This window comes from Mauremys reevesii, linkage group 5 (genome assembly GCF_016161935.1).
Source record: "Mauremys reevesii isolate NIE-2019 linkage group 5, ASM1616193v1, whole genome shotgun sequence".
In the NCBI taxonomy this organism is placed as follows: Eukaryota; Metazoa; Chordata; order Testudines; family Geoemydidae; genus Mauremys; species Mauremys reevesii.
In genome coordinates this window covers 39,137,948-39,257,015 of record NC_052627.1, presented here as the reverse complement: position 1 = coordinate 39,257,015, position 119,068 = coordinate 39,137,948, and the positions used below count along the sequence as shown (strand labels likewise).

Here is a 119,068-nt window from a genome sequence, read left to right as displayed (position 1 = left end):
TTGTAGTTAATTTAAAAGAAACGCAAACATTTTATTGTAGGTTACATCACTTGCCCATAATGAACAGACTGTATCATGTTGATATTTTCTGTGTCACTCCAAGACACCACTATAAGCTTCTGTTTGGCCAGGTACCATCACATCTAGAGTGCTTTTCTGACCTCAAGTAGTTGATAATGCAGAATTTTTCTTTGGTAATATTAATTTTATAGTAATTTTTATGGATTTTTCTAATGCTCCCTCCTGTCTACCAAGGCTGTTGGAATGTCTCATCTATAGAACAGTGTTCCTCCAAAGCTCACCTAAGGGCAAATACTTTTAATAGAGCTCTCTTGCTCTGTATATAAAGATCTGAAAATGTTACTGTAGCACACTTGCAGCTTCTGGCACAAGCTATATAAAAAGTAATCAACAAGCAAAGGCAGTAAAAAAGCAGCTGCACAGAGCAGTAATATCCACATACCGACAGAGTAAGCAGTATTTTTCTTTTAGAAAATCTTTCATGCAACTACTGTGCTTCTGAACTGTATTGTATCTCAAAGTCAAGGTACAATAGCTGCCAAAAAAACTGGAAGAAGAGAACTTTTATGAACATAAAATCACTACTACATGGCAGTACATTTTCTTATCAGAGTTTATTCTTGCACATCAGATATCATGCCACTATCAGAATAATATTCAGTTTAATTTTAAAAAACTTTGAGAAAAATGTTTCCAGAAATTTTCATTCAATGTGAATGACAAGAATATTACGTCTATAAACACTGAAATATCTATTTAATTTCTTCCTGAGGAAGTTTCACATTTTTAAGCAAAGAAAAAGGGTATTCTGTACAAGCTAGCCTGCAAATCAGTTAAACTCATTCTTTTCTCAAATGTGGAGCTGGGAAAATACTGTAGCACTTTCATGAATGTTTATTGAAACAGTCAAATGAATTTATATCACCTAAATTTATGCCCCTTTATGTTCACTTTCTTCAAACAATCATGCATTGAATTTTACTACCACAGATGTTTGTGGAAAGCAAATTTCAAAGTCAAATGCATGAGTATTTGCAGAAAACAAGTTAAACTGCACACAGACAAGTATTTGTGTAGGAATTCCTTGCACACTCATCTAACCAGGGAACAAAAATCATACCACATTTACCAATCACAACTAATCAACTAAGCCTATCAAATATTTTCAATAAATGTTTCACAATCAAACAATAAATTAAAAAAAACATTAAAGTTGGTAGGATATTTATGAAAATGCATTTGAAGAAACTGCAGTCTGCTTGTAGATAAGTGATGAGCTTAAAATAAGCTAAACTTGGTCAAATAAATATTTTTTTATGAATTACTTGCTCAGCTTTACTCACATCTATCCCATTATTTTCAGATTCCAGCTATTGTACATAAAGCAGGGGTTCTCAAACTGGGGGTCGGGACCCCTCAGGGGGTCACAAGGTTCTTACGTGGGGGGGTTGTGAGCTGTCAGCCTCCACCCCAAACCCCGCTTTGCCTCCAGCAGTTATACTGGTGTTAAATATATAAAAAAGTGTTTTTAATTTATAAGGGAGGTTGCACTCAGAGGCTTGCTGTGTGAAAGGGGTCACCAGTACGAAAGTTTGAGAACCACTGACATAAAGTCTGGAGTCTGAATGCCTTGCTGAGACTCCTTGTTCACAACTAACTTGGTTGGTCCTGAATAAATGTAGTTTTTACTTTTTTTTTTTTTTTTTACAGGCTTTTGCTGAATATTGTAAAAACATATTTTAACAGAATATTTCTGAGGAAAAACTATGGATAGGTGCATGTATTCCCTTTTAGGGCTCATACAAAAAATTTCACCCCCAAATATATCTGCAAATCAGCAGTAAATACCTTTGTAAACTCAAAGAACACTATCAATTTGCCTTTACTATCCACTGTTTTTAAGTGTCACAATAATATTTCTAGTGCATGAGAAGTTAATGCTATCTGGAGATGCTGATGCTAAAGAGCTTGATCCTGTGGACTTTTCTCAGGCATTGTCAAAATAGGAGTTTTGAACAATAAGGATTTCAGGATCAGGCCCTGTGCAATGCACAATTCTGAGAACAAAAGGCCAAATACTTTTGTTTATAGTATTTACTCAGGCAGAACTCCCACTGAAATCAATGTGGAGATCCTCTGCTCTGTGCCCCTGACAGTCCCCACACCCCCTGATAATAGGGATGAAATAGAGCTTTACTACCAGCTATTTGCCTGGCCATGGCTGCCAAAGGGTCCCCATTTAGAGAGGCATTCCTTCCCACATCCCATCAGGAGGCTTCGCAGAACAGCGTCTACAGCTCTAGAATATATTACCTTATCTGTGTAAATTATCTGGGACTAGAAAAAAGGTAATGTGCATATTCCAGTCCACACCCAAGCCCCATCCAACCTGGGGCTGCCACATATCCTCATGCTGGTGACTCCTTACCTCCTCCCCTCCCCCAAAAACTAGACCATGCAGAGAGCCCTTTTTGGTGTCCTAGAAAGAAAGGGCTGTGCTATAAGTGTGTGTGAGTTCCATCCCTAAAGCACAGAGGAGGGCTGACATCTGTGCAAAGAGGTGCCCCTCCATACATAGCAATCTTGGGAGCATGATCGGGCTCCAAAATTCTTATGTAATTGCTGCTTTAAAGAGAGCAGAGTAACTGTAGCACCAGAGCACAAAACACAAGCTTTGTGCAGTTCCTACAAAATAGTGGGTTCTTTTTTTTTTTGTTTTTTTTTTGTTTTTTAAAATGTTTTGGTGATGGTACATCAGTTGTACACTAAGGATGAAAGGACCCTATTGAAGTCAGTGGGGCTACTGTAGGTGTTTTCCCCCATGATTAACATTAACATCTTAGTTGTTACAAATCCATACAGACATTTGCAGGTCACATCAACTGTTTACACATGCAAAGGATTTTTTCTTTTGTAGTTATTCAGAGTCCAGAGGGTATCTTTTACTAAATTAAAAGAATTTTAAGAAAAGTCAAATTTTGGACCTAAAGCACATGACAAAGTGAGAAGATTTTTTCATTCTATAAATAATTATGATGTTCAACTTATAGAATGTCAACTCTACTAGATCCTTTTTTTTAATCATGCATACTCCTTTATGCAATAATGTGCTGAGTAATGTATATCTTTATACACAGGAAATTTGCCTAGATATTTTTCTTTACAGGCCTATCAAAATTATGTATTACAAAGACAAAGTCCATGAGTAAAAAAAGTTACAAGTTAGGATCTCAACATCTGTTTTCTATTTAGTGAACAATAAACTGGTTTCCATCCCATTACCATAAAAATTAAATTGTATGGTTTATGACAAACATAGAAAAGCTTTCCATCATTTGATGTACTTTTTAACTGCCCATTTTAAAGCAAATATTGGGAATGTAGTTACAGAACCAAGCATCAAATTTGGAACAATAGTATATATAGGGAGCAGGGGTAACCTATCATGCCCATTTTTTGACTTTGGGTATTTATTCATTAGCTGTCGGGCATTTTTAAAACACATTGAGCCATATTTCAGTGGAGTGACATGAGAGCTAAATTTGGCTCATATTTTTAATGATCTCTTTCCTAATTTTTTGAAGCATTAACAATTATGCCCTGGTCTCACATGTTTAAGTAGGCGTGCTGTTTAACTGAGAGTACTCACACTGTGTAAACTTAAACATATAACTTAAGTGTTTGCAGTACTGAAACCTAATTCTATATCATGACTGCACACTGTATTAATTTTTATTTAACTTACTCATTTATTTAATTACAAAACTTTTAAAAAATATATCTCCCTGGGGAAAGAAGTATGTTTTTGCAACTTGCATGTATTAAATTGGAAGGCATTGAGAGATGCCACCGCTTTTCAGTCAGTATAAGAGGAGTTTTGGGAAACACACATCAAATAAATACATAAAATTCAACACACCAAAAACCAGGACAAGATATATTGTAAATTAAGGCAATCTTAATATAGGTCTGTTTCTGTTCTCACACCAGTTTTTCGCTGATATAAGTCTACTGATTTCACTGGAGTTACTCCTCATTTACAGCAGTGTGAGATCAGAATCTAGGCCCCATAACTTGAAACTCACAGGAGCTAGGTATGAAAGATCCACTCAAGTCATTTGTTCATTGCATTGCTATGGTTTGGTTCACAGTCATATAAGTTTAACACTCAGATTATTACAATGTCAATTTATTTTTTAACTTTGTGCTTCATATATCTAATTAGATTTCTTCTTAAACATATAGTCGTCTCTGTTCAGAATAGTCTATATTCCTTTGTGTTGCTGTTTCAGCAGACTGTGTATGGAGGTGCAGTATTTAAAAGCATAGATTCTGAACTTGAAAGGGATCCACAGCACACTATGGTTTCCTCCTCACAGCGCAGGGCCATATTTCTTACATCATTTCTTGCTACAGTGTTTTAGCCTGTGGCTTCAGGATTTGGCTCACAATACATATTCTCTCCTATTGTTTACACCTAAGCAACATGTGTTTGTATTCCTCAACTGTGTTCATTTATTTTAAGTTCAAAATTTGGTAAGCAGATTCCAAAGGCAGGAGTAGATCTGGCCATTGTGTGTTATACAGGGTTTTGTTTTTTGTTTTGTATAAGACACATAATAATCAAAAAGTATGAAAAACCATGAGCAGGCAAACAATGGGCTACAAAACTTACATGAGACACAACACTCCTAAGTTCGAATATAAAAGTGTAAATATTTACTATGAAATTGGACAGTTGTGTAGCTTTGCTTTTAAAGCTTATACCAGTTACTATTGACTTCCACATGTGCGCACAGTAGTTTACAACAATTCCACAGGCCCAGAAATGCTGAAGAGAAAACCTGCAGGCCTCCAGCGTTCTAAGAGACACAAACATTTTCACCATCCACATGCCAGCATATGGAAAGAACTTCATTCTTTTATTCTCTTTTGAAGAGGTATATTTTACACCTGCCTTCTGGTAGCTATTGAAGGCTTTAGGTAAGATGACTGAAGTGTGGAAGAGAGATTTCAAGAAGCTTCCTCTCAATGCTATCTCACTTTCTGTAGTTCCTGTCTCAGCCATGATGGCAGGGGTTGTCCCAATTTGTGCAGGAGTTTTGACAGTTCCACATTGTGATCTCTGTAGTAGCTTGACAGAAAAGCCCTACACTGATGGATAAAAAAAACAGACATTTTTTTATTTGGATTTTGAGTTTTGCGGTTTGTTTTACCTGTATCTAAACTATGCCATGTTTTCTTCTGTGCTGTATACTTTCTCCTATATACTATGTATTATTGCACACAGCATCTATACGCCATTTAGCAGCTGAGCTGCAGGGGATTATTTTAGTAGATATACAGTTAATTTCCAAACTATTCATCAAAACCAAAGAAACTGATCATGGTCTGATCTCAGATACATCTGTATAGATCCAGAGTAACTCTGGAGTCAATAAACTACTCTGAGTTTACATCAGTGTAACTGAGGGCAGAATATAACCCCATAGTATTTCAGTTTTTGTCTTTTTCAGAGACGTTTAGGATAGACAAACATAATACAAATAAGTAATACACCCTACAGAGGCTGATTCTCCTCTCACAAGAGTTACTCCTGATTTACACCAGCATCAGAATAAAATCAGGCCTACAGTACAATAAGTAAGTACAATAGTACTTACTACTGACCAAGTCTTGAGCTCTTCACTCAGGTTTCATTCAGACTAAGTTAAGTGGGAGTTCAGTATGAGAAGGCCAGAGTAAAAACAGAGGCTCCAAATGCTTGCTGAGATTTCTTCCCCTCCTCTGTGCAGAAGCGGGAGTGTAGACCTCAGCTATCAGGCCTGTGAAAGTAACTTTATCTGAACATTTCTGAAGGAACATTTTCCAAACTGATAGATACCAAAATTAATTGATCTTAAAAATGAACTGCCACGAGAACATGTGTAACTATTAATAGCCTGACAAGTCAAGAATGAAACAGACTGGAAGAACAGAGGAAGCCCCACATTTACACATCTGATCACAACTGCAACAAACCATGTGTTTTGAGCTTGTTGCTAGTGTGGGTCGCTCAGCTGAGGGGCTGGGATTTTAACTGTGTTGCAGCTTTTTGAGAGCTACTAGGTTTTTCAATATGAAGAAAATGTTTAAAAAACAATTTCAGGGTAAGTTAATTTGGAGACATCTTGGCCATTATACTCACCCTTTATACAAAAGGTTGAAAAATGATCATGTGGTACATGGTATCAGAAAGGCCTCAGCTGTAGGGAGAGTTAGTACAAATAAACTATAGGTTGTTAATTTTATCCTCTTGTTCTTGTTATAATTTTGTCAATGGAGTGTCCCCGGGGCGTGAGTGAGGCACTCCTAAAAGCCATTCAAATGCTGTATTGCCTCAGAAGAACAATGGTTTACCTCTGAATCCATAGGAGGGTATTTTCTGCCTTTGCTCTTTCCAAGACACTTGGTTTTTCCTTCTTCCAGGAGTTGACACCAGAAACCTTTATGTGAATCGAACCTGAAATGAATATTTTGTACATTTTAAATTCAGCAAACAGATCAAATATGTTCAGTCTAAGATTTTTTTTTATCACTTCAGCAACTTAATATTTCAGGTCCACTTTCTCCTTGTTATTCAGGCAGGACACCCCTTAGCATTAATGCAAATTATGCTTTTCTTTGGAGGAAAGAATAAAGAATAACAGGCTACCTAGCTATCCCTATAGATTTCTAGGGCACACATAACTGAACACATTGAATCTAGGCACATATAGCCCCTATTTAATTTTATTTATAGTTAATGTTTAAATTGCAGAAGCACCCAAAGATGCTGTACAGTATTGGTACTCCATTTCATTGGGGGCTCTACAAAACACATAAGAAGGCACAATCCTTGTCCTAAAGAGCTCATAATCTAAATAGACAAGACAGACACAGGGTGAGAAAAAGGGATACAACATACAAGCTAAGGGTCAACTTCTGCAACCATTACTCATCTTGAATAGTACCTGATTTGTCCATTAGTTCCATGGAAATCTATGTGACTACTTACAGAATAAGGTACTCCTCACTGTGAGTAAGGGTGGCAGAGTCAGGCCCAAAGTGACTATATATGGGGCTAAGGGGAGGACAGGATGGGGTAAGTTAATAGGAGTAAGGCAGCAGAAAAAGGAAAGGATGGGTGAGACTATGCATGGAGTAGGGGAAGGGGAGACAGGAAGAAGAAAGGAGTGAGGTTGGAGAAAAGGCTGTTGAGGAACATGGAAGACAGAAAGAATGAGGCTGGTAGTGATGCAGTTGTGTGAGAAAAATGGAGTAAACAACCAATCACTAGAGAGGATAAATGGCCATTGTTTAACCTGAAGAAAACAAGTATCAGAGGGGTAGCCGTGTTAGTCTGGATCTGTAAAAGCAGCAAAGAGTCTTGTGGCACCTTATAGACTAACAGACGTTTTGGAGCATGAGCTTTCATGGGTGAATACCCACTTCGTCAGATGCATGTGACATCATCCGACGAAGTGGGTATTGTCGGATGTGACATGCATCCGACAAAGTGGGTATTCACCCACGAAAGCTCATGCTCCAAAACGTCTGTTAGGCCTGGTCCACACTAGGACTTTAATTCGAATTTAGCAGCGTTAATACGAATTAACCGTGCACCCGTCCACACCACGAAGCTATTTAATTCGACATAGAGGGCTCTTTAGTTCGACTTCTGTACTCCTCCCCGACGAGGGGAGTAGCGCTAAATTTGACATGGCCATGTCGAATTAGGCTAGGTGTGGACGGAAATCGACCTTAGTAGTCCGGGAGCTATCCCACACTGCACCACTCTGTTGACGCTCTGGACAGCAGTCCGAGCTTGGATGTTCTGACCAGCCACACAGGAAATGCCCAGGGAAAATTTGACACGCTCCGGCGCCTTGTGGATGTTCTGCAGGACCGCAGGCAGGAGGACAGAGCACCCTGCACTGTATCTGCAACCGCCCTCCCCCGCCACAAAGTCCCATACCCCCCTCACCCAAAATAACCAGAAGGAGGGGTGCCAGGGGCCGTGAAAACTGTCACTGCACCCCAGCAGAGTGCTCAAGTACTCAAAAGCTCCCATTCCCTAAATTTTGAGAAGTCCTTCCCTTCCTGACTCACCCAAGCCCCAATCCCAGTTTCATCCCCTAACTGTCTAGTTAATTATTAAAAATACTTTGCTGTTAATTACTGTTTCCGTCATGTTTTTTTTACAGAAGACTGTGTTTGAAGGGGGGGGGCGGGTGGGGAAGGGGGTTGGTAATTGCATAGGACAGTGACCTTTACCAGGGTACAGACATGGGGGCAGGATCAGCAGCAGGTCACACACACAGTGCAGTCAGTAGGCACCCTGGTCGGTATGAGAGGTGGTTTCCAGGTTCTGTGTGGGTGGGGAGGGACGTGACTTTGTAGCGGGGGAGGGCGGTTACAGATCTTATGCAGCGGTCCTTGTCCTGGACCGCAGAGTCATGCAGCAGAGGAATCTGTATCCGTCCTCCTCCGCCACAAGGTCACATAGCCCCCGCACACAGAATCCCCAAAAGGAGGGATGGCAGGCTCCGTTGAAACAACCAGTCCGGCACTGCGGACCGCTTCCAACAATGTCAGTGTCAAAACTCCCACTGGGAGAAGAACTGGTTTCTTAGACTCCTCTCTGCCAGCATAATGAGTGATTCACAGCATAGATAAGCGCATCTTAAGAGCTCCTTGCATCAACATTATATGCACATGCTTATTTTGACATGACTTCTCTATGCAGCCAGCCGGGATATTCACCAAGCCAGAACAAAATATACATGTTTGTGTACAGACATGAACTATGTTTGGGCTAGAGATCTGGATAGGTGCTTTGTGTCTTTTATAGATCAAATCGAACAATATTAATAAATAATGTCAATGGAGCTGTATCATATATTTTAGAGCACATTTCAAAGGCCATATCATGCCTTCAATCCATTTCTTTGATGTCAATGGGAGTTGTACATGACTGATCAAGGGCACAGCCTTGGCAGTAGCATGGACACAGGTAACACCTGTTTTGATTGCATGAGAAACTATATGCAATAAGTATTGACAAAGATTCATGGGAGTCATATTTCCAGAAGTGAGCAATTATAGTGGATCCCATGTACATCACGAAGCAAAGTGCCTTTAAATTATCCAAGATATGTGGATTATTGAAGTATTATTCATTTTATGAAATCTTTTTTGTTAAATTTCCATCTGACCATGTAGAAACCAGAGTATATCTGCACAGTTAAACATCTGCACAGTTAAAACTACAGTCTTCCACCAAAAAACCCTCTCATTTGAAGGCAAATCTTCAGCTCAGTTTATGTATTTGTAAAGGGTACAGTTGCCTTCAACTGCTGCATAAAATGGCTGTGCACCATCTTGACTGTTCCTGGAGATGGTCAGTTCAGTGCATGTGGATGGAAGGAACCCACAATCCACTATCATAGGATGTGGAGCTGCCCAGGGTGGGGAAATCGTAAGTTGGGTCTACCCTAAAGAACAGAGACATTTGTAATTTAATCTGTGGGACAGCATTTGTTGAAGTATCAATGGTGCAGTATGTTCATACAGAGTTAATTAAAAGACAATTCATCCACAGGAACATCCTCTCAAGTGACAGCAGAGTGATAGTATAAATTCATGACAAACCATAGTATAAAAGGGATAGCATCAAACAAAGCCCACAGTTAATAAAAAGACTGATATCCCAAGACATTTAATTGCTTGATAGAAATACCAATATTGCCAGCCAACTTGTTTTAAGGATAAATTCATCAACCTCAAACTGCGGATACCTTCTAGCATGATCTAATGGGTGGAGCAGGAGACTGGCAACCAGCACTCCTGGGTTCTTCTTCTGGCTTTGTCACTGACTGTGTGCCATTAGGCAAGTGTTTGTTTTTATACAGATTTTTATACAGTGTCCATCACTACAGAGTCTACAATTACTAGTCTACCATTCACTTCTCAGTGCTTCCATCTAACCTTCTGTAAACTAGGCAGCATAATATTTACCAACCTCAAAGGGCTTTGTGAAGATTAAAGGGTGTAAAATGTTTTGAGTTCATTGGGTAAATAACCTATATTTTTATTTCATATTACACTATTGCAGTTTTGTAGGTACAAGTAGAGATGGGAATTTTCTACTATATATATATATCAATAACCAAATGACATAGAGGGCCGAATTCATTACTGGTATAACTAAACTGATTTAAATGGAGCTATATCAGGATGAATTGGGGTCAAAGTAATGGAAAAAGTTGCCTGAATCTCAGTTATGCTAAATGAACATTATCTGTGTTCAAGGGTAGACAAGAAGGAAAAGCCTGCTGCAGAATTAGATGCAGAATAATAATTCACAGCATCCAGGTCAAGGCCTTTGGTGTACAAAGAAACAGAGCTTTCAATAGAGTTACTTCCAAGGATGAATTGGGTCCATTATGTCTTTATAATACACTTGACTTTATCTCATGAAAGATAAAATCTGTTTTGCTACATACGCCACAAAAAGGAACAGAGCACAACTGTCTGAAAGCATTAAATAGAGAAATGTCTAGAAAAGAAAAGAATTATTTTTTAAGAGCGTCTTATAAAAACAGACAATGGGCTCACATTCAAAAGAGCAGCCTAAGGTTATCAATCTTATTTTAAGGGCAAGTGAATCTAAATGTCTGATTCCAAAGGATTTGTGTACATGAGTGTTTATTATACAGAGAGTAGATTTTACATTCCTGACACTAATATTGGTGAGTCTCCTGCAACTGAATGTAAAGGAAAACCAGCCTTCTGTCCATTCTGTTTACGCATGGTGAATCTTTTACTGTTGAGGAAAGAGATGCAAAGGCATCTCTCTCTTTTATCCATCCAAAATCCAAACACAATTTTCACAAACCAATACTTGTTTTATCTGTCAGGTGTCCATCTCTGTAATATTTAAACACCATGTTTAATGCCTGGCTTGATGCATAATTAACAGAAAATATAACCCTTCTGAGTTGCATTCTTTCCACATGTTGTTAACGATTACTTGGACAGCAGTTTGAAAGCGTGCAAGAAGAAAAGTGTACTTTTCATGTCTAATCAGCACATAAGCAAGTCCAGATTTTTCCATGGAAATTAAAGAGGGTAAAGATATTGAAAAATACATATTGTTGCCCACACTAGCATTAGTAATAGGGCTTGCATGCAAAATTAGTCAGAGAAGTATTAGTGGCTATTAATTTGTATTGATTTTGCTTATAGAACCAACACCATTTTGTTACAGCCAACAAATGTCTCATCAACCTAATCTTGCAAGGTGCCGAGGTTTGTCTGAGGAGTGCTGAGCACACATTCACACATACACATTATACATTTAGATGTACAAAAATTCAATGAATAACAGCAAATTATAATTTACAGGGAATATTGCAACCCATTCTTTTCAGACTCATAAGAACATAAGAAAGGCCGTACCGGGTCAGACCAAAGGTCCATCTAGCCCAGTATCTGTCTACCGACAGTGGCCAATGCCAGGTGCCCCTGAGGGAGTGAACCTAACAGGCAATGATCAAGTGATCTCTCTCCTGCCATCCATCTCCATCCTCTGACGAACAGAGGCTAGGGACACCATTCTTACCCATCCTGGTTAATAGCCATTTATGGACTTAGCCACCATGAATTTATCCAGTCCCCTTTTAAACATTGTTATAGTCCTAGCCTTCACAACCTCCTCAGGTAAGGAGTTCCACAAGTTGACTGTGCGCTGCGTGAAGAAGAACTTCCTTTTATTTGTTTTAAACCTGCTGCCTATTAATTTCATTTGGTGACCCCTCGTTCTTGTATTATGGGAATAAGTAAATAACTTTTCCTTATCCACTTTCTCAACATCACTCATGATTTTATATACCTCTATCATGTCCCCCCTTAGTCTCCTCTTTTCCAAACTGAAGAGTCCTAGCCTCTTTAATCTTTCCTCATATGGGACCCTCTCTAAACCCCTAATCATTTTAGTTGCTCTTTTCTGAACCTTTTCTAGTGCTAGAATATCTTTTTTGAGGTGAGGAGACCACATCTGTACACAGTATTCGAGATGTGGGCGTACCATGGATTTATATAAGGGCAATAATATATTCTCAGTCTTATTCTCTATCCCCTTTTTAATTATTCCTAACATCCTGTTTGCTTTTTTGACCGCCTCTGCACACTGCGTGGACATCTTCAGAGAACTATCCACGATAACTCCAAGATCTTTTTCCTGACTCGTTGTAGCTAAATTAGCCCCCATCATGTTGTATGTATAGTTGGGGTTATTTTTTCCAATGTGCATTACTCTTTATACAAAACTACAGTTGCACGATTATTTCCTTTTTAAATCACCCCATTGCTAATATTCCATTACATTAATTATGAATTAACTCACGTTAGGGCTTCAGAGTAATTATAATGAGGAGAAACTCCCAAAAACTTCTGCACTTCATCCATCACGGTAGCTGGGTCAGTTCTCAGCTGCTGTCCATCAATAATTAGCAACTGCAAAAATAAAATAATACTGTATTTAAAATTCATCATATTTCAAGCTTCAAACTAAAACTTTCACCAATGTCAAGCTCATTCATTAAGAGGAAAAGAGGTGCCCCAGGGAATGGTAACAGGTCTGGTCTTATTTATCATTGTCATTAATGATCTGGGAGAAGGGTAAATGGCACACTAATTAATTCTGAAATGAAATTATATTGGAAGCTGTTGTGAGCACCACTGAGGAGAGAAATAATGCTGAAGGACCAGTGAGATTACAAATGTCGGCAGGAAATTAAATGAGCTTCATCCTGGCAAAATACAAGCTAATATATCTGGAAAAAATAAGATGACCCCCCCCCACACACATATATAAAATGAGAGGAAGATATTCTGAGCCACATGTGTGCTCTTTTTTCCGAGTATCAGTCAATTCATTGACAGTTATGGTCACTGCTGAAGAAAGCACTCAGCTCTCTCATCCTTTGCCACACACTAGTTTCTTCTTGTGCCCAAGATCCCATGACTGAACAGTGGGAGCTGAAGCAGCTGTGGTACACAGTGGATAGGAGATGGCTAATCTTCAGGTCCAGATTGGCTGCTCGACAACCAGTGATTTTCCCTGTGGAAAAGCTGCTTTTTGTGACCGTAGAGCTGGTTCACTCACAACTCTTCAAAGACCCTTTTTTTCCCCCTATCAGAGTTTGCCATCACATGCGAAGTAGAGCTTGTTGCACACAAAGCAGGTTTCTCCAAGCTTCCTGCTACTCTCTACTTCTGATCATAACTTGTTTTTAGATTTAGTGGAGATGGCTGAATGAACTGGGACTAGGGAGTGGCTTAGGGGAGGATGACTGACGAGTGAATGAAGGGAGTGAGTGAGGCAGCAGTTCTGTGGAAAAAATAGCATGTGTTCATATAATTAAATATTGTATCATAATTCCTATGCACAGGGTACCGAGTTAGTTGCATGGTCAAATTTAATTCTGGCATTTCCTAACTTTTGAGTGCTAGACCTGCAACCGTACGGTTCTTTTATTATAGTGGTTTTGTATATAATTTCCTAGATTTTTAAAAAAGCAAACTGAAAAACAGAAATTCCACCATGCAGAACCATATTGACTCCCACATGCTTCATCAGTAAGGTTAGAACCTTTAGATCCACAGCACAGACCTCTGCCACTTGAGCTAACAGACTGATGGTAGCAGGTTGTGCTACATCCACTACATGGGCATCTCTAAAAGGCTAAGAGGCACACATTTTGTGAGTGTGTTTCACAGCTATTTGCTGACAGCTGAGGAATGCTAAACCTTGGGGCTTCTCTAAACAAAAACTTAATTTACTGCAAGCTGGGCTGTAAATCTACCTCGCCTTAGCCAGCCGCACACTAAATGTCCATGTGGACCTTGCTGCCGTGTACTAGAAATTCCCTAGTGCACTTTGATCTATCCTGCTTTGAAACAGGAGATCACAGTGCACTAGGAAACTTTAAGTGAGAGGCAGAAAGGTCCACATGGACACTCAGTGCATGCCAGGCTAATGCGGGGTAAATTTAAAACCCAGCTTTCCGCAAGCTAAGTGTTTGTACAGACAAGCCCCCAGGAGTCCTATATTCTATACCTGATTCTGAGGGAAGTGTACTCGCAACCTTTTCTGCCCATTTCCTGCATGCCTGACCTCTTCTGTGCCTTGCCCCTCCAGTCTGCCCCAGTTTCAGGCTCAGTCTTCCACTCCAATTCCTCCATGCCCCATCCTGGTCCCCCCATTCAGTTCCTCATCCTAGTTTCTCCCCTTTTGGCTCCTTGTCCCAGTTTAGCCTTAGCCCCTACCCTTAGGCCTCTCTTAATTTTCCTCTTTGCTGGCCAGATGCCAGCAGTGGGGTCAATGATAGAACAGAATAGACTGATTTCCTCCTCTCAGTTTCTCAGCCTAGCACTTCAGCAGCCCCAGTCTGTCAGGAGCAGCAATTGCTGAGAAAGTCCTTCTCTGCCCCTCGCAGCCCTGAGATGAAGCATGCCCAATAGAGATGGAATGTTCAGTCTCTACTGAGCATGAGTGAATGGGAAATTTCCAGAGGCTCAAAACTTGACCAAATTTGTGTAGATTTTCACAGGACTGGCAAAAGTTACATCCCTGGCATCAAGGCAACTCCTGTGCCAAATTTCAAGTCCTTGATCTAAAGCATGGAGGCACTAGAGCTTCTCAACAAACTTGTAAGAATTTTTTAACACAGGTAAAAGATGCATTTCCCCCTTATCTTGTTCTGATAAATGACTGAATCCTTTTTGCTGAAATTTTCTTCAAAATTCAGTCTGACACAGATGCCTGGCATGGAAAATTTCATCCCAAATGGTTAAATTTTGGCAAAGCTCTAAACAACTGAAAACAGGGTTTGTAAAGTGCTTTGAGCTCTACCGATGGAAAGCTCTATATAAGAGGTAGATATTATTATAATGGAAACTATCAGGGAATCTTAGCTATTTGCGTTGATACCTGCATTACCTATAATATCTTTGACTATAATAATAAATAATAACAATAATAATTTTAATTTATAAGGTGCCCCCCCACACAAAAGTGCTCAGGGTGCTGAAAAACAATCAGAAAAACAATTTTATTCACAAATAAAAGAACATACTGACCTCAAAATTAGACAATAATAACAATAAAGATATGAAAGAAGATAACTTACGCGTTAGTTCATAGGTGGGTGAATATTGGACCTCATATGAGTCCAACATGTAAGGAATATACTACTCACATAATGTCCCCATATAAGCTACATATATACATATTTGGTCCAGTTGGGATATGCTGGGTAGATTCCAGTCTTTCTTTGCATCTAAGGCTAAAACTTTATGCTCACTTGCTGATTATAGATCTGCATCAGATAACCATTTTAATCATGCTGTACTCAATAGCAAATTTAGATATGACTGACTATGTTCATTGTGTTTACGCAGAAACAATGAGTCAGTCAGTGGTGATGGACAATTATTCGTTTTCACCGAGGGATATGAAATCCAATGTCCCTTGAGGACCTATCCTAGAAGGCATACACGACCGACATACACGAGACCTTTGGAGAGATTAAATCTAAACAGAGTGTAGAGAATATCAAATCAGTATGCTGGTATTACACAACTGTATATCCTATGGACTCTGCAAATTTGGATCCTAAAAGAACATGTAGACAATATCACCAGCCAGATGCATCAGAGCTTCTTTGTTCACACCATGGGAAAAGAGAAGTTGCAGCCTCTGGATAAATTCTCTCCTCCAAACATGCCCTTAGAGGGTGTGCTCGGAAGTAGTGCTTCACAGCATCAGCATTCAGAAACATCAACGCCAGAAACAAAGCCTATCAACAAGACATGAGTAATGTGATGTATGCCACCCCTATGTTATGCACCAAAAGGAGTACGGGACTTGGGACTGCATGTCTTCTAAGGTATGTGCTTGGACAGTGTAGGCAGATAGATATCTTGTTAAGTATGTGTCTTCAGAGGTTTGTCAGGAGTATGCACTTTTCAGGTTCATTAAGTGATATCTGTTTTGAGATAAGCACACCTTGGTCTCATGCAGGGGCGGCTCCAGGCCCCAGCACGCCAAGCGCGTGCTTGGGGCAGCATGCCGCGGGGGGGCGCTCTGACGGTCACCGGGAGGGCGGCAGGCGGCTCCGGTGGACCTCCCGCAGGCGTGCCTGCGGAGGATCCACAGGTCCCGCGGCTCCGGTGGACCCTCCGCAGGCACGTCTGCAGGAGGTCCACCGGAGCCGTGGGACCGGCGACCAGCAGAGCGCCCCCCGTGGTGTGCCGCCGTGCTTGGGGCGGCGAAACTGCTAGAGCCGCCCCTGATCTCATGAATTGCACACACCGGGAAACACAAACCCTTTGAGGCTCAATGTGTAACACACAGAGACTCAAAGGGACAGGAGTGCCAACTGTAGCTTCTAAATGCACCAAAATACTCAATACTCAACAGAGCCATGCACCAATGAGCTGGGAGGGGAGTGGTGGCTCCCAATATACTAGCAGTGATACAATGCACTGACAGACCTGGAAGAGGTGTGATGGATAGAGGACCTTAAATAGGCATCAACAGATCCCAAAACCCAGTGATGGCAGAGATCACAGAGGCACCAGTGTGCACAGTGGTAGTGATACACTGGCAGTTCCCAGTGAAGTGAGCAGTGAAATGATTAGCTCATGGAAGGACCACTGAACTCATGAGCAGATGAAGACACTGAAGCACTTAATGACTAATGGGCCTTATGTCTTTATTTATCTGTGTATCATACCCAGTTTCAGACTCAAGCCTCTATATCCTCAAGTCTTCACAGTGTTCAGTGCACTAAATCTCCTTTGATCCCATCAGGGGTGGATAATGCATTGATACTTCACAATGCTGGCCAAGGTTTTGATGCTGCACAGGGCAGAAGCATTACAAAGCACCATCCCAGCAATTTATCATGATACATTAGGTTTCCCATCAATGCTTTTTGTTGGAAGCCCTGATAGGGTATCAAATGGCTGATGCCTGATGCACTCTGAAGCACTGGGTTTCCTATTGTGCTTTCTGACAGGTTCACCAATACAGCCAGTAGGGTGCCAGAAAGTGACAAGATTAAAACAAAAAACAAGAAAACAACTCAGTGTTAAAGGCAGTTCAGTGTGCAAGAGGGGTGCAAGGAGCAGCAGTCCTGAAGCTTCCTCAGTTGCTGTTCCTGTTGCTTTTTGTTGATGGAAGTCCCAGTTGTGCAGTGCCAAGAGTTAGTGCATGGCTGTGACATCACCAGAAGGCCCCGCCAACCAATCAGAACATGGTTTTGGATAATCAGTGCCCCAAACCACACATTCATATATATTCATGAATAGTAATAATCAGTAATGAAGACTTCAGAAAAAGTGAATAATCTAAGATATCAAATTCATATGAAATAAGACACAATGTTACACTTTATTCACCTGAGAAGTTGGGAAATAAGTTAGCCATCTTTCTATATGGGTGGCATACCATCCAGGTCCTAGACATCTCTTCTGTAGAGATCTAAGCTCTGATGGGGCTCGAGGTCCAGCTGTGATCACCTGATAGAAGCTAAATTTTAGAGCTGCAGGGTCTTCATGAGATCGCTGATGCTGTAAAAGAAAGGTAAGTTACAAAAACATCATGGACACCGGAGTCCAGAGTCACAGAAATGGGACAGAATATATGTGGGCAATGGTCTATAGGACCTGCTTGTGACTCATTAAATTACATTACAAGTGAATTTCACTTAAGAAGCCTTGGCCTATATTAGATAAATTGTTGAGAAGGTAAGAATAACACCACTATTAACTATCAAAAGATCTGACTAGTATTAGCATAGCAAACTAGCACACATTTTCATTTAATGAAGTGGCAGCTTATGCATAAACAAACCTAGGATAACAAACTCAAATATGGTGAACCTCTACTTATGCAGCCAAATCTTGAAGTCCTTACATGATTTATATTCAGACCTTACTCCAGCAAAGCTTTCACTGATGGTTATCAGATAGATAACTTCTACTTATAGGAACAAAAAAAAATCCATAAAATAAAATATATATAATATAGATCCTGAGATCCTTATTCAGTTTCTACTTATTCCTCATTTTGTCAAATTCCTATTGTAGTCAGAAGACCAGAAGAAAGGGACTTTTTGAAATAAGAGGCAACAATTAAGAACAGAGTGGGCAGGTTCTGGTCCATTCCAGTCAGATCCCACAGTTTCAAACACCCCATGTAACTAGATGGCATAGTGATAGGCATTATAGAAATACTTATAGAAAAAAGACAGATAAAATAATTGTATTTACTATTTCATGGATCAAAAAGTGAGGTACAAACTTGCATGATGGAATACTATATAGTAGTTACTGAATAACTTACAATGAGATGTCGGGTTTTACTAAGAAAGAAATTTTGTCTATAGGGTGCTGCTGTTATTATTATTAGTAAAGCAGACCTATATTCTAACAAGTTTGAACTAACTGGATTGATGATAAGAACCACAATCTTCCTTAACTCCTTAAACCTTGTTTGATTAGCCCGTCTCTGCTTCAAATTAAATTAAATTCCCATTGGCTATCTGGATATAAGGTCCATGTTCTTGGGAACTGTATTAGGCATTTACTATTGTTTTGTCTACTCATTGTAAATTACATTTGAATGTGGCTGAAATTGTGGAAAAGCAGCATCACGTGCCCCATAACCTCAGCCGTGTAGAACACAACACCATTCACAGCCTCAGGAACAACTCTGGTATCATAATAAAAAAGGCTGACAAACAAGGTGCTGTCGTCATCATGAATAGGTCAGAATATGAATGACATTCTACAGGCCATTACCCTCTGATCACTCTGAGGGTTACCAAAAGAAACTACACCATTTGCTCAAAAAACTCCCTGAAAAAAGCACAGGAACAAATCTGCATAGACACACCCCTAGAACCCCAACTGGGGGTATTGTATCTGCTACCCAAGATCCATAAACCTGGAAATCCTGGATGCCCCATCACCTCAGGCATTGGCACCCTGACAGCAGGATTGTCTGGCTATGTAGACTCTCTCCTCAGGCTCTATGCTTCCAGCACTCCTAGCTATCTTTGAGACACCACTGACTTCCTGAGGAAACTACAATCCATTGGTGATCTTCCAGAAAACACCATCCTGGCCACTATGGGTGTGGAAGCCCTCTACATCAACATTCCACACAAAGATGGACTACAAGCTGTCAGGAACAGTATCCCCGACAATGTCACGACAAACCTGGTGGCTGAACTTTGTGACTTTGTCCTCATCCACAACTATTTCACATTTGGGGATAATGTATACCTTCAAGTCAGCGGCACTGCTATGGGTACTTGCATGGCCTCACAGTATGCCAACATTTTTATGGCTGCTTTAGAACAATACTTCCTCAGCTCTTGTCCCCTAACGCCTCTATTCTACTTGTGTTACATTGATGTCATCTTCATCATCTAGACCCATGGAAAAGAAGCCCTTGAGGAATTCCACCATGATTTCAACAATTTCCATCCTTAGCCTGGACCAGTCCACACAAAAGATTCACTTCCTGGACACTACAGTGTTAATAAGCAATGGTCACATTAACACCACCCTATACTGGAAACCTACTGACGGCTATACTTGCCTACATGCCTCCAGCTTTCATCCAGACCACATCACACAATCTATTGTCTACAGCCAAGCTCTAAGATACAACTGTATTTGCTGCAATCCCTCAGACAGAGACACACACCTACAGGATCTCTATCAAGCATCTGAAAATTACAATACCTACCGGACGAAGTGAAGAAACAGATTGACAGAGCCAGAAGAATACCCAGAAGTCACTTACTCCATGACAGGCCCAACAAAGAAAGTAACAGAATGCCACTAGCTGTCACTTTCAGTCCCAACTAAAACCTCTCCAGCGCATCATCAAGGATCTACAACCTATCCTGGAGGACAATCCCTCACTCTCACAGATCTTGGGAGACAGGCCAGTCCTCGCTTACAGACAGCCCCCCAACCTGAAGCAAATACTCACCAGCAACCACACACCACCCAACAAAAACACTAACTCAGGAACCTATCCTTGCAACAAAGCCCATTGCCAACTCTGTCCACATATCTATTCAAGGGATATGCTTATAGGATCTAATCATATCAGCCACACCATCAGAGGCTCGTTCATCTGCACATCTACCAATGTGATATATGCCATCATGGCCCAGCAATGCCCCTCTGTCATGTACGTTGGCCAAACCGGACAGTCTCTACGCAAAAGAATAAATGGACACAAATCAGATGTCAAGAATTATAACATTCAAAAATCAGTTGGAGAACACTTCAACCTCTCTGGTCACTCAATTACAGAACTAAAAGTCGCAATTCTCCAAAAAAAAAGAACTTCAAAAACAGACTCCAACGAGAAACTGCAGAATTGGAATTAATCTGCAAAGTGGACACCATTAAATTAGGCTTGAATAAAGACTGGGAGTGGATGGGTCATTACATAAAGTAAAAACTATTTCCCCATGCTAATTTTTCCCCTACTGTTACTCTCACTTTCTTGTCAACTCTTGGAAATGGACCATCCTGATTATCACACAATTTTTTTTCTCCTGCTGATAATAGACCACCTTAATTGATTAGTCTCATTATAGTTGGTATGGCAACACCCATTTTTTTCATGTTCTCTGTGTATATATATCTTCCTACTGTATTTTCCACTGCATGCATCTGATGAATTGGGTTTTAGCCCATGAAAGCTTATGTTTAAATAAATAAATTTGTTAGTCTCTAAGGTGCCACAAGTACTCATTCTTTTTGTTGATATAGACTAACACGGCTACCACTCTGAAATTTGAGTTTAAGATATTCAAAGTTCCCCTTCAACATTAACCTGCTTGTTTGTTATGATGCCAAAAAGAGAATGGTAGCAAGAATGCTACTTCAGTAGTATTGATTGAACTCTGAGGTAAAATACAGTACTAAACTTTATTGGGTGTAATTAAAAAAATATTTGGTGCTGATACTGGATTTAAGTTGGAGTGTGAAATCTGATCTTGTGTGTGCTTTTACCTTATACTACACAGATTTCATGGGGAAGACCAGCATTTCTCAAATTGGGGGTCCTGACCCAAAAGGGAGTTGCGGGGGGGGCACAGTATTGCCACCCTTACTTCTGCACTGCCTTCAGAGCTGGGCATCTGGAGAGTGGCAGCTGTTGGCCAGGTGCTCCGCCAGCAGCAGCACAGAAGTAAAGGTGGAAATACTATACCATGCCATCCTTACTTCTGCACTGCTGCCTTCAGAGCTGGCCTCCCAGCCAGCAGCCGCCACTCTCCAGCTGCCCAGGTCTGAAGGCAGTGCTGCCACCACCAGCAGCGCAGAAATAAGGATAGCAGTCCTGCAATAGCCTTGCAACCTCCCCACAACTCCTTTTTGGGTCAGGATTCTTTCAATTATACCACCATGAAATTTCAGATTTAAATAGCTGAAATCATGAAATTTACGATTTTTAAAATCCTATGATGGTGAAATTGACCAAAATGGACCATGAATTTGGTAGGCCCCTATATATGTTCCTTTATTATGATCAGTTTAACAAAAGTTTAAAAAGTTAACCTTACTCAAAATTCAGGCCTTATTTCATGTCTGCAAAAAACTTAGACCATGAGTAATTGCATGTACATACTTCATATTTGGAAGCACAAATTGGGCAACTGTTCACATGCCTGGCACTCAGATGCACAATTAGTTGTGTAAATGCAGATTCTTTACATGCAGTTATTCATACAAGCACTTTTTTTGCATGCACATAGTACAGCCAGAGTTCTGAAAAATATGGCCTTCAGTGTTTATATATTTTAAAAGAGTGGATTATCAAGTTTATATGTATAGGAAGCTTTTTCTGTACTCAGGGAATTGTTGTGTGATGAACTGGTTTTCAAATAAATGCTTACCTGATCAAACCCCTCTGTTTTTTCAGTATTTAATCATAATATATTAAGACGCTCCCAGATAAAAACTGTTTTATACATAATTCAACTAGAACCTGCCTTTATTTTTCAAAGTCCCTACCTGATACCAGGAGTATGCCCGATCTGATGGGTCGATGAGAATGGTGATGATCTTGGCCTTAGGGATCAGGGAAGCTGCTCGTTTGGGAGCTTCCTCGGAATGGAAGTAGTTGGCACTTTTTTCAAAGAGAAAGTCAGTGCTGACATTGGATGGTACAGGGAAGAAATCCATATACCTAGAAAAGGAACACTGTCCTCAGAATTACTCAAAAGTCCTGCATACACTAAAGCAAGGCGGGTGGGTGCATATGTTAAATATATTAGAGAATAATCCATAAAAATAACAGACACAATCATTGTCAAGTAAAAACATTCAAAAATAAAAGGCCTTGTTTTTTGTACTGAGAAGAAAGTGTTATAGGTGTAACAAACAATTTATCCTCTTTAAATAGTGGGCCAGTTCCTGAAATAGTCACTCATTTCTTACTCAGTCATTACTCAGGCAAAACTCTAATCAAAGTCAATAGTAAAGACTGAGTAAAAATAAAAACTTCTGAATCTGGCCCACTGCTATTTATAAAAAAATGTGCTTTATTATTCTTATTACAGCACAGGATGGCATTTCAGTTACACCACAGCAGAATATCTAAGAAAATAATATTCAGAATCAGGGTTCCTGTTATCAAATCTGGCAAGAGTTTGTTAACATGAAGATGTTACTTAAAAACTTAGCAAGAAAATCTCACTACCTCTTCAGACAAGAGTCCTCCAAGTGGTGAAAGCACCTCTGAATTACTATTCTATGTATCATAGTTTTATGGAAACAAAGCAGGCTGTTTTTTTAGTTTGTTTAGTTCTGAGCTTTTCCTCCTCCAGTTATGTGGTTCTAGTTAGTTGCCAACAACCTGTCATATTATCATCAGACTTGTCTATCCACAACCTACATACCAGTTTTCACTGTTTTTGAGGGGGGGAAAGGGAATTGACAAATTTGGGTGGTTGTGTTTTTCTTTTTACCTCCTGTTGTTAACAATATCAAATACTATATATAGTAACTTCTTCAGAGTGGATTGACTGTAATGGTTAAATTTTATCCCACTGCACAGATCTTGTGTTGGCCCTCTGCCAGGGGGTGAATTTCACCTAACATAAATATAAAAAGCTGTTTCATAAAAATAGCTAAGAGTCTGTGTGATTGGTGGATAGTCAGCAGATTTTATCAGTTAGCTGTCAGCTATTTCCCACCCATCAAACTGACTTCTCACAGTCAGTAATGAATGCTGACCCACTGAACTTTGTAATAAGAATCTGCTGCAACAATTATAACTCTATGAAAACTATAGACCTTAAAATAAATTCTATGTGAATTTTCTCCACTTGGAACATATAGCAGCCTTTACACTATTAATTTTATGGATGAATAAAAAGTCTAAGGCAATAACTTTTCCCTGATGCCAGAGAGTAAAGAAACAAGACTGAGTATCAAGAATCTTTTATTGGTGCTCCCTGCTTAATGCGCTGTATTACTGGTTTTCACCTTTGAACTTTTTACCCTGCAGCACTTTTTGAAAGCAAGACCAACCAAATGTATCTTTGTCGAGCTCTTTGGTAACTTCTTGGGTAAACCATGGGGAATAAGGTAGTGATGATGAACCTTTTCTCTTCACTTATCCCTGTTTACTACCTTACTGACTGTTGAATATTTTCCTCATTATCTGATCCTTGAAAATACTTTTTAAAAGCATTTCTCCCCCACAACGGACTGGCAATTTTCTGTTTTCCATTTAAAGCCAAGAACAAACTGCTTGTGGCTGAAATTTTCATTAGATTAGTCTTTTCAGTATTTTAGAAATAAGATGTTCAACTGAAATATTAATCATGCTATCTTATACTCAATTTATAATACTACTTTTATTGTCATAGCTTCAAAAACACGTGTAAATAGGAAACAAAGCACCTGCCAGAGAAATGTATGAGACTCTCATCCCTAAAGAGATGTATAATTAAGAAACATACATTGCTTTCCTTTTTCTATTATTCACACATTCTAAGTATATTAACATCCTGAGACATACATGTAATTCTCATTAAGATTACTTAGTATTGCCTGATGTTGAGAACAGATATCTCTTTATATGCTGCATTAGAGGGAAGATAAAAATCTTACGCATTTACTGTGTTTTTGACTGAGGCTACCATAGAATCATAGAATATCAGGGTTGGAAGGGACCTCAGGAGGTCATCTAGTCCAACCCTCTGCTCAAAGCAGGATCAATTCCCAACTAAATTACCCCAGACAGGGCTTTGTCAAGCCTGACCTTAAAAACCTCTAAGTAAGGAGATTCCACCACCTTCCTAGGTAACCCTTTCCAGTGCTTCACCACCCTCCTAGTGAAAAAGTTTTTCCTAATATCCAACTTAAATCTCCCCCACTGCAACTTGAGACCATTACTCCTTGTTCTGTTATCTGCTACCACTGAGAACAGTCTAGATCCATCCTCTTTGGAACCCCCTTTCAGGTAGTTGAAAGCAGCTATCAAATCCCCCCCCTTCATTCTTCTCTTCTGCAGACTAAACAATCCCAGTTCCCTCAGCCTCTCCTCATAAGTCATGTGCTCCAGTCTCCTAATCATTTTTGTTGCCCTCCACTGGACTCTTTCCAATTTTTCCACAGCCATCTTGTAGTGTGGGGCCCAAAACTGGACACAGTACTCCAGATGAGGCCTCACTAATGTCGAATAGAGGGGAATGATCACATCCCTCAATCTGCTGGAAATGCTCCTTCTTATACAGCCCAAAATGTCGTTAGCCTTCTTGGCAACAAGGGCACACTGTCGACTCATATCCAGCTTCTCGTCCACTGTAACCCCTAGGTCCTTTTCTGCAGAACTGCTGCCCAGCCATTCAGTCCCTAGTCTGTAGCAGTGCATGGGACTCTTCCATCCTAAGTGCAGGACTCTGCACTTGTTCTTGTTGAACCTCATCAGATTTCTTTTGGCCCAACCCTCTAATTTGTCTAGGTCCCTCTGTATCCTATCCCTATTCTCCAGCCTATATCCCTACCCTCCACCGTAATTTATGTGCATTTAAATGTCATTTTAGAAGGGTAGTAATCGTCATTTTCAAAATGTGTAGACACACATTACAAAGTGTAATGCCATTTTTGTATTGTGCACAGTACATAAACTTTTATATTTATACTAATAACCCATCTTACCAATCAATCCCCCTGTGGTAGTTATTTCTATTAAAGAACTGTACCTCCTCAAAGGTTTTTGGGCTGGGGGAGTTACTAATGATGGAAGGATGCATAATCAGGAACAAATACAAAGCTGTGGTACCTGAAAATAGGATGAAAGTCCAAAGGTTAACAAAGCATATATATTCTGTGAGCCAGATCCTCACCTCGTGTAAACCAGCATAGCTCCATTGAATTCAATGATTTTATGCTGATTTACACCAGCTGAAATCCTGGTCCTATAATTCTTAACCAAACACTTTTAAATACATTTGTACAATTAATACTGAATACAGGAGCATCACTGTTGATGATACACCTATTAATGTTTTTAAAACTTGATTTTAAAAACAAATTATTGTATCTGTGCTGAAGTTGTCACAAAAAAGATTGACTTAAACTCCAGCCACTTAAACTCTTGTTAGATATATTAACAGTAGGTGGTTGGTGGCATATGAAAGGGAGTAGATAAAAAAATGTGCCATTTTCTGATCACAAAGAGAAGCAACTATAAATTAAATGAATAAAGTCCTGCAGCCTTACAATTCTACCTGTCCTGTAGGGATTTCCTGACTTGCAGTGTAAATTCCACTGAATAACACTGACTTGCTGTAAACAAGACACACTTTTCTTGTAGGACAGGTTGAAGCTTGGGGGCCATGGGACTGTGTACATGTGTTGAAAAATTACTGCCTTTCCTCTCTCAGCTTTGATAAAATCCTGTCAATCACTCAGTCACCACTTGATCTGTTTATCAGAGTGTTAATCACATCACTTCTCAGTTAAACCCAATGAAAAATCTAACACTCTCCACTACAACTACATTGTCTATGTAACGTTTTTATCACTTACATTATCCAAGGTACAATAATGTCAGAAAATAAAAAGTGCTATCAGATAATCAAGGTTTATACAAAGCTCGGAGTGATTAAAACTGATTCTCTATTGTAATAATTTGAATTTGCATATCACCAGACTCATTAAAATGCTATAAACTCTCACCAGTTTTCTGGGGTCCTATAACCAGGAATTTTGGTAATCGATCACAGGTTTTTTCTTTAGACCAGATATCTCTGTGCCGCTTGTCATCACAGGGATTCTAAGTGGGACAAAAGCAATATCTGAGAATTTTATTTGTAATTTTTTGTTCAGTTTTTGCCCTAGATACATAAATCTCCAGGAGCTATCGGTCTACAATAAATTGTAGTAGGAAACATTATCTGCTCCTTTATTATGGATACCAATATGCTATGTGACAAATTCTGATCTCACTTACAGTGGTGTAAATGGATTTACTCAAGATCTACAATGTAACAGAGAACAGCCGCTCTGAATTCATCTCTGTGTAAAGAGGAACGTTCAAGCAACTGTATTCAAAAAATGTTGTTTTCACTGTGATCTCCTATGTATATAGCCATCCAAGTTCAAAACAGACATTGGTTTAACAGACAAATCCATTCCTGGTGCTTACATTCAGTGGAATTATGCCCGGGGTGAATCTGGTCCATTGTACTTTAGATGTAAGAACCATTCAAAATGAGCAATTTGATCACTTGCATAAAAATGGAATTGTACTTAAATCACTAACGAAGTTCTCTAATTGCCAATTCATTCTCTTTTACCCTTATATAACAGCTAAGACCCTAAGACGGGCTGCAGTTTTTAAAATGAATGAATGGCTGATTACAGCTTTCAAACTTTGTTTTGATCCTCTGCATTCACATGTAGGTATCCAGAATTTCTGTGCATCTCCAACTGGCATGAAGAGTGTATGCTCAGCCTACCACACTCTTCAAAGTAAAAAATAGCGTGCAAAAATACTTTCATACTAGGGTTCATTTTGCCACCAGTTTCATATATGGGCATAAGGTGGCACCTAGTACTCTCACTAAATAAAGGAGATGTCAAAATACTGCTTGTGTACGCAGATCGGTCTTAGTTCTGCTGCTTAGCAATATATACCTGACAGGAAGAGGAAATCAGACTTCTTTTAGGCTATTTTTTTTAAAAAGAATCTTCTGGATTACACCAGCAAAACTAACAAATATGCTGGTAATATAATTTAGTGCAAATCTTTTAAAGCAGAAGTAAGGAACTTCCTATGAACTGTATGCAAACAAACTGCAACACTGTCAGTACTTTTTATTCAAAATTATTTGCAATTTTTTTCAATAAATAATTCTAAATCTGCAGGTCATTCAGGTACAGTACATTGCAAATTTATGAAATTCATGCTCAGTTTGTTACATAAGTCACATGGCATTGTTTTTGTTCTGATTAGATGTTTTATTTAACTAAACAACAGCAGTGTGAATTTCAAGCTGTGTATTAAAGTATTACATTTTAAATTTGACACTCACACTTATTGATTAGGCATGTAATTCAAAATCCACTATTGGAAAACATTTGAGTGGTCATGTTTAAATTGTGCTTTTTTGAGGATATTTGCTTTAGTAAAGCTTGTCCTTAGGAATATTCTTGCAAAGCCAACCAAAAAGGGGTAGGATCACACTGAAAGTGAATTCGTTTGTCAGAATGAATATTCAGAGACAATTTTCTACAATATTTGGGCAGCTTTAGTTTTAATGTGTAAGATTAGTTCAACATTAAAGAAAAATATTACACTGGCATAATTGAATTGTCACCAATTTTGTGCACAAGCAATGCTGCAATGTTCAATAGGTCCATCATTTGTTTTTCTGTATCTTCAGTGACCGTGGTGTAATGATTAGGTGATTCACTGAATATGTGTCAGTTCCAGGGTCAGTGCAGACTGCAGCATATGGTAGTCACATCCTGATATTTTCAGTTTGCTCACTTTTAAGTAAAATAATTAAATCAATGGAGTTGATACAATCGATAAATTAGGCCCAGTATTGGTAAATTTCTTCCTTGGCCAGTTCCCATCCTTTTTGTGAATTACTTTTTAATCTATTTCTAGTAGGCCAGTCATACTAGAACAGGGTTTGGCAACCTATGGCACGTGAGCCGAAGACAGCACGCAAGCTGATTTTCAGTGGCACTCACACTGCCCAGGTCCTGGCCACCGGTCCAGGGGACTCTGCATTTTAATTTAATTTTAAATGAGGCTTCTTAAACATTTAAAAACCTTATTTACTTTACATACAACAATAGTTTAGTTATATATTATAGACTTATAGAAAGAGACCTTCTAAAAACGTTAAAATGTATTACTGGCACGTGAAACCTTAAATTAGAGTGAATAAATGAAGACTCGGCACACCACTTCTGAAAGGTGGCCGACCCCTGTACTAGTGTCTAGGCACCAGTGAGCCTTAATCCTCTCTCCAGTTAGTAGGATACACTCCTCTGCTACTGCACATGGCAAGAGATGCAATTTTCTTAATGGCAAAATATCAATTATTTTTAAAAGATGTTTAAGTTGCTTCATTCCTGTCAGTTACAAAATAACCCAAGATATGGGAGGAATTACACAATAAAGTCTTTACTGTATTTGTAAATATCAGGTGCAGTCAGCAATAAAATGAGAAACAAATTCCTAACATCTTTAAATTGTTCTCTCTTTTTAAATGCAGATTAAGACAATCTGTTAATGACAGAAGAAAACAATTACCTTAATCTTTAAAATTCAGCAGGTGATTATGAAACTATTAAGTATCACCATTTTGTTTGATGGGAAGTTAAAACAAAATTCTTCACAAACAAGACAAAAATATTCTCTGTTCATCTCTTCTTTTATAATCCTACCTGCCAGAGAGGGTCCTTCTGCTCAGGAAAGAGCTCAAAGTACTTGTGAGCCAGCTGGACTGGAGGCAGAGTTTGCAGTTTCAGGTTGGTCCAGCTCTGAACAAAGTTGGCTAGATTCACAAAGGTATACAACCCCAGGCGATCATTCCCATAGTTGGACAAATGGGTCATGAAGATGCTGATCTTTAAAAATAAAATAAAATGAAGTACATGTTCTCTTATTGTGTCACTAGATGGCAGTGCAGCCATAACAAAGTTTGTTTTTGACTGCTACTTCCATTTAGAACTGCCAGTAGTTTTGTTCACATAGGAAGTATCAGAGGGGTAGCCGTGTTAGTCTGGATCTGTAAAAGCAGCCAAGAGTCTTGTGGTACCTTATAGACTAACAGACGTTTTGGAGCATGAGCTTTCGTGGGTGAATACCCACTTCGTCGGATGCATGTATTCACCCACGAAAGCTCATGCTCCAAAATGTCTGTTAGTCTATAAGGTGCCACAAGACTCTTTGCTGCTTTCACATAGGAAGAGAGTCTACCACCAGCCTCACTAAACAGAATTTTTCTCCTTAAGTGGACCTACTGAAATCAAAGGGACTATTTATGGAGTAAGGCACTACTCAATGTGAGAAAGTGGTGAATACTTTTACCAAATTGTAGATGGGCAAAGGAGTGGCATTGCAAAAATAGCACACACATGTACCTCTTAATGTGAAATATACATGCAGCAGGGGCTAGAAACAAACAAAAAATCTGGATGTTATTTTAAAGGAAGAGTGAGTACTTGGAGAACAAGAGGATATCAGACCTTTAGTGTTATAAATACCGTGATCCAAATGTTATTATTTAAGCTGTACATTATTAAGGGAGAGAACTCATCTTCCTATGTGCCTGTAAAGCACCCTACCATACCACTGGTGTTATATAAAAATAAGAGATTGATAGTTTTGGAAACTGTGAGCGCTTTGAGGGCAGACAGCCTAATTAACTGGCCTAAATTCTCAAAAACGATTATTTGATGTATTAAATCCTTTGACAATGTCCAACTGCTTATTAGAGATATTTTGTCAAACAATAAGCACATCGTCAAATTAGAAATGGGTGGGGGCATTTTCTTGCAGCAAATCAGAAAATTTTCAAATAATTTTGTATGAAATATTTGCAATGAAAATTTTTGCTTGATTTCCTAAGAGCTGATGAATTTGCTTGTAATTTGCTTTCCTAAGGCTTGATCATGCAGCTGTTACTCAGATGAGTATTCTGAGCTGAGGTCATTAGACTCAACAGTGTTCTCAGAACCCAGAAGGAACAGAGGGTGCTCTAGTCCACAAGATTCCACAGGAATTCCTCATAGGAAGCACCCATAATCTCATAGGATCACATCCTTAGGCGACACCTCTGTGGGATTGTCTGAGTAAAGACTACTCATGTGGGTAAGAGGTTACAAGATCAGGCCCATATGTAGATGCAGTTCCTCAACTGAGGCCTACAGGAGTTGCACTCATGAATAGGAGGTGCAATATTGGGTGCCCAAATACCATGTTGATGAGCACAGTATAAATATACAGCCATACAAAGGCTAGGGCTCACTAGGAGTATTCATGTAAGGGCTGCAAAATCAGAACTCAATTTGCAAAATATTTCATTTTCACAATATGAAAAATAGTTTTTCACTGATTCTGCCTTGTGCTCACAGAATAACTTGCAGTTCCCTGCCCTTTAGAAGAGTGAAATTCCCACCCATTGTTTTTGAAAAACCAGTGCAAAGCCACATTCTACAGCCTCGCTTCTATGAGAAATTTAACAGTGTTTCAAAAACTCTTCTAATCCTGCTTGTAGATTCATTTCTGTTCTGTTGACAGTGAAACTTGCAATGAGCCCTCTTCTTAACAAAAGACATTTCCAGTGAATGATTCTAAAACCACTTCAGAAACTAATGTTACTGCTTTGTGTGAAGGAATTCAAATCTTAAAGAAACAAAAGGGGAGGGGGAGGGAGAACAGTGTAAGAAGCTGACCTTGTATTGTTTCGGTTTCAAAGTATTTTAAAACACTGTGGCTTTGTCAGACACACAATATTTTTAAAGCTTAGCATTTCTAGTTTTGTAATTCTACCTGAACATTATGCAACATTTGCAATAAGCGAATGCATTGTTTCACAGAATATTTGTTTGAGTGTCATTTTGTGACACCTCTGGCCTTGTGACTCAAGCCTGGGGTTTCATTTTGTGCTACTTCAGAAGGATAAGGAGATACACTGAGAGATAATTTATTAGCAATTTCCTTTTTAAGCTAGGACAGTAACATTTTGTAATAGATGGCAATATTCCCTTTAGGCAAGGCATAATGCATAGTTTTGCCAAATGTGTAACCTTTTCAAATGTCCTTTATTATTTTTAGTTCTGAAAGCATGAGCAGACCAGCAACAGGACTGTTGTGCTCAACAAAGATATAATTGGAATGTTTCCACAAAAATGTTGCTTGCTTTCTTGGCAGCTTCTCTCTTTTCTACACCTGTACTGACCTCTGACATTTATAATGTCAGTTCATCTCCTGGCAATTCCTTACCTGTCACAACTTCAGCACTGCACTGGAAGAAAAAAGGAAGAGAACTTGAAAAGGTTATTAGTTCAGGGAAAATATGTATTATTCTTTCCCTGAAGGGAATATCACTATAATTTTAAGAATGTTATAGAGTGGAGGTTAAAAAAATGGGCTGAATAGATCATAATAAATCATCTTCAATATATGAAGCACTGTCAATGAGGGGGAAAAATGTCCACAGAGATGTCAATTTGAGTTTTGCCATCATTCTTACACTATAAATACCTTGTGAGTAAATATTTACAACAAAAGAGAGATGACCAAATACCAGTTTAAAACTCAGATTACTAAAACTTTACAGAAAGCCATATTTATTGTTATCAAATACATGAAATATATAACATCTTTATATGACAGACGGTGTCTTCTTTACTTCTATAACTAAATCCAATGTATTACTAATTACCTGATATTTTCTGTCAGGGAAAATTTAAACAGTAGTTTCCCCCACATTTATAGATATTCTTCAAGTGAGCAGTTATTAAAGTCATTGCCAGTCCCACCGCCTGTTGAATAAGGCCCATAAGTAGGGCCCTACCAAATTCACAGTCATGAAAAACACGTCACAGACTGCGAAATCTGGCCTCCCCCCTATGAAATCTGGTCTTTTGTGTGCTTTTACCCTACACTATACAGATTTCATGGGGGAGACCAATGTTTCTCAAATTGTGGGTTCTGATCCAAAAGGGAGTTGCAGGGGGGGCTGCAAGGTTATTTTAGGGGGGTCACGGGATTGCCACCCTTACTTCTGTTCTGCCTTCAGAGCTGGGTGGCTGGAGAGTGGCAGCTGCTGACTGAGGGCCCAGCGCTGTAGGCAGCAGCGCAGAGGTTAAGTGTGGCAATACCATACTATGTCATCTTCACATCTGTGCTGCCTTCAGAGCTGGGCTCCCAGCTAGCCACTGCCACTGCCACTCTCTGGCCACCCAGCTCTGTAGAAAGGGGGATGAAGGCTCCGCCACTGCCAGCAGCATCGCAGAAGTAAGCGTAGGAGTATCGCACCCCCCCAACTCTTTTTGGGTCAGGACCCCTACAGTTACAACACTGTGAAATTCCAGTTTAAATAGCTGAAATCATGAAATTTATTAGTTTAAAAATCCTCTGACCGCGCAATTGATGAAAATGACTGTGAATTTGGTAGGGACCTACCCATCAGTATTTGTGAAAATGTAAAATAATGACTCCATCTTGTGCTACATTGAAAATAAAGAAAAATTAGTGACCTAGGGCTCAAGACACCAGTGTATCTGATCTGAGTGCTGCACAGAACTGGAAGTAAGGGGTGGCAATTGCCCCCTCCCCTATATTGGGGCTTGCTACGAGTCAGTGCAGCCCCCTGCACAGGTCAGATCAGCATGTCGGTTGCCTGAGTCTATGTCCATCTACAAAAGGTCCCTGTAGGCCATTCTGGCAACCATGAACAGGTGGAGTGTAGCAGTGTTCCGGCAACACTCATTTCCTTGGGAACAAACCTGATCTGCATCATGCACCAGGGGCTTCTAGGAGAGGTGAAGCAGAGCCAGATATGCAAACTCTATACCTGCCAGGGAACTTTTGTCTACGTTGGGGGAATTCTCTGTGGGTGATCTACAGCACCCTTGTGGCCACTTTGAGAATCACAATCTGGTTCCTGCTCCCCCCTTGCTGAAGTGATGAGCACCAGCCCTTTTGGTAGCTTACATTTCCCTTCACACTGGCTCAGGTGCACAGGCTGGCATGTTGCAGGGCACAGCCAAGACTCTGCCTATTTCCCACTTCTGCCTTCCCACACACCTGTGCATAAAGGGGAATAGCTGTCCAGCAAGGTGCTGGCAATGTGGAGAGCCAAGGCAAAGGAGGCTCCTTATGCCTCCTGACTTCTATTCCTGGGCATGCCGTCTCATCACTGGGTACTGATCATTATTATTTTTCTTGCTTGTTGAGTTTTATTTTGATGAATTATTTTTTTCCATGACCACAATGCCCCAAACTCTAGTGTAGCAAGTTTTAACAAAAGGGAATGCTTTCTTTTTCCATCCTAGGTAATAATTACTATGTTGTTAGCAAATATGTTGTAGTAAAATTTATTCTCTCGAAAAGCCACACCACTAATTGGGAGATCTAACTGGAACATATGTGAGTTTTAGGGAGGCTAAATCCAGCAACTCACATAATTTGTGCTATAATCCTGCCCCAATAATCTTGCACCTCTGAGCAATCCCAAGAGATATAAATGAAGCTTCATCTATTTCTCCATCCCCTTCTTTAAAGTGAACCAGCTCTGAATGAATTCCTGTTTACTCTAACCTGCCTGCATTTTAGTCTGTGTCCTTCAGTGAAAACATCCTATTTTAGTCTATTCTATCAAACCCTCTTATGGCATCTCAGCATTGTCTGTATTTCAGTACAAGCAGGTTCACCCTTCTTAGCCTTTCCTCATAAAGAAACTATCATCTTGGTTGCACTTCACTGCACTCTCTCCATGGGATTTAATATCCATCATAAGGGGACTGAAACTGAATAGAGACAATCTTTAAAATGATAGTTTGGGACTAAACCTGGCCTTTGGGCAGCAATTCCTTTCTTGCTCCCACCCCTCTCTGAATCACAGTGGCAAAGGTGCCCTCCTCTGTTCTATTTCCGCACAGGAGCCCTCTGGGTAGCTGTATAATCAGCTCCTTTCGGCTTTTCGTCATCATCTCCCTTTTCTTTCCTCCACAGAATAAGAGTGGCAAAAGTGTTCTCTCTGTTCTTCTCTCCTTCCAAACCCTCGAGGTAGCTGATCAGAAGTTCCTTTTGGCTTCTGGTTGGTGCTGAAGAAATGAAGGGAAACGGGACAAGCATCCCAAAGATACAGCTTTTATCTTTTTGAATGCAATTCTGCTTTACTTATTGTGATGGAAATTACTTTGTTACAACAGTTCTTCCCAGCTGGGTGCAACAGCTTGTAGGACAATAATTATCATTTAGCTTGTGATTGGGTCTCTACTATTAAATGACACATGCAAGAAAAAGATGAACTGAAATGCTCTAATTTATCCACCAAGAACAAATAATTTACATAAAATGAAAACACTAAAAAAATATCATGCTTCCAGAGAAAGAGAAACTTTATTTTAAAGTAGAGATTTTAATAAATATCTATTAATTCAAAACAACATTGTTGTACCTATTAACAATGAGAAAGTGAGGAAATTCTTAGCTGAGATTCCACAACATTCATACAGGCAGAAGTTTTTCTGAGAAAAGTAGAGTAGCTCCCTTCCTACATGCATTCTGCCTTCCATTCAACAAACTTTGGGGACCCCTCAGTGTTGTTGGTTTTAGGGATGTGTGTGTGAGCACTCCCTTATCCTTCTGTGCCCTGTTTCCACTTTCTTGCCTCAATCATCCTCTCCCTTCAGAAAGGAGAGGGGACCACATCAAGGAACACTGCAATAGGGGAGAAGTTTACCATGATAAGTAGTGTAGGTCCTGGGGCTTGTTCAATTATTGTGAATAACTGATAGGGAGGGAAGGAGAGAGTCTGGCTGGCTTGAGTAGGGATACTGGAGTGGAGTTTGTGAATTTTCCCATTGTGCAAACATCCTCCTCCAGGTCTGTAAAACATACCAAACCTCAATCTCAATTTGAGCATATTCAAATTTTGATACAAATATTTTGCTTAGGTCTAGTTTAGGCCCACTATTCTTCCTGCAATCTGTACACACAAATAACTCCCATTGACTTCAGTAGGAGTTACTTACACACAGGACTGTTGGATGCGGCTGCAGTTAGTTAAGTAACAATAACACAGGAATAAAGAGCAAGTAAACTGTATAACGAAGTTCTCACTATTTTTATATTTTGGACCTGGGACCAGATTAGCCATAAGAGAAAAGGCTGACATTTCTCCTGGATTAGGCACTGCTGTCATCTCTGAGCAAATTTAACTTTAATTGACTCATTTTCTTATTGTTAAACCATTCACTTACATATTTTTGTTATGGGCACAATTTTGCACTCAAATCCATGTCATATGTTGTGCACCAATATACAAGAGCAGAATTAAGGGTTTATAATTCAATACAGTAAATTCAGTACTTTAAAAAATATGATTGATGATTAATTATTCTCTCTCTGTTAGGTGCTAGAAGGAGATGCATTACAAGTTTAATATATTGCTGTTATTTTAGCTGCTGAACAAATGTTTACAAGCCACAAGTATATGTCTAACTCTCAGACCACCTATTTTCCAATTAATTTTGCATTGTGTACACTGTGTTTGCAGTTCTGATATTGTCTCCATATTTCTCAGAAGAGTTCAGTTTCAGGTACTCAGAGACTCTAACAGCTGTTCTTGCTTTATTAGACTCACAAAATGACAGAATAATGAATTAGGTTGCAGTCTCTCTCTCTATATATATTTTAAATTGGTTAAGAGACATTCCTTTTTGAGCTGTGTGGCAAAAGTTGTACAGCATTGTCTCACAGCTGCCACTGACTTGTCTATTTGTAAAGATCCAATTAGTTTAATTTAACTTACACAGTGGAATGTATTTTCTCCACAAAACCTACTAGAATCCTGGAACATTTATTAAAATAATACAATTACATATCTGGTCTAGTGGATGAAGAACTGGACTGAGTCAGGAAATCTGAGTTTTATATTGAGCTTTATCACACATTTCTTCTGTGACCTTGGGTAAGTCACTTAACTCCTCTGTTGCAGTTTCCCAGTTTGGGTCCAAGAAGAATTTCTGTTCCTAAACTCACGGGAGCTCAGAAATGCTGCCATAAGCATTATTGGAAGCACAAGGGATTCCAAAATGGGCAGGAAGGGATGGGGAAGAGGTGAGGCTATTGCCCGGCCTTCCTCTACACCATCCTGTGGAGCAGGAGTAGCATGTAGAGTAGAATCAACATGCAGAGAGCAGACTGTGTTCCATAAAGGGGTGTAATAGGAGGTGTACTGCCCCATGCATGTCAGAGAGCTCTGGAAGGAACCTGCATCTCAATGCTCCTTCTGGGGCAATGTGGGCTGTGCCTAACAGGTACACTCTAGCTTACAGATATTGCACAAAGCAGTTAATGGACTGGAGGATCTGACCCTGAATGCCTTTACTATTATATCTGCTTCAGAAGTTCCAAAAAGTTAACTATTCACAAGGCCCACATTAAGAAATAGCAGGATCCACTGGCTCTAATACACATTCTCATTTTCTGTGCTAAAGATGGTAATTTCTCCCTTGTTGCAAGTCAATTAGCTTAATAATAGTTCTACTTGCTATAACATGGGAAAGGTGGACAATGAAGGAAAATAATACTTAGAGTTCAGTGCACAGCAAATTATAGTTATTTTAGGGTGAATCAGATGTGGGGCTTAAACCACTGACAATCTCGCTTCTTGCGTCAGTTGTGCTGTAACCATAGACAGAACACATACGTGCAATATATTATTTTCAATGTAGGTACGTCTACCACTGCAGTGCTTTCAATGGGGTACCTTTCCACAGTGCATTTTCCTTCCTCCCTTAGATCGAAAGACATATAATGTCTTTTGATGAAGTGCATATAAGTGCATGTATTACACTTTTTTGGGGTGGGTGTGGGGTGAGAGCAGGGTAGGGTAGGGGTGGGATCTAAAAGGATTTCCCCAGTCATGATTTCCTCAGTAAGGATTGATGGACATCTTGTGGGATGACAAACCTCCTGAGTGGTATCTATCCAAAACAATTTGAATTACTGTGTAAGAAGTTATTTTAGTGTCAATCCTGCTAGGTGCAGAATGCTTTCTGGAAAGCACTGAGAACCCTCAACTCTCACTGACATCAATGAGAAATGAGAACATTCACTACTTTGCTGGACTCCGTCCTTGTTGAGCTGTATAGTTTTATATTAAGAACATTTGGGCCTAATAAATGGCTCATATTTTAGGCCTGGTCTACACCGGGGGGGGGGGGGGAGGGGGTGTTGGCCGATGAAAGATACGCAACTTGAGCTACGGGAATACCATAGCTGAAGTTGATGTATCTTATTTCGACTTACCTCCAGTCCTCACGGCGCGGGATCGATGGCCACGGCTCCCCCATCGATGCCGCTACCGCCGCTCGCTCTGGTGGAGTTCCAGAGTTGACGGGAGCATGTTCGGGGATGGATATATCGTGTCTAGACGAGACACAATATATCGATCCCCGATAAATCGATCGCTACCCGCCGATACGGCGGGTAGTCTGGACGCACCCTTAGAATATTTCTCTCTGCTAGGTTCCCAGGCTGATTTCAGGATTTAGCAAGTAAACCAAATAGATTAAAAAAGTGAAATAAGCTCGTCTTGTAATAAATTCCAATCTGTTGATGGGAAACTGATGCAGATGAATACAGCACATTTCAATAAATTTCATCTGCTGAGGAAATATGCATTTTATTTTTTTTAATTTATAATTTATGTCTACAGTGAACAGATGTGGAATAGTCTGCCCTCCATGAAGGTCTCACCTGAATCCCTAAGAATTAAAAATTGGCTTCAAACCTGAACCATGATATTTTATATTACAACCACATTTTTTGTTAGCATTAGCTATTATAACTTTGAACATTCTTGTCATCCTGTTAAATCACCAATCCCTTTTTGAATCTTGCTAAATGTTATATGAAAACTTATTTCCTTTTATCATTTTTGAATTTTCTACCTTTTAACTGAATTGAATATTCCCTTGTTCTTGTGTCATGAGCCAGGGAAAACAGAACCTTCTGATCTATCTTTCTAGACAATTCATTGTTTCATATACTTTTATCAGGTTCTCTTTTATTCATCTCCTTTCTTAAATAAACATCCGAAACTTTTCAATCTCTCTTCAAATTAGATTCTTTCCATGACCATGGTCATTCTTGTCACTGTTCTCTTATCTGCTTCTAATTCTGCAATATTCTTTTTTGAGATAGAGTGACATGTACTGCAAACATTATTCCAGATTAGGCCATACTACTGCTTATATAATGTAATTATATTTTCAGTATTATTCTACAGTCTGTTCCTTAGGCATCCCAATATCTTAAATCATAATGAATATGCACATACATTCCAGCTCCTCTGAAGAGAATGACAAAACTCCCATTGACTTCCATAGTGCAAAACTAGACCCATGGTCAAATTATCTGTTTGGAGAATAAAGTCCACTGCACATCCTAATGTACAAACTTACATATGTGTACTAAACACTTTGAAACATCTCTGTTACCATATCTTCTCATTACTGGCATACAAACAGAAGTCCATAATAGAGACTTTGGAATCAAATTAATACAAATAAATCATGATCTATTTTACAAGTCACTGTGCTGATACTCCTGGCCACTATGCAGCATGGACAGGAGCTAACACTCAGTTATGTCATGAAATCGAGCAGGGAAGCTGATGGCATCGCAGACCCAGAGACAAATGAGCATTATGGAACACATTTCTCTGCCACTCTGTAGTCATCATCAGACCCTTTATACAAGCAAGTGCTGCACTGCTCATTGGGGCTCTGCATTAATTTGGGGACTTAACCAGACAACAGTTGCTCTAGGCAGCACAGAAGCCCATATATTTTATTACAGAAAATACAACTCCTCTATAATGTTCTTTATAGGTTCTTATACTGTGCTCATCACTATAGTATCTGAACATCTTCCAGTAGTTCATTAAGCAATGTGAATACACATCCCTCATGTGTTGTTTGTTCTCTTATCTTCTCTCCAAGGGGAGAAGTGGACTGTCTTGTTTAGGTTTAGGGATTTTTTTTTTAATATACATGTTGCTACATATTTATGTCAGATAAGGCAAAGTCAAAAAAATACGCCTTGCAATTGAAACAGAAAGTGGAGAGGTCTGTGATGGTCCTTAGTTCTTGTGGGAATTCATTCCACAGTCTCAGACCGGCCTCTGAGAAGTTCTCTTGCACAGACTAACTTTATTCTTGTTGTAGAGTGCTCCATTGTGCCAGAGAAGCGAAGTTATTAACCACTGTTTTCATCCCAGAGTTTTAGGTTGTCTTGCAGCTATCCTAAACGCAGTTCATGAAGTGTCTTGAAGATAATGACAGAGACCTTGAACTTAAATTGATATTCTGTGGGAAGCCAGCATAGAGAGTAAAGGACAGGTTTGATGTGCTCACAGTAGCCTGTATTACTGAGAGGACGTACTGCTGAGTTCTATACCATTTGGAGTTTCCTAAACTCTGAAGGCCCAGATATATCACATTGCTGTAATTCAGCTGAGAAGTGACAAAGGCATGAATAACTGAGACCACGTCATCATCCAATAGGATAGGATAGAGTCTCTTTGCCAATGGGAGATGACAGAAAGCTTTATTTGTACAGGCTATAATGTGAGAGCTTATTACGAGTAAGGAATCCAGAAGTGCTCATAATCTACAGACTGACTTGACCAATTGTGGGTGTGTACCCTCAAGGAGACTGCACCATGGATGCAAACCCTTCACAATGCTTTCCTCTGCTTAACCTCTGTCTTCCTTGGGTTCAGCTTTAGCTAACTTTTCTTCATGCATGAGCTGATCTTGCCCAAGCAGAGGCTATCTTGGTGGTAGTGGTCTGATCATATGTGGTGAAGGTAGAATTGTGTGTCATTTGCACATTGCTGGCATTTGAGTCCATGTCGTCTGACCAGTTCAGTTAGTGTAGTTGCTTGTAGATGCTGAAAAAGACTGGAGAGAGAATTGATCCTCATGGGACTCTATAAGTGAGGGTTCTAATAGTGGAAATGCAGTTTTCCATTATTACTCGTTAGGTGCATCCCTCCAGGAAGGACTCAAACCATTTTAGCTCATTACTCTGGACTTCTGCCACCTCTGTCAGGCCAGACCAGGGGCGGCTCTAGCCATTTCGCCGCCCCAAGCACAGTGGCATGCCGCGGGGGGCGCTCTGCCGGTCGCTGGTCCCGCGGCTCCGGTAGACTTCCTAAAGACGTGCCTGCAGATGCTCCACTGAAACCGTGGGACCAGCGGACCCTCCGCAGGCACGTCTGCGGGAGGTCCACCGGAGCCGCCTGCCGCCCTCCCGGTGACCTGCAGAGCGCCCCCCGTGGCATGCCGCCCCTGGACAAGAAAGAAGTATTGCCGAGTCAACAATGTTAAATGCTACAGAGAAGTCTAGGTGGGAGAAGACTACCTGTCTGCCCTCCCTCTAGGAACACCAGGAGATCATCCATCAGTGCCACTGAAGTGGTTTCAGTCCCATGTCCTTGCCTGAATCCTGATTTGCCTGGTGTAGATTGTTAGCTTCAGTTAAATTAGCTTGTAGTCGGCCTTCTCTGCAAGCTTGCTCAGCAATGGGAGGTTTGACACTGGGTGTTAGCTGGCTAGAAGCAATATATTCTGGCTAGGTTTCTTCAGTGCTAGTCAGACTATTGTGTGTTTGAAGGAGGATGGGAAGATTCTCTCTCTGAATGAGACATGGTTTATTTTAATCAGGAGTGGCACCTGTGGTTCATTAATCAGGAGTGGCACCTCTCTTTCAATAGCCAGGACAGGCATGGATCAGATTCACAAGTCTTCGGTCAAGATGCCTTTAGGGTTCCAGAATTATTTGATGAGTGGGTGCACTGACCTCTAAGAATGTAGGTGGGCTGTCAGTTGGTGGCTATTAGTGGAGCGGATATAAGCTGCTTGAGAAGGCTTGCTGAATGTGTGTGATCTTTTCAGCGAAGCAAGATGACAGTTCTTCACAGTACTTGGTGCTCTGTTCTGATGCAGGTTGTAGGCACTCAGGATTGATGAAGTACATTATCACCCTGGATAGCTCCTTGAGCAGGATTTGGCAGCTTCAATGGAGGCTGATAGGAAGGTTCTCTTGGCCTGTAATACAGACTCTGCATTGGCTTTGAGAATTCATGATGTTTGAGCCTGGAAATCTACATCAGGTGCTCTCTCAATTTAAACTCCTCCACTTACATATACAAACAGTCTTGTCACATGTGCTCCACTTCACTTGTTAATAAAAGCATTGACTATGATGGACGTAGGTTAGTAGTATGGATGTATGTCCATAATATCCACAGTGTTTTGTATGTGGGCAAGAGAAAAACAGAAGGAGACAGAGAAACGTTCACCTAGATTTATATCAAAGGTGTGTTTGTATGTTCAATTCTGCTTGGCCCTTGGATCTAATTACTCTCAAACTGGCCCACGGCTAGTAATAGTGTCTTCTTGTCATGTTTTATTAGTAAATCCTACAAAAAATGATACTGCTGATGGCAGTATACTATATCTACCTGATGGTTATATATAATTCAAAATCTAAATGCTCACTTTTTTTCCATCGTTCACAAGATACCCTTAGGAGATTGGTAGCATTTCATTCTTTGAGACACTGTTCCTACTAATCCAGAATATTCATTTAATATTGCAGACAAAGATGGATGAATCAGGCTTTCATTGAAGGGTCTAACAATTTTACCAGACACAGATACTTAACTGAAATATTTTTGATGCCATTACAGATACAGTATGCCTAGAAATTGCACTAGTTTATTTAGTTTTTATGGAATCATTTGGGATTTTAAAAACATTTTTGGTTAAATTAATGCAAATTAATAATTTTTTTAAAAAGAACACCAACATTTTCTTCCCTAAAAGTTTCTTAGGGCCACATTTTGCCATTTTCATGGTGAGTATTACTTTACCCTGTGAGGTGCAAATGGTTAATCCATTAAAGCATTGGTCTTGTAAACCAAAGACTGAAGACTACAATCTTCCTAAAGTAATCAAAAGAGAAGGCTCCAAACCTTCATCCCCGGTCCCCAAAACCGGAATCTTTATTAAACTACCTTTTGGCAACCGCCAAAACCTATATTATTCTCCCGTGACCAACAGAGAAGAAATCCACACTACCTGGCATGCACCCGTAAATGTTTATTGTCTGACTGCGTAAACAGAGGTAGAGGGCAAACAGCACTTTAATTCGGTCCTTCTTTTTGATATGTTCAGTAGGTTCACATTTCCTTATACTAGTGGTTCTCATACTGTGCTTTGTGGACAGATTACTTGCAGGTCATTTGGTGCTTGCATCTCCTCCTGCTCCCAGCTGTTTCCACAAAATCAAGGTTCTTTGTAAGGAAGGGGTTGTAAACCTATTGAAGCAGCTGAATACAAAGAGGAGGATCCAATCTATATGGCCCCACTTGGAGCCACTTCTACATAAAAGGAGAACAAGGAGAGGAAATAGGAGTAATCCTCAGAAACGAGAGACCGATGACTAAACAGAGTTTCCAGCTGGAGAGATGACTAATGACATCTGACACCACTTTGTCTTACATATAAGTAAGAATAAGAGCCATTAGATCTGAGGTCTCTTTCTAGTTCTGCCATGTGGCATTGGGCAAGTCACATAACCTCTGTGTGCCTCAGTTTTCTGATCAGCAAATGAGAAAAATAATATTCGTATACTAATAATACAGGCCTGTTGTGAGGCTTGATTCATTAATTTTTATGAAACATTGTGCTAGATCCTCAGCTGCTGTAAACTGGCCCAAGTCCACTGACATTAATGAGAATCTGACCCTTTGAGATCTTCAGCAGTAGAAATGTAAAGTATTATTAAAAAGTAGGCAATGAGTTATAAAACTATTCAGTCTCCTTTCACAGTTAGGTAGCAGTTAAGCACTCAATGCTTTATAAACATAATGGGCATTGCTGCCAAGGTCTTTCTACAGCCACTATCAGATCACAATTCAACCAGCAGGCTAGGGATATAAATCCATACAAAATAAATACAGAGGTTTGCAGACCACAAGATTAGCTACTTTGGTACATTAGCTCTTATGTTCCACATAAAAAGTAAGTAGCAGAGATCGTTTGCAGAACAGGATTTCCTGTGTAGACTGATGCTTTTCTTACCTGCAGGGCTAGTGAATTGAGAATGCCCTGGGAAAATGGCACTAATACAGGTTCTCATATGTCAAAAGCTTACAGATTCACATATGGTACTGTTTTTTGTGGTTCATTCTGTACTTGTGGTTGTTTCCAGACTATTACAGGAAGAAAGACTCTCTAGTGAAAAGCTACCATTATATGACCAGACCACAAAGAATGTTTTGGGGCTGATTTTTATGGGAATTGAGTTCAATGTGAAGTACTCTTATGCATTTCGTACAGAACCAGGTTAATAACTTAAACCACACACACAAAAAACAAAAAAACAAAAACTATATTCACATCATGGTAATAGTCCAAGCTAAACTGACAACATAAGTGAAATCATATTGAGGGCTTAAATTTAATTTTAAATTCACCTTATCAAAAAATTTCTGTGAACTGTACAAGTATTTATTTAACTTTTTTTTTTAGAAGAGAATATTATTTACTTGACAGTGTAATAGTTCCTTCGTAATGGCTCCTCTTAATGTTTTTTGTATCTATGGCCAAGTGATATAAAGAGAATTTCTCCCAATGGAAGTTTTGTTTCCTGTAGTAGGCTGAATATATGATTATTTCCTCAAAAATAAATCCAAACTACTTTATGGTAAGTACATGAAAGTTTGTGAAATAAAACATGTCATGATCATTGAAATATAAGAAAATATGTACTTTACCTTTTGAAGTAGGGTAGGGACCGAATAGCTAGGCAGCAGTTTTGCAGAAAAGGACCTAGGGGTTACAGTGGATGAGAAGCTGGATATGAGTCAACAGTGTGCCCGTGTTGCCAAGGCTGATGGCATTTTGGGTTGTATAAGTAGGGTCATTGCCAGCAGATTGAGGGATGTGATCATTCCCGTCTATTCAACATTGGTGAGGCCTCATCTGGAGTACTGTGTCCAGTTTTGGGCCCCACACTACAAGAAGGATGTGGACAAATTGGAAAGAGTCCAGCGGAGGGCAACAAAAATGATTAGGAGGCTGGAGCACATGACTTATGAGGAGAGGCTGAGGGAACTGGGATTGTTTAGTCTGCAGAAGAGAAGAATGGGTTGTGGGGGGGGGATTTGATAGCTGCTTTCAACTACCTGAAAGGGGGTTCCAAAGAGGATGGATCTAGACTGTTCTCAGTGGTAGCAGATGACAGAACAAGGAGTAATGGTCTCAAGTTGCAGTGAGGGAGGTTTAAGTCGGATTAGGAAAAACTTTTTTCACTAGGAGGGTGGTGAAGCACTGGAATGGGTTACCTAGGGAGGTGGTGGAATCTCCTTCCTTAGATATCAGAGGGGTAGCCGTGTTAGTCTGGATCTGTAAAAGCAACAAAGAATCCTGTGGCACCTTATAGACTAACAGACGTTTTGCAACATGAGCTTTCGTGGGTGAATACCCACTTCTTCTTCTTCCTTAGAGTTTTTTAAGGTCAGGCTTGACAAAACCCTCGCTGGGATGATTTAGTTGGGGATTTATCCTGCTTCGAGCTGGGGGTTGGACTAGATGACCTCCTGAGGTCTCTTCCAACCTGATATTCTATGATTCTAAGTGTCTACTATTTGCACAAATAAAACATTTTTGCTAGACTTGAAATTTATGATATAAATACATTTAAAAATTTTTAAAAGCCTCTTTTTTTAAATTGGCTATCCATCAGCCCAAAGGCAAACAGCTTTAGGAACTATTTTAAAATAAGTATTTAAAACTTATGGTCTATCTTTTCAAAGGCAGACCCTAAATCTATACCTACAATTTGTCATGGCAAAATTTTGGCATTCTATTTGTGTGTATATGCAATTACAAAAAAAGAGTGCATTTAATGCTCATTATTTTATATTGTATTGTATGCTGAATAATGTTACATTGTGCGATCATGTATATTGTAACTCATACAAAGACACTATTGTACTTTCAATCAACAACTGCTAGGCAGGTATGCTGAAATATCTATGTTACCACTGTTTATCTTGTCTTTCCCCCCAGTTTATCTATTTTATACATCAGCTGTTATGTTGCAATATATAGAGATTGTAAGCTCTTTGGGGCAAGGACTAACTTTTTATTATATGTGTATACAGTACTTCACACAAGGGGGCCCTGATCTCCAACTGGGGTCTCCAGATGCTACAGTAATTCAAATAAAAAACAAAAAATAATAAAACACAAAAGGAGGCACTGTTTAGAGTGGAAGGAAATCTTAATTTTGAATGTCTTGAATTTTGTACAATTAAAGTCTCAGCTTTAAAACGTAATCCTCAATATTAATGGCTTTTTTTTTATATTCAGTAATTTCTTTAGAGACAATTGGAACAAAGGGAAATAATATTACTAAAGTAACAAAAAGCAGGAGAGAATGCAGCCAGAATTGCAGAAAGAGGTTCTATTTACAATGGAATAGCAGCAATAGTGTAGTGTAGAAAAGGAACACATATTTTATGGTCTGTTTCCTCAAAAGTGTCACATCCAAATACAGCATAGTATCAAGCTTGTTTTGGTTAAGAGATCTGATAAGTATACAGCGCATGGTGTTGCTGTTTTAATTTAAATCACAGGGAATGAGCTGGCTGGATTAGGACTAAAAGGTCTCCTATGCAATATTGCAGAGCATTAGTGCTAGGCAAGATGTCAAGTAATGTATACAAAAGCCAGATTTTAAATCAGATACCCCCCCCCCCCATCTGTGCACATGCAGCTATGTGCTTACTTAGATGGGAGCAGTGAAGGGCTTTTAAATAGTAGACAGTTTAAGTAGAGTGGATAACAACTGCAGATTTTCCAGTAGGTGAATGCTGACTGCATCAGCCCATGGACAGGCTGACAGGGAAAGGCCTAGAGAAGCAAAGCAGAAGAATTGGCTATGCCAAGTAACTCCTCCGAACTGGCTGAAGTTAAGGCTGCCAAACCTGAGTTCGCAGGACAAGCCAAAATAATCCATGAGATTTTTTCCAACCCAAAATGTATATAAATTCTTGTTCTAGGGCATGAATTCCTGTGCCAAAGTGAACAACATGGCACCACTGTAACAAGTGTCAGGCCCTGTAAAAATCAAGATGCTCACAGGAAAATATCTCACGGTGGGGAAGATGAATGTTCCGCTCCTTGACTGCCTGTCAGAAAGTGCTGCTTCAGACCTGGCCAAGTCACCCTCTCAAACTCAGAAGTAACAAAACCTCCTCAGGCACCTCTCTTGCTTTTGGATGGGTTTATAATTCAAGCAACCAGCCCCATGTTAAGCTTTGTTACCACACTGCTGTCAGGATCAGAAGAGGTCCTGTCATCTAAGTTGTGTCCATACCTCTTTCTAATCCTGGAGTGTAGTTCACCACCTGACTCCAATTTTTTGGTGCTGTATCTTTTTCTTCCAGTCCCATTTCTTGAGCTAGCACACTCCCCTTGAGGAGCTTTGTTCCATATTCTGACAAAGCAGAGTGGTGCTTGAGCCTCCCTGCACCCCTTAGAAGAGTTGTAGCAACTTCCTAAAACACCCAGCTTTTGACTGAAGCCTCCCACCCAAAGTGCTGCCCCAATCTCACCCTATTAATGTATCTGATCTGAAAAGGGATACTTTTCTATTTGTACCTGATGCCATTGCCTCACCTGAAGATCAGAGTGACTCCTGCAGGTATCCTGAACTAGGGAGACTGCAACTTTGTGGCGGATGTGTGTTTTTTCTTACCTACATTCACTTTGTAACCTCTAAACATTACAAAAAAAAACCCCACCCCCCAAACAATTAAAACTAAAGTGTAAAACAGGGGTCAGCAACCTATGGCATGTGTGCCAAAGGTGGCACATGAGCCGATTTTTGATGGCACATGGGGCGGGCTGAGCCGCTCAGCCCGCCACTGCTCTGGAGTTTCCACCGCCAGCTGGGGTCCCTCCGCTGGTCCCACTCAGCACCCACTGCTGGCCTGGGGGTAGGAACCCCAGGCTGGCAGAGGGCTGAGACCCTGGCTGGCAGGAGTCGGCGGCTGAAACCCCAGAGTGGGGTGGGATGAGCGCCACTCTGGGGTTCCCGCTGCTGGCCCCTTGCCAGCCGGGACCCCACCAGCCAGTCCCACTCAGCGCCCTCTGCTGGTCTGGGGTTCCTTCCCCCAGGCTGGCAGCGGGCTGAGACCCCAGCTGGCGAGAGCCGGTGGTGGAAACCCTAGAGCGGGGCAGGCTGAGTGGCTTAGCCCACCGCCACTCTGGGGTTCCCGCTGCTGGCCCCTTGCCAGCCAGGGTCCTGCTGCCGGTCCCACTCAGCGCCTGCTGCTGGCCTGGGGGAAGGAAGCCCCGACTGGCAGCGGGCTGAGACCCCAGCTGGCAGGACCTGGCAGCCGAAACCCCAGATCGCCACTGCTCTGTGGTTTCCACCGCTGTCTCTTTCCAGCCGGGGTCCCGCCACCGGTCCCACTCAGCACCCACTGCTGGCCTGGGTAAAGGAACCCCAGAGAGGGGGCGGGCAGAGACGCTCAGCCCACCGCCGAAACCCCAGAGCTGGGCGGGCTGACCTGCTCAGCCCACTGCCGCTGCTCTGGGTTCTGTCTGCTGGCCCCTTGCCAGCCGAGGTCCCCACCACAGCCCCACTCATCTTGCTTCCGGTTGGAGTTCCAGCACAGGCCCCCTGCCAGACAGGGTTCAGGCCTCCGGCCCTGCTCAGCCCTACCAGCTGCCAGCTCCACTCACCTCAGCTGCCGATCTGGGGTTCCAGCCAGTTAACAACTGATCACTCAGAAGCCTGTGTGCAGCTTAAAGTATCCAAACACATGCCACCAGACATTGGAAAAACTCAGCAAGGAAAAGCAAGGGCAAAGATCACACTAAACTAATGAGATCTGCATTTTAATTTAATTTTAAATAAAGCTTCTGAAACATTTTGAAAACCTTGTTTACTTTACATATAACATTAATTTGGTTATATATTATAGACTTCTAGAGAGACCGTCTAAAAAACTTTAAAATGTATTACCAGCAAGCGAAGCCTTAAATTAGAGTGTATACATGAAGACTCGGCACACCACTGCTGAAAGGCTGCCGACTCCTGGTGTAAAAGAATTTAAGTCTTGAAAAAGGATTGCTTGCCAATTGTGAGTCAAATTCTCCAGAGTTGCTTACAGACAGTTTCTTTCCTCTGAACTCCCACTTACGTTGTGTGTATTAAATGAGGGCACAATAATGTTTAGGCTGAGCTATTCAAAGGATCTGAAAGGAAACAGATGCCCCACTCCTTTAAGCACCTTTGAAAATCCCAGCCTAGTGGTTAAGTGTCAGTGTAAACTCATACCAAATCTTATTTGCAAGTTGCAAATGCAGCCTAGCTTTTATCAATACTTTGCCTTTCAATTCAAATTCACCTTGACCTTGGGGCCAAAACTTGCCTAAGAATTACAAGATAGGAGTCTCATGTCAATTCTTGATAAATCTGTCCTAATCCAAGCAAATTTCAAAAATATTGTGCTATATTATGCTAACCTTAAATATTCCACAGTTTAATTGCCTGGCTGCTCCATTCTTTCTCCACCAGGGATAAATAAGAGGATAAATAGACTGACTGTGTGGTCCATTTAACTGAAACTTTACTTTGAAGTACAGTGACTGGTGCCTATGACTCAGTAAATGAGCAATTCTCAAAAAGCATTAAAAAAAGTCACTTCTTTGCGACTTTCTTAAACCAGTAGATGTGTCTAACATTTATGACTCTGAAGTCTCAAAGGTAGGATATCGATTCTTATGGACTTCACCTAAGGTATTTGTTGCGGCTTCAGCAATACGAATTCTCAATACTTTAATACTTTTAGAAATTAAATCCTAATTATTGCCGAATCTAAAAAATCAAAGAAAAACAAAACAAAACAAAAAGGTAGAGGCTTGGCTTCAGACACCACATTAACTATAAACCAGATAAAATAGAAGCCAGCATCAAACTATTAAATCTTATAGTATATCTGCACAGTATTATAGCTCAAACATATTAGATAAGGAACGGGAGACTGCTTTGATCTGTGACAAATCAATATTTCTTGAGAGACATCGTTCATCAGCAAATTGCTCTTTAATCATTTTTTGTTAATCATTTCAAAAGCAGGTTGTAGTACTTACTGGATTGAGAACAACTGTGAAAAACAACTCCCCACCCTGGATACTCTTGTCTAGTTCTTTTGGACCTCCAGGATACTCCTTATAGAAAATTGTATGAGTGAACAGACCACAGGTTTGCCTAGGAAGGACCTGAGTAAAAACAGGATGATAAAGAAAAATATCTTAAAACAAAATGACTTTCATTCCTTTTGTAAAATAATAAATTTAATACAATTAACTTTTGTAACTTTACCATTTACTTTCTGTCATTAAACCGTTATGTAGATTTAGCATTGCACCTTTAACTGAAGTCAGTAGTTAGACTGACAATTAATCCAAGGCCTGGGTAAGCTAACATACTGACATATCGGTATATAATACATTTTTGAATAAACAAACAAAAGAGTGACTTTTATATTATAGTGAAACCACAAGTCATTTTTCCCCATAAATTCATGAATTTTTGTTTGAAACGGAGTGACTACTGTCAAAAAGCCAGATGTAATTTAGAGTCAACAAAAAACAAACAAACAAACAAAACCCTCTTTATGTACTTGATATCTAATCTAACTATTTTAAGGCTGGTCACCAAAACTTTTTTAGTTCATAAAGTGAAATCATAATCTGAAAAGTGATTTTTTAAAAAGAGCTTGGTGTGTTCTGTATTTATTGATTGTTATTCAAATCTGTGCAGTTTCCACTTAAAAGTAGGCTCTCTTTTGTGCCAGCCCTGCAAACGCAATGCAGAATTTGAAAGTCAAATTGGTTCTTTCTTGCTCATGCATCATTGACAATAATGATTCTGTATTCAATGTGCTTATTGTTGTTGATCATGCATAAGTTACAATAGAATCCAGCTCACTCTCTCTCAGCTGTGCCAGCTCTGCAAAACTAATGGTAGTAAAAAGTAGTACAAACTTTTTTTTTTTTAAATGACTAAAGTAAGCATGTATGGCTGGGGCAGGGGCACGGGGAGAGGGGCAGGAGTGCAGGCTCCAGGCAGTGATTACCTCAAGCGGCTCCCGGAAGCAACGGCATATCCCTTCCCTGGCTCCTATGTGGAGGCGTGGTCAGGCGGTTCTCCACAGGCACCACCCCTGCAGCTTCCATTGGCTGTGGTTCCCAGCCAAGGGGAGCTGCGGGGGCAGCACTTGGGGTAGAGGCAGCATGCGGAGCGGAGCCCCCTGACTGCCCCTACGCATAGGAGCTGGAAGGGGGCCATGTCGCTGCTTCCGGGAGCCGTGTGGAGCGGCCCCCGACCCTGCTCCCGGCTGAAGCACCGGAGCTGAGCAAAGCCCATACCCCACTCCGCAGCAGGAGCTTGAGGGCCGGATTAAAACGGCTGGTAGGCCGGATCCGGCCTGCGGGCTGTAGTTTGCCCACCCCTGCTATAGACCATAAATCACAATTACAATTATGAAATATATGGAATTAATTTATTTGTTATAATCCTACAAATGCTTTTTAAATTCTTCTGGTTTCCCTGATGAAATACCAGTGCAATTGGTACAAAGGTACAGAGATAAGTTGAGCAGGAGGGGAAATGCTTCTGGTAAATCTTGTATAATGTCTTTATTATGGCATGTGTTCATCACCATCAGCCTGCAGATGAAGAAATTAGTGCATTTGCTCTGAAGAACAGAAAGCCTGAGATTTCTGAGACAGGTGGTCTTATGCTGATTATTCTTGGTAAATTGATTTTTGGCCCTGCTGTCCTGTTTTTCAAAGCTTATGTTAAATCTTATTCAATATGTGCCTTCAAAACAATATGTTTTTACCAAAATTTATGAACAGAGTTATTTGGAGAGTTCTCAGAATCAATCAACTCCATTCAGCTGCTTTACGCCCCCTGAGGGTATCTACAAACCTATTATTTTACTTACAGCTAATGCTTTCCTGAGACTAAACTTTAGCCTGGTGTGATTTTTTTTTTATTTTTAAAAACTGCAGATCATTTTAACAGGCTTCTCCCAAACCTAGATTCACACATTAAATTTTGGAGTATTAATTTGTCTGAATAATGCTATTCATTGTAACTCTTTAGGACAATACCATAATTACTGTATAAGCTAAATGGAAGTATTAGCTGGAGCTAATGACCCAAAACAACCCAAAGTATGATGTGGTGCAAATATTAGTGATCTCTCTCACATACACACACACGGAAGGATGCAAAAATTACCCTAAAGTATTTTTTAAAAGTTGTTTTAAAACATTTCACTGACAATAATGCACAGGGTTTTGCAAATGCTGAACAGCCAGGAAATACCCTATGCCTTAATTATTATTGCCTAAATGACCTACATGGTGTTAACAGAGAATTTTGTGTCAGTAATGAAAAGCCACTGTCAGGGAAGTAGTGCAGTCTGTGTCTGTCAATATGAATTATAGGGAGTACAATGGGAGAATTGGGTGATTTGGACTAGAGTTGCCTCCATGGAATAATTCCACAGCTTGAGTGGATGCTTTCTTCCCTCCAGCCCTCTGGGCATCTGCCCAGCATCAAAGCCTTGCTACTTGGGCCAAGAGCTTAGCTGGGTTTGAGCCATAGTAAGAGGCACACTGGCAGAATGTGTGGGAAGGTTGCAAAGTGAGGGCCATTTCATACAACTGAAGCAGCACTTTACTGTTTAAAGATGAAAGGCCAGATTCTCAATTGGTGTTATGTTGGCATAGCTCCTTTGCAGTCAGTGGAGCTATGCCAATTTACAACTAGCTGAAAATCTCACCAGTAACGCTCACCAAAGTATTACTGGTGAGATTTCCAGCTGGTTGTAAATTACTTCGTTACTGGCTTAAAAATCTGAAGGAAAATGTCAGTGTATCAAAAACAGTAACAGATAGGCCCCAATGTCAGAAGCTATGCTGCTTTCATCAGCAGTATGGTGAATGCCAGCAAGAGGCTTAGACATGCTGATTTTAATTAGCAGGTTAATGTCAACTATACCTTACTATTTCTACATAGCAATATGTGCTTCTCACAATGTGAACTTTCAGGATGCTGTGCTTTCACACTTTTTTTGGTTTGTTTTTTAAAATGAATCATGAAAAGCTGAAGCAGTGAGTTTGAATATAAAAATCATAAAAGCAGCTCACCATGATATTTTTGTGGATGAAGCCCCGCCTGTACCGTGCAGGTTTTAGATGTGGATACTCTTCTGTGCTGGTGATTTTGATATTCCAGACCTTTTTCCAGGCCTCATAAAGCTGAACATGGACAGGGTAAACCCCGGAGTGGTGCGGAGCTACCGCATAGCCCATGTCAGTTGGAATGCCATGTTCCTGAAAAATATCAGAAAAAGTGACTGATCCAGAAAATTAAAGTAATTTAATGCTTGTGTAACACCTTTGCAAACACCTTTTTTGGGGAGACAGCATAGATGGGTCTAAAATGCAGTCAGGGATGATTTGAAGACACATGCTGGTATAAAAGGGAAGTGGTGAGATACGCAAAGGTTTGAATACACAAACCTTTAATGAAGTTTTAGTAATAAGAAGAAAAGAATGATAGAAATGTAAGAAAAGTTATTTTGTGTTCTTATACCAATACCTCAAAAAGGGGGGCATATCTTTGCAAGTTTGTGAGAAAAAATTTCCCATATTCTGCCATTAAAAAGTCCCCAAATACAAAATATGTGACCCTACTCATTGTGAGCCTTTAAATAGCTCATACTCAGGCAATACTCTTGCTGACTTCAATAAATTTTACCTGTGTAGGGCTGAGGGCCATGCCCATTGCCACTCTGCTGATAAAATTCACTCTCCGTGCAGAGGACCATATACCACTTAAGTCCCAAATGCGTAGTCCCTAAGGAAAAGTTGTAAGATCAGATGTTCTCCTAGTATTCTGTCCTAGCTGTGTCAGCTGAGCAGGAGCAGAACAGCTGGTGCCATGAATACATCATTCTTAAACAGTTAACAATTCACAAATTTAGGATTTGTCTGTCTACTTCTTTAAAATAACAAAAACAAAAGGTGACTGCTTAAGACAGAGTACTGACTTAGCTCTAAACTAGTACTGAGGCACTCCTCTCCTGTCCTAGACGCACTCAGCACTACCCTCATGCTCCGTTGATCAGCACTGTATAATCTTTTTCTAAGATGTTTTGTGCAGAATCCTCTTACCGTATATTTGGGAAAAAAATGATATAGCTTTCCATCTCTATTTTTTTTTTCAGATTTCCAATTGAAGATTTGATTGTCTTAAAATTTCACTAATATTCACAGTTACGACCAACTAGTACTCCCTTTTATAGTCATCTTCATGTACTGGTACTCAGCTTCTTATCTAGATATGTATCTGCTGGCATGTAAATGACCCTAAGTGAGTTTCTTGCTGATTTTAATAATCTTGCCTGGTTCACTTTAAAATCTTAAATGGATAGCCATGGCCCTAATCATATTTCCTCAAGATGCCTGTTGTTCTTTATCTATGCCTTAAAATGAGGACTCCTCTGTAATTATAAATCTCTTTCTCTTATTTTACTGAATTCAATTATGGATCTCACTTGGTTATTTCTACTATAATTTACTAAATTCTGTGTTAAATCTAAATTCCTAAATTATTCTGGGTGAACCTAGTGATTTCTGAAACTACAACTTGTAGGTAAAGAAAACAATCATAATCTGATACATGAGCCAAGAGAATGGAGAATTTCCCGGGATTTACTACTACTTTTTGGATTTTTACTCAGATTTACTGGGATCATATTCACCATATACACATATACTGCACAGGGAGGAAAACTAAATTGATAACATTTAAAACATCACACAATCAGATACCAATGGGAGAAAAACATCTTTTTAATACTTTAGAATTTATATTGAATAGCTTTGTCAACTGCATAACAAAAGCATAACCTCACTTTTTCTTCCACGGCACATATCAGCTTATATTGCGAGGCTGTCATTCTTCTTGCGTGCGTGTAAAAAAAAAAATCATTTTTTTTCTTCTTGTGGTTAATTAAGTGCTTGTAGAAACTGACACAATAGAACCTCAGAGTTACAAACACTTTGGGAATGGAGGTTGTTTGTAACTGAAATGTTCGTAACTCTGAACAAAACATTCTGGTTGTTCTTTCAAAAGCTTACAACTGAATAATAGACTTAATAAACCTTTGAAACTTTACTATGCCGAAGAGAAATGCCGTTGTTTTTTTTAGCAGTTTACATTTAACACAGTACAGGATTTTTTAATTTTTTTTATTTATTTTTGTCTCTGCTGCTGCCTGATAGTGTACTTCCTGTTCCAAATGAGCTGTGTGGTTGACTGGTCAGTTTATAACTCTGGTATTCGTAATTCTGAGGTTCTACTGTACAGACATCCCTGAAAAATGAAACCATCTCTTTATCTCCAAAACAGATTCAGAATGGGCAGCAGCAAAGCACACGTCCTTTCACTGCTTTGCCAAGTTGCTGGAACCTTGATGAACTCTTGAGGTGAAGGGTAATTCATTTTCCATAATCATCAAACTCTGGCCTCTCTCTTGAGACTGCCAATGAGGCTGCCAAATGGCATGGAGATTTTTGTGGACACTTGCCCACTAGGTGTTGGGCCTAGCCACTCGTTCATTCACATAGCCTACAAACAGCCATATAAGAGTAACTTCTTTTTGGTCATGACCGACTTGGGGTGGATTCTAATTTGTGATCAAGAGATCAACAGCTTACTACTCCCCTGAGGCATCCAGTCTCCAAACAATGGGAACCTGCAGCTGCCTCTACCCTGCAGAACTCATGGAAGGGATGTGGTATCAAAATTTATGCTTTCTTTTCCTCTAGGTATGAAACCTCCTTGGGCACAAGTGCCCTCAGAGGTGTGGAGGATGCAAATTGTGCTCAATGTATCCATTCATATGTATACACACACACACACACACACACGCACACTTGTATGACATTTGCCCCAAGTTCAGGACAGTCAAGATTTAGTCCTAGACCACTGACAAGTTTTCTACAAATGAAGCGTCACAGCTATAAAATCTATTTGATCATGATGCAGAAAGGCTAGAAAAGGAGTTTAATTGGGAAGACAATGTTGTCAGTGTAATACACTGTATTTCCTTTTAGTCCTGGAAGAACCTGAAAAAATAGACATTAAAATTGTAATGTTTGCAGGTAAAAAGCTATTTTTCCTAATTTTAGGGGGGTTAGGGCCCCTTCTGGGCCTGGTACAGTGGGACTTCTAAAAAACATACTTGGTTTATTAGGTAGAGGATTTTTTTCAAATCCCAATAATTTCTGTAAAAATCTAAAACATTTGTAAAATAGATTTTTTTTTTAAATTCATGGCAAACACAGAATGTATGATGGCATGGTATGGGATAAGGTTTTATTACCATGCATTTGAGATAGCCTGCATAGTTCACTTTGAGCTTCCTCACTTGGTAGAAATGCAGCCATCCAAAAGTTATGCTTGATAAGACCTATACATCACACTGTCAATTATTCCTTATATATATGCTTGGTTCTCTACTATGGGTGCAGAGTGTGTAATGTACATTCACTTCAATGCTAAGTAGGGCTGAGTAAAAAGAGTATAGGACTTGGCCCACTGATTTGACTACAATCAGTTATTTAGCTTTAAACTACTTAATTCTAGTACAGAAGTTTCAATTCCCCTTTCTCTTATCTTAATCTTTTCTACTTCAATTGAGCATGCACAAGCATCAAAAAGAATAATCTTTATAAAACGTGTAAGAAACTGTATTCTCTAATGTCCTATTTAATCTTCTTCATTCAACTCTAAATAAAAGTCTGAATTAAGTGGTTTCTTAATCTTACACCAATATTCACTAATAAATATGTAATTTAATTAAAATCTTTCATACTAATTATGAACATATCTTTTCCCATGTAATATCTTATTCAGTATTTTTCAAATATTGTTATTCTTATACTGAGTATTTCATACAGAATGAAGAAGCTTTACTGTATTTCATACAGAAGTAAGGGTGGCAATACCATACCATGGGCGGCCAGAGAGTGGCAGCTGCTGAGGGCCCAGCTCTGCAGGCAGAAGCACAGAAGTAATGGTGGCTGTACCACACCATGCCATCCTTACTTCTGCGCTGCTGCTGGCGGCAGCTCTGCCTTCAGAATTGGGCTCCCAGCCAGCAGCCACCGCTCTCCAGCTGCCCAGCGCCGCGGCCAGCAGCAGTGCAGAAGGATAGCAGTACTGCAACCCCCCCCCACCAACTCCGTTTTGGATCAGGATCCCTACAATTACAACACTGTGAAATTTCAGATTTAAATAGCTGAAATCGTGAAATTTACTATTTTTAAAATCCTATGACTGTGAAATTGACTAAAATGGACTGTGAATTTGGTAGGGACCTAAGCATATTGCATCAATTTCAGGGTGGATAAAAATCAATGATTTTTTTAAAAAATTCGATTCTTTTTATTTAAATTTGATTTTTTTGATAAAATGCTTTTTGAGGAAAAAAACCTATCTAAAGATACATTATATTTTAGCTCAAAGATATCTGATCATGGAATAGGGATTATAAATTCTAATTCTAGAATATGAGACAATATATTCATGTAATGTTTAAGAAAAGTTTTGTAAATGAGTTCCAATAGTTCATGGATTAGGAACCCGATCTTATGGGGTTCCAAGGGCTTCTGTATAGATTATTTAGGTTAATCTTTCTATCTACCCAATGGGACTCAGTGCTCATTCTAGAAGACACCATCAGCGATGCTTAGTTTTGCAGTTCTCAAACTATGGATTTGTGTCTCCAGAGATAACATGCTTGTTAACAGCAAAAATGTTTTAAAATAAATAATATATAGACATGAGGAAGAACAGACCTCAACCGTATTGTCTCTCTGCAAATTTGTACACAGAGTCAATCCCTTACCTCTCTCTAAAAGTGAAAAGTTTCAAAAAGTTCAATGAATAGAAGATTGTTGGGGGCAGAATTGATCTGGACAAGGAGAAGAAGTCTGAAGATAAATGTGAGAAGGGAGGGGCAGGCAGTAGAAACAAAAGTGAAACTGTTTGAGCAGCATATTCCAGAAGTCTTTCTGAGTGTAACCTTTATTGATTTGAGATCTACCATACCAATCTCTATCTAGAAAGGTAAACCTCTAATGGCAGCAGGCCATTATGGAGACCCAGTTTGGGAATATTTTAATGAAGTTCCTCTACCTGTGGGTAAGACAGGCATGTGTGCAAAATGCAAACAGTGCAACAAAGAAATACAAGGCCTGATTGCCCGAATGAAACAACATCAGGACAAGTGTTCCTTCTCAGGAGAAAGCTTCATTGAAGATGATGAAAGGAACATGTCTGAACATGCAGGATCTTCAGATTGGTAAAAATGTTTATTTCATACTTCTTTTGTAAGGTATTCCTGTCGTCCTTCTGGACCATTCTTGAATTCTCATGTTTGAGCAAAAGATATAGTTGTTAGTCTATGGTATTATCATTTTAGATGCAGTTGTGATAAAAATTAAATAGCTGAAATAGGCAGATCTTCCTTTTACAATTTCATCTTTAAAGTAGTACTGAGTGTCAGTGAATGCAATGAGTAATACTAAATGAGCAGTATGGTAATAATAATAACTGTATTGACTTATTTTGTTTAGGGGAATCCATCCTCAACATACAGGATTCTGAAGACTATCCACCTTCAAGATCATCATCATTTTCTATAGTTTCAGAGTTCTGCCAATGATAGTGTTTCAGTCATATCATGTATGTCACATAGCCACAGTAGATCACCTGTAGCAAAAAATAATAATCATAATAATTTCCATCATCCAGAAACAACCATAGATAAGTTTGTGATAAGAACCACAGATTACAAAAAGATGTACTTGATGAAAAAATTGCCCAATTTGTTTAAGCAACAAACTCTCCTTTCCGTATGATTGAGAACCCACATTTCATTAACATGGTTCAGTCATTAAGACCAGGATACAGTCCACCCAACAGAGCAGATGTTGCAGGCAAACTGCTGGATAAAGTGTATGAAAGAGAAATTGAGCAGTGTGCAAAAGGTCTAGAGAGTAAAATTGTTAACCTGAGTCTTGATGGGTGGAGCAATGTCCACAATGATCCTGTTGTATGTGCTTGTGTGACAACAGAAGAAGGGAATGTCTTCCTTACAGTAACAATTGATACATCAGGAAATCCACGCACAGCAGAATACTTACAAGAAGTAGCAATAAAAGCTATAACAAACTGAAAAAAAAATTCAAATGTCTAGTACCCAGCTTGGTCACAGACAATGCTGCAAATGTATCCAAGATGAGAAGAAATTTAGAAGAGAGTCTCAAGCTAATAACATACGGTTGCAGTGCTCATTTGATGCACCTCCTAGCCAAAGACTTCAGTGTTCCAGATATGAAGGCTAATGTTGTTGAAACTGCAAAATACTTCCATAACAACCACTTTTCAGCAGCTGCTCTGAAAAAAAGTGGGAGGAACCAAGCTAACTCTCCCACACGACGTGCGATGGAATTCAGTAGTGGACTGTTTTGAGCACTATATCAAGAACTGGCCTAATCTGATCACAGTTTGTGAACAAAATTGTGAAAAAATAGATGGCACTGTCACAGCCAAAGTTCTCAACATTGGGCTTAAGAGAAATGTTGAAAACATGCTGAGTACCCTGAAGCCTATTTCTGTAGCCTTGAACAAAATGCAGGGAAATAGCTGTTCTATTGCTGATGCTGTTGAAATTTGGAAGGAACTGAGTGAGATCTTAAAAAGAGAAATATGCAATGACAGAGTAAAATTCTTGGTAGTCCATTGATCTGATGATGACAAATCTGTGCAGATCATCTATTGTTGGTCTCATGATGTGCCCTCTGATGACTGTACAAGCCAATTCTAGAGGTGCACATTTGGCTGCAGATGGTGCATGGGAAGTTCGCAGTCAGTGGATTGTGCGCTGCTGGTGCTCTGTGACGTTGTTCGCGTGCCTCTTGTAGATGCCAGCAGTGGTGTTCCTCAAAGGTGATGCAGGTATTTCTGACTGTTGCACGCCACTGTGTTCTGTCGCTGGCGGCATCCTCAAGGTCCCTGGGTTTGATACTGCTGTACTGCAGATTGGCTTTGATGGTGTCCTTGTAACATTTCCGTGGACGACCTATATGCCGGATGCCCTGGGAGAGCTCACCATACAGAAGCTGGTGGGGGATTCTGTTGACATCCATGCGGCTGACATGACCGGTCCAACGTAGCTGTGACTTCACGATCATCATTTCGATGCTTGTCACTTGGGATCTCTCGAGGACCTCAAGATTGGGCACTTTGTCTTGCCAGCAGATCTTCATGATGTTGCGGAGGCAGCGCATGTGGAATGCTTCGAACTGCTTGATGTGACGCCTATATAGTGTCCATGTTTCACACCCGTACAAAAGAGATGAAAGAACAACAGCTCTGTACACAAGCAGTTTTGTTGACATCCGGATGTTGTGGTGGTTTAAAACTTTGACACACAGACAGCCAAGTGCCTGGCTTGCTTTGGATATTCGTGCGTTGATCTCATTATCCAGTGATCCATCACTGGATATGACACTACCCAGGTATTTAAAGTTCTCCACTACTTTAAACTGAGTGCCGTCAATGGAGATACTCGGGACAGAAGCATTTGATCCAGGTGCAGGTTGATGGAGAACAACTGTCTTTCCAAGTTAAATTACAAGCATTAAAAAAAACAGATGGGACAAGCACTATCTACAGATCATTTTCTTGCAAATATTCTCAATATTCAGTACTAGGGTCAAACCTTAACTGGTGAAGAAGAAGAGTTGGCTATAACATGGACATCCAGCAATCATCCCTCTATAATGCCAACTATAATACACTTCAGAGCTAAAGGTGAAGCATTCAAGAAATATATGTTTGCTGATGATGTTTTAAAGAAAGTCACACCAGTGAACTAGTGGAAGTCACTTAAGCACTTTGTTCAGAGACTGTTGAAGTGATAATCTCACTTTTAACAGCAGTAGCTCCTTCTGCTGGTGTAGAAAGAATATTTTCTTCCTTTGGACTAATTCATTCCAAATTGAGAAATCGTTTGGGACCTGAAAAAGCAGGAAAGCTTGTTTTTCCTTTTCCAGATTATGAACAAACAGGAAAATGAAGATGAAGATGACTGAGTTAGCTGCAGAAGCCAATATTGTAAGTTTCTCGTTTTGACCTGGCTGACATAGTATATTTAATTTTTTTTTAAATATTTCATTTAACTATTCTAGTTAAAAACAATTTTAACAAAAACAAACTATTTTAAAAAACTTGAATGTTTTACTAAATTCAAAAATTCATATGCTTGTTTTGTTAAAATATTATATGTTTACTGTAGAAGAAAACAATCAAGAATACTTAACGTCGTTGTTTTAGTTAAATAAAACAATTTAAATGTCTGTCTGGTGATGTTCTCCTCCTAATACAGCATGGCAAGAAAATCCTCCAAATATTAATGATTAAGCTGTTGAACTGGAGATATTTATGAAGTCATTGAGACGTGAACTATCTGCTTCAATTACCTTTGGTAGATGAAATAACCAATCATTCATTTTCTGATATAGCTGTACAACTAATCAGAAAAGTTTTCAAAATAAATCACTTTAAAAATGTATAGTGTGCACCTTCTAAAAACTATCTCTGAGTTGTGAAGAATATGTATTAAGGTTATAACAACCAATAACAATGCACTTTTATGTAGAAATCCATGATTAAATCGAGTCTGCCTGACTAGTGATTTAAATCAAATCCACCCTGACTCAATTCTCAGTTTCTGAGCAAACTGCTTCCTATTCAGTGGGGGGAAATGTCCACAACTGCATTTAATTGATGCATCTATATAAAAAACACAGAGTAAAATCTTTTCTTTTTTCGTGTCACATTTTTCTTCATTTTCTGCAAATTTCACAACAGGTTGGATTTAAAACAATCTAAGTGAATCTCAATATTTACAATCTGTAAACTACAACTGTCCTTCATATATCTCAATCTGTCTTCCAACCGACTTTGGAAAGAAGAATTGCAAAAATGGATCATCAGACCAATGGTCCATCTAGTCCAGTATTCTGTCTCTAATAGTGGCCATACCAGCTACTTCTGAGGAAGATGCAAGAAAATCTGCAGTAAGCACTTAAAGGATAACCAGGATATTCTTGTTAACTTTTATCACATCCACTCTTATTCACTTCTGCTCTAAAGACAAGTCTCTATCTTTTCAGTTTCTTTTCACGTGCTTCCAATAGTTCTTGTCTGTGAACCTCTTCTATTTCTGCAATATTCTCTTTGAGATGGGGTGACCAGAGCTGAAAACAGTATTCCAGGCAGAGTCTACCAATGATTTATATGATGATATTTTTGCTGGAAACTATATTTCGTTAATTAACTTTTAGTAGAAAGAGTAACTAAAATGTGTCAAGAGTTACACCAGGGATAAATCTGACCCAAAATATGTATTAAAGAAAAAACAATTTTTCACCAACAATAAAACCATCCTTTTTTTGTTTGATGAAGAGCTGGACCTCCAAATTCTCATTTCCTTAGATAGCTGGTAGTTCTCTAAGTTATCACTTGTTTGGTTAGTTCTAATCTCGGCTATCAAATCCTTGTCATCTTTGACTGTTAGTGGTAGAGCTAGTCAGTGTCACCAGGACACTTGAAAGTCTACTTGTGGCTCATTTTGTGAACGAATGGGATGATCTCTGTTACAAATACAAGTTTAAGGAGCTACTTCTTTGTCACTCTTGAGTTTTGAGAACCTTTAATACAGCTTTCAAATACTACTGTGTGATGTAATACAGTCTTTTGTTCATACGTAGCAGCAATGCTTAGTTGTAAAACCACATGAAAATATGCATTTGAAATCCCAGATTCTACATATAATGATTGAATTAAATTCTAAAATATGCTACCTGGTTCTTCTGAAGTATTAATTGTTTTCTTTTTGTGAAATCATAAATTATAAATCCAGTTACACATTTTCAGATGTCAAGATGAACATTTTTAAAGGGTAAAAAGAAGATTTTATTGAAAAGTATGGTCAAATGAAATGAAAGAAAAAAACGGAAAACGTATTTTTGTTCTGAGTCATGCAGCCTGTGTGTGTGGGGATGTGTGCACTCATGAGTGTATATAAATATACTGGTTAATTATGTCTCAAATACAAAGCTATAAGATAAAATATGACTATTTCATACCTTTTAGAAGTATTTAGTTTAATATGACCTGAAACTTAGTTATCTCAAAAGAAATTAGAACAATGCTCTATTGCTGGAGTAATTCTTTGTGTTTTAGTTACTCTTTGCATTAAAAGTTAATCATAAATTAATGAGTTTTCCAACTAGTGTTGCCAATGGTCCCAGACTGGCTGGGAATCGATCTTCCGGTGGCTGAAACGAATCTGGGAGATTTTAATAGGCCACTAAAAGTCCAGTCGGTGGCACAGCAGAGCTCCCTACCTGTCCTGACTCCATGTGGCTCCTGGAAGAACTGGCACATCCCTCTGGATCCTAGGCACAGGTACAGCCAGGGGGTCTCTGCGCACTGCCCCGCCTTGAGTGCCGACTCCGCAGCTCCCATTGTCCGGGAAGCGCAGCCAATGGGAGCTGCAGGGGTGGTGCCTGCAGGCAGGGGAAATGCACAGAGTCCTCTGGCTGCCCCTGAGCCTAGGAGCCAGATATGCCGTCTGCGTCCGAAAGCCACCTGAGGTAAGTGCTGCCCAGCACCCTGAACTCCTTGCCCCAACCCCAAGGCCACTTCCACACTCCACACCCCTCGGCCCCACTCCGAGCCCCCTCCTGCACCCAAACTCCCTCCGAGAGCCCACACCCCAAACCCACTCCTGCACCCCCCACCCCAGCCCTGAGCCCCCTCCTGCACCCAAACTCCCTCTAAGAGCCCACACCCCAAACCTGCTCCTGCACCAGGCTCAGCTGGGAGCCTCCTCCCATACACCAACCCCCTCAGCCCCACCCGCCAGCCCGAAGCCTGCACCCCAACCCCCTGCCCCAGACCGGTGAAAGTGAGTGAGGGTGGGGGAGAGAGAGCTATGGAGGAAGGGGGAATGGAGTATGTGTGGGGGCAGGGCCTCAGAGAAGGGGCAGGGGACAGGGCAAGGGTGTTTGGGTTTGTGCGATTAGACAGTTGGCAACCCTTTTTCCAACCAAAATAATACATTTAAATGCTCAAATTTTCTTTTTGAAGGAGTAAAGATAAATAGTGCCCAAACTGATAATAGTATAATGGACTCAATTCTCCTGTCACATTACCAGGGCAATTCCACCGATTTCAAATGGAGTTACTCCTGGTTTGCAATACTATAAGTGAAAGAAAAATTAGGCTCAATAGTTCTTGAAACCCAAGGTGATGTGTAGCCCTTTGCAACACCTATTCAACATGTGTACTGTTTCTTGGTGAGAGGCCACCAAGAAACAGCCTCTCTGGGGCTGCTAGCTAATCTCATCTGACTCTCCTTACATCCTCCAGCACTGGGAACCAAATTATAACTAGCTCATGTATGAATGTGCTAGGGGAGAAACACTCTCTACGCTTTCTCTCCCACCCCTCCTCCAAGGCTTCCACACACGGGAAAGCTGCCCGAGGTTAGCCCACAGTGAATTCTTAAATAGTGAAAATGAATATGATTTTAAACAAGAAAATGTATTTTACACCAGAGTACTATAGTTCAAAACTAGCAGCATTCACATCTGAAAACAAGTAGTACAGTATAATGTACAAGTGTGAGACCTCTGGTTTTTGTTTTTTGTTTTTTTTTTTTACATAAAACTGAATGGCAGAATCAAACCTAGTACATTTTTCTTTCCCTGATTTTCTTATACCTGTATGTCTCATTTTATTTTTCTTTCAGGTTCTTATTGAAATTTTTTTTTCAGTACCTCGTTGTAAATATATAATTACTTAGCAAAGTCAATGATTTTCAGAACAGCTATTTTTATACATAAATTGATCAAATGGGTAATTGTAATATACGTTAATAAACTTGAGAGATTTTACTAGATTTCAAAGTAGAGAAAAAGCTTTGTAAGTTCGAAGGACAGACCCGGACTATATTTCATTATGCAAACATTGCAGTTCAGTACTAGAGCTAGCTGAAAATTTTCCACCAGAACATTTTTTCATTGGAAAGTGCCACTTCTCCAAATTTGAAACTTTCTGAGGGAATGTGCTGATGTTGACAAAATTCTGTTTAGAAAATTGAATCAAAATGAAGCATTTCAACCTTAATGGAATGGAATGTTTTGATTTTTCATGTCAAAAGAACTTTTTGTTTCAAAATTTATTTTATATTATAGCATAAATTATAATGTAAAATAAAAAAGTCAAAATAGGAAAAAAGTTTTCAATTTTATCAAAATTGAAGTTTTCAGTTGACCCAAAATGATTTTTTTTAAAATTTTTATTTCATGGAAAATTTCAGGGTTTTTTGATTGAAAAATTCTGATTCCGAATAAAAATAAAATTTGCAATTGCAGCATTTCCTGAAAAACCAATTCTGATTCTCATACAGCTCTATTAAGTATACCATGCAAAGATGTTACTTACTAAGGCAAATTTTTTGTTGAGAATCATCTGCTCCACCAGTGACGATTCATTATGGAAGAGATGAGGCTGCATGTGACTCCACATATGGGGAAACCACCAGAACTCATCCACAGACCCCAACAACAAGTCATCACCTTCATCCTCCTCTTCAGTTCCTGCAAATATATTCCCCAAAAACAAATTCTCCAGGTTTGTTATGTTGTTAAAATCATTAGGAAAAACAAGGGGAACATTAGCAATGTAATGTTTGACATCAAAAATATTTCATAGAAATTTGATATTACAGTGATGTTAAATAAGGATTTTAAAAGCTCTTGCCATATAATTAGTGGGAAAACACACCTTCCTCTCTATGAGACTGAACAACCCTCAAAATGCATGATACAACACTGTCTCATTTATGTTCTGCACAAGTAACATTAGAAGCTAATACAAAAAGCCGCTAAAAACAAACCTAGAAAAAGATGGGGTATTGAAGAGGATAAATGACAGTGTTAACAAGTCTTATTCAGTGTAATTTATTCAGACAAAACTCCCATTGCAATCAGTCCTGCGTTCCCTTTTTCATTACATATGCTTTTCTGAAGTATTCTCTTACAAGCCACTCTATTCCTTTTTCTTCCCTTCTAATTCTTACCTTGTTCATGATGTCATGACATGTCAATTTCCTGCTTATCCAGTTGTATATTGCTTCTTCCCATAAACCATACACATGTAAAAATCCTGTTTTAGCTTCTCTAAGCATCATGTTGCCATTATCATTTCACATCAAATGTAATTACTCATTTTATTTACTTATTCTTTTACTTCACTAATCTGATTTCTCTCCCAAACAAAAACAAACCAAACATTCAGCTACTATACTTTCTGCACCAATCACATTGTACTATCTATCGCTAACTCCCCTTCTTATTTTCCTCTTCCTTCCAGTGAACCATGTATGACTTATTCCTTTACTTCTTCCATGATTTTATCTCTATCTCCAGCTGGGGAAATTGAGTTAGAGACTCATGTTAGAAAGGAAAAATGGGGGCAGTCAGATGTAATGATGCAGAAACCTGTCTGGGATCGTTAAACTAGCTTTCTGATTTTAACAATATGGTCACTTCAGGGATGCTCCAATGTTGAGCCAGTTCCATAGTAATTATTTACTATTTTATAAATATGGCTCAGCTTGTACCATATACCTGCATGTGCTATCCCTGAAGTTCTGGGAGGGATTGTGCAGCCTCAGGAAGGGAAAGTATCTGCTCCCCTCTGTGGAGTGGAGCGAGCGGGTGGGGGCCATATCTTCTCAGATTCCCCCTTCTGCCTCCCTTCCCTTGGGGTGGCTAATGCCTCAGGGAATGCTAGAAGGGACCAATGCATTCAAGAAAGAATGAAGACAAGTCTTCTCATCCCACCCCTCTGCCATGTAATCACCACAAGAGTCAGACAATCTAACTCTGTATGCTCTACTTTAGCTTTGAATCAATCATTTTGCATTTCTCAGTTTCATTCCTACATATCACCCCACTTCCTTGATTTCATATTAATGTCCTTCAACTCTGACATTATCTCGTGTTGTCTTTTGTCTCTCTCTGTCCCTGATGTGGTCCTATTTTGCATGCATGATCGTTTCTTTCTTCTGGCTGCATATTACATCTGCTTCCCTGTGTAACACATTGCCTTTCTGCCTACTTAATGTCATAACCCTTCTTCTTTCTATTTCTACAGCTGTTCTATTATGCTTGCATTATTTGTTTTGGTTGTTTACCTATCTCATGATTCAAATTTCTGTATTGGTTAGTTATATGAAGGGCTAAAATCTGTGGTCTTTACTCAAACAAAGCTCTCATTGAAGTCAGTGGGAAATTTTGCTTAATTAAGGACCTCAGATTTGGTTGTAAGATATTACTGCTTTTTCCACACAGAACCATGATCTGTTTACTTGCCATGATGACAAGTAAACAGAAGATACTGTAAGTTATAATACAATATCACCTGGCATTCAAGATGAAAGAGGCCATATTATCCATCTTCCTCCCTCATTGCAGGTTTGTGTCAGACAGTATAGTTTAAGAGTTTCGTCCAGTCAAGTTTTAAATATTTCAGGAGGCTTCCAGCACTTTCCTGGAACATTACACAGTCAAATCTGGCAAATTTGAGAGTTCCACCAAAAGCAAAGAGTTCCAGTCATTAACATTTACATTTTTCTTTATTTCTTATATAAAAGAAGGATTAAAAACAAACTGAGATTTTCAGAGATGAGTCCCTAAAGTTAGGCATGTAGGCCCTATTTAGGCACTTAAATAAGTGGCATGATTTTCACAAGTGCTGAACACCCAGCAACTGCTGCTGACTCTCTTTGCTCAGTGCTCAATAGTTTTGAAAATCAGGCCACTTGTTTGGGTGTTTAAATATAGGTTTAGGTGACTAAATATAGAAACTAATTTTCAATAATCTTAGCCATAGAAATTATTCTCAAATTTACTTGATCAGAGCAAGGTTTCAGAAAGGAAGGATCCAAACAACAGTAATTTAATAACATGAACATTGTAAGAGATTACGTTTTTCTTTGTTTTTTCCCCCGTATGTCTTTTTGAAAGACAAAAACACTGGAATTTTGTTAATTGTGTTACACACACGACAAAAGCAGTAACATATATCCTAAGAAACAGAAAAGATTAATGGTTGAAACCTGAAGCGCTACATGTTATCTCACAGTGAGTCTACTCCAAGACCAATATTTTACATAGTGGTCTTAATAATGAAGTAAATCCTCCTGGGAAACTTTTCTGAAATGGGATACGTGTTCTGTGCTGGCCATTTTGGATTTTGAAAATTGAGTGATTGCGAATATATACCAATTTACTACCTGTTTTACAAACAGTTTGCCTTTTACACACTATAGGGCATATTAGCTGATCACAGAAAGAAATTTGAGTCTGCTAGAATCTAGAAATAATTATAAAATATGAATATGGTGAATAAAGTGGCTGCTATTAAAAGTCAGAGATTACCACAGTTTTTTCTTATATCTAGAATAGGAAATATATGTGACAACTCTGTGTTAATAGCTCTCAAATGTTTATTTTGTAAATGTTTACTTTTTAATGGCTTCTTCTCTACGCTGCCTTTGGTAACATGCTCTGATTGTGGAAAGATGTCAAAGGGACTGTATGGGAATGGGGTCTGCTCTTGCAAATCCCTTTACAAGACTAGGACCTTAGGACTTGATCAGGAGAGGTACTGAACTCCTTCGAGTCAGCTGGCATTGAAGACACTTGACTTCTCATTCAAGGTGCTCATTACTTCTCATGTGGCCCTTATTCTGGAGTAGCTTCCAACATGAACATTCACAGATTCATAGCTTCTAAGGCCAGAAGGGTCGACTCTGACCATCTAGTATGACCTCCTGCACAACACATACCTTAGAACTTCTCCCAAAATAATTCTTGTTTGAACCACATCATGTTTTATTGAAAAACTTCCAAACTTGATTTAAAAATTGCAGTGATGGATAAACCCCACAACTCTTGTAATGGTTAATTATCCTGGTTGCTAAAAATGTATGCTTTACTTCCAGTCTGAATTTGTCTAGCTTCAACTTCCAGGCATTGGATTCTTGTTATACATTTCTCTGATAAACTGGGGAATCCACTATCAAATATTTGTTCCCTACATAGGTATTTCAAAACTGTGATTAAATCAGCCTAACCTCTTTAAGCTAAACAGAATGAACTCCTTGAGAGTTTATCACTGTAAGGCATGTTTTCCAATCCTTTAATAATTCTTATGGCTCTTCTCTGAATCCTCTCCAATTTACCAACATCCATCTTAAATTGTGGACATCAGAAACTGGACACAGTTTTCCAGCAGCAGACAAACCAATGCTAAATACAGGGGTAAAATAACCTTTATGCTCCTTATTCCCCTGTTTATACATCCAAGGATTGCATTAGGACTTTTGGCCACAGCATCACACTGGGAGTTCATGTTCAGCTGATCATCCACCACAACCCCCAAATCTTTTTCAGATGACTGGTTTCCAGGATAGAATCACCCATACTGTAAGTATGTCTTACATTCTTTGTTCCTAGATGTATAACTTTACATTTGGCCACATTAAAATGCATATTGTTTGCTTGAATCCAGATTACTGTGCAATCACGACTGTAGTAAGAGGAGGCCCTGAGATATAAACCTTGGTATCAGAGGCCTGGTATGAGGCCTAAGGCCTGAACTAAAGTAATAGACAAGACTTTGCTAACATAAAGCAAAGTGAAGCTCTGAGCCAGAGGCAGGCCCTGCCCACAGAAGCTGGCAAGGAAAGGGCTGATGCTGCAAAAAGAGACATACCTAAAAGGTACTGGACACCAGATATCAGAACATTCGCATACTCGTACACTCCACACATATAACAAGGAACAAGCTGATCCATCCCAATGACAGGGCCAAAAGGGTAATATGATGGATAGGGTTGTTTTGTTCAAACCAACATGTACAAGGTCAGAGGTGGCACCTTACTACGTAGAGGGGTTGCACCTCATACGTCAGGAGTGATGTGTAACTTGTTTGTACCTGTGTATAAGAATGCATCCCTGGGGCGGTGTCTTTGTCCAGCCTAGGGGGCAGTGGAAAGTCCCGCCACTGACTGAGCTGAGTCCATTGCCAGGGTGCACATATGTACTGGCTAGCTGCACCTTAGCAGCATCGTGAACTTCGTTTGCCAGGGAGTTTTCGACAATAAACCTGGCCAACGTGCCTTCGTACCTTACTAGAGTTTGTGGTCATTGGGGGTTCTCTCGGGGTCTGCTGTGTCAGCTATCTGCGCAGAGCTGGGACAGCATAGAGGGAACACACGCACGCAGCTGATTGATATCAACATTGAACAGAGCAGAGCACCACACCGGTAGCATCTGACAACAAAGACCATTCTGTGTCAATGACCTGTCGTATTCATTACTTACCAATCCCACAATCTTCTTGTCATCTGCAAACTTTATTATTGATGAATAGTTCATAGAGTTCTTACTTTGTCAAACCAGTTTAAATGTAAAGCCATGTTTTGAAGATATTCTTTACTTGGTTGTGAATGGAAATTACCATTTTTAATAGAAGATATGAGTATTTAGGTATAATTTTTTGAATGTATGCACTAGATCTGACCTGTATGCATTCCTGAATTTCCTACATGTAAATTGAAGTTAAGGGTCTTTTCAGCTTAAGAGGTTTTTAAAAGTATCAATATATGTCTAATCTACCAAGACACCGTGTAAATATATGCAGAATAATTTATATAGGTGAATCTAGTTGGTTTAATACAATATAGGAAAACTGAAAAAGGTATTTATATACCTCGGACACTATTCTCATGGAGAATACTGCTTCAACACAAGGGTTGGTCAATGTAAACCATCCTTCAGGAACACAGTTTGACCCAGTAAGTCACACAGTTATGTTATATGCTCTGAGGCAACCTGTTCTATTTGTTATATTCTTGTGAAGGAAGCTTTCCTCTCTACTGAGAACCTGAGTGCAGTTCCCTATCATCCCATTTAATTTAATACCAAAGCTGCATAATCAATGTAATTTCTACTTCCCCTACACTACAAAGATACTTCCAATCAAAATGAAAGTGATTTTAGATTTTCATTCTTACCTGTGTGGTAAAATTTCCCTGAAAATCCCAGGTTGAAAGTAAAATTTGTAATCTGAGCTCTCAAAAGATTCTGCGTATCAAGCAGGGCCTGAAATAAATATACATAAAAAAATTCATCAGTCACATGATCTTTCTCCCCTCCGTCTCTGTATAAAGACCATGACAAAAATATAATTTCTTTACCTCTTAAAAGCCAAAGAACAAATTTAACTCTGAAGTGCACTGCATGCATCTTCATGGAGATCAGTGGTGTGTAATTTATAATCAGAATCCTCCTCCTAATAATAATACCTCTCTCTTATACATCTGTAGCTCTCAAAGCACTTTATAAAAGAAGTCATTATCATTAATTCCATTTTAGAGATGGGGAAACTGAGGCACGGGAGGGAAAGAGATTTGTTGATGTTCATTCAGCAGGCCAGTACCAGAGCCCAGAACTGAACCCAGGTCTCCTGAGTTCTAGTCCAGTGCCCTATTCCCAAGGAAACACTGACTCCCTTAAGTGTTGATTAGAGTACATACACAGAACATTGTATTGTATTTTAGACTTTTTTTGCCAATAAATTTCTAAGAAGAGAAAAACTGAGATGAACACTGAAGCCTATTCTGCATCAAATAACTGGAATCTACTCCACAATGTCTGATTCACTTATTTCTCAGACAGTTAGCATACTGGCTATCACCATAAATGTACTTGCACAAAATTAGTACAAACAAAAGCTATCATGCTGAAAGAAATGGGTTCTTATTATTCTATCAGAGACATCTTCACTCTTCAAATTTCTAGACTAACTTCATGTGTAGTGATTCCAAGAGTTACAAATTATTTCAGGAGACGTCTCCCAAGCAGTGATACTCTAAAAGGGAAACAATGGTATAGTAACTCCTTGTAATATTCAGTTTTAATAAGAAAAGTATGTTAAAGTGCATATATTTTAAATCACACAAGAGAATAATTAAAATTACTGGGGGAGATTTTCAAGGGAACAGAAGTAGTCAGGCACCCAACTTTTCTTGAAATTCAATACCCTGATTCCCGTTTTTGCCTTTGAAAATCTCCGCCAATAATTTTAATTACCATTCTCCTTTGTAATTTTAAATATGCATGCCTTTCTTAATATCCTTTTCTAGTTATTAATTTCTTAAGAAGTGCAAATAATAAAGTTATTTAAAAGTAGAATACTCAAGACATCAGAATGTGAGCATCGAAGCATTTGGTAAGGATCTCCTTGTTTATAAACTAAAGAGAAGTGAGCATTGTTTATAAATACACACATAAAATATAGCAGAAGAAAACAATATTAAAAAACTCCACAACAACAGTGGAAACCCAGGGCCATAAGAAGCCCTCTATCTTCAGTGCAACTGTGCTTGCTTAAACAAGGGATGAATTTGACCAAAAGAACATTTTTTCAAAAGTTCTGATGATCAGTGAATAGAGTCAGGCATATCCTGAATTTGCTCCTCAGTTGTTGAGACTAATGCTTATGTTACTAATTGCTAATTATGAGACTAATTGCTTATGTTACACAGCGAAGGGCACAGAGATTTTGCTGCAAGACAGACACAAAACTGAAACCACTGAGAAACATCACTTTTTTGTTCCACGCTGTCCAGCTTGACCTGGAGCTGAAAGGGTATCATATTGTTTTCCCACTGCCCGGCATCCCCTTCTTTGTCACAGTAGAACTAGCAACACTGACATCAAAGAACTGTTGGAAGCTTTTAATAAACAAAATGGATAACGTAAAGATCACTCTTTCTTCACTGGAAGGGAAAGCTGGAACAGTGTCCTCTGAATAAAGGACTAAAAAAGAGAATGAGAGAAGTGGAACAAAAATTAAACATAGTTGAGAGCAGATTGAGAGTTTTCAGGCAGAGCACAAAAAGAACAATTTCTTCAGAGCCTGTGCAGCATGAACTCTAGTGCAGGCTGAAAAGAGGTTAAAGATAATTAATGACCAATAAAGGCAAAGGATATTAAAGTGGTTGAAAGTAGAGACTCCATAGGGTTTGTTATTAAAATAATCTCTGAGCTGGTGAGGTTTGACCCAATGAAGGAACTGATCTTTGCAAACAGATGTTACTGGATACGCAGATGGAAAGACACAGGGGGCAAGCAAACTGGTAGTACCCTTATTATGATAATAATGAATACCTTTGAAAGAGATAGGTTGCTGAGTTCAGCCTGACAGAAAAAATTTACATACATGGCCATAAGCTCCTATTATTTCTGGATTACATCCAGCTGCCCAGACCAGAAGAAAAGGTCTTACATAAACTTTAAAGCCTTCCAGAAAATGTGATATTGAGGTGCTTCAATGCCAATGGAATAGGCACATCAGAAATGAGAGAGAGAGATGATAGGATAACTGCATTCTTTTTGCAGCATAAGGGAAAGAAAAATTTAGGGTAAAACTCACATTTAGTGAGATAAGGATTCTGCCCCAGAAAGATGGGTTAAAGTGAAGCCTGAATTCTAAATGAACATCTCAGAATGTTAATGTAACTTTTACTCTTACTAAAGATGACGTCAATTTCAAATGTTCTTTCCTGAGTCCACCTACAACATAAACATTTTCTGTGGACAATAGTCTCTGGCAAGGTTATATTCAACTTCTTTAGGTTATGTTCATTGCTATGGGTCTGTTTCTGAATTGTAAGATTATGATATTGTAGCTAAAGGCTTTATCTTGCATCCTACTGAGCAACTGTCTAGCTACCTTCCTATCATTTACAACATAGTGTCTAAATGACAGAAGAACAGAAGGAAAAAATGAAAAAAGAAATTGTGGAAATGCTAGAGAAATATAGCTTTGTAGAAATTCCTCATTGCACATTTCTACCTTTACAGTTGTTACATCATTGATATGACCATTTAAATTATTTGAAAATGGGGAGAGTGGGAGAGATACACACACTCTATGTCATCTCTGTGATAACCTGATTCTGGTTTTTTATTTATATTGAAGGGAGAAGAGAATCAGTTTTAGTTATCACCTTCATGCATCAATGACGGCAACAGTCCTTTTAGCTGAATTTCATGTAGGCCAGAAATCATGACAAGATGTGCTTTGCTGTTGAACCTACATGATTGTTTCCTGTCATAAATAACATGTACTAATCTCCAAAAGTAATGGAGTTTGTTTTTTAGAGAGTAAACTTTGAAAGATTTTTTGTAGTCACATACAGGGGCGGCTCTAGACATTTCGCCGCCCCAAGCAGGGTGGCATGCCGCGGGAGGCGCTCTGCTGGTCGCTGGTCCCGCGGCTCTGATGGACCTCCCGCAGGCGTGCCTGCGGATGCTCCACCGAACCGTGGGACCAGCGGACTCGCCGCAGGCACGCCTGCGGGAGGTCCACCGGAGCCGCCTGCCGCCCTCCCGGCAACCGGCAGAGCGCCCCCCGTGGCATGCTGCCCCAAGCACGCGCTTGGCGTGCTGGGGTCTGGAGCCGCCCCTGGTCACATAGAATCATAGAAATGGAGACCTGGAAAGGACCTGAAGTGGTCAATTGATTCAGCCCCTGAAGCTATGGCAGAACCAAGTATACCTAGTCCATCCCTGACAGGTATTTGTCTAACCTATTCTTAAAAACCTCCAGCGATGGGGATTCCACAACTACCCTTGGAAGCCTATTTCAGAACTTAATTACTCTAATAATTAAAACGTTTTTCCTAATATTTATTCTAAATCTCTCTTGCTGCTGCTAACTTCTTGTCCCAATTGCAGAGGACATGATGAACAATTGATCATGGTCCTATTAGTAACAGTCTTATTTATAGATTTAAAGACTTATTAGGATTGTCTACCCCCTCAAATCTTTTTTTCTGAAGATTAAACAAACCCATTTTTTTAAACCTTTTCTGATAGGTCAGGTTTACTAAACCTTTTATTATTTTTGTTGCTCTCCTCTGGACTCTCTAATTTATCCACATCTTTCCTAATGTGTGGTGCTCAGAACTGGACATAGTATTCCAGCAGAAGCCTCACCAGTGCTGAATAAAGCAGGACAACTATCTCCCATGTGTTACATACGACACTCCTGTTAATACAACTCAGTATGATATTAACCTTTTTCTCAGCTATATCATATTGTTGGCTCATATTCAGTTTCTGATCCACTCTAAACCCCTTTTCAGCAGAGTTTCTACCTAGCCAGTTAATCCTTATTTTGTAGTTGTCCATTTGATTTCTCTTTCCCAAGTGTTGTACTTTGCCACTTGTCTTTATTGAATTTCATCTTGTTGATTTCAGACCAATTCTCCAATTGGTGAAGGTTATTTTAAATTCTAATCCCGTCCTACAAAGTGCTAGCAACTCCTCCCAGCCTGGGATCGGTCACAAATTTTATAAGCATACTCTCCACTCCATTAGCCAAGTCATTAATGAAAATAATAGGAGTCATGCTGCTAAAATCATTAGAATCAATAGGAGTCATGCTGCTAAAATCTTGCATAGCTCTTTGAAGATTTACCAGCTAATGCCCACAATACCTCTGCGTATCTGCACTCTACTTGTGCTATCTCCAAAACAGGTGACTGCAGCTCTACTGTGAACTATGTTCTAGACAGACAAGCTGATCTAACATTTAGTTGTCATGCCTATGATTATTTTCTGGGTGACTTGACATTTTACTCATCGTTAAGGTTCTAAAAACAAAATGCTAAACTTTTGAAAAAGATATAGCCGCAGATGGCAGGGACTATTACTGTGTGTATCTGAGAGAGAGAGAGAGAGAGAGAGAGAGAGAGAGAGAATGTGAGAGGGGGAGGACGGTAGAGTCTGAAGTTTAATTTGTAAATGCTGTTTCATGTACTCAAGGTAATCTGGTGGGGGTTTTGTATATTATGATTGCTTTTATGAGCAGTGCTCTGGCTATCTGCATTAGCGGAGTTACACAAATACAATATTCAGTACTAGTGTATTTTATAACCTGTTCATTAAAGTCTCTGTATATTTACAAATAATTATTATTTAGTCTATTGCTAGCATTGCATTTGTTATGCATTATCAGAAACAGTTGGCTGTCCTACTATTATGCACATGGTTAAAATATAAATAATTTTATTTCTTTGCCACCTCTTCTAGCTAGGACCTTAGGCTGTGGACATTGCTTCCACCTGAACTCAAGAATCTTTTAGAGTTCATCCTATAACGCAAGACTCTCTTCCTTGCAACACTACCTGCTCACAAAAACTAAAGAGATAAGAACCAGAGGGAGGAGTTGAATAACATTATATATGTAAATTGTTATATTACCTGTGAGCATGCACTTGTGATTTGCCAAATTTGATGCAGCTGACATTTTTGATGGAGCCTTGACAGTACCCCCTTTAATAGTTTAACATTCTGTTATTTGTACCTTTTCATATATGCATTATGATATCCTTTAATATACTTCCATAGATTTTGCTTATGACCAGAGTTGTTTCCCTCATGATAAATTATGTATTTGTGGAACTTCATTACAATTCAATGTATATTCTTTCTTGATTTCCAAAATGATCTTTTTGACACCCATTACCATAAGCACATAGTGTATACAATAAAAGGACTAATTGCTTTGGGTATACTGGGTACATTTTAAAAAAACATTTTGAATATTCTTCAGACAAAAGGAGGAGAATACAGTTCCTTAAGATATAGTAGCTTCAGGAAACAATTAGTTCCAAATCCTGCTTTCAAATAAAAGCAAACACAGATGTTGATAAGTCTGCAAAGTCACTTTTCATATATAATAGTTTAAAAGTACTGTATGCTAGCAGAATGCTTAATTACAATTGGCCAGCTAATGTAGTGGCTAAATTTAAAACAGAAATGCCATGCACAAGCTCCTCGGGGAAAGGAATTGAGTATCTAGTGCCAGCCATTCAAGAACTGCTGCTGTTCTCAGCCAGTGATATTGTTTTTGGAACTGTAGCAAGTGTGCTTTTAAAATCTCTTAATGGCCATGCTCAGGGGCCCAATCCTGAAGTTGCAGCATATACAAAACTCCAGTTGACTGGGGTTGTGGTATAACCTGGGCCCATTGATCAGGTCCGTGAATCTGAGGACTTTAAAGCATTTCCTAAGCACCAAGAGCCTGATCCAGGGCCCACTGACATCAGTGAGAGTCTTTTCATTCATTTCAATAACACAGCGAGGTTAATGCTACAATCTTCATTAAGGTCTGATTTTGTGTGCCTCAGTTTTTCAGTGTCCAACTTGAGAAAGGGCTTGCAAATTTTGAGAAGAATTCACTAAATTTCAGGGTTATATTTTTTAAGATGCTAGTAGTAAAAAAGTTAAAATGATATACAAGGATATAAAAATTTGATCTGAAGATTGGAAGTGCTCCTCTAATTTTCCACCAAAATACACTGACATCCTCAGTGATATCTTCAAAACACATTGGCATCCTCATTTATATCAAATGCAGTAAATGATTTTGATGATGAAGTGATTGCACACTATTGGGATATTGTGCGCTTTCATCTCAGTGAATCATCTGCACAAACAAAAACCATAAGAAATATTTCTGACTTTAACCTCTTGCACCACTTCTTTCTTCTTGGGGGCTTAAGGGGAAAGCTAGAGGGAGTAAGCTAATTATGGAAAGGTAGGTAGAAGGTTTTAAGTACCTGGCACCAATTATATTTAATAAACTCATGCAATTAGCAGTGCTGTTTTCAGGATTCTATGTGGAATTCTTCATTATTAGTTCTTGATTAAACTGTGGCTTGATAGAAGGGATGAGTATTACTAGTCCATCTTAAATGTTTTCATCATTCTGCTGTTAATAGAAAGAAAACCCCTCCATTTCTTTTAATCGAAGGTCAAAAACTCAGGCCAATTAAAATAGCAGAACTAATAAACACCCTGCTGGAGCATATCATATTTTTTCCCTGGGGTTTGATCATGCAGGATTTTAAGTTCAATAGAGGGTACACTGATTAGATCTTATTTTTTTCTAAACCTTCAACTGCTTATAAAATAGCAGGGAGGCACAGGTGAACTCCCAAAGCAGAATAAAACTACATAAAACCAAGTAACTTCTCATCTTTAACTTGCATTTAAAAAGCTATTGTACATCCATTAATTTTAGTTCTTGTGAAAGGTGATGAACTGAGAGCTCAAAACTGAAAATGTATTAGCCATGGAACAAGAACATCTCAGGCAGCTGCACTGCAAGTTCCCCTAACCCCTGAGCTGCCTCAGTCAGGAGCCGTGTCTTGCAGTGAGATAGTAGTTCAGATTCTATACGAGTTCACTCCTTGGCCACTTTGCTGTGACTGTTTGATTTTTGCCTATGTTGATTATATCCTAGCGGGGTGGGGGAAATGTGCCTGGAGCTGGCCCTGTGTATAAGCAACAGATAAACTGTAAGTGTGTTTTCTAGGGCATACTGAACAGACCACAATGTTCATTAGGAACCAGATTGAAACAAATAATTCAGTCTTCATGGGTCATTGAACAAACAATTATAACAAGTTTTCGTCCTTACTAATCCAGACTCAAAGAGAGACGTAGGTGTGAAGGATCTATATCCCACTGTTTCCCTCATGAGACATCTGATGTTCTAACCGTCTCTCATATATTGTTCACCAAGGTACATACTAATTGCAAAAATAAAATATTAAAGTCAGTGCTATTAAATCCACTGTAATATATGCGCTGTATTGCCACCCAGTTCAGAAACACCACAGAAATGCTACCAAAGTTCCTAATATTACTCAGTCTCTAACAAAATGTTTACTTTCTATTTAATACATCTCAAAATTCAACCTCCAGTTTTACCTTGCACCAGAGCCAGCTGCAGAGGAATTATTCAAAATTTTCAGGATTTGGGAACAAATGCTACTTTCTGCCCCCCACAGGCATGGAAGGCACTTGATGTAATGGAGTTGCTATGGGATCCATTTATTTGAGAGCAGTCTGTGAAGTTGATACTCCACACCGGCAGTGCATTGTTGAGCTGTGCTGTGCTGCATGGGGCCTGTTTCCTTAGAAGTGCAGAACTGTGTGTGCGTGTGCATGTGTGTTGAGTTTTGTGAAGGGCTAGAAGATTCACTACTCTTTGGATCCACAGGTCTAAACTCCTGGCACAGGGCCCCAGGTTCTATTAACTGCTGGGCTGTGGCAGTTGTGCAGCAATCTGATAGGTTCATGGGTGGATTTCTTTGCTGACCTCCTAGTAGCTCACCTTGTCCAAAAGTCTAAGGATTTAAAAAATGTTCAGCACTCACATTTTCTACCATGGTCTGTGCAAAAAAAGAAAGAAATGTGGGTTTAAAAGCACATCCACTAAGTGCACACAGTTCTGGATGCACCTTTTTGAACAGACTTTGGTCTGAAATCTGTGCCTAATGATCATTCTTTTTCTCGACGGCTCTTTCCTGCCTGAAACCAGATACATTGAAACTCAACTGTCCCCATAAAGAGAAAAGCTAGCACTTCCAACTGCAGAGAATTTAAAATAAATCATGTCTTACAGATTCTATTTGTTTGCATCTTTACACAAGATAAGGCGACAAACAATCAGAGTTTGTTAATGGATACTTCTTGCTCACCTATTTTCCAGGGCATAAAATATTTCAGGCATTTGAATTGTCAATTTTTTTCATAGTTCAGAGATACCGTTGAAGAACAACTACAGTAAAAAGCTATTACATGCTCTGAGAGAAATTCAAGTCTATATTCTAAGGTATAAAAAGTTTCAATTTAGACAGCTTAAAAAGAATAGTAGTCACTAAACATTGTGGCTTTACTAAACATTGGCCACAGTCAAGGAAAACCAGTTTTGGGTCGTTCTTTTTTATTTTCCCCAGTGAGACAAAGGCTAATACACAAGCACAATATTCCAGCATTTATGCTTGGCTTTATGTATTAGGGAGCTCAGTGTACAAACAAAAGAAAACACGGTCCCTTGTGTTTAGACAAAATCTCAGTGGAAAAATCTTGAACCTGGTTCACACAAGTGTAAAGGGCATACTTATCACCATATGGTTGAATAAACTGGTCATGCCATGGGCTAGCTGGCCCAGGGTAGTGCTGGCCCAGTGCACAAAGGGATGGAGATGGTATGACCCACTCTTACTCCATGAGTATAAATGTATTCCTCATCTTGATCCCTAATAAACTCTATGCAACTCATGATCCTGTCTTATGGCTTGAGTTAGTGAAACCAGAAAAGAAGAGATGAGTATTGTGCTCTTTATCTTGGAGAACTGGGATCACCACTGAGGGAAGTTCTTTCCCCCTCCCTCTTAATTGCCAAGGAGAATCTTTGGTCAATGGCCAGATGGGCCCATAGACTTTAAGGCCAGAAGGGACCATCACAATCACCTAATCTGACCTCCTGCACATCACAGGCCACAGAACCTCACCCGCCTACCCACCACCATCTTTTCTCCCTGACTGCTCTATGTCAGAACTGACAGCTGGGAGTCTTTGTTTATGACAGTCAGCTGGGGTGTAAAGGGCTCCACTTACCACAGGTGCATCTTCTTGTGGACAGGCATGGCATAGTGGCTGACTCCCTGTAGGGTTGCCCCCTGTATGATCACTGTCACTACAGTGATCTCTCTTCTGGCAACTTGGCTCTCCTGGCCAGGTCATGCTTTACCTTCCAGGGTAACAGAGAGTCCAACCAAGCTATAGTCCAATGACCTTACAGCAGGTCTTCTGTCAGCCTTTAGGCTCTGTGGTCCTTAAACCCATTACTTCAGGGGGTTTCACCCCACTTTCCTCAGTGGCTGGTAGGGGAACCTAGGTCCTCCCTCTACTCTGGGTTCCAGCCCAGCGACCCTGGAGATGGCAGCCAAAGTCCAATGCCTCAGACACCTTGCTCTCTCCCTTGACTGCTTCCTACCTCTTCTATACCCCCAATAATGATTGCAGACTCTCTTCCTGCAGCTTCTTTCTGCCACACTCTTCCTGACTTCATAATCACCGTCAATCCCTCCCCAGTTTGGCATCATCATCAATTAAGCCTAGTTTTCTCTCTTGCAGGGACTGCCTGGTACATTAATTACCCTTTCAGGCCCACATTAACCTTGTGTGGGGTAAACACAAGGGAGTAACAAGTGAATAGTTGGTCTCCCTTTTTCAGCTGCTCTGAATTTCATTTACTGAGCATCTACAGCTAGCTCAGCACATGCCTCATAGATGGAGATATATGAACAGTGGTATATGGGATTCAGGAAGAGAGAGAGAGAAAAAAAAGAGCAAGTATGACGCCTTTATGACATGATCTAACAGCAACCACGGTCAAAAAGAATCCTAGGCCCTGATCCTCAGCTAGTCAAAATTCATATAGCTCCACTGTTTTCTATGGATTTACACGAGCGAGGGATCTGGTCACTAGCCTGCAAGAGAGTTATTGTATTACCAGAGGTAGAACAAGAGGTTTGTGGGTTTGGGAAGAGTGCTAAGAAGAGAGAAAAAAGTAAGCGTAAATGTGTTAAAATATCAACAGTATCTATCTTTTAGTTTAAACAACTAGTGATCATTCATTTCTGAAGGACTTAAGAAACATCTAAGACCAAACAAATATAGACCAATTTCCAAACCTGCACATATAAGTTTATGGACTGAATTTTATGTTTGTGGGCTCAAATTAACATACATGCACCTAAATGGGGGAATTAACCTACAGGATAATTCATTTCACTCTAATGAACTTCTACCAGACTTGCAGCCTGAATTTTTGTTTTCCTGGTATAACTTGGTATACCACACTAAATAATTCCTTTCCATTCTTGGTGTTTACAATCTATAGACATTCGTAGACTTATATTCTGCCTAAGGGCTTTTCTGCATGGTGTTTTAGCAAGCCAGGGGATGAATGTACAGTACTTTAGCTTGCCATAGACTGACTGACTGTGTGGACCTTGCTACCACACACTACAAGTTCCAGATGTAACAACACATTTCACTATGGAATTTTTAATGCGCAGTAGCAAGGACCACACAGCCAATTAATATGTGGCAGGACAGAGCACTATAAATTTACACCCCAGCTTGCTGTGCATGAAGGGTATGTCTACACTGCAGCAGGGAAGTCTGATTACCAGCAAGGGTAGACAGATCTGTGCTAACTCAGCTCAAGCTAACACGCTAAAAACAACATATATTTCTTACTATATGTTCCATTCGATGCATCTGATGAAGTGGGCTGTAGCCCACAAAAGCTTATGCTCAAATAAATTTGTTAGTCTCTAAGGTGCCAGAAGAACTCCTGTTCTTTTAACATGGATATTGTTGCATGAGTGGCAGCTCAGGTTAGCTACATAAACTCAGACTCAGGAGGTTAGGTGGGCTTGGACTCTGATAGCAGTATGATTCATTGCCATGCAGCAACATCCAACCCATCCCAAACTACAAGTTTGAGTCAAATTCGGTCTGAAAAAAACTCAACCCTCTGGGGGTCATGTCATGTCACTTCTGCTTCCCTGCGGGGTCAGCGCAGTGGTGGCTGCATGCCCTGCTCCTGCCAGCCGCTGCTACCTCACTGCACTCTGTGGGTGCTGTGGAGTGAATGTGTTGATGAATTCCTATCTATAACTGATGTTTTAGGGTTACCATATATCAGGTTCCCAAAAAGATGACACTACGAGGGGGTGTGGGGGCAGAAGGGGAACTGGAGAGAGTATTTGGAGGGGTGCCGGAGGATGTGTTCTTTACTGGGAAGAAGTATTTGTGGGGCACTGGAGAAGGGTGTGTATACTGGGAGTGGTACTAAAGACCCATTAGTACAAACAATGACTGTTGATGTCCTCAAAATTGAGGTGACTAGCATCATTATTTTGCAAAGGATATTCCCTGGGGACCAAATCTATCTGGCATACATACCCTTTGTGCTGATGGAACAGCACAAAGAGGCCTTCTCAGACCCAAATATTTGGCCTTGAGCCATTTTCACCAGATAGACCCTTAAAGAGCTCAGTTTCTGCTCCTCACTACCTATAAACATTTTAATAAATCAATCTTGTATTTGCTTAGTAGTAACTTAATAGAAGTGAATGAGTCATAACACTGATTAGAACCACACAGGGGTTGAGGGGCGGGGTGTCACTCAGACAACTCCTCCAGTTCACCTCTACTCAAGGCCTGCTGCATTATTTTAGTTTTCACCTATTTAATCTTTTCATTTTCACATGTTTAAAAAGGTTCCTAACTTGCAAATATGGATTTAAAACCCACAACTTCAATGCATATAGATTAGGCCGTGGAATAAATGGTACATCGATCAAGTTATGGAGTAGAGTCAAGGATGAAAATTTTCAAAATTAGGTGCCCAAAATTCGTCTCTTACATGTATATTAATCCTAAAGCAGCACCCTGATTTTTAGAGGAGCTGAACATGTGAAACTCCCATTGACTACAACAGGAGCTGCTCGTATTCAGCATCTCTGACATTCAGGCCACTTCCTTTGGTGCCTAAATATGGATTTAGGTGCACAACTTTACACAAGAAAGTGAAAGGATGCACCAAATCAGAGGAATTTAAGGGCGAATGTGGTTATTGAATTCTTTCTTTAGCACTGTTGCCCCCTTTTTTGGGGGGTGGGGAGGGAAGGAGTTGAGGCTTATTTTTACTGTAGAAAATATCAAAAGAGAAAAAGTTATTTTTCAAATTCCTTTCCTTGCAGGTAACAGATGTCACACTCTCTGTATCTGTAAGATGCATATATGACATAGGGATTGCATCTAGTTTCTAGAATCTTGAAAGTCATTTCATTATATTGAAAAAAAAAAGGCACACGAGCAAGAGAAATTGCAGGAGTCACTGGCAACAATCAAGAAGAAAAGCCAAAAAGATTTGGATTGTAACTGTGGAGCAGCAAGATTCTTGCATGAAAAATACAGCATCTATGCAATAGCACATAACCTCAACAAGCTTATTACAGATAAGATGTTTTCTTGAAGCATTAATGAGATGAAGAATATATTAAAGATTAAAAACCAGAATATAATTGGAGTCCTAGGGAGAACCAAGGTGAGTCACCTAATAAAATTCTTAATTCAGCAGCTTTCTAGTTTGCAGAAATATGGGGTAAATTATAGAGGTCCTGATCGTCAACTGCCAAAATAGCAACCTAAGATCAGTGGCAGTCAGCCTCACTTAAAGCATTTGAATCACTACCCTTGAGTTGGAATGGCAAAAATACCAGGGACATCACTTTTGCCTTCAGTGTTTTCAAGCAGTAATGACAGGACACAGAAGGTGACTACTCTTTTGCAACAATTTGCTATACAAAATTTTACTTTAAGATTCTCTTCCATTCTAAGGATTGCTAAAACTTGCATGTGAATTAGTGTTGCCGTATCAGAAGGACACTGCTAATGACTAAATGGTATTTTAGGAAAATGGTTCATAAGTCTATTAAGACTGTGTGCAGAACATTTGGTTTTGGAATGGGTGATAATACTTTTATCTTTACAAGAAAAAAGGTAAAATAAAAAAATAGAGATCGCCTTGAAGTCTGCAGAGAACAAGAGGCTGGAACTGGCAAAAGACTGTGTATTGGAATCCTCGGAGGCATTGGCTATTCTCTCATTCCTGTGGTTTTGTTGTGTAAGGGTCATCTTCGAAAATCAGTCATGTTGTTAGACACTTTTCCCAGACCGAACTGTTCAAATGAAAGAACATTTTCAAAAGCAATCTAAATAAGACAGACTTTTTTTTTCCTTTTCTGATTCGCTCTGTCATTTTGTCATGCTGTGATCCTGCTTCTTGATCACAAGGCTTAAGGGTGGGAAGGAGGTAGTCACTATGTTGGCTTTATTTGCCTTTATGTTTTGCTGTTAATTGCTTGCATTTTTAAGTGTGTTTGGAGTTTAATTATATTTGCTTTTGTGGAGTATTTTTATTCCACTGTACTACAGCAGCAGGAATTTGACAGTAGACTTGTCATTTTGAAGGAACCAGAACTTGTAGCATAGATTTGTGGAGGGATGAAGCATCCAGTTCTGCAGAGTACTATGGTTCTATGTGTATAATATATTGCTTTCTTAGAGATATGAAGCAATGAATACAACACATAGAAAGAAGGTTAGAATCATGCTTTAGATCTGTTGTATTGCCTGGGTACATTAAACTGAGTTGCACCGTAACTCTTAATTTCCTTTCTTTTGCTGGCTGAACATAAATTTTTATTCACAGTATGAGAGAGTCATTGGTTTTTAAAATACTATTCCTGAAACTTTGGAAGAGATTCTTAAGTGGTGACAATTCCTCTGTACATATGCAACTGCAATGTAGAAGAGTAGCGTGTCAGTTTATTTTGGCCTACATCTAATTAATTTTATTTTTAAAATAAATTTTCTTTATAAATTTTGGAGTGACGTGATCTCATGACCACACGGGTACACCAAATCAGTGCAGGACCTAGATTTTGTGGGAAGATACACAAAGTAACCTATGTATGGCCACACCAGTCTTCACCTTGCCTATGAACAGATCCTCATACCTATGTATATTCACTGCAATCCCTAACGCAGAACTTTCTGAGAAGGGAAGGGCAACTAAGGGATTCAGTCTCTAACATAGCTATCTGGCATTGGACCATGGATGGTGAATTGAGGATTGCATTCTAGCTAGTGAGTGGATGTGTGCATGTGGTGTGGGTTCCCTGCATAAGTGGGGCCTGTGATGTTCTACATAGCATAGGCATAAGGTCACCTCCACTTAAACAAACCAATACCAATGAAAAGCAGAGGTTGGGTTGAGAGTTTACCCAGCTCATCCTGGAGGGAACATATGATTACTGAAGTTTGGAAGAGCATAGCCCTTAAATCATAAAATTCCATCAGGAACTGGGGTGAGGATGTGACTTGCAAAAACACAACAGTGAAAGCATTCATCTAGCCTAAAGATAGCAAGATACAGAATGGCACTGGGACAAATGATGGAAATTAGAAAATAAAAAAGAAACATATTGCTGTAATTTAGTAGAAACTAATAAATATGCAGGACTGTAAAAAAAAGCAGCAGCTTTCACTGCACAGGTTTACTGTGCTAAACACGATTTATATGTTTTGTTATAGCTTGAAAAATTAGAATTGGCAAGAGAGTCACAAAAGCAGTATCTTTCTACGCAGGTTCCATCAGTAACTGTGTGCTCAATTATGCAACTTTTATCATTCATAACAGGTGACAAGGGCAGTAAATTGCTCCGCTGAATAATCTACAGTTAAAATGCAACACTTAGAGCATAGGTAAGCAAAGCAGCAGTCACTTAACAAGGACACAGATAGGGAGGGCATTATTCCCGCCCACCCCCTTAAATTGACAGAGTGGTTTGGCCTCTGCGGGGAGAAAATAACGAGACTATAACAGTTTTCTCCTCTGCATATGAATACATCTACAGAATGGCAACAAATTACTACGCATGTAACAAATCCCTCATGTTACATGTAATACGTGATGATCCTCTCAGAGTTCATTTTCATATAGATATAAAAAGGGAATCATATTTCTTTTCTATAATACTTCTGTATGTCAGCTCTTAGAGTCACAATATATTATTTACATTTTAATAGTAGTGTGCATGTGTATGTGAAGGAGGTGTTGCACATAATCAGCAACTTCCTTTCTCTCCATCTCTCTAATCTTATTAAGTAAAGGCTTCTATTCAAAATAAATGACCTGGTGTACAAGCCCAGAAGGCAGAGTATACTGATCCATGCTAGACCAGTCCATCCAGGAAAAAAGGTTCACTGAACAAGCCAGAAGGGAAAAATAAATGTTTGGTGGCAGAGAAATGAGACACTACTTAAGGTAATTAATGTAAATGAGCTTCCTGCCTTCCATGCTGCATTCCTTTCTGTCTGGTGTTGGTCATCTCTCTCCCTGGCCATGAGCCTGCAGAAGTTATTCCAGCACTTAACAGATCATCTTTATTTGAAAGCAGATTTTCCTTCCATTCACCTCTATAAATGTTTCTCTTCACAGGACACAAACAATTTATATAAAAACTGTATTGGTTTTCAGCTAAAACACTGGCTGCATATCCCCTGCTCCATATTAGGTAGTACCATCTCCACCAGTTCAAGGAGTCAATCCTCCCCACACCCTTTTAGACAGCTGTCACCCCAGGCAAGCTAGCATAAAGCAAGAACGGTGTGCCCCAGTGGGATTCTAGCCATCCTTTGAGCAGGACTGTCATAGAAAACTGTGGTATTTTCTTTGTATGTACATCCATACAAGGTCAACCCATGTCGATTCTATGTTACAGTGCATAATCTGCATAACATCATCTAGTTATAACAAGGCAACCCTGTCGATTCTATGTTACAGTGCATAATCTGCATAAACAACACCTTTTAAATATTAAATATTTCATGAGATCGATACAACAGCCTTGGTTGTGACTAGCACTACACAGGTGCACAACAGGAATAAAGGATACAAAAAGCATCCCCACCTTACAGCTCTGTACAGGTGCTAATCACAAACCCAACTCTTGTATTTTCTGAGAGCCAGGACCACCCAAGGCAATTGCCAAGAACAGCAATAACCTCTCCAAGGGGGAGGGGAAGGGACCAAGCTGGGGTCAAGGTCATACAACCATTTCCATATTTAGTGAGAGGGTTGTTCATACTGTACCCTTTTAAAAAGCCCACTGTGTTTCATACTCCCTGGCAAAGCTAGCCATCCTTGCCACTATGGATGTCACCTCCCTATAAACCAACATCCCCCACAATGCCAGCCACTGCCTGCCTCAAATATCTACAAGGCAAGACAATGGACAACATTCAGATATCCACCCTCTAAGCGCATCACCATACTCAACCATTTCATCCTCACCCATAACTTTATATTCAACAACAAGCATTGGTCCCAACTATGAGAACACTCATGAGTACTAGGATGGCTCCTCAGTATGCCAACCACTTCATGGGCCAACTTGAAGAATTATTTCTGGACAAATGTACCATGAAACCAGTGATATACCTGAGATATGTTGATATTTTCATCCGATGGACAGATGACAAATTCCCACATATATTTCTATGACAACTTCAACAATTACTAGCCCATCCATTAAACATTCTGGAACACTCCCACACCAGCATCAACTTCCTGGACACCACAGTCAGCTTCAACAATGGAACCATACAAACACCTATATACAAGAAACCCACAGATCACTGCACTTAACTTCACAGATCCAGTAATCACCAAACACACCAAGAAATCCGTTACCTACCGCTAGGCACTCAGATACCATGGCCCAAGGACAAAGCTTGGGATATACATCTTAACACACTTAAAACTGCTTTCACCAAACAAGGACACTCCACCAGAGAAGTAGATTGCATCATGGAACAAGAGAACCTGCTTCAATATTGGGGAAAAAGCTCTCTGACTGCACCCCTCCGCCCCAGCTGTCACCTACCTCCCCATACTGAAAGGTATAATTAAACAATTACAACTCAGACTTGTTAGGGACCACATCCTGAAAGAAATCTTTTCTCAACCCCCTCTTCTGGGCTTCAAACAATCCCCCCCTCCTCACCAAACTCGGTATCAGAAGCAAACTCCCCACAGAACAGGACTCAGTCCAACTCAAAGCAGCCAGACCCTACCATAACAACGGATGCGAAACCTGTTGATAATCATGGTAGTGGAGATATGTCAATACCCCCAGAATACACCTTTCAAGATCCAAAGGTTCTACTGATGCCTATCACAACACGTGGTGTTCCTCAGCCAGTGCACTAAATGCCTCCATAACAACTATGTGGGTGAAACCAGAGAATCACTGTGTTCTTGAATGAACTCTCACAGAAAAATGATAAAAGACAAAAAAATTGTATCACCTATGAACACTTTTCACAAAACAAATCACTCCACATCTGATCTCTCAGTCCCCATCCTCAAAGGAAACCTGCACAACACCTTCAAAAGCCCAGGAGTTCAAATTCATAGCTTTGTTAGACACTAAAAATCCTGGTCTTAATAAAGACTATGGCCTATTACAACAATCTGTAACCCAGTAAACCCTCTTTTAGTGTCCTATGACTGCAAAGGTGTTAACAGTCTTTCACTTTGAATGATCTCTTACAACATGTGTTAACTACTTATGCTAATACTTATGTATTTAGCTGTGACACTATGGGCATGTCTACATTTAAAATGCCAGAGCAGCACAGATACCTTACTGCTTCAGTGTAGACCAGGGATCGGCAACCTTTCAGAAGTGGTGTGCTGAGTCTTCATTTATTTACTCTCATTTAAGGTTTTGCATGCCAGTCATACATTTTAACATTTTTAGAAGGTCTCTTTCCATAAGTCTATAATATATAACTAAACTATTGTTGCATGTAAAGTAAATAAGGTTTTAAAATGTTTAAGAAGCTTCTTTTAAAATTAAATTAAAATGCAGAGCCCCCCTGGACTGGTGGCCAGATCTCAGTGTGTGATCTGGCAGTGTGAGTGCCACTGAAAATCAGCTCGTGTGCCGTGTTCGGCACACGTGCCATAGGTTGCCTACCCCTGGTGTAGACACTACCTACTGCACAAGGAAGGGTTCCCCTGTCAGCGTACGTAATTCACTTCCCTGAGAGGCGGTAGTTAGGTTGACGGAAGAATTCTAGTACTGTCTACACCAGGGGCTAGGTCAGCTTACTTAAGCCCACTACATTTTTTAGTATAGGCCTGGCCTATGAGTACCTTTCCCAGACCTGAAGAAGAGTTCTCTGTAGCTCAAAAGCTTGTCTTTTTCACCAACAGAAGTTTCTCTAGTAAAAGATATTACCTCCCCATCCTGTCTCTCTGGCAATCCTAGAGGCACAGTGCCTGAGGCAGATAAAATGGACCCATTTGGCAGCGTTCCTGAAGTCCCACTCCTGTGGGCAGTGGTTTTCACACCACATTCTTGCTCTTAAGCCTGGTCTACACTAGGCGTTTAAACCGGTTTTAGGAGCGTAAAACTGATTTAACGCCACAACCGTCCACACTAGGAGGCACCTTATATCGATTTTAATGGCTCTTTAAACCGGTTTCTGTACTCCTCCCTAACGAGAGGAGTAACGCTAGTATCGGTATTAACATATCGGATTAGGGTTGGTGTGGACGCTGATCGACGGCATTGGCCTCCGGGAGCTAGTGACCGCTCTGGACCGCAATCTGAACTCGGATGCAGTGGTCAGGTAGACAGGAAAAGCCCCGCGAACTTTTGAATATTTCCTGTTTGCCCAGCATGGAGCTCCGATCAGCACGGGTGGCGATGCAGTCCGAAATCAAAATAAAAAAAGAGCTCCAGCACGGACCATGCGGATGTGATCGCTGTAAGGGCAGGCAAATCCGTTCTATCAGCGCTCCATTACAGAAGATGAAATTCAGAATCCTTTTTTAAAAATCTCCAGACAGACGCCATAGCAGGGACTCAGCGCACTGCAGCATGACAAGCGTAACGGAAAGCCAAAGAATCAAATGGACGCTCATGGACTGGAGGACTGAAGCTATCCCACAGTTCCTGCAGCCTCCGAAAAGTATTTGCATTCTTGGCTGAGCTCCAAATGCTTCTAGGGTCAAACACAGTGTCCGCGGTGGGTCAGGGCATAGCTTGGCAATCTACTCACCCCCCCCCCCGCACACACCCAGAAGCGAAAGGGAAAACAATCCTCTGACTCTTTTACATGTCACCCTATCTTTACTGAATGCTGCAGATAGACACGATGCTGCAGCCGTCAACACCAACATCATCACTCCCCCCCTGCCATGGGTGGCTGATGGTACAAAAGGACTGGTAACCGTCCTCATCATCAGCCTATTGGCACATGGGGCAGTAACCATGCTGACTAGCATCCGTCAGGTCAATCAAGGGCGCCTGGCCCTAATTTTTTCTGGTGGTGGATGGTGCAATATGGCTGGTAACCATCGTCATCATAGCAACAGGGGGCTGAGCTCCATCAGCCCCCACCCTTCATGTGTAAAGAAAAGATTCAGTTGCCCCTGGACTAGCAGAGGGATGCTGGGCTTCTCTCCTACACACAGCTTAATGTCCTGTCTGGACTATCATAGCAGCTGGAGGCTGCCTTCCACTCATTTCTCACTAACAAGTCACCATGTCTTATTCCTGCATTCTTTATTACTTCATCACACAAGTGGGGGGACAATGGTATGGTAGCCCAGGAAGGCTGGGGTAAGAACGGAATGAACAGGTGGTGTTGTTACAGGAGCACCCCCTGTGAATAGCAAACAGATCATAGCTTCTGTAGGATCTGACACAGAGCAGCTGTGCTCTCTGGTTCTATGATACAGTGGTTATCTAGTACACTTGCCTATATTCTAGGCAGGACTGATTCTATTTTTAGATACCAAAAAGGAGGGATTGACTCAGGGAGTCATTCCTAATTTTGGCTTTTGCGCCCCTGGCTAAGAGCAGCCAGGGGCACTTATGACAGCAGCAAATGGTACAAAAGGACTGGTAGCCATGATCATCTTAGTTCCAATTTATGGAAGGGTTTGGATGGTGCAATATGGCTGGTAACCATCTCTGCTGTCATGCAAAAGCAAAAGCATGCTTCTGTGTAGCGCTGCTGAATCACCTCTGTGAGCGGCATCTAGTACACATACGGTGAGAGTCACAAAAGGCAAAACAAGCTCCATGATTGCCATGGGGCAGCAACACAGCAGTTCTAGGTCAGACCATGCTATGGCATCTGCCAGGGCAATCCAGGGGAAAAAGGCGCGAAATGCTTGTCTGCCGTTGCTTTCCCAGAGGAAGGAGTGACTAACGACATTTACCCAGAACCACCCGCGACAATGATTTTTGCCCCATCAGGCACTGGGATCTCAACCTGGAAGTTCCAAGGGGCGGCGGGGGAGGCTGCGGGAACTATGGGATAGCTAGGGAATAGCTACCCACAGTGCAACGCTCCAGAAGCCGACGCTAGCCTCGGACCGCGGACGCACACCACCGAATTAATGTGCTTAGTGTGGCCACGCGCAATCAATTTTATAAAATCTGTTTTACAAAACCGGTTTATGCAAATTCGGAATAGTCCCGTAGTGTAGACGTACCCAGAGTCACCACTATACTACTTCTAAGGCAAAATCTGTTTTTGTGTTGAAAGGCAGAAATATTAAACAATCCCCCTACATTGAAATTCACAGCAGTATTGTGTGTGAGCCAACTTGCCTACATCTTCTCCTTTGACATATTAAAAGTTAATAAAACTGATCAGCACAATGTTCTTTAAAATAGTAGTAGGGCGTAAAAAATCTATTGAATAGTTTTCATAAATTAGTTTAAATTTATATTATAATTTTAAGACCTAATTAGTATATCATCTGTAATATACTACTGCTTCATGATGCATAACTTTCCATAACTGTATATGAAATAATATGCTCCAGCAGTTAAATCAATCTCCCTAGGGCATAAGATACAATGGAACCTACAGACAGGAAATGTTATTAACTATGTCTTCTTTTTTTCTTTATCTCTTGTACCTTTTACATATTATTCCAAACAAGTCACTGTAAAACACCATGAAATCCCTGCATGAACTGATGGAAAGATGGAACATATATACATTTATAATAAATGCAATAAAAAGCTGTAAAGATAACCTGGCTAATAAATGAGGAAGATAAAAAGAACCTTAAAAACAAGAGGAAGTTGCAAATAGTTAATCAATCATACAGCTGTGTGTATTTATAAAGGAACTTAAAGAAATGTCTGAATATTTTGCATTCACAAGACACATTTCTTATACAAGAGACTGGAAGCTCAATACGATGTAATAAATATAATTCAGCCTCTCATGTCTAATTCTCTTTTGTTGTATTGTGTAACAGACTCTTTCTATGAGGCATCACTTATTTACAAATCTTTTTATTTAAAAACTAAATCAAAATAGTAACATAAATAAGGAAAGAATTTTCCTTTAACATCCAAAAGGTGTTTAAAGATATTTTTAGAGCTTTCTCTCTGGAAGGTGTTGATAAACAGTCTGGTTTATTCACTCAGTAGTTCAAGGTTTCTAAAACCTTTTCCCACCCATCCTCCTCTAAGACAAACAAAAAGTACTCAAACCTCCCCTGATATTTAGGCCCCTCCAATGTACAAATAATTGAAAAGGAATGTTCAAGAAAGTCCTTTCCCAATTTAAAAAAAAATCATTTCAGTGGTGTATATTAAACATGCGAGGGCTGTTCTTTCATGTACAAATATAGCATATTGGATGGAAGGATACTTCAAAAAACTGTTAACAGGGCAACATAAAATATACCCTGAAAAGTCCCATCAAATCTAGGCACATTTGTAATATAAAGATAAAAAAGCAAGAATTTCATATGGTTTCTATGAGCAGGAAAGTTTCAAATAAGGAATAGAGCTTGTTCACCTAAACTCAATAAAAGCATCTGCACATTTATAGCTTCTGCATATCCAAAACATAGCAGATTGTACGTAATCATAACAGTCTGATCTGGTGTGAGAAATCCGTTAAACTAAACAAAGAAATATTGAACTCAGCAACACAGGGATGCATGCAGTAGATAGAAGCAGGAAGCCCACCAATCAGTGGGGCCACTGGACGATCAAGGTGCAATAGAAGCACTCAAGGAAGATAAAGTCATTGCAGAGAAGCTAAATGAATCGTTGGATCAATCTTGACTGCAAAGAATGAGAGAGATTCCCACACTTGAGCCATTCTTTTTAGGTGACAAATCTGAGGAACTGTTCCAGATTGAGGTGTCAATAGAAGTGGTTTTGGAAAATATTGATAAATTAAATAGTAATAAATCATCAGGACCAGATGGTATTTACCCAAGAGTTCTGGAGGAACTAAAATATGAAATTGCAGAACTGCTAGCTGTGGTATGTAACCTATCATTTAAATCAGCTTCTGTGCCAGATGCTGGAGAATAACTAATATAACATCAATTTTTAAAAGTTACTCTAGAAACAACTCTGGCAATTACAGGTCAGTAAGTCTAACCAGTACCAGCCAAACTGGTTGACACTACCGTAAAGAACAGAATGATCAGACACACAGATGAACACGATTTTGTTGGGGACGAGTCAACATGGCTATTGCAAAGGGAAATCATGTCTCACCAATCTATTAGAATTCTTGGAAGGGGTCATCAAACATGTGGAAAAGGGTGATCCAGTGGATATAGTGTAGTTGGACATTCAGAAAGCCTTTGAAGGCTTCAGAAGAGTCCCTCACCAAAGGCTCTTAAGCAAAGTAAGCAGTCATAGGATAAAAGAGAAGGTCCTCTCATGATCAGTAACTGGTGAAAAGACAGAAAATAAATGACAGGAATAAATTATCAGTTTTTGGAATAGAGAGATATAAATAGTGGTGTCCCCCAGCGGTCTGTACTGGGATCACTGCTGTTCAACATATTCATAAATTATCTGAAAAAATGGGCAAAAAGTGAAGTGGCAAAATTTGCAGATGATACAAAATTACTCAAGATAATTAAGTCGAAATTAGACTGCAAAGAGTTACAAAAGGATCTCACAAAACTGGGTGACCAGGTGACAAAATGGCAGATTAAATTCAATGTTGATAAATGCAAAGTAATGCACATTGGAAAACATAATCCCAACTATACTTACAAAATGATGGGGGTCTAAATTAGCTGCTGCTACTCAAGAAAGATCTTGGAGTAATTGTGGATAGTTCTCTGAAAACATTTGCTCAATTTGCAGTGACAGTCAAAAAACTAACAATGTTAGGAGCTATTTGGAAAGGGATAGATAATAAAAAACAGAACATATCATAATGCCACTGTATAAATCCATGGTCCGCCCACACCTGGAATACTGCATGCAGTTCTGGCCACCCCATCTCAAAAAAAGATATATTAGAATTGGAAAACATATAGAGAAGCACAACAAAAATGATTAGGGTATGGAACAGCATCCATATGAAGAGAGATTAAAACGACTGGAATTTTCAGCATGGAAAACAGATGACTAACAGAGCATATGATAGAGATGTATAAAATGGTGACTGGTGGGGAGAAAGTGAATAAGGAAGTGTTATTACTCCTTGACATAACACAAGAACAAGAGGTCACCCAATGAAATTAATAGGTAGCTGATTTAAAACAATCAAAAGCAAGTACTTCACACAACACACAGTCAACCTGTGGAACTCATTGCCAGGGGAAGGCCAAAACTATAACAGGGTTCAAAAAAGAACTATATAAATTCATGGAGGATAGGTCCATCACTGGCGATTAGCCAAGATGGTCAGGGATGCAATCCCATGCTCTGGGTGTTCCTAACTTCTGATTGCCAGAAGCTGGGAACAGACAATAGAATGGATCAATTGCTGATTGCCTGTTCTGTTCATTCTATCTGAAGCACCTGGCATTGGCCACTATCAGAAGACAAGATACCAGGTTAGATGGACCATTGATCTGACCCTGTCATTGATATGACCTTATGATCTGACAGTCATTCTTATGCAGACTATGGGACACTAGGTATTAATTCTCGTGGGCTAAATTCTCTCCTTTGCAAGAGCACTGCTCAGTGCAGAAGATAGGATGAGGGGGACATTAGCGTACTGGTTATATCTCCCTGATATTTATCAATAGCCCTAATCCTGACAGGACTTAGAGCAGCTGCCACTGGACTCCATTTCACCACTGGACTCTACTTCAGTGCAGAACTGGCAAACTGTCCGTAACTCAGAACAAAACATTATGGTTGTTCTTTCAAAAGTTTACAACTGAACAGTAACTTAGTACAGCTTTGAAATTTTACTATGTAGAAGAAAAATGCTGCTTTTAATCATCTTAATTTAAACAAAACAAGCACAGGAACAGTTTCCTTACCTTGTCAGTTTTTTAAAAAAAAAAACCTTCCTTTTTTTTAGTAGTTTACATTTAACACATTATTGTACTGTATTTGCTTTTTTTTTTTAAATCTCTACTGCTGCCTGATTGCATACTTCCAGTTCCAAATGAGGGGTGTGGTTGACCGGTCAGTTTGTAACTCTAGTGTTTGTAATTCTAGTGTTCATAAAAGCACAGCCTTTTAGGCTACTAAAAGAAACAGATAAGTGAATGGAATATAACTGTCACTGGATAATAGCCTCTTCCTGATAGATAAATACTGAGAAAGAGAAACAATTTATTGAAAATGAATATGGAAGTGATGTTACCAAGTTTATTTTCAGTGGGAGGCAATTAGGCTGCAATAACATTTTCTTCCACTGACATTATTCCTATTATATCAGATGTGACAAAGTAAATAAACTAAGATGGATGGACATTGCTGATAAAGAGTGACAGCTACTCACTGTACCATACTGAAAAAACTATATTCTTATTGGCTTAAATTTCATACAGTGACAGCCATATCAGTAATGATCAGGTAATCTCAATCTAAACACAAATTGAGGGGGTTTTACAGCTAAAATTACAGTGGGGTGGCCTCCCCATTATGGTTACGGTTGAAACTACCTTACCGTTTAATAAGTTAGTAGTTAGAATGTGGATAAACAAAAACAGCACAGCCTGACTGCCCCTCATTAGTTTTTGTATTGATGAACTTCAGGCAAAAACAGTCCTATGCCATCAGATTTTTCAGACGTGTCTATTAATTTTGTGTGCCTAAAGTCTGGGTGCTGAAACTGAGATGTCTTCTGCCTGATTTTTCAGATGCTGAGGACACTCAGCTCCCCCTCACTTCAAAGGAGTAACTATAGATTTGTGAGCAGTGGGCTGAGGCTAAACAATCAATATAACTATTTTCAAAAGTGCTCAGCTCCCATTTAGACACCTCAATGAAGTGGCCACTTATAAAAGTACTTAGTACCCAGTAGTTCCCATTGTTCTGGTGACTTACCTAGGTGCCTAAAGGGAGTTATTAAACTTTTAGTTCTTTTGAAAATCTGAGTCTCTATGTACCTTTACTGTAACTCATAACTCATCCTGACTCAACTCTCCTGCGTTGCCTTTGTAACTATCACTCCCTCTTTTATTATTTCTGAAAGAACATTAACTTGCCCTGTCAACCATTATGTTTCTTTTTAACAAGTTAGTAACTAGAATTAGGCCATAATGTCTTTTGAACCCACAATACCTCTGAGGAGCATTCAGGACATTACACTACGGAAAAAGTATAGTTTAAGCTCATCCAAACCCGCCCAGAGCAGTTTCTTTCAGGGTCTCCTGGTGGCAACAATAGATGTTTTACCCATCTTATGTTCTTCAGCCTAATGATATGAATTACTAACTTTGCACTGTGTGGAATCACTGGTGTGGGGTAAGGCTGTCTGTACTTTCAGCTTCTCCAAAGCATTTGTGTAGGTCTAACTATAAATTGAACTAAAATGTTCATTTCTACAGACTAACAATAAAGGCTCCATTAGTGTTTCAGGGCCCCACTATGTGACTTCAATGGATTTATACTAGGAATGAATATGGCCAGAAATTTTGAATATTAAATTTAATAGGAAATAAGTTATAATTATGTCAAATAGCTCTGTAATTTTGAGATGAAACTGAAATACGTAGAAAAGCATCAGTTCCAATGCTACATTGTTAGAATTTAAATGTTGTTAGCTTAGCTAAAATGAGTTAATCATGGAAGCTGAATATAGACAACATCCCTATTAGGCAATCTATTTTCATACTTGAGGCACACAATTCTCTGTGTTACAGGCAGTGCAGCAGAACTCAGTAAAACACTACCCCTCATATCTAATATGATGGCATTTATACACAAATATGGTTTTCAATAACAGATATTCAGCTGCTTCAAATTAATTCTACCTCATTCATTCAGCATGTCGTGTTGCAGAGGATAACTCCTTTGATATTAATAGTAATGGAGATACATTGCATCTGACATTGCTAACAACATGTTTAACAGAATACATTAGCTTTAAGTAGATTAAGGATCTGAAATGAACACTTTCTTCAGATGCCACTGTTTCAAAAAACAACTCTATTTAAATGGTTGCATCTGTTGTACTGGTTCAGAAGTTATCTCTGCTTTGATATTACTTTCCATTAGAGCTGTGAAATAATTTAAAAAATTAATCACGATTAATCACACTGTTAAACAATAACAGAATACCATTTATTTAAATATTTTTGGATGTTTTCTACATTTTCAAATATATTGATTTCAATTACAACACGGAATACAAAGTGTACAGTGCTCACTTTATATTCATTTTTTATTACAATTATTTGCACTGTAAAAAACAAAAATAGTATTTTCAATTCACCTAATACAAGTATTGTAGTGCAATCTCTTTATCATGAAAGTTGAACTTACAAATGTAGAATTATGTACAAAAAATAACTGCATTCACAAATAAAACAAACAATGTAAAACTTTAGAGCCTACAAGTCCACTCAGTCCTATTTCTTGTTCAACCAATCGCTCAGACAAACAAATTTGTTTACATTTGAAGGAGATAATACTGCCTGCTTCTTGTTCATAATGTCACCTGAAAGCGAGAACAGGCATTCACATGGCACTGTTGCAACCAGTGTCAAAAGATAGTTATGTGTCAGCTGTGCTAAAGATTCATATGTCTCTACATGCTTCATCCACCATTCCAGAGGACATGCATCCAGGCAGATGACAGGTTCTGCTCGATAATGATGCAAAACAGGGCGGACTGACGTCCATTTTTATAATCTGACTCAGATGCCACCAGCAGAAGGCTGATTTTCATTTTTGGTGGTTCGGGTTCTGTAGATTCTGCATCAGAGTGTTGCTCTTTTAAGACTTCTGAAAGTATGCTCCACACTTCATCCCTCTCAGATTGTGGAAGGCACTTCAGATACTTAAACCTTGGGTTGAGTGCTATAGCTATTTTTAGAAATCTCATACCACCTTCTCTGTGTTTTGTTAAATTTGCAGCAAAAGTGTTCTTAAAACAAACATGTGCTGAGTCATCTGAGACTACTAGAACATGAAATATATGGCAAAATGTGGGTAAAACAGAGCAGGAGACATACAATTCTCCCCCAAGGAATTCAGTCACAAATTTAATTAACACATTTTTTAAACAAGCATTATCAGCATGGAAGCATGTCTTCTGGAATGGCAGCTGAAGCATGAATGGTTAGCATAGCAGGCACATAAATACCTTGCAATGCTGGCTACAAAAGTGCCATGCGAACATCTGTTCTTATTTATAATGTCCCCAGAAAGTGAGAAGTGGGCAGCGTTATCTCCTGTAAATGTAAACAAACTTGTTTGTATTAGGGATTGGCTGAACAAGAAGTAGGACTGAGTGGACTTGTAGTCTCTAAGGTTTTACATTGTTTTGTTTTTGAGTGCAGATATGTAACAAAAAAAACCCAACTACATTGTAAGTAGCATTTTCATGATATAGAGATTGCACTACAGTAATTGTATGAGGTGAACTGAAAAATTCTATTTATTTTATCATTTTTACAGTGCAAATATTTGTAATTAAAAATGAGTTAATCGCATGAGTTAACTGCAATTAATTGATAGCTCTATTTTCTATATAATTTCATACCCCTCCCCACATTTGGCAGTATTTTGTAAATACTACAAACTAGTCTCACAAAATAGTAACAAATTTCACTGCTTTTGCATTATCTTTAAGAATTAAAGATATTTTATTCTCAATCTTTTAAATTTGTCTGTATAATTTATTGCTTTTGATAACTAACTTCAGTGAATTATTATTCTAACAGAACCCAAAATGTTCACTTACAATGACCAGATGTCCTGATTTTATAGTGACAGTCCTGATATTTGGGGCTTTTTTTTTTTTAAATGGGTTCCTATTACCCCCCACCCCATCCCGATTTTTCACACTTGCTATCTGGTCACTCTAGGTTCACTTCACAGAAAAAAAGAAACAATAGGAAAAATACTATTTCTGATCCTCATAGTTTATTATAGTGGGGAACCTGTATTATTTCTTAATTCAGGTTTTATTTATGCATTTCATTAGTCCAGTACTTCAAAGCAGCTTTGTCACACTGACTGGAATGGGAGCAACACCAGACTCTAAATCTTCCATGTAATTCAACTTTGTATTTAAGAGGTTCTCAAACACCAAAATGAAATGCTGCAACCACACATCACACAGACAGAGGTTATTGTGCCTTTTTTCTTGCGTACCTATATTTGTATGAAACTGCTTAGGTATCCAAAAAGTGTAGATCCTTACAGAATATGTGTGTTGAAAGCATTTTTGGGTAACCTCCAACAGTTTAATATAAATTTTAATACACTTTAAGGTTATCGTTTTACATTTTTGGAAAAGTGGAGAGAATGTGTCAATTGTAATTTTGAAGAAAAACTGAGTGTGAAATTGTCAATCCAAAAACACTTGTTGAATGAACCAATATATTTAGAGGGTTTTGTAGCTCAATAAATTTAGTGGTAATTTAATGAGATCCTCTTAATCAACTAAGTACAGTTTAAAACAAAACTGAAATTAGCAAAATATTACCCAATAATTTAGTATTACCTTTTCCCCCCCACCGTGTTGTCTCTTACAGCTCTTACACTGCCAACATTCTAGCTAGATTAACAAATATCTTCAACATTTGTCCAATTTTGAGCTTCTAGAACAAAGACCTCAAGTTTTGCAACATGTTCTCTGTTCATCTGTTTTACTACTAGATTCTTTCAAAAAAGAATAGGTGTAAAGCATAAAAATAATGTGCTTCAAAGGTCATCCTCATCCACCCGTAACCCATCACTGTACTTGAATGGCGGAGCAACACAGTGAAAAACTCTGCATGTGTTTATAACTAAAAATAGTGGAAAACTCACAAGCACTGAAAGTCAACAAGTGAGAGAGTGATTATTTCAGACATGTATAAACACTAGCTTGGTTGCATGCAAGAGCCACAAAATATGAAAATAAGAAGGTTGAAAAGCTGTGACTAACTCCTGACACTTCAAAAATGGTTAATAATCCAATATGATCTTCTTTAAAATTTATGTTGGCATTTATCATCAAATCAACTCATTCACCTTCCACTTGTAAGATTGGCTGATGGCAACATGCATGTATTACATACTAAGGATCTAGCTCCAATCCTGAGAGGTGCTGGAGACGTCCTGGAAAGTGTGAGTATCCTCAATTCCCAGTGAAGTATCTCCCATGGAGTGCTTAGCACTTTGCAGGATCAGATCCTTTCCAATTTCTTAACTTTTTATAAGTTTGGCTGCTATTAGAGGGAAACCCTATCCTCTTTATTCCCTTTCATAGATGCTGAGGGCTCTGGATACAGCAGAACCAGTTTCCATGTGGGCAGGAAAGCAGAATACCGAGATTTCAAACAGGAGCACACACCTTCAGCAAAGTTTGGCAGGTGCTCCTTCTCTGTCACTTTGGTGAGTACCTGAATTGGCCAGAGGATCTGTCACTATGATTCACCAGCCTCTCCCTGCACCTTTGCAAGAGACAAGTTAATAGGCAATAGACTCTATTCCAGCTCTGAGATTGCAGCAAGTGCCACAAAGGAACTTTGTAGCCTGAAAGAGAGAAGGATTCTGTCTCCCCAAACCCCAAGGGATTTTTCTTGTGCCAAACATATATACTTGGGATTGGTGCAGCAAGATAGATTTGCATTTTTGGTAAATTTCAAACATTAATTTCAGTTTAAAAAATAAAAATTCATGCTGAAGCTTTTGCAGTAGCAGAACAGTTTTTTCCCCCACATACTGTACCTGCACATCATTGACATTCATCCTTGTTCCTTCCTTCCCAACAAAGATGTCATCTATGTCAACAAGAATGTACCTATCCAAGGACAATGTGAGCTTTTTCCCAGACAGGAAAGAAACGGCATCTATAAAGATCAGCTTGTGCAGCCAAAAGTTCAAGTTGTTGCCGAAGAGGACTCTCTGAATCCCATCATGAAGCCCCAGGTCATGAACTACTGTGGCATGGAGAGCATTTTTAGTGATGGGTAGTGGGAGGTTTTCTGTAGTCTTTATTTTTGCAAATATCACTGGCTGATAGGCTGAATGATTAATCTGGAAAACTGTCCAGTCATTTCCAGGCAAGGGACCTTTATCAAGCTTAGAGGATTTAGTTACATGAAGCAATGGGGAATGAGGGTTAACACAACAGTCCTTAACACCCAGATTGCCATGAACATGGAAAGGAAAGCCCTTAAACTGAATGCTCTGCAAGCTGTTCTCGCTGCCCTTATGGAATCCAATGACACTCACACCATATTCAATACAGTATTTATCTAGAAGGCCTTTGTTCCATGAGTCCATATTCACATACTTTAAAATATTTTCATACACAATGAGAACATATTTGCCTTTATTTTTGTCTATAAGCACTGGAAGATCACCTTTCCCAGGAGCAATCTCTATGTGATACTGAAATCTGCTGGATTCTAGAATTGTTATTATATCTTGACCGAGTGTTGAGTACTGGCTTTCCACAAACACCAGCACTACGGGATCAGTCCGCATGGGATCAACGGGCTTCACTGTCTTCAGCTCCATTAACTTGTATGGCAACAGCTGAAGATCACCACATTCCAATTCTGAAGCGATCTCAGAAAGTTCATTTTCCTGTTTGTAGCCATTATACAAATAGTAAGCAGAAATAACAATGCTTACCATACAAAAAGTGGCAAGCAAGATAACTGTTCTTTGAAAATGTCTGTGAAGTTTCATGATAAAACTCATGTTGTATACTTGCCTTAGATTGCTTCCAACAGCAGCAGCATTAAAAAAAAAAAAAAAAAAACTTTTCAACAACTTGTTCCAGTCCTGCTTAATAATTTATGTCACCATTGCAGCACATATGTCTATCTTCAGCAAGCTTTATAGACGGTATAGTCTAAAAGAAAAAGAAAAGTAGAGGTTTAATGCATCCATAAAAATATTATTTCATTTCAACTAGCTGATAGCAGTTCCTAATTCTACAGGACAGGAATCAGAGAGATCCTCCACCCCACCTGTAATCTAGCCCCAGCTACTTTCAGTGTGCTTGTTACACAAGCACCACTTTGGTCATCATCAGGAACTGAGCACAGGATATCAAGAGCTAAGAGACTCTCTACATCGTGAGCAAAAAGATCAAGGCCCAGATTTTTAAAGGGGGTTTTAATTGGAGTTAGACAGGCACCTAGCGGGATTTTCAAAAATGCTGATCTGCATCATTAGGCACCTAAACGCCTTTTAAAATCTGACCCGAGATCCCATAGCTGGCAGCTGTAAGAGATCACCTCTTCTGTGGATCAAGCAGAGAGAGGGACATGATACATACATTGAAAAGAGGGTCACACTGGCAGAGAGCTTCTGCAGACTGAGCTCCATTCCACGCAAATATGCATATTCCCTGCCCAACTCCCATATCCTGCCCCCACTTGCATAGGAAACTGTATCAATTCTGCTGCCAGTACACAAAAGAAGACAGGGATTTGGCCTGCACTAAAAACTTGTAAGATACAAAGCAGCACACTTAAAATTGGCAAGAGAGGAGCGCCTCCTGTAGAACTCAAAGTGCAAGACACAGGGCATTCCAGTGGTGTCCAGCCAAATATTTTGATGTTATATAATTTCCTTTCCTGTCATTTTTCTAAAAACAAAGCAAGCAAGCAAACCCTGCCTCTCCCCACCCTCCAAACATAGGGGATTTCATAACAAGATTAAAAAAAAAAGTTGAGACGTTACAGTTGTATCCTTAAATGCACTCACTCTTATGTTAAAATTTCTCTCAAGAAGTTAAAGTTGCATGCATATCCTTAACTCTGCCCTGTTGTGTGTACACAATGAGATTCTTTCATTACATGGTCATACACTATTTCTCAGACAATACAATATAAATTACAATCTTTTCTACTATGTTAGATGAATATGTGTACTACAATGTACTATTCTATTTACATCAAGTATTTTATACTAAAAATATGCGATAAACAATGCTTATATACACTCCATATTAAATATAACATACTCCAGATTAAGTATAACACAGGGCAATAACAGAAACTCACTTGTGCTCTGAGCTGTACCTAAAGAAAACTGTGGTGTTGACTAAAAAGATAATAGCTACTGACAAAATTATTAAAATACTTATTTGAAAATATAAGCTGGAAAAATATGACAATAAAACTAACTATAATAAAGCAAGTGTTGCAAGACAGCTAACTAAGGTTGAAATAAAAATAGTGTATTATATAGTATTATTTAGGAAACAGAACATCAATGTAACTGCAGAATGTATCATATATAATACACAGGGGTCAATATTAAGTTTGTGTTTGCAACATTTAGCTTTGTCTTTTCCTGACTTCTGAGTGCTTAACCACATGTCCTCTTACTGTATTTTTAAAGCAACAGAAAGAGGTATATATATTTTTTTAAATCTAACACTAAGTTTAAAGCCAAAACCCATTGCTTATATATGTAAAATCTACAGAATTAAACTGTAATGGACCTCACTGACAATAGTGGGTAAATCCATTTGTAAGGCAAAACCCTGCAATTTGTGTACAAACTGGCAGATGATGCCCGCCATATACCCATTATGCAAAATTTACAATTGTGCATGTTTTTACGAGGTTTTTGGCCCACAACACTTTGTGCTCTGCTTCTGCCAAGTTATCAAGCTATTTTGCTAGGAATTCCTATTCCTGGCACTTTGATAATATTTATTTCAGAAAATAACTGAACAAGACAGAATAAGTTTGTGCACCACAAGAAATGCAAGAAAACAAATTAATGTTTACAAATGGTTGAAGGAGAAGATTAGTAGTGAAAGAAATTTGGGGCTCTTTCCTGCATCTAATATAGTCAATAGCAAAACTCCAAACTTAATTGCCAATTAAGGGGGAGGGATAGCTCAGTGGTTTGAGCATTGGCCTGCTAAACCCAGGGTTATGAGCTCAATCCTTGAGGGGACCACTTAGGGATCTGGGGCAAAAATCAGTACTTGGTCCTGCTAATGAAGGCAGGGGGCTAGACTTGATGACCTTTCGAGGCCCCTTCCAGTTCTAGGAAATAGGTGTATCTCCAATTATTATTATTCATTTAAATCAGGACTGGGGCCTTTTATTTTCAAATTTCTGATTGGGAGTGAGTTTTTTAGTAAATGTCCTTTTAACTTTCTCAACTTTAGCTACATTCCAGGGGCTTGATCCTGCACAGTGAAAGTAAGGAGTATAAACACAAGGTAAAAAGTAATGAGCAGGAAAGTGAGCTGAGAGGAACCCAATCCTGTTTTAACAGTAGCTTTAGAACATGGCACCCAAGTTTTTCCTGCTTAATAACAGGACTAGGGAAAAGTTGTGAAAGCATAGCTATGTTTCTCATTATATGATGGGGATTACAATTAAGCCCATGTCTTGCCAGACAAATTCATTCTCTGCCCATATCTTTCCCTTTTTTACCCTGTGTTCTTGAGAGTAAAGGAAAGGTGCATAGGTGTATTAAGACTTACCACATGCAGTGGAAAGGCTTACACCTTTTGCTGACAACTGGACATAACTGTCACTCACAATTGCACTGGGACACAACAAACTTGCCCTCCCTGTTGCACACTATGTTCAAAGCCCCAAAGCATAAAGATGAATTGTTCAGGATTGGAGGGGGGGGGGGGAATCCTGGCTCTAGAAAGTAGAGACAGCTGTCTGAAAAGAGAATTTGCAAATTTTATTAAAAATAAAAACTAAATGAAAATCTGCATGTGTTACAACGATCAACAGAATACTTTTGAATAGTGACTATTATCTTCAGAGGGACTATCAGCCTAGCTAGCAATAAAGAGATGGTTGATCTGATTGGAAGTAAGGTAACAAAGAGAAAGCTCAATCTTGAATGATTGAGGCAACATTAAGAGGTTGTTTTCAGACAGGCTTCTCATTTGTGGACACAATTTGTAGAATGTTTGTGGATATTTTTGTTTGGTTTCTAAACACACTTATTATGTTGGACTACCAATGAAATACTTCCTGAAAGCAATATATTTTACTGAGTGATCTGAATGAAGAATTGTGGCAATCTGATTAATAAAACAAAAGAAAGGGAGTTCCAAGCATAAGGAGCAGCACATAAGAAATCAAAAAGGCTTCTGAAAAGTCTGAGATTTTAGAAGAGTTATGAGTTTGTTGGTACTGTTTTGGTTTGGTACCTGTAAAAACTCAGGACCGTTCCTCAACTAGTATAACCAACATAGCTCATGATGATTTACAGCAGATGAGGATCTTGCCTCATATGTAAAATAATACAGTACCATCGAATCCAAGAGCCCCAAACATTGCACTCCCACTATTGTAGGGCCTTGTACCATTATTGTATAATACTATACAATGACTTTTGAAGGAGAATGTGCCAATCAATCTGCAGCAGTGCAAGCTACCCCTGCACTTCTGCACCTAAATCCTTGCCTGAGAATCCCTAATTTGATCTCTAAGACTTTTGCATTCATTAAGTATCCACCAGCAGATTGAGACCAGAATCTATTAATTTAGGTACTACAGCATTGCTCCTAACATGATATCTCACAGGGCCTCTCAAAGATGAAAAGAAATATTCTCTTTTTGTCTTCCTCATATGTAAATTTGAATAGCTAGAAATATTTTGATATATAGACAAATAGGTTTCTTGTATGTGAGAAGAACCTTCTAAAGGAAATTTAAGTCAAGGAAATGAGCTTTGCATTAAGTTCTGAATATAAGGAGTACCACGATCATTCTTCTCTCTTATGGGAGCAACTTCCATAGTCCAGCTCCTGGGAAAATTCTGTCTCCTATACCCACTAGTGCTCATCCAATTAGTTGACAGTTTCATCGTTCCAGCGGAACATAGCTGCAGCGGGAGGTCATGTGCATAGAAGTGGTAACTGGTAGCTAGGTCCAATCCCCATAAATGGCTTTGAATATTAGGCCAGGAATTTTCAGTTGGCCTCTGTATTCAATGGGAAGCCAATGCTGAGAACAGCACCCAGCATGATGTGCTCAAAAAAACAGTGTTACTTTGCAAACAAACTGCTGTGCTTTGTGCCACTTGCAGCTTTTTCTGGGTGTGTAGTTTAATTCCTGGATATAATGACCAAATCCTCTGTGTAAATCAGTGTAGCTAAATTGACTTTAATGGACCTATGCTGATTTACCAGCTGAGGATCTGGCACAGTAATGGGTTGCAGTAACTGAGGCTGGAGGTCACATATGTGTAGATCATGCATATGCCCTTATTGGTTTTTAAAGCACACACATATCAAAGCATTAAAATGTAGATATTACCTTTGCAAAAAGCTCTCTCCACTTAAGCCTATGGAGCAGGGCATTCAAATTCATGTAGCTGGCCTGCAGCCTCCTTTGTGGTGCGCACCCCTCATAGACTTGGGCTGTAGGTGAGCATAAGGGCCACATCCCCAGCATGATAAATTTGCCCCCCTCTGTATGGTAGAGCAAAAATGTGCCACAGAGATTCCCATGGTGCACAGGGAAGCATGTAGTCCCCTTGCATGGGCTCTCCACTAGTGTGCACTGGTCCTCTGTACAATGGAAATACAATTTTTCTGTGTGCAGGACTTAAAAAATAATTGGAGAAAGTCATACTCTTGGCCATTCCATGACATAATTAGTATTTGTGTTTTTTAGAAATGACATCAATTCTAGGTTAATCCATCCCTGTATATTTGGGGTCAATTTTTTTTTTTATTTTTTTTTGAGAAAAAGTACATCCAAATGGAATCCCACTCCTCATACAAATTGCAGTCTGTTAAAATTGTGACAGGTTTCAGAGTGGTAAATTGTGTTAGTGTTTGTCAGCAAACCTTTTAACCCACCAGAAGCAGTTTTCCTTAACTCAACTGTATTACAAACCTAGTGTCATCAGCATAATTAATGAAAAAAATTAAAAATATCCAAAACCAAAAGAGAAAATAAAGCCTATAAAAACAGTTTCCAATTTGAAGCAAGATCATTTAGTTTAACTTAAGGTTTACCTCAACCACATATTCTATACCCCGATCCCTGAGTAGTACAGTTATGCTACACTCAGCTCCTTCTATATTCTGGTATACATAAATTCTTCTTGACATTTGTATTATGAAAACACCTCTGGTTTACAAAGAACAAACAAAAATGATGTGAAGTCAGGCCTCCCGAGTTATCCATCAAATATTATTTACTGTAAATGATATTTCTGCAGTTACATATAGCTGCATAGATCTTTGTCTCTCTTTCCTAACCTAATATTAAAACATTCTAGCTCTGTTCCTTTGCACACTGACCACTGCCTGCACAGCTGCAATATAATGTTCAAGTGCAATATGAAAAACTGGTTTTAAATGAAAACCAGAAACAATACAAATATTTTTCATATTGTGTAGCATAAGCATTAAAAACTATTATGATTAGCACATTATTTAACTATACTGAACAAAAATTCCATTTTTAGACAATCATGAAATATGTTGGAGAAAAAGTGTTGACCTAATTAGGGAGTTATTTTGAAATTATTACATTAATGTTGCTAAACAGGCAAACCTTTGGGAGTTAACGAATGACAAAGCATGAAGGAACAATGTCTATTTGTTGGCAAGCAATGGTGGTACAGACGATAGTATGCATATTGTGGATCCCCAATAAAAATACATACTGCTTCCAAGTACTTGGTACCAATCTCTGTCTGCCATAAAAGTCAAGCACTGAACACTCAGGAAAATACAAAATAAGAAAGCTATATTTAGTCTATATCTTTGGAAGAGATTTTTAACTGAAAAGGATATTGATATGTAACAGTCAAGGAAAGTAATTGAAAGCTGTAAGTATCACATAATTTCAGGGCTGGAACAGATGACTATCTGGGGACTTAACATTTCTAAGTGTACCAACTGAAAGGTGGGATGGATTAGATGGACTAAGGATTCTTTAAAAGCATAGAAAGCAGGAGGTAAACACTGTGTCCAAATCTTTCTGGCAAGTACTATTCATTTGGTTATTAAATCTCTGTACCTTCCGCTTTTTGATGTATTGTTTTACACAGAATGACACCAGTAGGAAATATTGCCGTGTGTGTGTGTGAGACTGCATAATGATTTGTTAGTAAAGGAAATTTTAAAATTAACAAAATAGTGTTTATAAAACTGTTTATTTAAGAAAGGTTTGAAAGAGTTTATTTGCTAAAAAATATCCCCCCCCCCTCAAATTACTATCTGACCTCCCTTCAGTACTTTTTATGCAAGGATAGATAGACAGCTTTACAAAAACATCACTGAATTGACTTAAACAATATTTCTGTGAAATAAGCATTACTATCACCATTTTTTATTGAGGCAGAAACTCAATGATACAGAGGTTAAGTGATCTGCCCAGGTCACAAAAAGGTAGGCTGCAGGAGATAGTTCTCCTGCCTTCTAAGTACCTTCACCACAAAACTATGCTATTTCCCACATATTCCTGACTGATGCTTGTCAAAGAGATTAAATGCAGGTACTTCATTAATGCTGAGAAATTTAGTTAGGTGAAAAACTGGTTGGAAAAAAAACCCTATTTCTACTGTTTGGTCAAAAGGCCTCATATTTCCAAAACAATTATCTGGCAGGCCTGAAGAGTCAACTAAATTGTGTTTACGTAATTTACCTAGATAAAATTTCAAAAGGCTGATAGAACTTCTCAGTTATATACATGACATCTGAAATAAACATTAGCACATGCCAAATTCTGCATGGATTTGGGATGATTTCAGATGTTAACAGCTAATGGGTTATGACTGTATTGTTATGATAATATTTTATTTTTACTAACACAGCAATCAAGCAGCTCTCAATGTCCTAGAACACTAGAGGGCAACAGTGTCATACCGAAAAACCTATTAACTGCAGGGCTGGCTTGGGTACCAGACCAGGAAGACAGATGCTAACTGAGCTAATAAATAAGAACTCTCCCAAATGCGCTAAACTAAACTTGGGATGTGTCGTTAAAGGCTCTTTTTAGAAACGAAGCCATATCTTGCCAGTTGAAGGGTTAATACACTACGCTGCTAAATATACATCCCCGCAAATAACTGCTGCATGCATAACTCTCCAGGGCATTCACACCAGCTGAACCACCCAGGAGCTAAAGATCTGAACAGATCAGATAGATTAAAACGAGAGAGGGGGAAAACGTCCACAAGCACTAAAAGTTGCACAGTCACCAATAAGTCTGCCCCGCAGAAGTTTGTTGGGGGGTGGCCGGGAGTGAGGAGATTAGCAGATAATAGAGTTTGGAGACTTTTCTGTCTAGGCTTAAAGCACGAAATGTGAGCCCAGCCCTGCCCCAATTATTACCTCCAGGTGCACTCCAGGAACATGCCTGTGCTGCTTCCACTTCCCCTAGACCTGCTGCATGCAGCTCCTCCTGGGACGGGACGAGGGGCCGCTGCCAGTCTTGCCCTCTCTCTCTCCGCTGCCCTCCCAAGCAGGGCCGCTCAGTCCGGTCTGCAAAGCCCCAACCGAGGCGCCAGGAGGAGGCAGGCGGTACAGCCCCTGGAGCCTCCCTCCCGCAACCAGGGGGAGCTGGAGGTGACTCTAGGCAGCAGCCGGCACGACCCAAGCGCCCAGGCGAAGAAGGAGCCAAGCAAAGCGTTGAGCAGCAGCAGCCGCTGCCGCCCGGGAGGCGAGGGGCTGCGCTGAGGCGCAGAGGCTGGGGGTGCCGCGGCGGAGCGTGGGCCAGCCAGAGCCCGCCGCCTCCCGCTCTAGCGCGCTGGACGCTGCTCTGCTCTGTGCCTCTCGCACTCGCAGAGGCGGCGGCGGCGGGAGCAGCGAGCGGGGGACTCCGGCTTCCCCGCCATTGGCCAGCGGAGGCTCCTCCCTTCGCCAGTCGCCTCCTTCGTGGGGAGGCTTGGGCGAGGGGCGGGCTGCGGGGCTGGCCGCGGCGGGTTCTAGTCCGTGGGCTGCCGCCACGCGGGGGATGGGGCGCCTCGGCCGCCGGGGAGCCCAGCGGCTGCACTCACCCTCTCTCTGCAGCCGGCTTGCTGCTGTGCGAGGCGCCCAGCTCCGATCCCGCTGCACAGAGCAGCCCGGAGGGGGGAGGCGACTTTCCTCGTCCCCGAGGACAGTCTGGGTATTGCCAACGCCTCCCTGGCCAAAGACGCCTGCTATCTCTTGCAGTGCACTTTCCTGCCTCCGCCGTATTGAACCAACCGGTGAATTATTAAAAGGGATTTCCACCCAAGGATGCCCTCCAGGCCCCTCACGCCTACGTGTTTCATCCAGTCGCCTCGCCCCGTTCTGACTAGCTAGATACTTACATGGCCTTCCTCCCTAGTTATGTAGCTATTCCACCGTAACCCCCTGGAGGTTTGTTATTGCACAGATCTACCTGGTTGCATTTATGCACTGGAGAAGACCCCTAGTGTCGATGCACCGGAGCAGTATAAAGAGTGACCTGCTCCAGTTTATTTCAGGTGCCAACCCACCCATTCATCCAAAATCTTCAACCCCTCATTTCAATAAAGAATTAGGATTGTATTTTTTGTCTCTGTCCACCCTTAGTCTGACATAGTAACTACGCCCCGAGAACATGACAAACTAATCTACAGGGTCAGGGTGTGTATGTACACAGCATGTAGTGAGGAAAAGCTATTGCAGACAGGAATGTAGAGTGGGGACTTGGAGCCAGAATACCCAAATTAAATTCCTAACTCATTATCTGCTAGTGAGCAACTCACAAAAGCCCTCATTTTACACATTTTAAACGGAGTGTGATAGTACTTACCACCTCAGTAATTAATATTTGTAAAGCATCCAGAAATGTTGGGATAAAAAGCACTATAGAAGTACAGATAATTAATATGTGTGTGTGTGTATACACACACACACACACACACACACACACACACACACACATCTATACATACACTTATTTCATGTAGTTTGGGCATACTAAAGCTAAATATGGGGGCACAGATGACATGAGTGCTCTGGTTACAATACAAATAAGTATGAGAAATTATACATTTTGTCATACACTTCATTTACATTGTTATTTATTATTTGTATTATCATAGCAACTAGGAGCCCTAGCGATGGACAGCGCTGGTACTGTACAAACACAGCAAATAGATGGGTAGGGACTGTAATTTTGTTCAGTCTGTAGAGTGCCTAGCACAGTGCGTCTATAGTGTTGATACTGGGAAGTACTTTGGGCCAAACCTTGTTCACATGCCAGCAGTCCCATTCTCAGCAGGACTAGTAGCATGAATGAGATGAGCGAGATTTGGTTCTTTATTCACTCACACATGAATAAGGCTTGAAATGCAATAAGTGTCAGGGGCATGGTTGATGCAGCAGCGCTGCACTGATTGGTGCTTATGAATCACCTCCTGGCTCCAATTCTGCTGTTCTTACTCAAGCAAAATTCTCAATGAAGAACGTGAAAATTATTGTTTCCAGAAGAATATATTTATCATATACCGATAGTTAAGTTACAAGAGAATCTCAATTTGTAACCTCAGAATCCTGTTGCTTCTGCCCCATTACCCCAACTTCAATGGGAGCAAAGGGAAGTCTGATTAAAATCCTTCAATAAAACTTACTCTTTGTAGTGCAGCCTCTGTCAAATCCAAAACTTCTGTTTTCTGGATCTGGTCCCAAACAGTGGAAATCCTAGAAAATCAGCTATACATGAGAGATTTGGGGATGAAATCTTGCAAGAACAGCTTACAAGTTTTCAGCACCACTCATCTGAAGTGTACCCTTGCTGTCCTTTCACTCTGTACCTAAACTTCAGACCCTCATTTTAAAACAATTCTGGATTATAATCTGTAAAATGCTTCCTTGGCCCATCTCTAGTTATAAGCATGGCAAATTTCACTGTGTGTTACAAGAAATCCTTATGTTACAACATTAACATTAAACCTTCTACATTGCTCTAACTTTTCATTGAAATGATTTGTTTCTCAGTTAGATGTCATTCCATAAACCACACAACTGCTTTTTGTAGGGTATATTTTATGCAGCTTTGCCAGGCTAAGTAAAGTCAGGTACCTTGTTGTTTTATTACATCTTTTTATCAAATAAAATCTCATGTGTGTAAATTTTACTGGCGAGGACTGTGACAGTCATTTAAGTTATTGAAAAACATGGAGCATCTGGGAAGTAATCAGTTGCCTATTCTTATACTTCCTTAAAAAAACAAAGAAAAAAACCTGCCTGATTTACCAAGCATAATACAAAGTTTTATTTAAAAAAAACCCCTAAAATACAAAATGTTAATGATGCTTAGTATATTCATTTTCTAAGCACTATATAAATATTAACGAATGAATACTTACAATACCCTCCTGACAAGGGTATTATTGTCCTTATTTTACATGCAGGGAGGAGGGGGGAAGTGAGACAAAGATTAACCCATGATTTGCCAGAATTCATAGAAGGACTCATTGTCTAGGTTCCAGTTAGAACTTGCCTTCCAGTGCTGGGCTCAGATCACCAGAACTCATCACTTCTTATTATAATAGATGTATCTGGTTTTGAGGCCAATAGATCCAGTAAAAGACTAAGGGCCAGATTCTCTTCTTTGGTACACTAGCAACCTCATTGATGTCAGTTGAGTTAAATGCAACTAACTAAGATGAGAATGTGATTTTAGGCATTCATACGGACACTCAGGCAGTTAAAAATTAATCAGTTAAGAAGCTGGTGGAAGAAAACAGGTCAAGCCCTATAATCTTGTTACATTAAACATGTTCTCTATTTTACTACACTGTGCGTCATTTTTGAAGATGTAAGGATTATTTTGTAGCAAATAGTGTGGGAAAGCAGCCATGCTTGAACAGTTTTCCTTAGAAATTTTAGCTTTTAAATGGAGAACAATTATAGTTTCTCTTCAGTAATTTGTTTCATTTTCAATACCTTATCCTGAAAAGTCCTACTATTTGCATGCATGGTAGTATCTTTCAAGCCAGTTGAAGGCAAGTTGCTAATTACATGCCTTCGGTGATGACTACTTGGCAGTAAAAATGTTTTGTTATCTGTGGGCTTAGTATAAACTGTTGTAATAACTATGTTTTGTTCTGTTTTAATCAGGGGATCCAAACAATTACCATCTTTGTAAAACAAGTCACGTGAGCCTTCATATGGCCAGCTCTTGAATTTATAAAGTTCCAAAAATTCATTAAGGTATTTCTCAATTCTGAGCTGCAACATTAAAACATCATTTACCGCTCAAGCCGCATGCCAGGTACTCTGTAAGATAGATTCATTAGCAAAGAGGACTGAACATTTTCTGTCACTCTATAGGACAATTTACCAGAAAATTTGCTTTTGGAAGGAGAGAGAAAGATTTTTCCTTCCCATTATATCAGGTCGCTAGGTTTCAAGGGGTTGTGTTAGTTAATAAATATTCAAATCACAGGATAAATTCAGAATGTATTAATTTTAGTTAGCTGTTTTGAATATATGTCAGTTTGATTGAAAGGTCCTTGGTAATATTAAAATTGGTTAGAGAAAAGTAGAAGTGGGGGTGGGGGAGGATTAAAGAGAAAGACGCTGTGAGCACAATCAGACTAAAGCAGCCTTATTCTTTTGAAGGATGTAGTATTTAATTAAAACTTCCTGTCAAACAATTTGGAAAATAAAAAAGGATTTCAGGAAATGTAACAAAATAGGACATAAATTAAGATAATTTCTGTAAAAACTTGTAACCCCCCCCCAATCTTTTCAATTCAGAACAAGAGTTCTGAAAATAATCTGATAATTTGCAAAACAAAGTAAATACTGTACCCCCCATCACTAATCCTCAGTATATTATAGGTCTTTCCTCCTCAGTAACACTTTTGGTGATCATTTCCACCTGGCATTCAAATTTTATATCTAAAAATCGAGAAATTGGCCATCTTAGAAAAAAAGGTGGTGGTGGTGGTGGCGGGAAGGAAGAAGGGGGCAGAAACCAGTGTAGGGTCTGACTACAAAATTTAGGCAGTGCTGATTAAAAAAATTAAATGGTGATATTCTCTAAAATGTTGCACTAACCATGTTATTAAATTTTCATTGTTAGGATTCAGAGACAACATACACTGTTGTTTTAGGCTGTATGTAGACTCAGGTGAACAATATTTCTTGAATTTTGTTCACATGAATTTTTTTTTAAATGAAAGTTTAGATTCTGGAACATAAGACATTATCCTCCAGGGAAACATATTGGGTTTCCAACCTGTCCCAGCAGTCAAGAGGGAGAAAGGCAGCAAAAGAATCTTTCTTCTAGAATTAATCTGCATGCTTGATATTTCTGCTTATTAATTTTTCAATTCTGGTGCAATACACAGTAGATTTAAAAAAAATCAGGCACTCTGGTAGAGACATTATCATATATTGTTTTAATTTAATCTTAAACAGATTCCATTGATATGTGGCCCATATGCAACCATACATTATGCACAAGGATCTTAGTTCTCCTGTTGATCAGGAGTGGGAATTTCATGATATCACATGTTCTCCAGGGCATCACATACTATAATAATTCTATATTTACAGCAGAGGGATTAAAAAAAAAGAGAGATTAAAGGCCAATCTGAAAACTCAAGAGAAAACAGTTCAAGCTCTTCTGAAGGATCCAGAGATTGTAATTGAATATAGAAAGTTAAATTACCAGTATACAGCAATCCAGTAAAGCTAGAAGATTAAAACTAAAAATCTGAAATGTATTATTTCTATTGCAGGAGCAATTATAGGTCCCAGCCTCATTGTACTAAGCATGCACAAATGTAACAAAAAGATGGTGACTGCCTCAAACAGTTTAATTCTTAGATCATGTTATTATGCAAAAGAAATAGTAGTGGACCTGAATCAGCATCTGGTGGCTATTTCATGCAACTGGAATTTATACAAAACTCCCTGTGGAAATTACCAGGAGTTTTGCTTACACAATTATGGCTCAATTTAGCCCAGAATGTCAGACAACTTGTAATTGTACCTAGTCAGTATTTGTCCATATTGACTGTGCATCATATCCCATCTCAGCTTCTAACCTGATCAAGGGAGGAACATTGAGACAGATACTCAGGTGGTATGAGTGAGCACAAGTGTTGTGCATCTAGGTTGGTTTACACCAGCTAATAATCCGGCTCATTGTGTTTTATTTGCCTGCAAAGTTCCATGCAAATTAGGACAATACATATTATTGTAATGATATTATTATACTGCTCGAGTCCTGTCAGTCCTACAGTTCAGGAGAGGGGCATAATTCAGCATCTGTATTAAAGTGTAACATGGGTGGGATTCTGTAATACTACGTCCTCCCTTTTTCTAAGGATTTGGATGTTCATGCTAGAGGGTTACTGAGCCCATTCTGTCAAACAGGAATAAGCCTCAAAAGAAAGTGGGAGGGGGAAAAAATCTAGAAAGAATGACAGCCCAATTTAAGGAGCCTGATTTGTGGCTACCTAAATTTCAGTCTCTAAGGTCCCAATTCCACAAAACAATTATATATTTAAGAATTTGAGTAGTCCCATTGAAGTTATGCTTGTTTCTGCTGAACTAGGGCCTAATTTCCTAGACATGTCTTTGCATTTAGAGGATTGAACTTTCGGCTGAACTTGGTAATAAGGGAGAAAAACTCTAAACATGTAGGGACACTATGAAATGAAGAAAGTCACAAGAAAACATTAAGCAATTTACAAATGTCATTTCATAAGCTATTATTACTTTCCAATCAATGTGAAAGTCTTGATTAACTCTCAGAAGGCTCTTCTAGTCAAGAGGTGCTTTAGAAGGAATAGATTACCAAATGGTTCACATTGCTGTGTGAAGTGCTCCTGGGAAATGCACATCATAATTTGTGGGCCAAACTGTGGTATTTACCCCTGAGGAGGGGGCCATTCAAAGGCCCAGGGCCCCAGTGGAGAGCTCAGTGGTGAATTGCATATGCAGGAAGCACAATCTCTCTCCTAGCAACCTGGGCTGTGGGGGAGTGGACTGGAGCAACAAGGAACCAGGGGTATGTTTACACTACAAAATTAGGTTGATTTTATAGAAGTCAATTTTTAGAAATCAATTTTATACAGTTGATTGTGTATGTCTTCACTAAGCGCATTAAGTCAGCGGAGTGCATCCTTACTACTGTGGCTAGCATCGACTTACAGAGCAGTGTACTGTGGGTAGCTATCCCACAGTCTCCACTGTCCATTGGAATTCTGGGTTAAGCTCCTAATGCCTGATGGGGCAAACACATTGTTACAAGTGGTTTTAGATACATGTCATCAGTTACCCCTTCCTCCTTGAAAGCAACGGCAGACAATCATTCACACTTTTTTTCCTGGTGCAGATGCCATACCACGGCAAACATGGAGTCTGCTCAGCTCACTGTCACCGCTGCTGTTGTGAGCATTCTAAACACCTGACACATTATCCTGGAGTACATGCAGAACTGGGCTAAGAGACACCAGCATGAGGAAGATTTTGATGAGGACATGGACACAGACATTCCTGAAAGCATGGGCTGTGGCAATTGGGACATCATAGCATCAGTGGGGCTGGCTGACACAGTGGAATGCTGATTCTGGGCCAGGCAAACATAGTGTTGCGGGTATAGGATGATTCACGGGTGGCTGCAAAACTTTTGCATGCATAAGGTCACTTTCCTGGAACTCTGTGAGTTGCTTTCCCCCACCCTGAAGTGCAGAAATACCAAGATGAGAGCTGCCCTGACAGTTGAGAAGCAAGTGGCAATAGCCCTGTGGAAGCTTGCAATGCCTGACTGCTACCGGTCAGTTGGGAATCAGTTTGGAGTGGGCAAGTCTACTCTGGGGGCTTCTGTAATCCAAGTAGCCAATGTAATCGTTGACATTCTGTTATCAAGGGTAGTGACTCTGGGAAATGTGCAGGTCATACTGAATGGCTTTGCTTCAATGGGGTTCCCTAACTGTGGTGGGGTGCTAGATGGAACGCATATCCCCATCTTGGCACTGGAACACCTTGCCAACCAGTACATGAACTGCCAAGGGTACTTCTGAAAGCACTGGTGGATCACAAGGGACATTTCACCAACATCAACATGGAATGGCCGGGAAAGGTGCATGACGCTTGCATATTTAGGAACTCTGGGCTGTTTGAACAGCTGCAAGAAGGGACTTACTTCCCAGACCAGAAGATTACCATTGGGGGATGTTGAAATGCCAACAGGTATCATTAGGGACCCAGCCTACCCCTTGCTCCCATTGCTCATGAAGCCTTACACAGGCAGCCTGGACAGTAGTAAGGAGCAGTTCAACTATAGGCTGAGCAAGTGCAGAATGGTGGTAGAATGCGCTTTTGGACATTTAAAAGCTTGCTGGCGCTGTTTGCTGACTAGGTCAGACCTCAGCACAACCAACATTCCCATTGTTATTGCTGCTTGCTGTGTTTTCCATAATATCCATGAGGTTAAGGGGGAAGATGTTTATGGCAGGGTGGGAGGTTGAGGAAAATTGCATCAGAGAGGCTTTGAAAACCAGTTTCATGACTGGCCAGGCTTCAGTGTGACAGTTGTGTGTGTTACTCCTTGATGCAAACCCACCCCCTTTGGTGATTTTAATTCCCCTGTGAGCCAACCACCCTCCCCACTTTGAAATAAAGTAACTATTGTTTTGAAACCATGCATTCTTTATTAATTAAAAAAATATGAGATATGGACAAGGTAGCCCATGTGGGGGAGGAGGAATGACAAGGCCACATTGATTTTTAGTGTGACTACAATAAACAGTTTGAATGACAGTCTTCTGTTGCTTGGGCTATCCTCTGGAGTGGAGTGGCTGGGTGCCTGGAACCTTCCCCCTCTTGTTCTTGGGCATCTGGGTGAGGCATCTTGGGGAGGAGGGCATGCTGTTATACAGTGGATGCAGCAAGGGTCTGTGCTCTTGTTGGCTTTCCTGCAGTTCCAAAGGATGCTTCATCATGTCCATTTGCTCCCCCCTTAGCCTCAGCATCGCATCCTGCCTCTGCTCTTTGTGCTCACTTAATTCTTTTCTGGCCTCTGTCACTGAATGCCTCCATGCATTAAGCTGTGCCCTACCAGTGCAAGAGGACTGCATGAGCTCAGAAAACATGTCATCGTGAGTGCGTTTTTTTTCTCCTTCTAATTTGCAATAACCTCAGGGACTGAGATGATAGGAGGAGTGTAGAAACATTTGCACCTTGGGGGCAGAGGAGATAAAAAGGGAGAGTAAAATTTAAGATGATATATTTCTGAGAACAAAAGGGAGACTCTTTCACAGTGAATCAAGCAATTCACAGCAGACAGCATATGTGCTTTAGGTTGCATTGTGCCTTTTATATTGAACACCTGCTGGTATGATGACACAGCCATGGTAAGCCTTTTGGCACAGGGGGGTGGGGGGTTGGGTTGGCTTTTTACACCTTCATAACATGTGGGAAT

At 39.7% G+C, this 119,068-nt stretch overlaps 1 protein-coding gene across 3 annotated transcripts; it reads right to left on the bottom strand.

Moving 5' to 3' along the window:
* Positions 1-3,104: 3,104 nt before the first annotated feature.
* LOC120406133 (bifunctional heparan sulfate N-deacetylase/N-sulfotransferase 3) lies at positions 3,105-110,477 on the bottom strand. 3 transcript variants are annotated; one of them, XR_005599106.1, is made up of 16 exons: positions 110,005-110,477; positions 101,430-102,564; positions 70,776-70,863; positions 65,132-65,286; positions 53,297-53,395; positions 52,684-52,869; positions 49,609-49,737; positions 29,065-29,247; positions 26,338-26,434; positions 25,315-25,438; positions 22,159-22,333; positions 17,512-17,682; positions 12,449-12,558; positions 6,421-6,523; positions 5,692-5,846; positions 5,076-5,175 (listed from the first exon to the last, which is right to left on the bottom strand). XR_005599106.1 is itself a non-coding variant. In XM_039540474.1 (15 exons), the coding sequence occupies exons 2-15, from the start codon at positions 102,408-102,410 to the stop codon at positions 5,056-5,058; spliced, it is 2,721 nt and encodes a 906-aa protein (XP_039396408.1). In that variant the 5' UTR covers positions 102,411-102,564; positions 110,005-110,477; the 3' UTR covers positions 3,105-5,055. The 3 variants fall into 3 exon arrangements, 2 of the variants coding, with proteins under 2 accessions (XP_039396408.1, XP_039396409.1); XM_039540474.1 differs by lacking the exon at positions 5,692-5,846 and having other exon boundaries at positions 3,105-5,175; XM_039540475.1 differs by lacking the exons at positions 5,692-5,846; positions 53,297-53,395 and having other exon boundaries at positions 3,105-5,175; positions 110,005-110,476.
* Positions 110,478-119,068: the final 8,591 nt, after the last annotated feature.

What these genes read in the sequence shown, in the direction of transcription:
- LOC120406133 (XM_039540474.1), bottom strand. Translation starts at nt 102,410, where the DNA reads ATGAGTTTTATCATGAAACTTCACAGACATTTTCAAAGAACAGTTATC. An exon ending in AGAAGGACCCTCTCTGGCAG is followed by an intron (nt 26,435 to 29,064) that starts GTAGGATTATAA and finishes TGTCCCACTTAG; the next exon opens with AATCCCTGTGATGACAAGCG. An exon ending in GGGCATACTCCTGGTATCAG is followed by an intron (nt 17,683 to 22,158) that starts GTAGGGACTTTG and finishes TTTCTTTTACAG; the next exon opens with CATCAGCGATCTCATGAAGA.